Source organism: Mobula hypostoma, chromosome 30 (genome assembly GCF_963921235.1).
Source record: "Mobula hypostoma chromosome 30, sMobHyp1.1, whole genome shotgun sequence".
NCBI classification, from domain to species: Eukaryota; Metazoa; Chordata; class Chondrichthyes; order Myliobatiformes; family Myliobatidae; genus Mobula; species Mobula hypostoma.
Genome location: NC_086126.1, coordinates 14,707,597 through 14,851,775, shown reverse-complemented (window position 1 = coordinate 14,851,775; position 144,179 = coordinate 14,707,597). Strand labels below are relative to the sequence as shown.

General features: G+C 48.2%; 1 protein-coding gene across 1 annotated transcript; it reads left to right on the top strand.

Annotated features, from left to right (window-relative positions):
• The first annotated feature begins 61,737 nt into the window (after positions 1–61,737).
• Positions 61,738–139,972, top strand: ahnak (AHNAK nucleoprotein). The gene is made up of 5 exons (XM_063036379.1): positions 61,738–61,875; positions 98,571–98,679; positions 112,510–112,663; positions 115,322–115,512; positions 119,792–139,972. Exons 3-5 carry the CDS (start codon positions 112,510–112,512, stop codon positions 138,611–138,613), a joined length of 19,167 nt encoding a protein of 6,388 aa, XP_062892449.1. The 5' UTR covers positions 61,738–61,875; positions 98,571–98,679; the 3' UTR covers positions 138,614–139,972.
• The last annotated feature ends 4,207 nt before the right edge of the window (positions 139,973–144,179 follow it).

Genomic DNA, 144,179 nt, shown 5'->3' with positions numbered 1-144,179 from the left:
CACTGTGACTTTCCTCAGCTAGGTTATCCCTCTCCCAACAGTATCCAAAGTGATATGGGGGGGTGGTGGCCACAGGGGTACTCTGTAATGGGTGTTTAACCCTTTCCCATTCCTGACTGTCACCCAGTCTCCCGTGACCTGCACCTTGGGTCTAACTACCTCCCTATAAATCCTACCTACCACCCCCTCAGCCTCCTGAATGGCTCGGAGTTAACCCAGCTCCAGCTCCAGCCTCGACGTGGATTGTTAGAAACTACGGCTGGATGTGCTTCTCGCAGGTGTAGCCGTCAAGGACAGCGGAGGTCCCCCTGCCCTTCCACATCCCGCAAGAGGAGCGATACACTATCCTATCTGGCACCGTTACTGCCGCTGACAGTGCAACGGGAAAGAAGGAAAATGCAGGAAACTCTGGGTGAGAAAACAAAGTCTCCAACTGCAGCTCTTCTTTTTATTTTGTCGCCTTCTCTGCCTGGCGCCTCTCCTCGCTGAGGGCTCAGAGAGCGAGAGCCCCCGGAACTCCACTCCAGATCGGACCGCTCTGACAATGGCCGCTGCGCCAAGCTTCGAGCCGCCGGGCGCTGCCGTCTTCCCCGCCCAATCAGAGACCCCGAATGAGCTGCGTCCTCTCGGGCTTCCGGTCTCCGACTGGGCACTCCGAACTGCTGCGAGCCACTGCCTTTTCTACTCAATCAGCGAGCCCACGGGAACTGCTCAAAGTTAGGAATGTAAATAAAAAGTTCCTGCAATGCCTGGCAGCTCATTGTGCGTGATATCGTTTACATCTTCAGTGAGATACGGCAGAGAACAGATCCTGCTGGCCCTTCGAACTGTGCTGCCATCCCCAAATTTAACCCCAGTCTAATCACAGAACAATTTACAATGACCAATTAACCCACCTACCGGTACGTCTTTGGTCTGTGGGAGGAAACCGCGGCACCCAGAGGAAACCCACGCGGTCACGGGGGAGAGAACGTGCAAACCCCTTGCAGGCAGCGGGGGGAACTGAACCTGTGACTCTTGCCTCTCTCGCAGTGAAAACTCGCCTTTCATACAGTGAGGTGTCAGCTGCCATTTTGTAGGAACAATCATCGTGCATAATTAGACCACCTCCCCCACTTCCCCGAACACAAAATGTGGGTCCAACTTCGAAGCAAAATTATTATCAAAGGACCTAATTGACACCATATACTACAAACAAGAGAAAATCTGCAGGATGCTGGAAATCCGAGCCAGACCCAAAATGCTGGAGGAACTCAGAATCTGTGGGAAAGAGTAAACCGTCGACGTTTCGAACCCTTGCCCTGAAGAAGGGTCTCGGCCCGAAACGTCGACAGTTTACTCTTTTCTGCAGAGGCTGCCTGGCCTGCTGAGTTCCTCCAGCATTTTGTGCATGTTGTATATACCACCTCGAGATCTATTTTCTTGCGGGCATTCACAGCGGAATCAATGGAAGACGACTGACAAATAACCAGTGTGCAAAAGTTGACACAAAGCTCCGGGCCTTCGCCACTAAGCCCAGCAGAATCGTCTCTACCGACAGGAGAAGGGTTACGTGCCTTAAAACCGGTCGCTTCGGGCAGACTGGGCTCGCCGGCTGTGGTCGGCAGCTCCTCTAGAAGGAAAACTCTGATCTCAAAGCTCTGCTGTCTTCGACCGTAAGGTAGAGGAGCAGAATTAGGCCGTGTGGCCCATTAAGGCTGCTCCACCATTTCATCAGGGCTGATCCATTTTTCCCCCTGCCTTCTCCCACCTCCCCCGTATCCCTTCGTGCCCCGACTGACCAAGAATCTATCAGCCTCCGCATTAAATATACCCAATGACCTGGCAACGAACTCCACAGGTTCTCCGTTCTGTGGTTGAAGAAACCGTTGCCCCTTGCGGCCATACCCCGTATCATACTGCCAGGGCTTGCATACCTAGACAGCGAGGACGCCACGTCCGTGGTCGATCCTGACCGGCAGGCTGCCTCGTTTTTGAGAGGGGTGGGGTGAGCAGGTTTTGTAGGGTTGTGGCGTTGAGGTGTCGGCAGTCTGATAAACAGGTAGGTGGACAGGTTAACTTCATCCGACGCATGGGCGCAGCTGGCAAGTGGCGCTGTGATCCCGGCGCCAACGTCGCGTTCCCAAAGCTCGCTCGTACCACGAGGCGTCGTCGTAAGGCGTCTGGGGGGAAGTGCGGGCGGGGATGTCAAGAGGTAGGGAAATGGAGGGGTACGTAGGAGCGAAGGGTTAGGTTGATCTTGGCGTAGGTTAAAAGGTCGGCGTAACGTTGTGGGCTGAAGGGCCTGTAGTGTTTGTGTTCTGTGTTCCTATCCTAACCCCAACCTGCATGTCTTTGAGATGTGGTGGGGGGGGGGCGCGGAACCAGGCAATCAAAATCAGAATCAGAATCAGGTTTAATGTCACCGGCATACGTCGTGAAATTTGTTAACTTTACGGCAGCAGTACAATGAAAGATATAATATAGAGGAAAAAAATCATGAATTGCGGTAAGTATACATAGAAAATAGTTAAATTAAATAAATAGTGCAAAAACAGAAATAAAAAAATAGTGAGGTCACGTTCATGGGTTCAATGTCCATTCAGAAATTGGGACGGCAGAGGGGAAGAAGCTCTTTCCTGAATCGTTGAGTGTGTGCCTTCAGGCTCCTGTACCTCCTCCCTGATGGTAACAGTGAGAACAAGATGACGGGGGTCCTTAATGATGGACGCTGCCTTTCGAGGCACCGCTCCTTGAAGATGTCCTGGATACGACGGAGGCTGGTGCCCATGATGGAACTGATTGAGTTTACAACTCTCTGCAGCTTGTTTCGATCCTGCGCAGTAGCCCCCCGCCCCACCATACCATACCAGACGGTAATGCAGCCAGTCAGAATGCTCCCCACCTGCAGAAATTTGCGAGTGTTTTAGTTGACAAACCAAATCTCCTCAAACTCCAATTGAAATATGGCCGCTGTCTTGACTTCTGTGTAGCTGCATTGATATGTTGGGCCCAGGTTAGACCGTCAGAGGCTTGGCCACCCAGGAACTCAAAATGGACCAACTCCTTACACACGCGGCGGCAGGAATCAAACCCAACATTGGATCCTGCGCGACCGCCAGCGAGCCGAGCGGCTGAGCAGACGTGAGATCAGCCACGGAGTAGTAACCAGCCCAGATGCAAACCAGGTTTGGGTGGTTTGTCGGGAGTTAACTTGGCCGCTCCCATCAGAACAAGCACAGCCAGGTACCGTGTTTCACAACGGTACGTGTGTCTGAGACTAAACCGTAGTCATGGCGACAGCGCCCAGCAGCCACAAGTAAAAAAACTCCATCCGATATCTTTGAAAATCCAGGTAAAGAACTACTCGTTCGCTAATTTATTTAATAGAGTCATTGGGTGCAGAAACAGGCCCTTCAGCCCATCTAGTCCCTGCCAGACCAATAGTCCCCATTGACCTGCACCTGAACCACAGCCCTCCACATGCCTCCCATCCATGTACCTGTCCAAATGCCTCTTAAACCTTGCAAGTGAACCCGCGTCCACCGGTTCGGTTGGCAGCTCGTCCCACACTCTCTGAGTGAAGAAGTTCCCCCTCAGGTTCCCTTTGAATAATTCACCTTTCACCCTTAACCCATGACCTCTAGTCCTGCCCTACCTCAGTAGAAGATGCCTGCTTGCATTTACCCTGTCTATACGTCGATCAAATTTTGTATACCTCTATCAAATCTCCCCTTGTTCTCCTATTACACTCCATGGAATAAAGTCCTAACCTATTCAACCTTTCCTCAAGGCCTGGCAACATCCTTGTAAATTTACTCTGTACTCCTTCAATTTTATTCGTCTTATTACTCTCAAAGGAAAGACAAATAAACTCTTCTCGGGCTTCCAGCCGGGTACACATATCGATTATGACCAATGTTTTGATAACAAACTCCGCCATCTTCTTCGGGGATGATGCCTGGGCATGTCTAGTCCGATGGTATTTATACCCCCATCGTCCAATCACCCTGATTGGTCAATCAAAATTGTGATGGAATACAGCCGCTGTCTCGCCCTCTTTGCAGCTGCATCGATACGTTTGGTCCAGGTGAGATCCTCAGAGAGGTTGACACCCGGGAACTTGAAACGCACGGACTCCTTGTGCACGGCGGCAGGAATGGAAGCCAGATTCAGCGTTTGCTGGCAATTGCTGTTCCCCTGCATGATCGCCAATGAGCAAAGCGGGCAAGGGAAATGCAACTGTCCTGATGCCCTCGGATGAATACCGCAGGAAAGCCCAACAGATTCTGGATGATCCCGCCTACTGGGTTCTACAGCGGGATCCCAGGGATTCGACTGTAAAGAGGACCTCCGCTTTACTGAAGAAATCCGGACTGCCAGCAGACAGACGCAAGACATTTCTGCCCCAGGCCTCGGTTCCACCAAAACTTTATGGGCTCCCTAAGGTACACAAGTGGGGTATCTCCCCCTCCCCAAAGAAATATTGGATTAATACCGTCTACAAACCCGTAAAGAAGCTTAAACCACAGCTTATGCTGGTCAATGCCTTAGCTCGCTATTTTGAGTTGCGTTACTCGCTGTTTTTGAATGTTTTCTTGCTACTTTGAATTATGTTATTTGCTGTTTCTGAATGTTTGCTCGCTACTGACCTGGGACTTGGGTTGGCTGGATCCCGTGAATGCAGAGCGGCGTGTATCCGCCAGACGGGACGCAGGGCAGAAACCCGCATCGAGGAGCACAGGAGGTGTATCGCTTTGCATTACATAGAGAAATTGGCAGAAGCAGAACACTGCATTCACAATGGACATAGGACAGACTTTGTCAGCACAAAACGACCGTGATGCGCCAATGGCTTTCAGGACCGCCTGGCGAAGGAAGCCATTGAAATAAAACTAGAGGAAAATAAATCTAACAAGGATGAAGGTCTCGCTCTGAGCAAGAACTGGAATTCGATTGTAAACAAGGTGGGAGAGCAGAAACCTGATTGGACGAGGGCTATCCAATCAGGAGGGATGGACGACGGGGGCATAAACACCACCGGACTAGACATGGCCAGGCATTGCCCCGATGAAGATGGGAGAGTTTGTCATTGAAACGTTGATTAAACTCGACACCCACACGCGGCTGGAAGCCCGAGAAGAATTTATTCATCATGCACGCTGGGAAAGCACCAGGTTCCGTTCTTGAAGGAAAGATTTGAAATCAATTGAACTTCAGCCCTCCCGCATAGCCCTCCATTTTTCTATCACCCATGTCCCTATCTAAGAGTTTCGTAAATGTCCCTAATACACCTGCCTCTACCCCAACCCCAGGCAGGACGTTCCATGGTGGTAGAGTCAGATATATTAAAGATATTTAAGCAAATCTTAGGTAGTCGCGCCTTCTTCCTGCCTGTTACACCCTGGCATTTGGGGCAGCAATGAAGCTCCCCCACCTCTGTCCGTCCTTGGTCGCGCTCGCATGTAGAAGGATTCTTTGCCACTGTTTCGGTAGCAATTTTGTTTGACCGGTCAGGGGTGTTAGCCCCGAGCTGAAACCCACCCCCGCCTGGAGGACCAATGGGCCACTCCTCGACCTGTCCGGCATGGGCGACCCTACCAAAGTCCCTGACTCTAGCCAACGCAGGCAAGCCTCCGAACCCTACGACAAGGTCGCGGTCCTCTTGGAGGAGATAGGCACATGGAACGTCGAAAGAAAAACTGAAGAGTCACGTGGGAGGAAAGGGTTAGATTATGATTATGATTATGAGGACACGCAGTCCTCTTTTATTGTCATTTCGTAAGGCATGCATTAAGAAATGATACAATGTTTTTCCAGAATGAGATCACGAAAACACATGACAAACCGACTTAAAAGCTAACAAAAACCACATAATTATAACATATAGTTACAACAGCGCAAAGCAATACTGTAATTTGATAAGAACAGACCATGGGCACAGTAAAAGTCTCAAAGTCTCTCAAAAGTCCCATTATCCCACGCAGACGGTGAACCTCCAGTGCCGCCAACTTGCCGATGCAGCATCCTGGAAGCATCTGACCGCAGTCCGACTCCGAGTCCGTCCGAAAGCTCCGAGCCTCCGACCAGCTCTCCGACACCGAGCACCGAGCACCATCTCTGCCGAGCGCTTCGACCCCGGCCCCGGCAACAGGCAATAGGCAAAGCCGAGGATTTGGGGCCTTCGTCTCCGGAGATTCTCGATCGCACAGTAGCAGCGGCAGAGAAGCAGGTATTTCAGAAGTGACTCTAGGTGTTCCTCTGTGCTTCTCACGTCCGTCTCCATCAAATCCGGATTGTGCACGGCCCCCCCTAGTTACACATATCGATATCATTCGGAACGGCCGCGCGCTCTGCGCCGCGCCGCCATCTTCTCCTCCCTTGATCTTGGAGTAGGTTGAAAGGTCGGAACAGGATCATGATCCGAGTGGCCTGTACTGTGCCGTAATGATCGAAGTTCTGCAGAATGGTCCAGGACTCACTAAAGCAGACGATTCTCCATCAAAAAAGCGTCCAAGAACACAGACGCTCGTTAGTTCCTGACACCCAGCATTAAGAGCTGTGGGAGGGTGATGGAGATGAACCATCCATGTCTCAGTGGGTAGCTTTCTCCCTAATAGAGTCATGGAGCTATACAGCATGGGAAACAGGCCCTTTGGCACATTTCACCCCTGCTAACCATTTGCCTCATATCCCTCTAAACGCTTCCTATCCGTGCATATTTGTTTCTTTGCTTGCTATTTTGAATTGGGCTATGTGCGATTTTGAATTATGTTACACGCTATTTTGAATTGTGTTACTCACTGTTTTTGAATGTTTTCTTGCTATTTTCAATTATGCTATTCGCTGGTTATGAATGTTTGCTCTCCATTTTGAATTATGTTACTCACTATTTGTGAATGTTTGCTCGCTATTTTGAGTTGCGTTACTCGCTGTTTTTGAATGTTTACTTGCTACTTTGAATTATGTTATTCGCTGTTTATGGACGTTTGCTCGCTATTTTGAATTATGTTACTCGCCATTTTTGAATGTTTGCTCTCTAATTTGGATTAGGTTACTCACTATTTTTGAATGTTTTCTCACTATTTTGACTGTTTTGCGCCTTCGCCCCAGAGGAACGCTGTCTCGTTCAGCTGTAGCTACATATAGTTTGAATGAAAATCAAACTTCATTTGATTTGTTTTGGCCGGTACAAATGTCTTTTAAATGGAATAATACTTGCCTCTACCATGTCCTCTGGCACTTCGTTCGATAATAATCAAAGGTAATTAACTGAGTGTATCACTAATGAATGGTAAAAAATTTGTCCCTCAGGGGTTGTTCTCACTTGTTTCAAACCTCAAGTTTCAAACTCTCCTATCCTCGGGATAAATGAGAGTTATAAATTTCTTTTCGAGAAACAGGCCCTTTCTGGCCCAGTGAATCCATGCTGTCCAATTATGCCCACATGACCAACTAACCTAGCGATTTTCGACTGTGGGAGGAAATCGGAGTGTCCGGGGGGGGGGAAGCCACGCGGGCACGGAGAAAGCGTACAAAGTCCTCGCTGGCAGCAGCAAATTGAACCTGAGTCACTGGCGTTGTTAAAGCGTTAAGCCAGTGATTCTCCCTGAAAGTGCCCTTTGCTGATTTGAGCCTTCGATAGTTTTATGCATCAAAATAAACTGGATTTATAATGTTGAAATATACTTACAAGAACTAGTGATGGAATTCCCTTTCATTCGGTCCGCCAAGGCAAATTCCTTCAAACCAAGGTCCCCGGATTGGTAACATGACAACAATAATATGGGCGGATTCCTCACTCTCCTCAACGGAGCACCAATCTTCACAGCCTCCCACGCATGTCCTCCTGAAGCCTGGAGAGCCAGCCGACAGCATTCCTCCACAGGTATCTCAGACGCCTACACTCCAGGAAATAAAACTCCCAGACTATCCAGCCTGCAGTTATACACAGAAACCTATCGCACACTTCAGGCCCCTGGACCCACAACGTTGTGCAAGACTTTTAACCTACTCCACGATCGATCTAACCCCTGCCCAACCATCAATCTAACCCTCCACCCACGATCAATCTAAAACTTCCCCCACCATCAATCTAACCCCTCCCCCACCATCAATCTAATCTTTCCCCACCATCAATCTAACCCTTCCCCCACCATCAATCTAACCCCTCCCCCACCATCAATCTAATCTTTCCCTACCATCAATCTAACCCCTCCCCCACCATCAATCTAATCTTTCCCCATCATCAATCTAACCCTTCCCACCACCAATCTAACCCCTCCCCCACCATCAATCTAATCTTTCCCTACCATCAATCTAACCCCTCCCCCACCATCAATCTAACCCTTCCCCCACCATCAATCTAACCCTTCCCCCATCAATCTAACCCCTCCCCCACCATCAATCTAATCTTTCCCCATCATCAATCTAACCCTTCCCACCACCAATCTAACCCCTCCCCCACCATCAATCTAACCCTTCCCCAATCATCAATCTAACCCCTCCCCCACCATCAATCTAACCCTTCCCCCATCAATCTAACCCCTCCCCCACCTTCAATCTAACCCTCTCCCATCAATCTAACCACTTCCCACCATCAATCTAATCTTTCCCCATCATCAATCTAACCCTTCCCCCATCAATCTAACCCCTCACCCACCATCAATCTAACCACTCCCCACCATCAATCTAATCTTTCCCCATCATCAATCTAACCCTTCCCACCATCAATCTAACCCCTCCCCCACCTTCAATCTAACCCTCCCCATCAATCTAACCCTTCCCCATCATCAATCTAATCTTTCCCCACCATCAATCTAACCCTTCCCACCATCAATCTAACCCACACCCCACCATCAATCTAACCACTCCCCACCATCAATCTAACCTTTCCCCCACCATCAATCTAACCCCTCCCCCATCAATCTAACCCCTCCCCCACCATCAATCTAACCCTTCCCACCATCAATCTAACCACTCCCCCACCTTCAATCTAACCCTCCCCCATCAATCTAACCCTTCCCCATCATCAGTCTAATCTTTCCCCACCATCAATCTAACCCTTCCCACCATCAATCTAATCTTTCCCCATCAACAATCTAACCCTTTCCACCATCAATCTAACCCACACCCCACCATCAATCTAACCCCTCCCCCACCATCAATCTAACCCTTCCCCCATCAATCTAACCCCTCCCCACCTTCAATCTAACCCTTCCCCATCATCAATCTAATCTTTCCCCACCATCAATCTAACCCTTCCTACCATCAATCTAACCCACACCCCACCATCAATCTAACCCCTCCCCCACCATCAATCTAACCCTTCCACCATCAATCTAACCCTTCCCCCACCTTCAATCTAACCCTCTCCCATCAATCTAACCACTCCCCACCATCAATCTAACCACTCCCCACCATCAATCTAACCCTTCCCACCATCAATCTAACCCTTCTCCCACCATCAATCTAACCCCTCCCCCACCATCAATCTAACACTTCCCCCATCAATCTAACCCCTCCCCCACCATCAATCTAACCCTTTCTCCATCAATCTACCCTTTCCCCCATCAATCTAAATCTTTCCCCACCATCAATCTAACTCCCCACCATCAATCTAAATCTTTCCCCACCATCAATCTAACCCTTCCCACTATCAATCTAACCCTTCCCCCATCATCAATCTAACCCCTCCCCCACCATCAATCTAACCCTTCCCCCATCAATCTAACCCCTCCCCCACCTTCAATCTAACCCTCTCCCATCAATCTAACCCCTCCCCCACCTTCAATCTAACCCTCTCCCATCAATCTAACCCCTCCCCCACCTTCAATCTAACCCTTTCCCATCAATCTAACCCTTCCCCATCATCAATCTAATCTTTCCCCACCATCAATCTAACTCCCCACCATCAATCTAAATCTTTCCCCACCATCAATCTAACTCACCACCATCAATCTAACCCCTCCCCCACCATCAATCTAACCCTTCCCACCATCAATCTAACCCTTCCCCCACTATCAATCTAACCCCTCCCCCACCATCAATCTAACACTTCCCCCATCAATCTAACCCCTCCCCCACCATCAATCTAACCCTTTCTCCATCAATCTAACCTTTCCCCCATCAATCTAAATCTTTCCCCACCATCAATCTAACTCCCCACCATCAATCTAAATCTTTCCCCACCATCAATCTAACTCACCACCATCAATCTAACCACCCACCATCAATCTAACCATTCCCCCATCATCAATCTCACCCTTCCCCCACCATCAATCTAACCCTTCCCCATCAATCTCACCCTTCCCCCACCATCAATCTAACCCTTCCCCCACCATCAATCTCACCCTTCCCCACCATCAATCTAACCCTTTCCCCACCATCAATCTAACCCTTCTCCCACCATCAATCTAACCCCTCCCCCACCATCAATCTAACACTTCCCCCATCAATCTAACCCCTCCCCCACCATCAATCTAACCCTTTCTCCATCAATCTAACCCCTCCCCCACCTTCAATCTAACCCTCTCCCATCAATCTAACCCCTCCCCCACCTTCAATCTAACCCTTTCCCATCAATCTAACCCTTCCCCATCATCAATCTAATCTTTCCCCACCATCAATCTAACTCCCCACCATCAATCTAAATCTTTCCCCACCATCAATCTAACTCACCACCATCAATCTAACCCCTCCCCCACCATCAATCTAACCCTTCCCACCATCAATCTAACCCTTCCCCCACTATCAATCTAACCCCTCCCCCACCATCAATCTAACACTTCCCCCATCAATCTAACCCCTCCCCCACCATCAATCTAACCCTTTCTCCATCAATCTAACCTTTCCCCCATCAATCTAAATCTTTCCCCACCATCAATCTAACTCCCCACCATCAATCTAAATCTTTCCCCACCATCAATCTAACTCACCACCATCAATCTAACCACCCACCATCAATCTAACCATTCCCCCATCATCAATCTCACCCTTCCCCCACCATCAATCTAACCCTTCCCCATCAATCTCACCCTTCCCCCACCATCAATCTAACCCTTCCCCCACCATCAATCTCACCCTTCCCCACCATCAATCTAACCCTTTCCCCACCATCAATCTAACCCTTCTCCCACCATCAATCTAACCCCTCCCCCACCATCAATCTAACACTTCCCCCATCAATCTAACCCCTCCCCCACCATCAATCTAACCCTTTCTCCATCAATCTAACCTTTCCCCCATCAATCTAAATCTTTCCCCACCATCAATCTAACTCCCCACCATCAATCTAAATCTTTCCCCACCATCAATCTAACCCTTCCCACTATCAATCTAACCCTTCCCCCATCATCAATCTAACCCCTTCCCCACCATCAATCTAACCCTTCCCCCATCAATCTAACCCCTCCCCCACCTTCAATCTAACCCTCTCCCATCAATCTAACCCCTCCCCCACCTTCAATCTAACCCTCTCCCATCAATCTAACCCCTCCCCCACCTTCAATCTAACCCTTTCCCATCAATCTCACCCTTCCCCCACCATCAATCTAACCCTTCCCCCACCATCAATCTCACCCTTCCCCACCATCAATCTAACCCTTTCCCCACCATCAATCTAACCCTCCCTCCACCATCAATCTAACCCCTGCCCCTCCATCAATCTCACCCTTCCCCACCATCAATCTAACTCTTTCCCCACAGTCAATCTCACCCTTCCCCCAAGTCAATCTAACCCTTCCCCCACCATCAATCTCACCCTTCCCCATCAATCTAACCCCTCTCCCACCATCAATCTAACCCTTCCCCCGCCATCAATCTAACCCTTCACCCACCATCAATCTAACCCCTCCCCCACCATCAATCTAACCCTTCCCCGACCATCAATCTAACCCTTCCCCCATCAATCTAACCCCTCCCCCACCATCAATCTAACTCTTCCCCCATCAATCTCACCCTTCCCCCACCATCAATCTAATCATTCCCCACCATCAAACTAACCCTTCCACACGATCAATCTAACCCCACCCCCACCATCAATCTAACCCCTGCCCCACCATCAATCTAAACCTTTCCCCACCATCAATCTAATCTTTCCCCAGAATCAATCAACCCTTCCCCCTACAATCAGTTTAACTCTTCCATCACATGACCCGCTATCTTTCCATCATCCACCTGCCTGTCAAAGAGTTTCACAAAAGTTCCTAATCTCCCTGTACTGCCACCCCTGTCAGGGAGTTCCCTAAACTGACCATTCTCTGTGTAAAGAACTTTCTCCCCTCCCCGCCTGCTATACTTTCCTCCAAACTTCTTAAAATTATGCCCCTCCACCAGTAGTAGCTATATCCGCTCTGGGGTAAAGTCTGAGGCATCCAACTCGAATCTGCCTCTTATCATCCTGTGGACCTCTATCAAGTCAGCCCTGCTCCTCTTTCATTCCAAAGAGCAAAGGGTCTTTAACCCAGGCCCTCCAGTCCCAACGACGTTCTCTCACCACTGAGTCGGGAGGGCATGAGGTTAAGGTCCACTTGGAACAGCTGAAGATGAGGGGGTCCGCCACAAAACAACACCTTTCACATGAGGAGTTAAAGTGGCTTTTCGAGTTGACCAATAATCCCCAAGGACTGTTTCAATAAACAATTAGGGAATTCTCCTTCGTACTCAAGGCCAAGGTTTATCCCTCATTACTGCTGTAACTAATAACTAGTCAGTCCATATATCAAACTGTTATTTAGGAGCGCCCTGCAAACTACCTGCCAAATTTCCTGCAGCAGCTCAGGGCTTAATTTCTGCGTTTCATGAGTCAAGATTCCGGACAGATGCGACATCTTTCCCTTGTGGTCAGCCTCTTCGAGATGTCCGTGGAGAAACAGCACAATCATGGCTGCAGGAGAACGTGCTGCCCCTCAGTCGATGTACCTGATCTGGGTCCCGCACTGCCAGGCTCAGGGACAGTTATTACCCCTCAACCATCAGGTCCCACACCACCAGGTTCAGGGACAGTTATCACCCCTCAACCATCAGGTCCCAAACCACCATGTTCAGGGACAGTTATCACCCCATAACCATCAGGTCCCACACCACCAGGTTCAGGAACAGTTATCACCCCTCAACGATCAGGTCCCACACCACCAGGTTCAGGGACAGTTATTACCCCTCAACCATCAGGTCCCACACCACCATGTTCAGGGACAGTTATCACCCCTCAACCATCAGGTCCCACACCACCAGGTTCAGGAACAGTGATCACCCCTCAACCATCAGGTCCCACACCACCAGGTTCAGGAACAGTTATTACCCCTCAACCATCAGGTCCCACACCACCAGGTTCAGGAACAGTTATCACCCCTCAACCATCAGGTCCCACACCACCAGGTTCAGGGACAGTTATCACCCCTCAACTATCAGGTCCCACAACCACCAGGTTCAGGGACAGTTATCACCCCTCAACCATCAGGTCCCACACCACCAGGTTCAGGAACAGTTATTACCCCTCAACTATCAGGTCCCACACCACCAGGTTCAGGAACAGTTATTATCCCTCAACCATCAGGTCCCACACCGCCAGGTTCAGGGACAGTTATCACCCCTCAACTATCAGGTCCCACACCACCAGGTTCAGGGACAGTTATTACCCCTCAACCATCAGGTCCCACACCACCGGGTTCAGGAACAGTTATCACCCCTCAACCATCAGGTCCCACACCACCAGGTTCAGGGACAGTTATCACCCCTCAACTATCAGGTCCCACACCACCAGGTTCAGGGACAGTTATACCCCTCAACCATCAGGTCCCACACCACCAGGTTCAGGGACAGTTATACCCCTCAACCATCAGGTCCCACACCACCAGGTTCAGGGACAGTTATCACCCCTCAACCATCAGGTCCCACACCACCGGGTTCAGGAACAGTTATCACCCCTCAACTATCAGGTCCCACATCACCAGGTTCAGGGACAATTATCACCCCTCAACCATCAGGCTCCTGAACTAGCCTGGATGATATCACTCACCTCAACTCCGAACTGGTTCTACAACTTACGGACTCATTTTCAAGGACTCTATAACTCCTGTTCTCGGAATTATTTATTTACTTTCTTTTTTGCATTTGCTAGTTTGTCTTCTTTTGCACGTTGGTTGTTTGTCTAACCCTGTGTGTAGTTTTCCCATGATTCTATGGTATTTCTTTGTTGCTACTGTAAATGCCTGCTGGGAAATGAATCTCAGGTATAAGCCTACTTTGAGAATGAATTTAATTTAAACTCTGATTTTTTTCAATGAGCTCTGAATGATAACATGTTGGTTGTCTGTTACGTGCCGTGTGACGTCATCATCATGCGCCGTGTCGTACGACATCATTGTTATGCGCCACGTCTTTCCTTGACCAAAATTTTTTCTGCAGAAGTGGTTTGCCATCGCCTTCTTCTGGGCAGTGACTTCACAAGACGGGTGACCACCCCACCCCACCTAGCCAGTATCAGAGACTGTCTGCCTGGCTTCAGTGGTCACATAACCAGGACTTGTGATCTGCACCGGCTGCTCACACGATCGTCCACCACCCGCTCCCGCGGCTCCACATGACTCTGATCGGGCCCAGAGGGTGGGGGGGCTAAGCAGGTGCTGTGCCTCACCCAAGGGTGACCTGCCGGCTAGTGGAGGAAAGGAGTGCCTCTCACCTCCTTTGTTAGAGACGTACCTCCACCCCGCCATCCCAGCACGTTGTTATTGTGCTGGAGAACCTTTCACTCTGCTGTCTTACTGGTCAGTCTGGGCCGCACCACCTTCAAACCAAGTCGAGCCAACAGCGTTGGCGTTGGGCGCCCGGAAAGGTTCAACGTTGTTCTCTTGTTTAACGGCCGGCGTTAGAACAGCGACATACAGTATCCTACTTTCGTCAAACGATTGAACGGTGGACCGAGTTAATTCGTTAATATAGTCAAGCTAATAGCAGTACTTTAAAATTTTTACTTGTGAAATATACGAGACTCTGAAGATGATGGAGATCTTGAGCAACGGCGATTGGGAAGCACGCAGGTTCGATTCCCGCCTCTGCCTGTAAGGAGTTTGTGTGTTCTCTCCCTCTGTGACCGCGTTGGTTTCCTCCGGGAGCTCCCCGTCTCCTCCCACAGTCCAAAGACACGCCGGTCAGGGTCAGTGAGTCGCGGGCGCTCTGCGGGCTGCCCCCCCCAGCGCGGTCCTTGGGCTGCGCTGGCCATTGGGCGCAGGCGGTGCATTTGGCGGTTCGTTTGAGGTCGCACTCGCTTCCAGGCGACCCGCGGAGCGTGTTCCCGGTGACACGTGCGCACGCTTATAGCCGGCGTTGCGGTATCTGCCGAGCATGCAGGCGTTCCATCAGTGCGCGGTTGCTGGGTGCTCGCGCTTGTGCAGGTCCCCTCCCTTCCCCCTCTACCGTCTGCTCGCCTTGGTCCTGATTGGCTCCCCCCTTTCAATCGGCCCTCAAAATATACCCAATGACTCGGCCCCCACAGCCGGCTGCGGCAACGAATTCCACAGACTCACCGCCCTCCGGCCAAAGAAATACCTCCTCGTCTCCGTTCTAAAAGGACGCCCCCCCTATCCTGAGGCTGTGTCCTCTGCCCTTCGACTCTCTCTGCATGTTTGTCAGTCTCCTTAAAAATTTAAATCTTTTTATTAGTTATTTTTGAAAATCAACAAAAATACATTAAAGTAATCAAATCAACATATCAATATGTACAATAAGAGTTAAACTATCAAATAACTGATTAACATTATACCAATAATAAGAAAAAAACAAAATGTTAGAACTATTTTTTTTTGGAAAAAGGAAAGAAGGAAAAAAGAACTCCTACTAACTAAAACAAAAAAAAACCCTACTAACCAAAAAAAGAACTAGAGAAAAAAAACCTATTGGGAGCACAACCCTGGAGCTATACACCATGCAAGCTTCCATGAAAGAAAAGCATCAATCTGCCAACCAAATCCATTTAGACAAGAATCTGAAGGGGACCACCTTAATTAACTCAGATCAGATGACAGTAGCGGGCAAAAGAACCCCACCTTTTCTCAAAGTCAAATCGCGGATCAAAGGTTCGACTTCTGATTTTCTCCAAGCTAAGACATAACATCACCTGAGAGAGCCATTGTATCAAAGTGGGAGCAGAGGTATCTTTCTATTTCAATAAAATAGCCCTTCTGGCCAATAATGTGACAAATGTAATTACATGTTGGTCTGATGTAGAAATACCATGAATATATTGAGGAATTATACCGAACAAAACTGTCAGTCTTTGTCGGTGCGTGGATTTTCCTTGAGCCTATCGTATTCCCTTGTTCTACCGTGAATGCCTGCAAGGAAACAATTCTCAGGGATATATATATATAGTGACTCACTTCGATGACTAACTTGCCTTGAACCTGGGCTGCAGTAATCAGGAGGTGATCACTGAGCAATAGATGTCTTTTTTTTTAACAATCCAAAATAATCTACATTCGTAATTAAAAAAATATTTACATGAAGACACCATGCAATAAATTTCTTTCTTACATTCACAGACAAGGTGTTAAGTCATGTTCAAAATTACATTTCATAAAACCAAAGGATTTGCTGCCACACCCTCGGGACTAAGTTTGCTTTCCTCAAATGAGAAAGATTACTAACAGAGCTCGCAGTGCGGGTAAACAGCAAATCGATCTGTCTTTGAACTGAGTGCACAAACACAGCTCTCCCACCCCGCCCCCCGCCATTGCCACAGACTTTGCAGTCCAGCATTTTTCTGGAGGGGGTTCTGGTTGGAGCTCACTGAGTATTGAAAGTCCTAGATAGAGTGGTTGTGGAGAGGATGTTTTCTGTGGTGGGAGAGTCTAGGACCAGAGGACGCAGCGTCCATTTAGAAAGGAACTTTTCTTGGCATCCGTTAGTCTTGCGAGACTGTGGATCTGTGCCTGGAAAGTCTTCACTCTCCAGGGTGCAGGCCTGGGCGAGGTTGTATGGGAGACCGGCAGTTGCCCATGCTGCAAGTCTCCCCTCTCCACGCCACCGATGTTGTCCAAGGGAAGGGCACTAGGGCCGATACAGCTTGGCACCGGTGTCCTTGCAGAGTAATGTGCCTTGCTCCAGGACACACACACTGCCTGGGCTGGGGCTCGAACTCACGACCTTCAGATCGCTAGTCCAATGAGATGAGGAGGAATTTCTTTAGCCAGAGGGCAGCAAACCTGTGCAATTTGTTGCCGCAGGCGGCTGTGGAGGCCAGGTCTTTGGGTAAATTGAAGGCAAAGGTTGATAGATTCTTGATTGGTCAGGGCGTGATGGGATACGGGGAGATGGCGGGAGATTGGGGGCCGAGAGGGAAATTGGATCAGCCAGGATGAAATGGTAGAGCAGGCTCGATGGGCCAAATGCCCTAATTCTGCTCCTATATCTTAAGGTCTTGTCATGATTTCTATAGTGGAGGAGTCTAGGACTAGAGGGCACAGCCTCAGGAGGTGGCGGGGGGTGTGTGGGGACAGTCCCAACCTTTTTTATGCCATGGACCAGTACCATCAAGCAAAGGGTCTACAGACCCTAGGCTAGGAACCCCTTCTTTAGAACAAATAATAATAATAAATAGATAAGTAAATAAATAACACTAAGAATATGGGTTGTAGAGGCCTTGAAAGTGAGTTCATAGGTTGTGGAATCAGTTCAGAGTTGAGGTGAGTGAAGTTATTCATGTTGGTTCAGGAGCCTGACAGTTGAGGGGTGATAACTGTTCCTGAACCTGGTGGTGTGGGACCTGATGGTTGAGGGTAATAACTGTTCCTGAACCTGGTGGTGTGGGACCTGATGGTTGAGGGGTGATAACTGTTCCTGAACCTGGTGGTGTGGGACCTGATGGTTGAGGGGTGATAACTGTCCCTGAACCTGGTGGTGTGGGACCTGATGGTCGAGGGGTAATAACTGTCCCTGAACCTGGTGGTGTGGGACCTGAGGCTCCTGCACCTCCTTACTTGGAGGCCGAGTCTTTGGGTGTATTTAAGACAGAGGCTGATAGATTCTTGATGAGTCAGGGCATGAAGGAATACGGGGAGAAGGCAGGAGATTGGGGCTGAGAGGAAAATTGGATCAGCCACGATGAAACGGCGGAGCAGCCTAATTCTGCCCCTAAATGTCTCCCATGCACTACATAATGTACTGGTTGGGCACAGGAGTACATTCAGCCGGAGACTCATTCCTCCGAGATGCAGCACAGAGCGTCATAGGAAGTCATTCCTGCCTGTGGCCATCAAACTTTACAACTTCTCCCTTGGAGGGTCAGACACCCTGAGCCAATAGGCTGGTCCTGGACTTATTTCATAATTTACTGGCATAATTTACATATTACTGTTTAACTATTTATGGTTTTAATACTACTTATTATTTATGGTACAACTGTAATGAAAACCAATTTCCCCCGGGATCAATAAAGTAAGACTATGACTGTGACTAAATCTTTTGGCCTTCCTGATGGCAGCAGGGAGAAGGGGGAGCCCACAAGTATCGCCAGGTTGCCCAGTGACAACAACACTCAGTGGAAGAAGTCAGGACACGATAAGGATCAAGGCAACTGCAGCGAATCAAACGCCGTTTCTGTCTTCCACCCGCGCGCGTACACAGCCCCCGCCCCCAAACCCTGGCACGGGCCGTCTTCTCCAGCCTCCAGACTCAGGCTCGCAGACAAGGGGCTTCGACTCCCCCCCCCCACCCCCCGCCAGTGGACTCGCATGGGCGGAGGTCCTTGGTGATGGACTCTGCTTTCCTGTGGCTCGACGGCGAGGAGGGATTTCCCCGCATTGGGCTGTACCTGTCGCTTCTTGTTGGCCTTTCCGTGCAAGGGCATTGGGGTTTCTGTACCCGGCCGTCTTGCAGCCAGGACTGTCTCCATTGTTGCACCTGCAGAGGTTTGACAGAGTTTTAGAAGACATCCCGGATAGGCACAAACTTCTAGGGAAGTGCGTTCTCCCTGGTGGGACTTAGTTGCTGGACCCAGGATAGATCCTCACAACCCATAAAGACCCAAGGAAGAGGGCTGTAAATTTAGTCAGCTCCATCTTGGGCAATAGCCTACAAAATACCCAGGACATCTTCGGGGAGCGGTGTCTCAGAAAGGCAGCGTCCATCATTAAAGACCCCCATCACCTAGGACATGCCCTTTTCTCACTGTTACCATCAGGTAGGAGGTACAGGAGCCTGAAGGCACACACTCAGCGATTCAGGAACAGCTTCTTCCCCTCTGCCATCCGATTCCTAAATGGACATTGAACCCGTGAACACTACCTCACTTTTTAAATATATATTATTTCTGTTTTTGCACGACGTTTAATCTATTCAATATAGATATACTGTAATTGATTTATTTATTTTTTCTTCTATATTACGCACTGCATCGAGCTGCTGCCGCTAAGTTAACAAGCCTCACGGCACATGCTGCTGAGAATGAACCTGATTCTGAATCTGAATTTAATGTTGCTGATCCTCTCCAGCTCCGAGCCCCGACTGAGGTCTGGAACCTGGACCAGTTTCGGCCACTCACGAGAATCCTGTAACCGTCCTCGGTTCCCTAGGTGTAGAGTTGGGTTATTTGGGCTGGACACTGGGGGCAAGGGAGGAGCCCAGCGAAAATGGTGAAAGGGGACCCCCCCTCCCCCAACCTTCAAGGTCAAAGTCAAGGTCAACTTAATTTATTGTCAGAGTACGGCTGAAGGCCCAACGTCCTGCACGCCCACGTCTCAATCTAGATCCGCTGGAGTCTGGAGGCCAAAAGGATACTGAAGAAGGGTCTCAGCCCAACTTGCCCGAATGCTTATCCATCTCCGTAGATGCTGCCTGGCCTGCTGAGTTCCTCCAGTGTTTTGCGTTTGCCTCGTTGCGTCGGACTGTCTTTGGGGTCGGAGGGCCGTGGGTGGGAAGGAGGAACTGGGGCTTGCTGGCTGTCGCCGTCTTGCTGCTCGTTGCGGCCTGGGTTGTCCTCTCCGCCCGCGGCGGGGCGGCAGACATCCTACGTTGGCACTGGAGCGTACAGAGGCATCCGCGGGCCCGCCCCACAGGCACGCCGCTCGGATCGGGTGGCCGTCCGCGTGAGCGACGATTTCCGCTAGCACGAGACGCGACACCCACAAGACGCCAGCGGGGCAGGGGTAAACTGTCGCCCTTTCGGCCCCGATGGAGGGCCTCGGCCCGGAACGTCGGCCGTTTAGCCTCCTCCGCGGATGCCGCCCGGCCTGGCTGGGGCGGGGAGGGTCCTTTTCTCCCTCTTGCGGCGGCGTTCCGTGTAAATGTGCTCACCGGTTGGGAGGGATTTTCCTGTAAATGGCTGGGGACAGGTCAGGAGATGTTCTCCGGGAAGCTCCGCCCGGAAAGCATTGCTGTGTAATGAAATTAATTGAGTTGACATCCTTCACATACATGAGCAGTAAAAATCTTTACGTTACGTCTCCGTCTAAATGTGCAAATTTTAGCAATTTGTAATAAATATTATGTACAACAGGACAGTCGATAGAACACAGAAATACAATTGTATCAGTGTGAATTAATCAGTCTGATGGCCTGGTGGATGAAGCTGTCCCGGAGCCTGTTGGTCCTGGCTTTTATGCTGTGGTACCGTTTCCCGGATGGTAGCAGCTGGAACAGTTTGTGGTTGGGGTGACTCGGGTCCCCAATGATCCTTCGGGCCCTTTTTACACACCTGTCCTTGCAAATGTCCTGAATCATGGGAAGTTCACACCTACAGATGTGCTGGGCTGTCCGCACCACTCTCTGCAGAGTCCTGCGATTGAGGGAGGTACAGTTCCCATACCAGGCAGTGATGCAGCCAGTCAGGATGCTCTCAATTGTGCCCCTGTAGAAAGTTCTTAGGATCTGGGGGCCCATACCAAACTTCCTCAACCGTCTGACATGAAAGATGCACTGTTGTGCTTTTTTCACCACACAGCCGGTACGTACAGACCATGTGAGATCCTCGGTGATGTTTATGCCGAGGAATTTAAAGCCGTTCACCCTTTCAACCCCGGATCCATTGATGCCAATGGGGGTGAGCCTGTCTCCATTCCTCCTGTAGTCCACAAGCAGCTCCTTTGTTCTTGTGACATTGTGGGAGAGGTTGTTTTCTTGACATCACTGTGTCAGGGTCAGAATCAGGTTTAGTATCACTGACGTATGTCGTGAATTTGTTAACTTTGCAGCAACAGTAGACTGCTGTATATGATAATGTAGAAAATCTGTGAATTACACAGTGTATATATATCAAATAGTTAAATAGGTGGTGCAAAAATAGAAATAAAAAAGTAGTGAGGTAGTGTTCATGTCTACCAGAAATCGGATGGCAGAGGGGAAGAAGCTGTTCCTGAATCGTTGAGTGTGTTTTCCTCCTCCCTGATGGTAGCGATGAGAACAAGTGTTTACTGACGTTGAGTGCAAGCTTGTTGCTGCCACCCCACTTGACCAGCTGATCTATCCTGCTCCTGTGCGCCCTCTCGTCTCCATCTGAGACTCTGCCAACCCTGGTTGTATCGTCAGCACGCTTATAGATGGCGTTCGAGCCGTGCCTAGCCACACAGCCGTGGGAGAAGAGCCGGGGGCTGAAGCACGCGCCCCCCCCGAGGGCATGCCAGTCCCAATGGTTGGCGAGGGGCAGGTGTCATTTCCGATCTGCGCGGGCCGTGGTCTCCCGGTGAGGAGGCCGAGGGGGGGGGTCGCCAGCTTGACGCCGTATTGCCCGCCACCCTCGGGCACTACCTGCAACACCCCCCCCCCGCCCTCATCAGTCACTTCGCAGCCCCAGACGAAAACAAGTCCTACTTGACTTCCGGGGACTGGGTAAGATGCCCGCCCAAACTCCGATGATTAAGGGGCTGAGTATTCGAAGCGTCTGAGATAATGAGAGGGATTAAAGCAGCAGACAGAGAGAGAGGAACGATTTTGACTGACAGGACGAGCCCAGAGGGAGGTGCAGTCTGAAAATTAGAGACAGGCTGTCTGAATATTTGCACTTGGCATGTGGTCTGGTAGAGGGAAAGAAATCATTGCTTCATAGACTAAGCGAGGATGGCAGAGTTAGTTTTTTACACAGAGAGCGGTGGGATTGTGGATCACCCAGCCAAGGGTGATGGTAGAGGCAGATAGATTTAAAACTCTCCTCGATAGACACATGGATGATAGGAAAATGGAGGGTGATATAGGCGATGTGAAAGGTCGGCACAACATTGTAGGCCGAAGGGCCTGTACGGCCCTCTGTTCGAGAACACGCCATTCACTTTCGCCTCTTCAAAAGAGAGAAGAGACGCTGGAAATCCGGAGCGAAACACACAAAGACACTGGAGGTGCTCAGCAGGCCAGGCAGCATCGATGGAAACGAGTCAACGGTTGATGTTTCAGGCCTGATGAAGGGCCTCGGCCCGAAACGCTGGCTGTTTACCTGTTTCCACAGGTGCCGCCCGGCCTGCTGAGTTCCCCCGGCTTTCTTTCGCTTCTTTTACGCCCTTGTTTTATTTCAGAAATGGTCCTGCTGCTGTTGGGGACCCTTACCTCCCATTTCGGGCCGCCCCGGCGCTCTGCTGTCTCCGCGAGGCTGCCACCAAATCGTGGGGCACGGGAGCCAGGAAGCCAGCCGCGGGCCCGCAACCGACTCTGTCTCTCGCCGAGGAGGACTGAAATCACCGAGGCACGTGCGGACGGGGAGATTTTGTCAGCGCCGTCTGCCAGCCTCTGGCTCGCCGCTGCCGGGGAAGGTGTCTGCGCGTCCCGGTCTCTCTCACGCTCTCTCGCTCGCTCCTCCCGAGGGAAGGCTCCTTGCGTTCGAACGATCTTTATCCCGCACCCCCCCCCCCACCACGATCCTGTCGGTGGATGGTCCTGGAGCAAGATTCAACGTGGATTCGACATTTGAACAGAACTGAATTGAATTGACTTTATCGTTTACATCCTTCACATACATGAGGAGTAAAAATATTTACGTTACATCTCAATCTAAATGAGCAATGTGCAATTATAGTCATTTGTGGTAAATGTATGTACAACAGGGCAGTCAATAGAAATAAAATTGTGTCAGCGTGGGTCTGACGGCCTGGGGGAAGAAGCTGTCCTGGAGCCTGTTGGTCCTGGCTTTTATGCTGCGGTACCGTTTCCCAGATGGTAGCAGCTGTAACAGTTTGTGGTTGGGGTGACTCAGGTCCCCAGTGATCTTTCGGGCCCTTTTTACAAACCTGTCTCTGTAAACGTCCTGAATAGTGGGAAGTTCACATCTACAGATGTGCTGGGCTGTCCGCACCACTCTCTGCAGAGTCCTGCGATTGAGGGAGGTACAGTTCCCGTACCAGGCAGTGATGCAGCCAGTCAGGATGCTCTCAATTGTGCCCCTGTAGAAAGTCATTAGGATCTGGGGACCCGTATCAAACTTCCTCAACTGTCTGAGGTGAAAGATGCACTGTTGTGCTTTTTCCACCACACAGCCGGTATGTACAGACCATGTGAGATCCCCGGTGATGCTTATGCCGAGTAACTGTTCACCCTCTCAACCCCGGATCCATTGATGTCAATAGGGGTTAGCCCGTCTCCATTCCTCCTGTAATCCACAACCAGCTCCTTTGTTTTTGCAACATCGAAAGAGAGGTTGTTTTCTTGACACCACTGTGTCAGGGTGGGGTGACTTCTTCCCTGTAGGCTCAGTAGGCTAATTCAGTTCTCATAATGCTTTCTGTTTCTCATTGAGAGAGTTAGATATGGCCCTTGTGGCTATGGGGATCAGTGGGTATGGAGGGAAGGCTGGTGCGGGGTTCTGAGTTGGATGATCAGCCATGATCATAATAAATGGCGGTGCAGGCTCGAAGGGCCGAATGGCCTACTCCTGCACCTATTTTCTATGTTTCTATGTTTCTACATTTGTCGCTTTTCTTTAGTTACTTCTGTTTGGGCGTTGTTTGAATCCGGGCGGCCTGCATCCAATGAACCGAACTGAAATGTGCCTTTTGGTTTTACGTTTTATGCTCTGTGATTTTGCTCATCTAATTTTTTTTGGTTGACTTTTTGTTTTGCACGTTGGGGGGAGATGTTTGTTATTTTTTTTCTTTTGGATGGCTTCCGTGGTTTCCCTTTGCTCCGTGGCTATCTGGAGAAGACAAATCTCAGAGTGGCATACTGCATACATACCTCGATAATAAATGCACTTTGAACCTTTGGAAGAGGACAGGGGAAACTTCAAATGCTGGAAATCTTGGAGCAACACGCAAAGTGCCTGAGGAAATTAGTGGCTCAGAGATTGGGTCACCTGGGACTGTACTCACTGGAATTCAGAAGAATGAGAGGAGATCTGATAGAAATATATAAAATTACGAAAGATAAAGGCAGGAAAGTTGTTTCCACTGGTAGGCGAGACTAGAACTAGGGGACATAGCCTCAAGTTTCAGGGGAATAGATGAGGAGGAACTGCTTTTCCCAGGGAGTGGTGAATCTGTGGAATTCTCTGCCAATGAAGCAGTGGAGGCTTCCTCTGTAAATATATTTAAGACAAGGTTGGATAGATTTTTGCACAGTGGGGGAATTAAGGGGTATGGGGAAAAGGCAGGTAGGTGGAGATGAGTCCGTGGTCAGATCAGCCATGATCTTATTGAATGGCGGAGCAGGCTCGACGGGCCGGATGGCCGACTCCTGCTCCCGTTTCTTGTGTTCTAGGTCAGGCATCACCGGTGGAGGGAAATGGAGATTCAACGTTTCGAGTCGAGACCCTGCACCAGGACTGGAAAGAAAGAAAGGGCGATGGCCCGCGGTTTGGGGACGGGTGGAACAAGAGCTGGCGGGTGCTGGGTGAATCCGGGTGGGGGGGGGTGCTAGGCACTGAGGGAGGAGGTGAGAGTGGGGACGACATTGGGAGGTGATAGGTGGAAGTGAGGAGGGGCTGAGGAAGACAGAATCTGATGGGAGGAGATTCTGGTTCGTTTATTTATCCCCTGGCTGTGTGGTGCCATGACAACGCTCGATGCCAGCAGAAGACCAAGGAGCTGATGATTGGCTTCAGGAGGGGGGATCCGGAGGTCCCGTCGGACGATCAGGGGCGGCGAGGGTCAGCAACTTTAAATTCCTGAGCGTTATCACTTCAGAGGACCTTTCCTGGGCAGTTGCGAAGAAAGCACGGCAGCTTTCTTCCTAAGAGTTTGCAAAGGTTCAGCAGGACATCAAAAACGTTGACAAACTTCTATAGGTGTGTAGTGGAGAGTATACTGACCGGCTACATCGTGCCCTGGTATGGAAACACCATAGTCATAGTCATAGTCATAGTCATACTTTATTGATCCCAGGGGGAAACTGGTTTTCGCTACAGTTGCACCATAAATAATAAATAGTAATAAAACCATAAATAGTTAAATAGTAATATGTAAATTATGCCGGGAAATAAGTCCAGGACCAGCCTATTGGCTCAGGGTGTCTGACCCTCCACGGGACGAGTTGTAAAGTTTGATGGCCACAGGCAGGAATGACTTCCTATGACGCTCTGTGTTGCATCTCGGTGGAATGAGTCTCTGGCTGAATGTACTCCTGTGCCCACCCAGTACATTATGTAGTGGATGGGAGACATTGTCCAAGATGGCATGTAACTTGGACAACATCCTCTTTTCAGACACCACCGTCAGAGAGTCCAGTTCCATCCCCACAACATCACTGGCCTTACGGATGAGTTTGTTGATTCTGTTGGTGTCTGCTACCCTCAGCCTGCTGCCCCAGCACACAACAGCAAACATGATCGCACTGGCCACCACAGACTCGTAGAACATCCTCAGCATCACCAACGCCCTTGAGTGGAAAATCCTACAAAAGGAAGTGGATTTGGCCCAGTCCATCACGGGTAAAGCCCTCCCAACCATTAAGCACATCGACACGAAACGCTGTCACGTAGAAGCAGCGTCCATCATCAGAGACCCCCACCACCCAGGCCATGCTGTCTTCTCACTGCTGCCATCAGGTAGAAGGTAGGAACAGTTACTACCCCTCAACCGTCAGGCTCCTGAACCAAAGGGGATAACCTCACTCACCCCATCACCGAAATGTTCCCACAACCAACGGACTTACTTTCAAGGACTCTTCGTCTCAAGTTCTCCATATTTATTATTATTTCTTCATTCTTTTTGCACTTTCACGGTTTGTTGTCTTTGGCTCTCTCATTGGACGTCCAAGTTGACGCGGTCTTCCACTGATTCTGCCACGGCTATTATTCTCTGATGACTTTATTGATTACGCCTGCCAGAGCCGTATACGGTGACACGTCCCTACTCCGATATGAAATACACTTTGGACTTTGTACGGCGGTAGGGGGGCCCACAGTGAACTGCGTCTCTTGCGTCCGCTACACAACCGAACCGTGGGATGGCGGAAGCCCGCAAGAGTCACAGCACATCCCGACGCCAGCCTACCCCGGAAGGGCGGCAGACCGTGGAATGAAGGGAGGGAGGCGGGGGGGGGGAGCCGGTCGGGCGACCGTCCGGGCGATTGACAGATTGAGAGGTCAGGGGTTTGGGGGCTGGTTGGATAGGAGATAAAGTGGAAAGTGGTGGGCCAAAGACCATGAGACTATCCCCCCCCCTGCACTGTACTGTAATACTCTATACTACAGATGGATATCTGTTAACCTCCAGTACTTGATAAATTGGCCACTGAGTGTACGTGCTTCTATGAGTTAAGGTCGCCTTCCCGTTGGCTCGAACCAGTCTGGCTGTTCTCCTCTAACTTCTCCACTAACAAAGTATTTTCGCCCACAGAACAGGCGCTCACTGGATGGTTTTTGTTTTTGGCACCATTCTCTGTAAACTCTAGAGACCGTTGTGCGTGAAAATCCTAGGAGGTCAGCAATTTCTGAGATACTCAATCCACCCCATCTGGCACCATGGTCAAAGTCACCTAGATCACATTTCTTCCCCCCCCACCTCAATTCTGACGTTCGGTTTGAGCAAAAACCGAACCTCTTGGCCACGTCGGCGTGCTTTGATGCGTTGAGCAGCTGCTACGTGATTGGCTGACTAGATATTCACATTAATGAGCAGGTGTACCTAATTAAGTGGCCACTGAGTTGCAAGTTAAAATATAGACACCGAGATTCTGTCGAGATTGGAAATCCACACCAAACGCTGGAGGAACTCAGCAGGTCAGGCAGCAGCTCTGGAGGGGAATAAACAGTCGATGTTTCAGGTTTATAGATAGATACTTTATTGATCCCACAGGAAATTACCGTGTCACAGTGGCATTACAAGTGCACAGATATACAAATATTAGAAGAGAAGTAAGAGAGAATAAAAAATAAGTTGCCTCAAACAGTCTAACAGGAGGGGGTCATCACTTCCCCGGTGATAGGTTGACTCATTATAGAGCCTAATGACCAGGGGTAAAAATGACCTCATATCGCTCTTTGGAGCAGTGCAGTTGTCTCAGTCTGGTACTGAAAGTGCTCCTCTGTTCAGCCAAGGTGACAAGCAGAGGGTGGGAAACGTTGTCTGGAATTGCCAGGGTTTTCCGGAGGGTCCTTTGTTCTACCACAGCCCCCAGTGCTTCCAGTTTGACTCCTATAACAGGGCCAGCCTTTCTAATCAGTTTATTGAGCCTGTTGGCATCACCCAGCACACCACCCGCATTGAAGATTGTACTGGTGACAACAGACTGGTAGAACGTGTGAAGGAGAGGCCTGCACACTCCAAAGGACCTCAGTCTCCTCAGGAAGTAGAGGCGACTCTGACCCTTCTAGTACAAAGCCTCTGTGTTGGTGCTCCCCCTCAAGTCTGTCATCCAGGTACTTGTAGGCCCTCACCACATCCACGTCCTCACCATCCACAGTAACAGGGAGCAGGGCAGGCTTAGAGTTCCCAAAGTCCCTCACCGTCTCCTTTGTCTCACTGATGCTGAGCTGCAGATGACTCAGCTTGCACCAGCAAAGTCATCTCTGGGCCCTCTATTCATCCTCCCGTCCTCCCTTTACACACCCAACTATTGCTGAGTCATCAGGGAATTTCTGCAGATGACATCGGTGAACTGCAGTATGTGACATTACGGTGGCTGTCTTGAAGGGCAATGAGCGATCATCATCATCACGAGCCTGGGCAGATGGTCTGGAGATCCTGAGTTGCCCAGTCATCAACGTCCCCCTCTCGGCCTCACCAGTGTAGTCCAAAAGAAAACTTATGAAGCAATAAGTTTGTCACCAGCTCGGCTGCAGGAGCTGCCAGGAGGATGTTCAATGACGTCCGGCCGCCTGAGGGGCTCCACTCCGGATCTGCTGTCTGGGTTTTACTCCTGTGGCCTTCGTCTCTCCCAAGGCAGTGGGGCTATTTACCCGTCGCTGGGGGTCCGGTTCACGGGCACCAGGGCGTGCCCACACACCGGTGGGCCTGCGTGCTACGTTGTGCAGGGGCCGGACCTCCTCCCCATCCTCTGTAGCTCAGCCCGAGTCCGAGAGGAGATCAGTTTCCGCGTGTCGCCGGCGAGGAGGCACGACGGGAGGCTTGCTGTAGGAGAGGCTGTGTACTGGCAGGGACAGACTGACACACTCAGCTCTCCTTTCAGCGGTGGGAGCTGAAAATGAGAGTGACAGGGGCGACCCACTGCACTACCACACCAGACGCGTCACAACGACCATTTTAACACCATAACATTACAATAAGCTAATGTAACTTCACATTATATTATACTTTAGGACACAGGTTTAAGGTGCTGGGGAGTAGGTACAGAGGAGATGTCAGGGGTAAGTTTTTTACTCAGAGAGTGGTGAGTGTGTGGAATGGGCTGCCGGCGACGGTGGTGGAGGCGGATACGATAGGGTCTTTAAAGAGACTTTTGGATAGGTACATGGAGCTTAGAAAAATAGAGGGCTGTGGGTAAGCCTAGTAATTTCTAAGGTAGGGACATGTTTGGCACAGCTTTGTGGGCTGAAGGGCCTGTATTGTGCTGTAAGTTTTCTATATTTTATGCATTTATGCTTTATTGTGTTTTTGCCACACAAATTTCAGGACTTGTGCGAGCAGCAGTAAACCCAATCCTGATTCTGATCTTGATCCACAGCCACAGATTTACAGCGAGCGGAAGGAATTCCAAGAAGGGTGTGTTGGGGGAAGTTGCTCGACGCAGAACGTGGTGGCTCTCTGTCACAGGAGGGGATGAGTCAGTCCCATGTCAGCAGAGGTAGTGATTCAGAAACAGTCATCACACTTACGGGTCATTTAGAAAGTCACTGACATGGGACAAGTAACACATACACACGTACAAAATGCTGGAGGGACTCAGCAGGCCAGGCTGCATCTATGGAGAGGGGTAAACGGTCGACGTTTCGGGCAGAGACCCTTCACCTTTCTCTTGTTTGTGATTTAAATAGACAAGACAGGGAAGGGTCTATAGAGCAGACATCCCACCCTGCACAAACTCATTTCAGGGAGGTAGCACCATCAATTTGCGGGAGACTTCCGGGACAGGTGGGATGTCTGCAATAGAGTAGCTCTTTAGCAGCTAGTTTAAATAACGTTAGCTATGCTAATGAACGAATGACACCTGTTAAACTCACCTCAACATGTCTTTTACAGTCTTAACCCACCATGGGCAACAGAAAAGTCACTGTTGCAAACAGTGCAGCGAGCAACACTGTCATTATTTTTGACCCCTATTAGGCAGGGGTACACTTAGGGTAGTCTGGGGTGACGTACGTTTTATATTTTCTTTTTTTGGAACACTCTGCCATGGCGCGATCTCTCTCTCGTGGTCGCTCTCGCGTGCCCCCTTGCATTCTCTCTCTCTCTCTCTCGCTCTCAAAAAAATTGATTTCCGTGATATTGTCTGTAATTTGAAGGCATCAGGGAGCCACTACTAATACGCGGGAGACTCCCGGAACTTCCGGGAGAGGTGGGATGTCTGATAGAGGATATGGATTAAGGTGAGAAGGAGATATGTAGGACAGTCCTTTATTCAAAGTGGATGGCCTCTTCTCGCGACTACCACAGGGCAAAGTTCAAAGTAAATACATAACCGAACCATGTCCGACCCGGAGATCCGTTTTCTTGCGGGCATTCATGGTCGAACAAAGAGTCTCAACAGAATCAGTGTGGAATTGCGCACACAAATACTGACGGAGGTCAAACTGTGCATATACAAAATAGTAACGAATGGGCTGAATCCAGCCGGTAGGCCCCAGGCCCGAGGGTGTATCGAAGCGTGCCCGAGAGCGAGGAACGGCCCGAAGTTTGGCCGATTCACGCGCCGGGCCAGGTGTCGGGGCCGAGGGCGAGGGAGCCGGTCGGTCCAGCTTGCCATTCCGCAAGGTTTCCTCGTCTCTGCGTTGAAGTAGGGTTGAGGCCTGTGGCCTGCAGGCCCCTGAATCGGTTGCCACGACGACCAATCTCGTGGCCCTGGACTTAACTTCCCTCAGCTTCGGTTCTGAATGTTATTTACTTTCAACGTTTGCACGGTCTGTTTTTATTTTCCCTGCACGTGGGGTATTTGATGGCCTTCTTTCCTTCGTGCGCTCCACTAGGTTTCTTTGCCTTGTGGCTGCCCGAAGGGAGACAAATCCCGAGGTTGCATAAATCTGCAATCTTTGATAATAAACGTACGTTGAACTTTCAAAATAACTTTGAGAAGATGAGTTGTAGATTTTCTGAAAAGTGAGCCTGCAGGTTGTGGAATCACTTCAGGTGAGTGGAGTTACCCACACTGGTTCAGGAGCCTGATGGTTGAGGGGTGATCACTGTTCCTGAACCTGGTGGTGTGGGACCTGATGGTTGAGGGATGATCACTGTTCCTGAACCTGGTAGTGTGGGACCTGATGGTTGAGGGGTAATAACTGATCCTGAACCTGGTGGTGTGGGACCTGATGGTTAAGGGTGATAACTGTTCCTGAACCTGGTGGTGTGGGACCTGATGGTTCAGGGGTAATAACTGTCCCTGAACCTGGTGGTGTGGGACCATATGGTTAAGGGGTGTTAACTGTCCCTGAACCTCATGGTGTGGGACCTGATCGTTGAAGGGTAATGACGGTCCCTTAACCTGGTGGTGTGGGACCTGATGGTTGAGGGGTGCTAACTGTCCCTGAACCAGGTGGTGTGGGACCTGATGGTTGAGGGGTGATAACTGTTCCTGAACCTGGTGGTGTGGGACCTGATCGTTGAAGGGTAATGACGGTCCCTGAACCTGGTGGTGTGGGACCTTATGGTTGAGGGGTGATAACTGATCCTGAACCTGGTGGTGTGGGACCTGATGTTTGAGGGGGATAACTGTCCCTGAACCTGGTGGTGTGGGACCTGATGGTTGAGGGGTGATAACTGTCCCTGAACCTGGTGGTGTGGGACCTGATGGTTGAGGGGTGATAACTGTCCCTGAACCTGGTAGTGTGGGACCTGATTGTTGAGGGGTGCTAACTGTCCCTGAACCTGGTGGTGTGGGACCTGATGGTTGAGGGGTGATCACTGTTCCTGAACCTGGTGGTGTGGGACCTGATGGTTGAGGGGTGATCACTGTTCCTGAACCTGGTGGTGTGGGACCTGATGTTTGAGGGGTGATAACTGATCCTGAACCTGGTGGTGTGGGACCTGATGTTTGAGGGGGATAACTGTCCCTGAACCTGGTGGTGTGGGACCTGATGGTTGAGAGGTGATAACTGTCCCTGAATCTGCCGGTGTGGGACTTGAGGGTTGAGGGGTGATAACTATTCCGGAACCTGGTGGTGTGGGACCTGATGGTTGAGGGGTGATAACTGTCCCTGAACCTGGTAGTGTGGGACCTGATTGTTGAGGGGTGCTAACTGTCCCTGAACCTGGTGGTGTGGGACCTGATGGTTGAGGGGTGATCACTGTTCCTGAACCTGGTGGTGTGGGACCTGATGGTTGAGGGGTGATCACTGTTCCTGAACCTGGTGGTGTGGGACCTGATGGTTGAGGGGTGATCACTGTTCCTGAACCTGGTGGTGTGGAACCTGATGGTTCAGGGGTAATAACTGTCCCTGAACCTGGTGGTGTGGGACCTGACGGTTGAGGGGTGATAACTGTTCCTGAACCTGGTGGTGTGGGACCTGATGGTTGTGGGGTGATAACTGTTCCTGAACCTGGTGGTGTGGGACCTGATTGTTGAGGGGTGCTAACTGTCCCTGAACCTGGTGGTGTGGGACCTGATGGTTGAGGGGTGATAACTGTTCCTGAACCTGGTGGTGTGGGACCTGATGTTTGAGGGGGATAACTGTCCCTGAACCTGGTGGTGTGGGACCTGATGGTTGAGAGGTGATAACTGTCCATGAACCTGGTGGTGTGGGACCTGATGGTTGAGGGGTGATAACTGTTCCTGAACCTGGTGGTGTGGGACCTGATGTTTGAGGGGGATAACTGTCCCTGAACCTGGTGGTGTGGGACCTGATGGTTGAGAGGTGATAACTGTCCCTGAACCTGGTGGTGTGGGACCTGATGGTTGAGGGGTGATAACTGTCCCTGAACCTGGTGGTGTGGGACATGATGTTTGAGGGGGATAACTGTTCCTGAACCTGGTGGTGTGGGACCTGATGGTTGAGGGGTGATAACTGTCCCTGAACCTGGTGGTGCGGGACCTGATGGTTTAGGGGTGATAACTGTTCCTGAACCTGGTGGGGTGGGACCTGATGGTTGAGGGGTGATAACTGTTCCTGAACCTGCAGGTGTGGGACCTGACGGTTATGGGGTGATAACTGTCCCTGAACCTGGTGGTGCGGGACCTGATGGTTTAGGGGTGATAACTGTTCCTGAACCTGGTGGGGTGGGACCTGATGGTTGAGGGGTGATAACTGTTCCTGTACCTGGTGGTGTGGGACCTGACGGTTGAGGGGTGATAACTGTCCCTGAACCTGGTAGTGTGGGACCTGATTGTTGAGGGGTGCTAACTGTCCCTGAACCTGGTGGTGTGGGACCTGATGGTTGAGGGGTGATCACTGTTCCTGAACCTGGTGGTGTGGGACCTGATGGTTGAGGGGTGATCACTGTTCCTGAACCTGGTGGTGTGGAACCTGATGGTTCAGGGGTAATAACTGTCCCTGAACCTGGTGGTGTGGGACCTGACGGTTGAGGGGTGATAACTGATCCTGAACCTGGTGGTGTGGGACCTGATGGTTGAGGGGTGATAACTGTCCCTGAACCTGGTGGTGTGGGACCTGATGTTTGAGGGGGATAACTGTCCCTGAACCCGGTGGTGTGGGACCTGACGGTTATGGGGTGATAACTGTCCCTGAACCTGGTGGTGTGGGACCTGATGGTTGAGGGGTGATAACTGTTCCTGAACCTGGTGGTGTGGGACCTGATGTTTGAGGGGGATAACTGTCCCTGAACCCGGTGGTGTGGGACCTGACGGTTATGGGGTGATAACTGTCCCTGAACCTGGTGGTGTGGGACCTGATGGTTGAGGGGTGATAACTGTTCCTGAACCTGGTGGTGTGGGACCTGATGTTTGAGGGGGATAACTGTCCCTGAACCCGGTGGTGTGGGACCTGACGGTTATGGGGTGATAACTGTCCCTGAACCTGGTGGTGTGGGACCTGATGGTTGAGAGGTGATAACTGTTCCTGAACCTGGTGGGGTGGGACCTGATGGTTGAGGGGTGATAACTGTCCCTGAACCTGGTGGTGTGGGACCTGATGGTTGAGGGGTGATAACTGTCCCTGAACCTGGTGGTGTGGGACCTGACGGTTGAGGGGTGATAACTGTCCCTGAACCTGGTGGTGTGGGACCTGATGGTTGAGGGGTGATCACTCTTCCTGAACCTGGTGGTGTGGGACCTGATGGTTGAGGGGTGATCACTGTTCCTGAACCTGGTGGTGTGGGACCTGATGGTTGAGGGGTGATAACTGATCCTGAACCTGGTGGTGTGGGACCTGATGGTTGAGGGGTGATAACTGTTCCTGAACCTGGTGGTGTGGGACCTGATGGTTGAGGGGGATAACTGTCCCTGAACCTGGTGGTGTGGGACCTGATGGTTGAGAGGTGATAACTGTCCCTGAACCTGGTGGTGTGGGACCTGATGGTTGAGGGGTGATAACTGTTCCTGAACCTGGTGGTGTGGGACCTGATGTTTGAGGGGGATAACTGTCCCTGAACCTGGTGGTGTGGGACCTGACGGTTGAGGGGTGATAACTGTCCCTGAACCTGGTGGTGTGGGACCTGATGGTTGAGGGGTGATCACTGTTCCTGAACCTGGTGGTGTGGGACCTGATGGTTGAGGGGTGATCACTGTTCCTGAACCTGGTGGTGTGGAACCTGATGGTTCAGGGGTAATAACTGTCCCTGAACCTGGTGGTGTGGGACCTGACGGTTGAGGGGTAATAACTGTTCCTGAACCTGGTGGTGTGGGACCTGATGGTTGAGGGGTGATCACTGTTCCTGAACCTGGTGGTGTGGGACCTGATGGTTGAGGGGTGATCACTGTTCCTGAACCTGGTGGTGTGGAACCTGATGGTTCAGGGGTAATAACTGTCCCTGAACCTGGTGGTGTGGGACCTGACGGTTGAGGGGTAATAACTGTTCCTGAACCTGGTGGTGTGGGACCTGATGGTTGAGGGGTGATCACTGTTCCTGAACCTGGTGGCGTGGGACCTGATGGTTGAGGGGTGATCACTGTTCCTGAACCTGGTGGTGTGGAACCTGATGGTTCAGGGGTAATAACTGTCCCTGAACCTGGTGGTGTGGGACCTGACGGTTGAGGGGTGATAACTGTTCCTGAACCTGGTGGTGTGGGACCTGATGTTTGAGGGGGATAACTGTCCCTGAACCTGGTGGTGTGGGACCTGATGGTTGAGAGGTGATAACTGTCCCTGAACCTGGTGGTGTGGGACCTGATGGTTGAGGGGTAATAACTGTCCCTGAACCTGGTGGTGTGGGACCTGATGGTTGAGGGGTGATAACTGTTCCTGAACCTGGTGGTTTGGGGCCTGAGGCTCCTGCACCTTCTTACTTGGAAGCCGAGTCTTTGGGTTTATTTAAGTCAGAGGCTGATAGATTCTTTATTTTTCAGGAGATGAAGGGATACGGAGGGGTGGGGTGCACAGTGGAGGCAGGAGATTGGGGTCTGAGAGGGAAAATGAATCAGCCAGGATGAAATGGCGGAGTAGACTCAATGGACTGAAGATTGGCTAATTCTGCTCCTGTATCTAATGGTCTTGTGGTGTTATTCCCTCCGGCCGTACATTACTCCCCAAGGTGCGCGGCGTTCCATTACTTGCACCGGTCTGACAGCGCAGCCCTCCCTGAGCACACCCCACCCTGCCACCCGTCCCCGCCAAATGCGTAGCAATGTTTTGCTGACATGGCAGTCCAGCTTTCCACCTGTCAGTCCGGGGTTAGAAGATCGCCCTGCGGCAGATTTCATTTGCGACTGCAAATGGCTACCGTGCTCCATCCAGCACGTGACGCTGCTCGCTCGCGGCAGTAGTTCCGGCCAAGATGGCGCCAGCCTACAACGCAGCCGCGGCTGACTTCTCCCAGACAAGCCCAGGAAAAATGCCTCTTTTTTTCACTCCTCTCACGCCCGCTCTTCACCTTAAATGTGTTTCGGGGACTGCGGCTTACGGCTTGGAGATTGAGCAAGCGATCCCGGCGCCCTGCTGTCTCTGAGGAGGTCCCGGGGAGCGGGCGCCGAGTTGGGAGGCCTCCATGCTGAGTGACTTCCGGACTCCATTTCGTCGAGGGAGATCAAGTGAAAGTTTTGGCGCCTTTTGATCGCTGCCGCAGAAGGAGTTTGTGAGCGGCCTATCGCCGTGTGGCTTGCTGAGGCCGGAGGGTAGGCCTCTCTGCCTCGTGTGGTGCCCCCCCTTTCGACGAATGTCGGTGATATCATCGGATAGTATCATGATTCTGTGTTTACGGATTGGACTTTCTTCAGACTTATAGTTTTTATAATCGCCTGCTCCTTTTTCTGTTTTGTTACGCGAGGGGAGGCGGTTTGGGGGCTGATGTTCTGTTGGTTTATTTTGCGTGGGGAGGGGTTGTTTCTTTGGGAGGGGCGCGCGATGCTCCTGTTCCGCTCTGTGCGGAGGAAGGTGGGGTTTTGGGACGGTGATGATCGGGCTGCCGTTCTTTTTTGTGCAGGTTGACGTCTGAATGACTTTCATTTTCTATCTTTGTTTCGTGGCTATCTGAAGAAGACGAATTCCAGAGTTGTATGTGTTTACATGCTTTGGTAATAAATTAACCTTTGAACCTTTAAAGCAAATGACCTCGAATTATTTTTGGCCTTAAGGGTGTTAGCTCTAAACTCATTCTTTCCTTATTCCCTACCCTTGCGCATTTAACTTCTCACCCTTTCTCTAATTTCCAGTAACCACTCCCCTCTGTCCTTCCCTTTTTATTCTCTATCCCACCAGCCCCCATTACTCCACCTGAGACCGAGGCTTCGGGCCTACTCTGGCTGCTTCCGGGAATTCGGGTCTAAGGACTCAATTAGGTTCGGAATGCTGTTGCTCGCTTCCATTCTTGGCATGATTTGTTTTTTTTTCTTTCTCTGCATATTGAGGGTTGGTCTTTCTTTTTTAAATTGGGTTCTTTTGAGTTTCTTGCTTTGTAGCTGCCTGTAAGCATACAAATCTCAAGGTCGTATAACTTATGATCATAAATGTACTTTGAATCGTTTTGGTTCTCTTTCACCTACCTCTGCCCTCTCACACTCCTTTCACTGGTCCCCCTCCCTACCTCCTTCCCTTTATTCTTTAGTCCTCTGCCCTCTCCTCTCAGATTCCACCTTCCACAGCACACACAAAATGCTGGGGGAACTCAGCAGGACAGGCAGCATCCACGGAGGGGAATAAACAGTCGACATTTCGGGCCGGGACCCTTCATCAAGACTGGGAAGGAAGTGGGGGGAGAAGAAGGTGGGGGAAGGAGGTGAAGGAGTACAAGCTGGCAGGTGATAGGTGAGACCAGGTGAGACCAGGTGAGGGGGAAGGTAAGAGAGTGGGGGGGGGGAGTTGAAGTAAGAAGCTGGGTGGTGATAGGTGGAAAAGGCGAAGGGAAGAAGAAGGAATCCGATTGGAGAGGAGGGTGGGCCGTGGGAGAAAGAGAAGGAGGAGGGGCACCAGAGGGAGGCGATGGGCAGGGGAGGAGGAGAAAAGAGGCAAGAGGGGAGCCAGAGTGGGGAATAATAAACGAGAGAAGGGAGAGGTGTGAGAAATTACTGAACGTTGCAGAAGTCGACGCTTGTGCTGAAGGTCGCCGAAATGGCAACGAGGAGAAGCCGGTCAGCTGAGGAGAAGGGACAAGAGGGAGGCAGAACGGGAATTGGGAAAAAGGGAGAAAAAGGGGGGATTATTCACCCTCAGGATGAAGGAGTAACGCCTCGTATTCTGTCTGCGTCGCCTTCCAGTCAGCTTGATCAGTCTGACCTTTCCCCTCTGACCTCTCGCCCCCAGACCAGCCGCTCATGGATGCTCTCAGTTTCTCACAGCAATCCCTGTAAACTCCAGAGACTACTAGGTGAGAAAGTCCCAGCAGATCAGCGGTTTCTGAGATACTGCCTGAGCCGGGCCCAACCTATTGACGCAGCTACAGAGAAGGCACGACGGCGGCTGTATTTCATCAGGAGTTTGGGGAGATTTGGCTGGTAACTGGGAAACTTCTCCAGGTGTACCGTGGAGAGCAGTCTGACTGGCTGTGTCACTGTCTGGTATGGCGGGGGAATCAAAGTAAGTTGCAGAAGCTTGTATAATTAGTCATCCCCACCTTGGGCACCGGCATCCGTAGTATCCAAGCCACCTTCAAGGAGTGATGCCTTAGAAAGGCAGCATCCATCATTAAGGACCCCCATCACCCAGGTCATGCTCTCTTCTCATCGTCACCGTCAGGGAGGAGGTACAGGAGCCTGAAGACACACACTCAACGATTCAGGAACAGCTTCTTCCCCTCTGCCATCCGATTTCTGAATGGACATTGAACCCATGAACACTACCTCACTACTTTTTTATTTCTGTTTTTACGCTACATATTTTACCTTAACTATTTAATAGACATACATATATACTGACTGTGTTGGCACGTGGCCAGGAGGTTAAGGTGTTCGTCTAGTGATCTGAAGGTCGCTAGTTCGAGCCTCGGCCGAGGCAGCATGTTGTGTCCTTGAGCAAGGCACTTAATCACACATTGCTCTGCGACGACACCGATGCCAAGCTGTATGGGTCCTAATGCCCTTCCCTTGGACAACATCGGTGGCGTGGAGAGGGGAGACTTGCAGCATGGGCAACTGCCGGTCTTCCATACAACCTTGCCCAGGCCTGTGCCCTGGAAACCTTCCAAGGTGCAAATCCATGGTCTCACGAGACTAACGGATGCCTATATATATACTGACTGTAATTCAGTTTATTTCCTCTATAGTTATTTATCATGTATTTCATCGTACAGCTGCCGCAAAGTTAACTAATTTCACGAAACGCGCCGGTGATGTTAAACCTGATTCTAACTCTGAACTGGGGCGCGAACGGGCAGAAATGGTTTGCTTCACTCAGCACTGCTCCGGGCACAAGTATTGTTGGCCGAGGGAACTGTTCCTGTGCCGAGCTCTCCAGTGACTCTGTGATCTCGTTTACGGAGCAGCCCCTCAAGCAAGGCCGCGATGCTGAGGCCTTGTTAGGCACTGGTTGGGTTGAACTTGCAGCTTTGTGAGTAGTTTTGGGCCCGTTATCTAAGAAAGGATCCGCTGTCATTGGAGAGGGTCCAGAGGAGGTTCATGAGAATGAAAGGGTTAACTTTTGAGGAGCGTTTGATGGCTCTGGGCCCGGACTCGCTGATATTTGGAAGAATGAGCGGGGTTTCATTGAAACCTATCGAATATTGAAAGACCTAGATAGGGCGGATGTGCAGAGAATGTTTCCTATCGTGTGGAAGTCTAGGACTAGAGGACACAGCCTCGGAATAGAAGGACGTCGCTTTAGAACAGAGACGAGAAGGAATTTCTTTAGCCAGAGGGTCTGTGGAACTTGGACGGCTGTGGAGGACGAGTCATTGGGTATATCTAAAGTGGAGGTGGTTCGGTTCTTGATTAGTCAAGGCGTCAAAGGTGGCGGGGAGAAGGCAGGGGAGTGGGGTTGAGAGGGACGGTAAACCACCCGTGATAGATGGGCTGAGTGGCCTGGCTCTGCTCCTGTTGTCTCACGGTGATATGAGAGTTGGTTTAATTTGGCGTCGGTTTGAGCTGAAGGCCCTGCTCCTGCGCTGTAGCCTGCCGTATTCTACAATGCGGAACCTCGGGTCCCAGCTCTCCTCGCGTCGGCCATTTCTGTCCGGGCAGTTCCGCAGCCCGCGGGGTTTCTGCGCGCCGCTCACTCTCACGCCCGAGTCTTACCGTTAGACACAGGAAAGCTGAGGCAGTGTGTGCGAGGAGGAGATACCACTTATCGGTGTAGGCCGCAGCTCCCTATCCCTGAAATCTTGTCAGGAAATCGCTGTTTGTGGTGAATATTCCCCCCGCCACCGAGTTTAGAAAGGACTGAATCAGCCTCCGTCCTTTTGCGGTTACAGACGGCTGCTTCTGAGAGCACGGCTGACCCCAGCACAGAGTTCCAGTGCATCCAAACGACAAGCCCAGTTCCCTTCCTGAATCAGGCTGCCTACTTTTTTTTTGGTCTCTGCGTTCGCATCTTCGGCCACAGTCCTGATCGTCGGCCTGAAGTGTTAACTCTTTCTCTTCTCCGGACTCGTAGAGCTCGCTGCTGTCCCTCTCGCTCGCCACTCGCGGAGGAAGGAGTCTGCGTGTGACGGTCTCTCCCTCTCTCTCCCCCCCTCCCAATGCTGACGGAGGATTGTGCTGGGATCCCCAGTCTTGGCCAAGGCCTGTAGACTGGACTCTGCCGTCCACGTCTACGTTGTGTTTCTAATTTCTGGTTGCTCCCTTTTTTTATTTCTCACTTGCTACTTTTGGCGATTTTGATCGGGGCGGCCTGCGGATAACGAACGATGCAGCCCTAGATTGAACTGAGGGTGAATCTGCCTGGACTCTTTTCGACTTTGAGTTTCATTTACGCTCTTTTTTTTTGCCATTTGCCCAATTTGTTTTTTTTTCTGATGGTGGAGGGGTGGTTGATACTTTTTTTTCTCTGAACGAGTTCCATGGTGTTCTTTGTTTTGTGGTTGTGTGCGTGGAAAGACAATCCTCAGGGTTGTGAACTTTGAACCTTTGAATCCAGGATCTTTTCTTTTTGCCGTCGTCGCCTGCGACAGGCTCTTTCACAGGTGCCGCGTGGCCTGAAACTTTGATAAGCTGCTACAGATGCGCAGGGGAGAGTGTCCTGCCCGGGGTGGGGACAGAAACGCCCGGGGACGGAGACGTCCACAGACAGAGGTGGCTGTAGTTCAGCCCATCGCAGCCAAAGACCTCCCCAGCCCTGGGTTTATTCCAATGGCACACTCACGCAAGGAAGCACTGACGACCCCCACCCCTTCTTGTTTCTGCCATCGGGAAGGAGGTACGGCAGTTTGAGGTCCCACGCCACCAGGTTCAGGAACAGCTATCAGCCTCCAACCAGCAGGCTCCTGAACCGAGGTGGACAACTTCCCTCACCTCAACCCTGACTTCTCTGGTGGGGCGGGGGGCGACCTGCGCAAGTGGGACGGGTTGGCACTTGAACCGGGGGGGGGGTTAAACGTTAGAACCTCGAAAAAGCACCACCCCAGCGCTCCCCCCTCCCATGCACAAGCAACAGCAAGGCAACGACCCCCCCCACCAGCAAAAAACATTGCCCCCCCCACCACTGAGCACTCAAGCGTGCAGCAAAGCAACGATAAAGACACAGACTTGCAGTACCCCCAAAGACTACTCGTTCACCCGGTATTCGACATACCACAGGCTCTCTCTCTCTCTCCCTAGTAAGGGAAAAAGAGGTGTCCCCATTTCACAGCGAGAGGGGAGACGTGACAAACAACTCGCCGATTTACGATGTCTGTTGCGTCGCTTTTTCCAAGATTCGGCCCCGGAAAGGCTCAGATTTCTGGACATGCGACCCACTGCGGCCAACCCGACGTTCCGCGTTCTCCCGTGACGCCTCAGTCAGGGGCACCGGCCTAGAATCAGCCTGGAAATCCGGCACCCTGAAGGCGCGATGGTCTCCCAGGCCGCGTCCTCGGGGTATCAAAGAGCAGCCGGCCGCTAGGCTCCGAGAGCGGGTCCCATTCCGGCAAAGAACCGAAGTCAGAGTGTAACTCCAGGTCGGGGTCTTCAAAAGAACCTTGAAAAGGCAAAAGCAGAGATATCAAAGCTAGAAATAGAGCTGTTTCCGAAGATGCAAGCAAAGCAGACGCCGTTAGGCACCATCGTTATTTCGCTCTGCCCCTCCTGGGAGGAAGGTTTGCTAATGCTGTTGGGGAAGGTGTAAACTAGATTTGCAAGGGGTTTGGGAACTGATGTGAAGAGAAATAGAAATATCTTTATTGTGATTGCACAGTACAATTTGTCATGCACCAATACAGCGAAAATGAGGTTGCAACTCTCGTACTCGATGCTACAAAACAACAAATAAAATAAAATAAAAATCAAGTAACCAGCCAGAACAAGCAATGTCCAGCAGTACAAAAGCTCAACTCAAATGTGTGACAGCCATAAAACCGTATTAAAGTAGCAATATAACAGATTTATGGATGATGCTTGAACGATTAGTTCAGAGCAAGTATAGCTCTGGGGAAAAAACTATTTTTCAGTCTGGAGGTGCGGGCATAGAAAATCTTATAACGTCTGCCAGATGGAAGAAGTTCAAACAGATGATTGCATGGGTGTGTATTGTCCTTACAGATGCTTGTAGCTTTCCTTAGGCAGTGTGAGCTGTAGGTGTCCTCCAGGACTGGGAGCTGTGTCCCGATGATCTTCTGTGCGCTGGAGATGACCCGCTGAAGTGCTTTCCTATCAGCTGCTGTACAACTGAGATACCACACAGAGATGCAGTATGTTAAGATGCTCTCTATGGTGCAGCGATAAAAGGTCACCAGCATCTGTTCAGATAGACCAGCTTCCTTCAGCGTCCTGAGGGAAACCAAAGGATGGGGCGGTTGGCGCACAGGTAGAGACAGCTTGTAGGGAGTTTCTGAGGAAGGACAGGCAGATGATAGAGCAAGGATGCGCCCAGCCTGATGATTTGAGATGTGTCTATTTTAATGGAAAGAGTATCATAAACAAGGAAGATGAACTCAGAGCGTGAATCAATACGTGGAACTGTGACGTGGTCATCAGAAAGACGTGGATGACTCAGGGGCAGGAATGACTGCTGAGTGTGCCGGGCTTTAGATGTTTCAAAAAAGGACAGGGAGGGGGGTGAAAGAGGTGGGGGAGTGGGATTGCTGATCAGGGATAGTATCGCGGTTGCAGAAAAGGAGGAAGTCATAGAGGGATTGGCTACTGAGTCATCCTGGGTGGAAGTCAGAAGTGGGAGGGGAACAATAACTCTACTGGGTGTTTTTAATAGACCCCCAATTGTAATAGAGACGTCAAGGAGCAGATAGGGAGGCAGATTCTGGAATGGTGCAATAATAATAGGGTTGTTCTGATGGGCGATTTTAACTCTCCTAATATTGGTTGGCAAGGGGTTTAGATGGGGTGGAGTTTGTTAGGTGTGTTCTGGAAGGTTTCCTGACACAATATGTAGATAGGCCAACTAGAGGAGAGGCTGTACCTGATCTGGTATTGGGAAATGAACCTGGTCAGGTGTCAGATCTCTCAGTGGAAGAGAATTCTGGAGGTACTGATAACAACTCTATCTCCTTCACCACAGCGCTGGAGAGGGATAGGAGCAGACAATTTGGGAAAACATTTAATTGGGGTAGGAGGAAGTATGATGCTATTAGGCAGGAACTTGGGAGCAGATGTTCTCAGGGAAATGCACTGCAGAAATGTGGCAAATGTTCAGGGAATATTTGCATGGAGTTCTGCATAAGGCAAGGAAAGGACAGTAGGGTTATAAATTATATAGAAAATCTAGTTAAGAATAGAAGGAAAGCTTATGAAAGGTTCAAGAAACTATGTAGATTAGATTAGATTAGATTAGATTATGAGGATACGCAGTCATCTTTTATTGTCATTTAGTAATGCATACATTAAGAAATGATACAATTTGTTCCTCCAGAATGATATCACAGAAACACAAGACAAACCAAGACTAAAAAAAACCTGACAAAAACCACATAATTATAACATATAGTTACAACAGTGCAAAGCAATACCGTAATTTGATAAAGAGCAGACCATGGGCACGGTAAAAAAAAGTCTCAAAGTCTCTCGAAAATCCCATCATCTCATGCAGATGGTTGAAGGGAGAAACTCTCCCTCCCATGAGCTTCCAGCGCCACAAACTTGCCGATGCAGCATCCTGGAAGCACCCCGACCACAGCCCGAAAACTTTGAGCCTCCGACACCAAGCACCATCTCTGCTGAGCGCTTCGACCCCAGCCCCGGCAACAGGCAATAGGCAAAGCCGAGGACTTGGGACCTTCCCCTCCAGAGATTCTCGATCGCACAGTAGCAGCGGCAACGAAGCGGGCATTTCAGAAGTTTCTCTAGGTGTTCCTCCGTGCTTCTCACGTCCGTCTCCATCAAATCAGGATTGTGCATGGCCCCTATTTAACAAGTACGATATCAATTCCGAGTGGCCGCGCGCGCTGCGTCACGCTGCCATCTTCTCCTCCCCTCGGTACTGTTAGAGCTCTGGAAAATTACAAGGTTGCTAGGAAGGAGCTTAAGAACGGAATTAGGAGAGCTGGAAGCCGCCAGGAGAAGGTCTTGGCAAGCAGGATCAAGGAAAACACCAAGGCATTCTACAAGTATCTGAAGATCAAGAGGATGAGCCGTGTGAGAATAGGACCATTCAGGTGCGATATTGGAAACGTGTGCATGGAGTCGGAGGAGGTAGCGGAGGTACTTAATGAATACATTGCTTCAGTATTCACCAGGGAAAAGGATCACGGCAATCGTGGGGATGACTTACAATAGGCTGAAATGCTTGAGCATATAGACATTATGAAAGAGGATGTGCTGGAGCTTTTGAAAAGCATTAAGTTGGATAAGTCACCGGGACCAGACAAATTATACCCCAGGCTACTGTGGGAAGTGAGGGAGGAGATTGCTGAGCCTCTGGCGATGATCTTTGCATCATCAACTGGGACGGGAGAAGTACCAGAGGATTGGAGGGTTGCAAACGTTGTTCCCTTGTTCAAGAAAGGGAGTGAAGATAACCCAGGAAATTACAGACCAGTGAGTCTGACTTCAGTGGTGGGCAAGTTGTTGGAGAAGATCCTGAGAGGCAGGATTCATGAGCATTTGGAGAGACATAATCTGATCAGGGATAGTCAGCGTGGCTTTGTCAAAGGGCAGGTCGTGCTTTATGAGCCTGAGTGAATTCTTTGAGGATGTAACAAAACGCATTGATGAAGGTAGAGCAGTGGATGTAGTGTATATGGATTTCAGCAAGGCATTTGATAAGGTTCCCCGTGCAAGGCTTATTGAGAAAGTAAGGAGGCATGGGATCCAAGAATTGTGGCTCCAGAATTGGCTTGCCAGCAGAAGGCAAAGGGCGGTTGTAGATGGTTCATATTCTGCATGGAGATCGGTGACCAGTGGTGGTCTGCAGGGATCTGTTCTGGGACCCCTCCTCTTTGTAAATGACCTGGATGAGGAAGTGGAGGGATGGGTTAGTAAGTTTGCTGATGACACAAAGGTTGGGGGTGTTGTGGATAGTCTGGAGGGTTATCAGAGATTACAACGGGACATCAATAGGATGCAAAACAGGGCTGAGAAGTGGCAGATGGAGTTCAACCCAGGTAAGTGTGAAGTGGTTCATTTCGGTAGGTCAAATTTGAAGACAGAATATAACATAAATGGTAAGACTCTTGGCAATGTGGAGGGTCAGTGAGATCTCGGGGTCCGTGTCCATAGGGCACTCAAAGCTGCTGCGCAGGTTGACAGTGTTGTTAAGAAGGCGTATGGTGTGATGACATTCATCAACCGTGGGACTGAGTTCAGGAGCCGTGAGGTAATGTTACAGCTATATAAGACCTCAGTTAGACCACACTTGGAGTACTGTGTTCAGATCTGGTCACCTCACTACAGGAAGGATGTGGAGACCATAGAGAGAGTGTGAAGAGGAGATTTGAGGATGTTGCCTGGATTGGGAAGCATGCCTTACGACAGGGGTTGACAACCGGATCGCGTATTAATGAGCGGACGGTGGGCCAGATAAATGCCATAAAAAACTTGAAAATATGGGAATTATCCATTTAATTACATCTGGTTAGGTTTTGCCTCAAATTAATGAATAACGCATGCTAGAAAATCATTTGTGCTTAACCAAGGATGCCAATTGGTAATCAAAGAACTCAGTTTAGTTGCAATTTATTTCAATCAAGGCATCTTTTGAATCTATTAAAAGGACACAAAGAATCTTTAAACATAAAACGTATGAACACGATGCACTGAACGGTTGTAAATGAAGTATAAATAAAAAAGAAAATTTTAATGCAAATAGTCGATGGATCAATGTGAACCTTGATGCTGTTTGTTGCTTGAAAGCTTCTCAATATTGGGTGTCAGACTTGTTGATGCCAAGAGCAAGACATTATCCAGACGGACATCAGTCAATCTTGTTCTCAAATGGTTTTGGTGTGCTTCATTTTTGAAAATAATTGCTCACACAGATAAGTGCTGCCAAACAATGATGCCATCTTTTTTGCGTGGTCCGCTAAGATAGGATACTTCCCACTTGGATGAATATATTTTCAAAAGAAGCCAAGCACTGACACAGCTTCAGAATGAAATTTCGATCTCGATATGTCATCACACTGCATCTCAATCAATTCCATTTGCAAGATTTCTGATGCAGTGTCCACTTGTTGAGACAATACATTTTGAGACTTTGTAGCTGGCACGGGTATTTCCTTCATTTCCACTGCCCTTCTCGGCAAAAAATGACGCTTGTTTTCCGAAACTAGCCTTCATTCGCTCAACTTCATCTTTCCTTGCTTGCCCAGTAAACTCGTTAAAATTCCCACTGTGCCGGGTCTCGTAACGTCGCCTGATATTTGCCACCTTCTTCACAGCAACGTTTTCTAGGCAAATGAGACAAACCGGTTTCCCAGCTTGCTCGATGGAGAAGCAATCTAGCGTCCAAGTGTCTTGGAAATTTCGACACTCAGCGTCTACCCTCCTGCGTTTTGCATTCATTGCCATTGGAATTTCTTTCTTCGATTTTATTTCGAAACACGAGTTATTCAACAAGTATCGTAGCACATGTAAATATCTGGATATTTAGCGTGGATTTCTTGTTAAAACACAGTGACGCTGTTTCTGTTTACAAATTTGAACGATCCCGTCTGAGAACCTGTGCGTGCACAGAGAGTATCTAATACATATTAATTAATAAGGTAGTCTGCCTTCCCGTCAGTCGTATATGCCAGTGTTTGGTTTGGAACAAAACGGAGCCTGGGGCCAGTGTAACAAGACTCCATCAGTGTGGTCGCATGAAACACTCAGAATAAGGAAAAATCGCTCGCGCGCCGGATAAGCATAGTACCCCAATATTTGCCTAACCCCGCCTTACGAGAATAGTTTGAGTGAACTTGGCTTTTTTTCCTTGGAGCAGTGGAGGATGAGAGGTGACCGTATAGAGAGATGATGAGAGGCGTTGATCGTGTGGATAGCCAGAGGCATTTTCCCAGGGCTGAAATGGCTAACACGAGGGGGCATAGTTTTAAGGTGCTTGGGGGGGATGTCAGAGGTAAGTTTTTCACACAGAGAGTGGTGGGCGCGTGGAATGCACGGCCAGCAACGGCGGTGGAGATGGATACAATAGAGTCTTTTAAAAGACTCTTAGATAGCTTAGAAAAATAGAGGGCTATGTGGTAGGGAAATTCTAGGCAGTTTCTAGAGTAGGTTACATGGTCGGCACGACATTGTGGGCCGAAGGGCCTGTAATGTGCTGTAGATTTCTGTGACAGTCCCCTTCATCGGAGGTAGTACGCTTCCCTGGATGTGATAGAAAAACAGAAAATGCCGGGCACTCTCAGCAGGCCAGGCGACATCTACTTCAGTTCAGACACAGTTTATCAGAAGTTAGTTTTCAGCTTTAGGGAGGGGATTGGGGGAGGGAGGCAGGGAACGCTGCTGATAAGCTGTGAGAAGGGTTGCCGATGTCTATCTGATGGATAGGCCAAACAGAGGGGGTAAAGAAGGGGGCATACTGGAAAATACAGCTTTGAGCTGCCGATGAGATCTGTAAACAACCGTTCCAACCAGAAGCGGGATGGACGCAGAATGGCCGGGCGCCGCCGATGGTAAAGATGACAGTTGACGTTTCCGGCCTAGATCCTGTGTCAGGACTGAGGAGTAGATTTAAAAGGCGGTGGGAACGGGAGAGAAACTCCAGGCGATAGGTGAAACCTGGAGGGGGGAGACGAAGTAAAGAGCCGGGTAGTTGATTGTGAAGGAAGTTTAGAAGTTTGAGAAGTCAATGTTCATGCCATCAGGTTGGAGGCTACCCAGACGGAATATAAGGTGTTGTTCCTCCAACCCGAGCGTGGCCTCATCACGACAGTAGGGGAGGTCATGGATGGACATACGGGAATAGGAATGGGAAGTGGAATTAAAATGGGTGGCCACTGGGAGATCCCGCTTGTTCTGCTCGGCGAAACGGTGTCTCAGTCTACGTCGGGTCTCACCGATATGCAGGAAGCCACACCGGGACCAGAATCACCTTGTTAATGAGAGAATGGCCAGACTGGTTCAAGCTGACAGGAAGGCGACAGTAACTCAAATAACCACCCGTTACAACAGCGGTGTGCGGAAGAGCACCTCTGAACGCACGACACATCAAACCTTGAAGTGGACGGGCTACAGCAGCAGAAGACCGTGAACATACTCTCAGGGATTGCTTTGTTAGCCAATAAAATGGCCCCTGAGTGAATGTTCCAACTGCCCAAACAAGACTAACGTCCAAGGAATGGAGTAGGTCAGGTCTGAGGTACGTTACACTGATAAATCAGGGACCACCAAGGTGAGAAAGCCTCATTCATGCTCCTGTGCAGTTTCAGGCCATAAGACCATAAGAAATAGGAGCAGAATCAGGCCATTCAGCCCATCAAGTCTGCTCCGCCATTCCAACATGGCTGATTCCGGATCCCACTCAACCCCATACACCTGCCTTTTCGCCCCATCCTTTGATGCCCCGACCGATCAGGAAATGATCAACTTCCATCTTAAATATACCCATGAACTTGTCCTTCACCGCAGTCTATGGCAGATTCACTACTGGCTAAAAAAAAAACCTCCTTACCTCTGTTGTAAAGGGTCACCCCTCAATTTTGGGGCTGTGCCCTCCAGTTCTGGATACCCCACCACAGGAAACATCCTCTCCACATCCACCCTACCTCGTCCTTTCAACATTCGGTAGGTTTCAATGAGATTCCCCCCATATTCTTCTAAACTCCAGTGAGTACAGGCCCAAAGCTGCCAAATGCGCCTCACATGTTAACCCCTTCATTCCCAGAATCACCCTCGTGAACCTCCTCTGACCCCTCTCCAATGACGACACACCCTGTCCGAGATATGGGGCCCCAAAACTGTTGGCAATGCTCCAAGTGCGGCCTGACTGGTGTCTCATAAGGGCTCAGCGTTATCATCTCCCTCTGCGAGACGTGAGCGCCTTCAATACACGAAGCGTCTGCCACACCCTCCTCCGCCTGGCCTCCCGTGCCGCTGAAAACGTCTGAAAATGAGGCGGCTGGAGATTTCGTAAGGAAAGGGTCTGAGAGTCTGTAGCCCTAAGGCTGAGGAAGTAGCTTTCCCTTCCGGATTTGGACCATCCAACGGAAAGATGGAACATGTTCGGGCAACCAAGTAACCCAACGTTTAAGGAATATCCTTGCATAATGCTGTCTGACAGAGTCTACCCCGGAAGAAGTGATTCATTTTCTGAGCCTTTCCACTACCTACTGGGCACGCCAGAAGCACAATGGCACGTGGCCCATTTGAGGGCAACACGCACAAAATGCTGGAGGAACTCGGCAGGTCAGGCAGCATCCACGGAGAGGAATAAACCGTTGCCATCTCAGGCTGAGACCCTTCGTCAGGACCGGAAAGGAAGGAGGCAGATGCCGGCAGGGGATAGGTGAGACCAGGTGAGCGGGAAGCTGGGAGATGATGAGGAAGAGACGAAGAAGAAGGAATTTGATAGGGGAGGAGGGTGGACCTGGAGAGAAAGGGAAGGTGGACAGGCACCCGAGGGAGGAAGAAAGACTAACTGGGCCCCTTATCGAAGAAAGAATGTTCCAGATTGGAGAGGGTCCAGAGGAGAAAATTCCACCACCATCAACGCATGCCCCCTACTTATTAACCCGAACCCAAACGTCTTTGGAATGTGGGAGGAAACCAAAGGTCACGGGGAGAACATGTGAGTTCGATTGTCACTCAGCCACACACAGGGACGCCGCCGAACGAAACGCCGTTCCTCCGGGGCCGAGGCGCGCGGCGCAGTACCAACAGCCCGCAGCACACAGCGCATTTCGTTCTGACAGCAGAGGGGCATCGTTGCAGAAAGGTATGTAAAACATAATGATAAGGCAGCCCAAGTCCCTGAGTGTCGTGGCCGGCAGATTTACGGTGCGCGGATGTTGGTCCTGGGTTCACGCTTCTGCAAGAACAGCCCTACAGGCGGAGACAGCAACTGAACCAGAACTACCAGCACTGTAAGACCATGAGCTATACCAGCAGAATTAGGCCATTCGGCCCATCCAGTCTGCTCCCTCATTTTATCGTGGCTGATCCATTTTCCCTCTTAGCCCCGATCTCCTGCCTTCTCCCCCCCGCATCTAATCAAGAATCTATCAACGTCCGCCTTAAATATACCCAAAGACCTGGCCTCCACAGCCACCTGCGGCAACAAATTCCACAAATTCACCACCCTCGGCTAAAGAAATTCCTCCTCGTCTCCGTTTTAAAATGGCACCCCTCTATTCTGATGCTGTGCCCTCTGGTCATAGGCTCCCACGCTATAGGAAACATCCTCTCCACATCCTCTCTGTCAAGGGCTTTCACTATTCGATAGCCAAATTCTTGCCATCAACCGCTCTTCATATAACAAGATAAAGGGGCCCAAACCTGCTCACAATACTCCAAGTGAGACCTCACCAGTGCTTTATAAAGCCTCAATGTTAGACCCTTGCTTTTATATGCTAGTCCTCTTGAAATAAATGCTAACAGATTGGTCTTCCTCATTACCAATTCGAACTGCAAATCAACCTTCAGGGAAATTCCGCACAAGGACTCCCAAGGACTCGGGATGAGAGCAAGATTCCCAGACGGTATGTTGCCTCCTGGGTGCTAAGGTCTGGGACGTCTCGGATTGAGTTCTCGGCATTCTCAAATGGGAGGGTGAACAGCTGGGGGTCGTGGCCTATGAAGGTACCAATGACATAGGTAGGACAAGTGATGAGATTCTGCACAGGGAGTTCAGGGAGTTAGGTGCTAGGTTAAAGGCCAAGACCTCCAGGTTGTGTTCTCAGGTTTGTTACCTGTGCCACGTGCTACTGAGGCCAGAACTAGGGAAATTATGCAGTTTAACACCTGGTTAAGGAGTCGGTGTGGGGGGGGGGGTCGGTCTTCAGATTATTGGATCATCAGACCTTCTTACAGGGATGGCAGGACCTGTACAGAAGGTCCAGTTCACGGCTGAACTGGATGGGGACTAATATCCCAGTGGGCAGGTTTGTTAATGTTACACTGTGGGGTTTAAACTTTAAACTAGAGTTACAGGGGTTGGGAGCCAGAGGACCAGAACAGTTAATGGAGAGGCTGTGGAGACAGATGTTGGTAAGCCTACATACAAAGTCTTGAATCGAAAGGTCGAGCACGGTGGGGCTAACGTTCTGAGCCCTGTTTACTTCAATGCAGGAAGTATCGCAGGAAAGGCAGATGAGCTCAGGGCACGGATCAGTAATGGAATTATGACGTTGTAGCCGTTAGTGAGGCTTGGTTACAGGAGGGACACGACTGGCAGCTCAATGTTCAGGAGTTCTGTTGATTTAGACCGGAGAGAGCAGAGGGGATTAAAGGACGAGAGGTGGCGTTACTAGTCAGGGAAAATGTCATGGCAGTGCTCAGTCTGGACAGATTGGAAAGCTCGTCCAGTGAGACTTTATGGGTAGAATTGAGGACTAAGAAAGTTAATGGTTCTGTGGCCGAGAATGAGATTCCCAGATGGTATGTTGTCTCCCAGGCGCCAGGGTCTGGGATATCTCGGACTGAATCCTCAGCATTCGTAAGTGGGAGGGTGAACAGCCAGAAGTTGAGGTCCGTGTAGGTACCAGCAGATGAGATTCTGCACAGGGAGTTCAGGGAGTTAGGTGCTAGGTTAAAGGGCAAGACCTCCAGGGCTCCAGGTGCTAGTGAGGCCAGAAACCTGCAAGGGTAACTGCACACCCAGAAATACATGGCCGACACTTTACTGCCCATCAACACACGGAACAAGTTGTTCCACACCCGAATTGCACCCGTTGCCCTGGGCGTCACAATGCGAGAAGTTTCAGGTCCCCGTGGAGTTCTCCTTCCCCTTTCCCATTCCCCACTCGCTTCTCCTCGCCTGCCTGTCACCCTCCCCCTGGTCCACTCCTCCCGTGGTCCACTCTCCTCTCCAATCAGGCTCCTTCTTGTCTAGCCCTTGACCTTTCCCACCAATCGCCCCCCAGCTTCTTACTTCACCCCTCCGCCGCTCCCACTCACCAATCACCTTTGAGCTTGTACCGCTCCCTCTCCCCTCTTCCGGACCCGCCTGCACTTCCTAACAAGCAAGATCAGCTCGTCCACAGCATAGCCCCCAGAACGCACCCCCTCCCGTCTGGTACACAGCTTTACCTTACATTAGACCAGTCCTTCATGGGAGAAGCTCTCCCAACCATTGAGCACATCTACTGTCGTAGGAAAGCAGCGTTCATCACCAGAGACCCCCACCACCCAGGCCATGCTCCCTTCTCGCTGCTGCCATCAGGTAGAAGGTGCAGGAACCTCAGGAGTCGCACCACCAGGTTCAGGAACAGCTACTACCCCTCAACCACCAGGCTCCTGAACAAAACGTTCAAAGGTCCAATTTAATGTCAGAGAAATGTATACAATATACATCCCAAAATGCTTTTCCTTCGCAACCATCCACGGAAAACAGAGGAGTGCCCCCAAAGAATGAATGACTGTTAAATGTTAGATCGCCAAAGTCCCCCCCCGCCCCCGGCTCCTTCCTCCCGCGTGTAAGCGACAGCAAGCACCAATTCCCCCCCTCCCCCCACCGGCAAGAAAAGCATCTGCACCCGCCACCCAAGCGTGAGCAAAGCAATAGCAAAGACGCAGCCTTGCGTTACCCCAAAGACTTGGCGTTTCACCCAGTATTCGACATACCACAGGCTCTCTCTCTCTCCCTAATAAGGGAGAAAGAGGTGTCTCCGTTTTCACAGTGAGCGGGGAGACATAACAAACAACTCGCTGGGTTTATGATGTTAAAGGTCCATCACGTCGCTTTTTTTCCGAGCTCTGTCCCCGAAGATCGCAAAGATCCCGGGTCTCCAGGCACACGGTGGCAGATAACCCGACTCCCCTGACGACACACGGGTCTCCTGCCGTGACACCGACCCTCGATCCGCCCGTCTCCAGAGCCCCGAGATCCTAGGCTTCCGAATTCGATCCGGACTCTTGGGCCAAGCCTTTGGCGTGCCGAACGGCAACGGCCGATCGTGGAACCCCGAGACTCACTTGCTCATCCATTGAGATGTTCCCACAACCAATGATCTCACTTTAAGGACTCTTTATCTCGTGTTCTCGTTACTTATTGCTTGCAGATGCAGAAGAGGTTCTCCAGGATGCTGCCTGGCTCAGGGAGCGTGTGCTATCACATGGTTCTTGGATCATTGGGATCTCTTCTGGAGGAGGTATGACCTGGTCAAAAGTGACGGGTTGAACCTGAACCCGAGGGGGACCAATATTCTCGCGGGCAGGTTTGTTAGAGCTCCTGGGGAGAGTTTAAACCAACTTGGCAGTGGGGTGGGAACCTGAGCGAGGGGACTCAGGAAAGGACGGATGGTAAAAAAAGTAAAGATAGCGTGCAGTCAGATGGTCAGGAAGGGCAGGCAGGTGATGGGACTCAGTTGCAGCCAGCAGGCTGAGTATCAAATTATTAGGGATGCAGAATCAGAAAGGACAGCAAATACGGCACTCAAGGTGTTGTATCTAAATGCGCATAGTATAAGAAATAAGGTGGATGATCTTAGAAACATAGAAAACCTACAGCACAATACAAGCCCCTCGGCCCACAAAGTTGTGCCGAACATGTCCCTACCTTAGAAATTACTAGACTTACCCATAGCCCTCTATTTTTCTAAGCTCCATGTACTTATCCAAAAGTCTCTTAAAAGACCCTATCGTATCCGCCTCCACCACCGTTGCCAGCAGCCCATTCCACGCACTCACCACTCTCTGTGTAAAAAAAGTTACCCCTGACATCTCCTCTGTACCTACTCCCCAGCACCTTAAACCTGTGTCCTCTTGTGACAACCATTTCAGCCCTGGGAAAAAGCCTCTGACTATCCACACGATCAATGCCTCCCATCATCTTATACACCTCTATCAGGTCACCTCTCATCTTCCATCGCTCCAAGGAGAGAAGGCCGAGTTCACTCAACCTGTTTTCATAAGGCATGCTCCCCAATCCAGGCAACATCCTCGTAAATCTCCTCTGCACCCTTTCTATGGTTTCCACATCCTTCCTGTAGTGAGGCGATCAGAACTGAGCACAGTACTCCAAGTGGGGTCCGACCAGGGCCCTATATAGCTGCAACGTTACCTCTCAGCTCCTAAACTCAATCCCACGATTGATGAAGGACAATGCACCGTATGCCTTCTTAACCACAGAGTCAACCTGCGCAGCTGCTTTGAGCGTCCTATGGACTCAGACCCCAAGATTCCTCTGATCCTCCATATTGCCAAGAGTCTTACCATTAATACTATATTCTGCCATCATATTTGACCTACCAAAATGAACCACTTTACACTTATTTGGGTTGAACTTCATCTGCCACTTCTCAGCCCAGTTTTGCATCCTATCAATGTCCTGCTGTAACCGCTGACAACCCTCCACACTATCCACAACACCTCACACCTCCAACCTTTGTGTTATCAGCAAACTTACTAACCCATCCCTCCACTTCCTCATCCAGATCATTTATAAAATCACGAAGAGTAGGGGTCCCAGAACAGATCCCTGAGGCACACCATTGGTCACTGGCCTCCAAGCAGAATATGACCCATCTACAACCACTCTTTGCCTTCTGTGGGCAAGCCAGTTCTGGATCCATAAAGCAATGTCCCCTTGGATCCCATGCCTCCTTACTTTCTCAGTAAGCCTTGCATGGGGTACCTTATCAAATGCCTTGCTGAAATCTATATACAGTACATCTACTGCTCTGCCTTCATCAATGTGTTTAGTCACATCCTCAAAAAATTCAATCAGGCTCGTAAGGCATGACCTGCCCTTGACAAAGCCATGCTGACTATTCCTAATCACATTATACCTCTCCAAATGTTCATAAATCCTGCCTGTCAGGATCTTCTCCATCAACTTACCAACCACTGAAGTAAGACTCACTGGTCTATAATTTCCTGGGCTGTCTCTACTCCCTTTCTTGAATAAAGGAACAACATCCACAACCCTCCAATCCTCCGGAAGTTCATGCCAGAGACTCAGCAATCTCCTCCCTCACCTCCCACTGTAGCCTGGGGTACATCTCATCCGGTCCCAGTGACTTATCCAACTTTATGCTTTCCAAGAGCTCCAGCACATCCTCTTTCTTAAATCTATATGCTCAAGCTTTTCAGTCCTCTGCAAGTCATCACTACGATCACCAAGATCTTTTTCCATAGTGAATACTGAATTAAAGTATTCATTAAGTCCCTCTGCTATTTCCTCCGGTTCCATACACACTTTCCCACTGTCACACTTGATTGGTCCTATTCTTTCACATCTTATCCTCTTGCCCTTCACATACTTGTAGAACGCCTTGGGGTTTTCCTTAATCCTGTCCGACAAGGTTTGTTGCACTATCATAGATTGCCAGGTATGATGTTGTGGCCATCACTGAATCGTGGCTGAAGGATGGTTGTAGTTGGGAGCTGAACGTCCAAGGTTACACATTACATCGGAGGGATAGAAAGGTAGGCAGAGGGGGTGATGTGGCTCTACTGGTAAAGAATGGCATCAAATCAGTAGAAAGATGTGACATAAGATCAGAGGATATTGAATCCTTGTGGGTTGAGTTAAGAAACTGCAAGGGTAAAAGAACATTGATGGAAGTTATATACAGGCCTTCCAACAGTGGCTGGGATGTGGACCACAGGTTACAACAGGAAATATAAAAGGCGAGTCAAAAGGGCAATGTTATGGTAGTCATGGGAGATTTTAGCATGCAGGTCGATTGGGAAAATCAGGTTGGTAATGGATCTCAAGAGACTGAGTTTGTTGAATGCCGAAGAGATGGCTTTTTAGGGCAGTTTGTCGTTGAGCCTACTGGGGATCAGCTGTACTGGATTGAGTGTTACGTAATGAACTGGAGGCGATTAGGGAAAGAACCCTTAAGAACCAGTGATCACAATATGATTGAGTTCAACTTGAAATTTGATGGGGAGAAAGTAAAGTCTGATGTAGCAGTATTTCAGAGGAGTAAGGGAAATTACAGTGGTTTGAGAGAGAAGTTGGCCAAAGTAAGTTGGAAGGAGCTGCTGGCAGGGATGTCAACAGAGCAACAATGGCGTGTGTTTCTGGCAAAAAATGAGGAAGGTGCAGGACATGTGTTTTATAAAAATGAAGAAATACTTAAATGGTAAAATAGTACCACCATGGCTGACAAGGGAAGTCAAAGCTATTGTAAAAGCAAAAGAAAGAACATACAACAAAGCAAAAATTAGCGGGAAGACAGAGGATTGGTAAGTTTTAAAATCCGACAGAGAGCAACTAAAAAATAATTAGAAGGGAAAAGATGAAATATGAAAGTAAGCTAACGAATAATATCAAAGTGGATAGTAAAAGTTTTTTCAAGTATGCTGAAAATAAAAGAAAAATGAGAGTGGATATAGGACCGCTAGAAAATGAGGCGGGGGAAATAATAACTAGGGAGGAGGAGACGGCTGATGAACTAAATGAGTATTTTGTATCAGTCTTCACTGTGGAGGGCACTAGCAGTATGCCTGATGTTGTAGTGTGTGAAGGAAGAGAAGTGGGTGCAGCTACTATTACAAGAGAGAAGGTGGTCAAAAAACTTAAAGACTTAAAGGTGCATAAGTCACCCAGACCAGAGGAACTGCACTCTAGGGTTCTGAAAAAGGTAGCGTTAGAGATTGTGGTGGCATTAGAAATGATCTTTCAAAAATCATTGAACTCTGGCATGGTGCCAGAGGACTGGAAAATTGCAAATGTCACTCCACTCTTTGAGAAAGGGGGAAGGCAGCAGAAAGGAAATTATAGACCAGTTAGCCTGACCTCAGTGGTTGGGAAGATGTTAGAGTCCATCGTTAAGGATGAGGTGATGGAGTACTTGGTGACACAGGACAAGATAGTACAAAGTCAGCATGGTTTCCTTCAGGGAAAATCCTGCCAGACGAACCTGTTGGAATTCTTTGAGGAGATTACAAGTAGGATAGATAAAGGGGACGTAGTAGATGTTGTATATTTGGACTTTCAGAAGGCCTTTGACAAGATGCCACACACAAGACTGCTTATCAAGTTAACAGCCCAGGAAAGTTATTAACATGATTAGAGCATTGGCTGATTGGCAGTGGCTGGGAATAAAAGGATCCTTTTCTGGTTGGCTGCCAGTGACCAGTGACTGCAGGGGGTCAGTGTTGGGACCACTTCTTCCTATACTGTATATCAATGATTTAGATGAAGGAATAGATGGCTTTGTGCCAAGTTAGCAGATGACACGAAGATTGGTGGAGGGGCAGGTAGTGTTGAGGAAACAGGTAGGATGCAGAAGGACTTAGACAGATTAGGAGAATTGGCAAGAAAGTGGCAAATGAAATACAATGTTGGGAAATGCTTTTGGTAGTAGAAATAAATGTGCAGACTGTTTTCTAAACGGGGAGAAAATCCAGGAATCTGAGACGCAGAGGGACTTGGGAGTCCTTGTGCAGAACACCCTGAAGGTTAACTTGCAGCTTGAGTCAGTGGTGAGGAAGGCAAATGCAATGTTAACATTCATTTCAAGAGGTTGAGAATACAAGAGCAAGGATGTGATGCTGAGGCTTTATAAGGCACTGGTGAGGCCTCACCTTGATTATTGTGAACAGCTTTGGGCCCCTCATCTTAGAAAAGATGTGCTGGCATTGGTGATATGGACATGGTGTAGATAGGAGGGGTTAGAGTTTGCCGATATCGTCCCAAGGGGAACTCACAGCTCTTCGTACACTCTCAGCAAAAAGGGTTCAATATTGATGTTCAGATTTCACGTTAATTTATTTGTTATGTGTACGGGTGAAAATGCGTCGTTCCGAGGAAGCTGCAGATGTGCTGGGAGCAAGCATCGCCACACACTCTGGTGCTGACTTAGCATTACCCACAATGCTTGGCAGAGCAACCCAGGCAACAACGACAGCACCTAGCAACGACAGCTAACATAAGTCCAGTGTCTCCCTCATGCCCGCCCAGCCACGCGCTCACAAGCAGTCCTCCAACTTCCACCCCCCCGGGACAGGCCACCTCCGGCCTCTAGGCTCCAGAGGACTCGCGGGTTCGCAGCCATCGGGGCCTTCGTCGCAGAGCCAGGGCTCTACCCGTTAGGCCCAGAGTCCCGGACTTCCGACCGACCCTCGGCATCGACGGCCATGGCGAACGAGGACCCCGGCCCCGAGCTCACGACTTCTCTAAGAAGGGGAAATCCTGTTCAAGGTTACCCCTGGGTTTCAGGCTCCACAGGGACGACAGAAAAGAAAGAATTTCCAAATACTGCCATGACGCTTTCCTAAACGGACCGAAGTGCCCATTGCACAGTGGGCGTTTCGGGCAGAGATGAAGGTCCCCCCCCATCTCTGTCTGTCCTTGTCCATCATCGTGCCCCGTTTGTGGTTCAGGGTCCTCATTTCTGCCTCTGCCTTTGGTCTCCAGCCTTTCCTCCGTCCTTCAGGAGTCCACCGATGACAGAGTTGGCCTCTCTTCTCGCCCCCGTGCCCGGCCCGCCTCCGACGTTCCCTCACGATGATCGTGGCCCTGTCCCCTCGGCGATACCGAAGGGAGTGGGGCGTAGTTGGAGATCTTTCCAGAGTATTTTATGGCCAATTAAGTACTTTAGATGTTTATATATTGTTGCACTCAGAAAGTCATAATGGATGACCTAAAAACTGTGCACCACCCAAGGCAGTTAGGAGCAGAGCGTATTTTTAATTACCTACTGAACCGGAATGTCAGCTTGTGCCCTAAGGCCTCTGACGCTTTTCTCCTTCATCCCTGGGCCTAGTCCCTTCTGCAGTCTCGCTTTTAATCTCTGAGATTTTTGCCATAGTTACTTCACCTCCCGCCCTTCAGTCTTCTCGGAAGCAGAGGAGCTGGGATGGTTATACTGGGAGAAATCCAGGATTTTGTGTTTCTCATTTCTTCTCGGGAATGTGGGAGTTCCACCTCGTTCCCAGTTGGGCCTGATCTCATCCAAAAATTTGCATGCATGATTTTTTTTTTAAGAAACCGGGCAACGTGGGCGGGCGGGACTACAACCAGAGGTCGTGGGTCGAGGGCGAAGGGTGAAAAGGGTCAAGCGGAACGCGAGGGGAAACCTCTTCCCTCAGGGGAGCCGTGAGAACGGGGAACGGGCAGCCAGCGCAAGTGGGTGCACGCGAGCTCGATTTCGGCTTTTAAGAGAAGTTTGGATGGGGTCATGGATGGTAGGGGTATGGAGGAGTACGGTCCCGGAGCAGGTTGATAGGAGTAGGCAGTTTAAACGGTTTGGCATGGACTAGATGGGCCGAAGGGCCTGCTTTTTGCACTTTTCTATGACCCTGACTCTTCTAAATTCTATCATATTTCTTTATTTTCCTGCAAATGCCTGCAAGGCTGTTGAAGCTGCCCAGCACATCACCAGCCCCACCCTCCCCGCCATCAAAGACGTACCGTATACACAGAGAGGTGCCGGACAAGGGCCAGTAAGGATCCCACCCACCCAGCAGGGGAGAAGGCTACACACCCTCCGTGCCAGGACCACCAGACTCAAAAACATTTACTCCCCCCACACCCGAGCCGTCAGGCTGATCAACCCACCGCACACCCCCACCCCACGACCACTACACACACGTCACCCAGAGTCGGTTTACGTCGATACAATCAGTCCGTGCACAGAACAAGTACTTGTTCCCATCAGATTGCTTACATATTTATATTTTTGATGTTTTTATGGCGTTTTTATGATAACTGTGTTTTTTATGCTGGATTGGACTAACAACTACTTTGTTCCCCTTTCCTCTGGCGTACTGGAGATTGACAAAGGGCAACCTTGAACCTTTTTAAATCTTTATTTATTTATTGAGATGCGACGCGGAAGTTCCTTCCGGGACTTCGAGCCCTGCCGCACAGCAACCCCTCGGTTTAACCCTAGCCTAATCACGGGGCAATTTACAATGACCAATCAGACCACCAACCGGGACGTCTTTGGACTGTGGGAGGAAACTGGAGCACCCGGAGAAAACCCATGCGGTCACGGGGAGAGAGAACGTACCAACTCCTTTTTTAGAAAAATGTGAGAGGGATCGCATTGAAACCTACCGAATGTTGAAAGGTCGAGATAGGGTGGATGTGCAGAGGTTATTTCCTATGGTAGGGGTATCTAGAACTAGAGGGCACAGCATCAAAATTGAGGGGCGACCTTTTAGAACAGAGGTAAGGAGGAACGTTTTTAGCCAGAGAGTAGTGGATCAGTGGAACGCTCTGCCACAGACTGCGGTGGAGGCCAGGTCCGAGGGTATATTTAAGGTGGAAGTTGATTGTTTCCTGATCAGTCAGGACATCAAAGGATACAGCAAGAAGGCTGGTGTATGGGGTTGGGTGGGATCCGGGTACAGTCATATTGGAATGGCGGAGCAGACTCGATGGGCTGAATGGCCTAATTCTGCTCCTATGTCTTATGGCCCTTACAGACGGCAGTGGGATCTCAGGGTCTTATATGGAGACATATATACTTCAATAATAAATTGCCTTCAACTTTGGTGCATGTTAGGGCATATTCTGGCATTATGGAATATTGCAAATGTTAATTTCAACAGCAACCAGTCTTCAGACCGAATGTGGATTGTAGATTGATTTTAAAATGCAGTTCTAAACAGTGGTCTTCCTGAAGTTCCAGATTGTGGTTGATTGCAAACCAAGAAGCACCCCATTGATCTGAGATGTCTGCGTATGCATGAATGCAATGAATACCCTATTCACCTGAGATGTCTGCATATGCATGAATGCAGTAGGCACCCATTCACCTGAGATGTTGGGATATGCATGAATGCAATAAACACCCAATTGACCTGAGATGTCTGAATATGCAGGAATGCAATAAACATCCCACTGACCTGAGTTGTCTGCACATGCATGAATGCAATAAACACCTGAAATGTCTGCATATGCATGAAAGCAACCGAGAGTCAGTGGTGATTAACATTTGTTTTGGGTGTCTGGAGTGTTGGTGTGAAGATCTAGGTGTTTGAAAACTATATGTAATTCAAAGGAAGCATTGTAGATACATTGTAATGATAGAATTAACTGTCCTGCCGTTACCTTTGATCTTTAAAAATGTCATGTAATATTGGGCCAGGGATGCTTGCTTGCTGTGCTGAATAAAGACTATAATCAGCAGCTTCAGCGTCTCTTGGTGACTTCGATTGTAGTCATGACAATGCACCTGCAGCAGTATTGGGAGCGTTCGGCACACGGCGGCACGGAGAAGACGTCTGATGTAAATTTCATCTCCCTTCCAAGCTGGGTTCGAGTCCCGGCCCGGGGACTGGCACACACGGCGAAACCATGAGACTTTCAAGGCAAAGTGGACCTCTCGCTCTCTTCGGCGGGGACTAAACGATGGGCAGAGCGCTTCTCCCGCGGTCAGGGCGCACTCAGGGCGGTGGTTAGCTCTACAGCGCCAGCGGCCGGGGTTCAGAGGTGGCACGACGGTGGCATCAGGGGCTTGAGGAGATTTGATAGATCACCAACGACGCTCGCGGGTTTCTGCTGAGCCACCGCGGAGAGCATGCTGACCGAATGCATCACCGTCCCTTGGGCTGCGAGAAGTTTACTGTCCCCTTGAGCCGCACACTACGCATATCTTAAATTATATTTTATTAACTCATCTATGGTAATATTTTGTTTTTGTGATATATGGCGCACCATGGTCCGGAGGAACGATGTTTCGTTTGGTTGTGTGTTCATACCGTCAGAATAACTGTTCCTGGACCCGCTGGGGTGGAAGCTAAGGCCCCTGTAGCGGGCATGTGGCCTGGATGATTGGGGTAATTGATGGTGGATGCTGCTTTCTCGTAGATGGGGGGAGGGCCTTCGCCCGTGGTGGGGCTGGGCCGTATCTCGGAGACAGGTAGTACTGCGGCGCCCTGCGTGAGCAGCGACTCCGCTCGGGGGTGTTCTCGGCCCCGGCGTCGGGCGAGTTAAACTTGCCACGGCGCATGACCGCTCTGACACATGCTAATGTAATTTTCTACTTTTTCGCCTCTCGAGTCTCCACCCCTGCGGGACACACCCGGCTGTGTACAAGAGACCCAGCCCCGTAACAGACGAGCCTTATTATCGAGATCAGGAGGCTGGAGCTACGCTTGTGTTCTGTATTCAGCAACGGGCTAGGTCGCATTGGGGTGCCCCGGCACGATGCGACGGCGGCGGCTTTAGCCTGCAAATTGCTGCCCACCCAGGTAAACACAAAAACCTCCGAGTTACTTAAAAAAAAAATTAATGCATACTTTGTGTAAAGTTTTAGCTTGGAGAAAACTTCGTTAAGTGGAGGCAAGGATTGACTGCCGAGGTGTTTTTATCGTGTGTGCGTTGAGGGGGGAAAATGTTTTCCGGTGTTGGCTGCCGCGTTTGCTAAAGGAAAGTTTTTGCTCGTGGGGGGTAGGTCCCCTAATCTTGGTTAGGTTTGATCGCCTTAACGCGTGGACAAACAGTGACCCAGAACACGGGGACTGTCAAGGCGGGGCGGGGGGGGGGGGTATCTCAGCCCGAAGAAATAAAAACGCAAATACGTCAGAAAGTTATTTAAAGTTGCAGAACTTTTTTCTTTGGAAAGAAAACCAGAGTGGAAAAATCAGACGTTGGGATTTGTTCAAAAAAAGTGTTTCAGAGGATGTTGGCAAGTGTTAAAGGTGTTGATCTTTTGGAGGTTTTCTGAATCGTGCTTGAAATTGGGTGTGGGAGAAAGCAGACGGGGGGAAAATAGCCTTTCCTTTTCCCTCGTCCAACCTCTGGGCGGCGAGCCAGGGTGTAAACCTTGGAATTCGTGGTTGCGGTTCCAGACACTAGGCAACTTAAAGCAAGACTCGGGTGGGTGGGGGGAAGAAAAGGAGTGGAGAAGGGAGAGGGGGGAATGGGGGGCGGGCGGAGAGAGAACCTATACGTGAAGGAACGAGACACAGACAAAAATCACGCAGCGACTCTTAACTCAGCATGGGCGAGGGACGGGCGTGAAAAGTATTCCGAGTGGGTGTGGCGGGGTTTTCATTTCGAAGATTTAAACCTGCAGAATTATATGTGGAGCCGTGAGACACCAAGGGTGGTGGGGAGTTATTGTGGAGATTGTGTTTTTTATATTGTGATCGCACTGTGAGGGTCTTTTGCGAAAAGTTCCGCCTTCCAAAAAGTTTGAGTTGACTGTGCCGTCTCGGGCAGGGTTTGGGTTAATACATAGAAATTTATTTTTTTTTAAGAGGCATCTGCGCCTTGTTTCAGTCCAGCCACCTTTTTTTTTAAGTGTCAGGCACCAGAACACTTCCCACGCGTTACGTGTCCGGCGAAGGAGAGAGATGTGCGAGGGGAGAGGAAATGCACAAGGGCGTGTCACCGTGTCCCAGCTGGGGCTTCAGTGAAGTGACTGCATGCAGGTTCGGCGTGAACGAGCAGAGATTATGCAACAGGGCTGCTCGTGACCCCACCCGAGTCCAGATTTGGCATTTTTCACTGCAAAAGAGAGAGGGGGAGAGACGCGTCCTTTTCTTAAAAAGAATCACAGCCTACAGCGAAACGTTGCGCGGTTGGAAATTGCAAAATAGTTTGGAAATCTGTCCCCTTGTTTTTTTGTATGCGCGTACGAGCGCGGTGCGCCCGATCTCTACCCGATGTCAGATTAGCAGCCCCACCCCTCCGCACACCCTCTGGAGGACGGGTTTCCCGGCGAAGCGGAGGGACTGGGAGGAGGAAGCCCGGGAGAGAGTGAGGCGGGCGGGCGAGCGGGGCTGCTGGTTAGGGCGCGGCCGTGCGCGCACGAACCCGGCGAAGGGGAAGAGACTGGCGGAGAGTTCGCCCCCGTCCCGTCCCGTCCCGGGCTTTGGGCGGGTGGAATTTCTGTGCGAGCTCGGGCTGTTTTTTGTGCGGCCGGTTTCTGCCCTCGCCAGCCCCCTCCTGTGCTGTGAGCGACGCTGCTTGCTTAGAGATGTTCCCGGGAGGGCTTTGCCTGTGGGGAGCGCACTCCCCCCGACCCCCCAGAGATTAACGTGGTACCGAGCGCGGCAGAACGAAGAAGGCTGGTGGATATAGCCCAGCCCGTCGCAGGCAGAGCCCTCCCCAACATTGAGCTCACCTACAAGACGGGCACCTATCATCAAAGACCCCCAAAGACCATGTATCCTTGTCGCTACCATCATCGGATGGGAGGTACGCGACCATCAGGTCTCACCCCACCAGGTTCGGGGACAGTTATCACCCCTCAACCATCAGGTCCCACACCACCAGGTTCAGGAACAGTTATCACCCTCAACCATCAGGTCCCACACCACCAGGTTCAGGAACAGTTATCACCCCTCAACCATCAGGTCCCACACCACCAGGTTCAGGAACAGTTATTACCCCTCAACCATCAGGTCCCACACCACCAGGTTCAGGAACAGTTATCACCCCTCAACCAGCAGGTCCCACACCACCAGGTTCAGGAACAGTTATTACCCCTCAACCATCAGGTCCCACACCACCAGGTTCAGGAACAGTTATCACCCCTCAACCATCAGGTCCCACACCACCAGGTTCAGGAACAGTTATTAACCCTACAACCATCAGGCTCCTGAACCAGCGAGGATAACTTCACTCAGCTCAACAATGAACCGATTCCACAATCTACAGACTCACTTTCAAGTCCTCTACAACTTCTGTTCTCGTATTTTTGTTAGAATGTGTTACATTAAAGCTCTTTTATCCTACTCTAAGATCAACTTAACCCTTCCCTCTGGACTTGGGAGAGTCCAAGACCAGAGGGCACAGCCTCAGAATGGAGGGGCGCCCTTTTGGAACGGAGATGAGGAGGAATCTGTTTAGGGAGAGTGGTGACTCTCTGGAATTCTTTGCCACAGGCAATGGGGAGACCAGGTCTTTATATTTAAGGCAGAGGTTGATAGATTCTTGATTGGTCAGGGCATGAAGCGATATGGGGAGAGGGCAAGAGATTGGGGGCTGGGAGGGAAAATGGATCGGCCACGATGAAATGGTGAAGCAGACTCGATGGACAGAATGGCCTGATTCTGCTCCTTTATCTTGTGGTCTTCTGGTCTTGCATTGCCCTCCATTTTTCTATCATTGTTAAGCCTATCTAAGAGTTTCTTCAGTGTCCTTAACATATCTGTCTCCACTGCCAGAGTATTCTAATTGCCAACCTGCTTCTGACATCCATCCACCCCCAAACTTTCCTCCAATCACCCCTGGAATTAGCCATTACCACCCTGGGGGAAGGGGGGGTGGAATCTGCTGATTATCTATTCTGTCCAAATGCCCCCTAATGTATCTGCCTCTACCACCACCCGTGGTAGTGCCTTCCGCACGCAGTTTTGTTTCCTCATAAATCCTACTGTAGTTCCTCATTTTCCGGTAAATGCCCGCAAGAGAATGATTCTCAATGGAGGATACACCCAGTGGCCACTGTATGAGGTAGGCGCCTTCACCTGCTCGTTAAAAATGCAAATATCTAATCGGCCAATCACGTGGCAGCAACTCGGTGCGTGAAAGCACGCCGGCACGGTCAGGAGGCTCAGAACGGGCGAAGAAACGCGCGACCGAAGCGGCTTCGGCCGCCGGTGCCGGGTGGAACTGCTGATCTCCCGGCGGCCTCTGGCGTTGGCAGAGGACGGCGCAGAGAAACAAAGCCAAAATAAACCATCCGGCTCTGTGGGCGAAAATCGCCTTGTTAACGAGGGGGAGGTCAGAGGAGAGCGGGCAGGCGGCTTCGAGTTGACAGTAACTCAAGTAACCATCTGTTACGACGGTGGTGTGCAGAAGAGCATCGCTCAATGTAGAAACACATGTAGAACTTGGAAGTGGAAGGACTACAGCAGCAAAATACAGTGAACGTACACTCAATGGCCACTTTATTAGGGGTGGAGGTGGGCACGAAAGTGGCCACCCAGTGTATAATCCCTCAAGGAGCCCTCTTCTGCAGAGGAAGTTGAGGAAGAGCAGGGATGCCCGGAAGGAGCTTGCGAATGAGCAGATTTTGGCTGGTGAGGCTGCGTGAGCCATGCGTGTGACACGGCGGATTCGGTCTCTGCGCTGCCGGCGACTCCGCAGACCCGGCGCCGGATCCCAACGTTGGCCGGAAATCGGTCCCACGCTCCAGTGTTAAGGGATTCCCGTCACCTCCCTGTGGTGGCCCCTCCTCCAATCAGATCCCTCCTCCTCCGGCGCCTTACCGCCAATCACCTCCCAGCTTCTGGCTTCGTCCCACCTACCTGGTCTCACCTATCACCTGCCAGCATGTACACCTCCCTCTCCGCCCCCACCTCCTTATTCTGGCTTCCGTTCCCCCACCCCCACCCGCAAACCGGCCTTCCCAATCCTGATGGAGGGACTCAGCCAAAGTCTTTCCGTCCGTAGGTGCTGCCTGACCTGCTGAGCTCCTCCAGCATTTTGAGTGCGTGTTGCGCTGGGTTTCCAGCGGAATCTCTGGATAGCCGCTGGTCCGCCTGTACGCAGTTAAGGGAAAATGTCGGATTGGAATATGGTGCTGAGCGGAAACGATTAACTTTTTAAAAAAATCTTTCATCCTGGCTTTATAAAACCACTAAGGGCAGGAACCCTTTCTGGACGTCCCCCACAGCGCCTGGGCAAAGAAGCACACCCCCACAGGCCAGCCCAGGTAACAATCGGGTTCTGCTCTTCTCCATGTTCCTGAGGGTGATGTTCAGGAAATAAGTGAAGATCGCTCAGTGTTGGAGAATAGAGGGAGCAGAGTCAACGGACGAAGAAATCTGTATGAAGAACGTGTGGAGAGAGAGAATTGAGGGAGGGAGGGGAGAGAGAGAAGGGAGAGCAGAGAGAAGCGGGGGGGAGAGAGAAGGAGAGAAGCAGGGGAAGATAGAGAAAGGTGAAGAGAGGGAGGGAGAGGAGAGAGAGAGAGAAAGGTGAAGAGAGGGAGGGAGAGGAGAGAGAGAAGCAGGGGAGAGAGAAAGGTGAAGAGAGGGAGGGAGAGGAGAGAGAGAAGCGGGGCGAGAAAGAGGTGGGGAGAGGAAGACGGGAGGGAAGAGAGAAGCGGGGCAGAGAGGGGAGGCAGGGGGAGAAGGGGAAAGAGAGAAGCAGAGAGAGGTGGGGAGGGAGGGGAGAGAGTGAGAGGGAGGAGAGACTTGCAGACTGAGAGAGAGAGGGAAGTGGGGAGGGAGGAGAGAGAGGCAGAGAGTTTGAGAAACAAGTGGGGAGGGAGGAGAGAGAAGTGTTGGAAAGAGAGAGAGAAGGAGTAAGGGAGGGAGAGAGAGGGAAATAGATGAAACCAGATCTGCTACATGTCAGACTTTCGGAGTTAACAATATTGAGGGATTTCTTTCCTGTGGGGCGTGTCCAAGGTTGAAAGCCCTTAACCCTTTTTTAGCCTGTAGTGTAAGAATAGCATTTGTACGCCAGTGTTACGAAAGACAAGTGTGGCACTCGAAAGTTGCACTGGGGAGAATAATAAGACGTAATTGTCTGTTGACATGACATTTTGATTGTAAACACTTCAAGAGCTTTGGCATGGCGAATCGCACTCCGAGGGTTCTAATTAGAGTTGATGGATTTCTTAGATTAAGCACACAACGACTATCTTGCAGTAGCAGCCTTGGTTTGCTGTGTCCACGTTTCCGAGCTTTTGCTATTGGCAGCCCACAAGAGCGATCGGTTCCAGGAAATTCTGAGAAAAGTTACTGAGCTAAAAAATTCTGGCTTGCTGCGCGCTGGCATTCCAGCAATCCCCCCCCCCCAATCCGCCCCCCACAAACGGTCCAAAAATTAACCGTGAGATGGAAAAGAAATTCTCTGTGAGAGCTGGCAGTTAGAAACAGGCAGACATGGAGCACGCTGGCTGAAGGGGATGGGGCCATTCGTTGTCGGAGCAGGGTCAGGCTGTTCGGCCCGTCGAATCTGCTCCTACCCTCTCAACCCCATTCTCCTGCCTTCTCTCTGTCACCTTTGGCGCCCCCGACTAATCAAGAAACCTGTCAACCCCCCGCTTTAAATCTAAACTGTCTTGGCCTCTGCAGCCACCTGGGGCGTCGGATTCCCACTTCTTCACCACACCCTGGCTAAAGAGTGTCTCCGTCTCCTTGTCTCCGTCCCTCTATTCTGAGGCTGAGCCCTCTGGTCCTGGACTCCCCCCACCATGGGGAACATCCTCTCCACGCCCACTCTGTCTCGGCCTTACAATACTCGATGGGTTGCAATGAGGATCCCCTCCCCGTTCTTCTAAACGCCAGCGAGTACAGGCCCAGAGCCAGCAAACGCTCGACGCCAAGGGTGGTGGCTGGGTAGGATGAGCTGCCGGAGGGGTACAGAACCTCAATCAGTACAGCAGTGGGCCACAATGTTGTCCCGACCAACCAACATGTGGTTTGCATTGAGAGAGGAACTTTTGTTATCAGAGTACATACATGTCACCACATTCAACCCTGAGATTCATTTCCCTGCGGGCATACTCGGCAAATCTATAGAATAGTAACTGTAAACAGGATCAATGAAAGATCAACCAGAGTGCAGAAGACAACAAACTGTGCAAACGCAAATATAAATAAATGGCAATAAATAACGAGAACATGAGATAAGGAGTCTTTAAAGTGAGATCATTGGTTGTGGGAACATCTCAGTGGATTGGGCGAGTGAGTGTAGTTATCCCCTTTTGTTCAGGAGCCTGATGGTTGAGGGGTAGTAACTGTTCCTGAACCTGGTGGTGAGAGTCCTGAGACTCCTGTACCTTCTACCTGATGGCAGCAGCGAGAAGAGGGAGAGCCCTGGGTGGTGGGGGTCTCTGATGATGGACGCTGCTTTCCTACGACAGCGTTTCATGTCGATGTGCTGAATGGTTGGGAGGGCTTTACCCGTGATGGACTGGGCCAAATCCGCTACCTTTTGTGGGATTTTCCGTTCAAAGACACTGCTGTTCCCACACCAGGCCGGTCAATACCCCCTCCACCTGAAGCGGGTGGGACACTGAAGTACAAGGTCCTGCCCTCCCCACTGGTTCAATCCTGACCCCCGGCGCTGTTTGTGGGTGGGGAGCCTGATTTCCCTGTGACCGCACGTGCTTCCTCCGATGTCCCTTTTCTCTCTCGCGTTCGATCAGGTGATTGCTGTAAGTTGTGAATTTGTGAGGTATTTCCCGGAAATGTGGGGTTAATAAGATATCTTATGTATTTACTGATTGAGATCGCGATCCCCCAGTTTACCCCTTACAATGACCAATTAACCTACATCTTTGAACTGTGGGAGGAAACCGGAGCACCCGGGGAAAACCCAAAGTATCGCTGGGGGGAGAACGTACACGCTCCTTACAGGCAGCAGTGGGAATTGAACCTAGGTCGCCCGTACTATAAACCGTCGTGCTAACCGCTACACTATCAGGTAGGATTATTGTAAAAATCGGTCCTGGGTGGCTGGCCTGGCTTCGGTAGGCCGGAGGGCCTACTTCCGTCTCTGTCTCTCTCTCTCGTACTACGGCAAGCGAAGGGAAGAAATACTGACTGACAAACAGCCCCAGGGTAGGGTGCCTCTGCGAGCAGGAGGCACGATGGGGAGTCACTCAGTGAGCCCGAAACTCATGGGCACTGGCCTCCTTCAACATCAGCTCCAAAAGGCGATGCCTCAGAAAGGCAGCGTCCATCATTAAGGACCACCATCACCCAGGACATGCCCTCTTCTCATTGCTACCATCAGGGAGGAGGTACAGGAGCCTGAAGGCACACACTCAACGATTCAGGAACAGCTTCTTCCCCTCTGCCGTCCGATTCCTGAATGGACATTGAACCCGTGAACACTACCTCAATAGTTTTGCCCTCTTTTTGCCCGACTTATTTAATTATTCTTTTTTTTTTCAAATTGTGATTTATAATTTATTTTCTGCTTCCACAAAACAAGAAATTTCACAACATAACACTCAGTGGCCACTTTGTTCCGTGCACCTGCTTGTTAATGCAAGTATCTAATCGGCCAATCATGTGGCAGCAATTCAATGTGTAAAAGCACGCCGACGTGGTCAAGAGGTTCAGTTGTTGTTCAGACCAAAGATCAGAATGGGGACGAGGTGACCGTGGAATGATTGTTGGTGCCAGATGGGGTGGTTTGAGTATCTCAGAGACTGCGGATCTCCTGGAATTTGCACACACGACAGTCTCCAGAGTTTATGGAGAATGGGTGCAAGAAACAAAAGAAAATCCAGTGAGCAGCAGTTCTTTGGGTGAAAATGTTAACGAGAGAGGTCAGAGGCAAATGGTTGAAGCTGACTGGGAGGCGACAGTAACTCAAATAGCCACCCGTTACAACAGCGGTGTGCAGGAGAGCATCTCCAAATGCACAGCAGGTCGAACCTTGGGCTACAGCAGCAGAAGACCACGAACGTATGCTCAGTGGCCTCTTTATTAGGTCCGGGAGGTATCTAATAGAAGTGTACTAAATGTTTGTCGGCGATGTTAAAGCTGGTTTGGATCCTGGGGTGGGGGGTGGTCAAAGACGGAAGGACGTAGAGCAAAAATGTCTGTGCACGACTGAGGTGTTGATTTTTAACAGAGGGGAACGGGGAGGCCGAGTGTTGTCAGTAATTACAGGGACACTTGTGGCATGACGCACTTTAAACAGAGCTCTAGAGAATTTGTTTACTCAACAAAAGGAGCCGTTTATTCTGCACTAAATCCCAGACTCTTCCGCCCAGAAGGTCAGCCCGAGCCAGCCTTGGTCGCCCTGTGAGTATACGCAGACGTAGTGGTTTGAATGGGCTTGTGAAGGGCGGCGGGAGAAAGCAGAGGACAGGAGCGGGCCCTTCAGCCCATCTAGTCCAGGCCGGGCTGCGGTCCCATCGACCCCGTCCATGCACTTGCCCGAACTCCTCTTCGAAAGTCGAAGCGGAGACCGCACCCGCCACTTGCCACCGGCACCCCCCCCCCCCACCTTACCTCTCGCCGAGGGAGGCAGTTCCCCTGGAAAGCTTCGCCTTTCACCTTTAACCCGCGGCCTCCAGTTCGCAACCCACCCAGCTTCAGAGAGGGTGAAAACCTTCTGTTTCTCTCCCTCATAATTTTGTATAACTCAGCCAAATCTCCCCCCAGTCTTCTACACCGCGAGGAATAAACTCCTAACCTATCCTGAGGCTGTGCCCCCTGGTCCTGGGCTGTTCCCCACTATTGGAATCACCCTCCCCACATCCACTCTATCCAGGCCTTTCGATAGTCGATAGGTTTCAGTGAGATCTCCCCACCCACCCCAATTCTGCTAAACTCAGGCGAGTACAGGCCCCGAGCCTTCAAACGTTAACCCTTTCATTCCCGGGATCATTCTCATGAACCTCCTCTGGACCCTCTCCAATGCTAGCACATCTTTTCCCAGATAAACGTCTCACAACACTCCAAATACTTTCAGGCCAGGAATGTGCGCCAAGCAGTTAATCAACTTTACAAAGGATTCACCGGGTATTTTGGTGCAGTTTGGGACTTGTTGTGAGATACCTGATAAAGATGCTAAGTAGAAATAGGGGCTTCCTTAAAAAGCATATTAGCTTCAGGAGATATTTTAACGAAAAGATTTGGGACGTGACTGGGGAGTGTCTAGGGGAGGTTCACGAGGACGATTCTGGGAATGAAAGGTTTAATCTATGAGGAGTCTTTGGACCCGTACCCGCTGGAGTTTAGAAGAATGAGGGGGAGGAGGATCTCGTTGAAACCTATCGAGTATTGAAAGACTTTGATCGAGTGGACGTGGAGAGGATGTTTCCAGTAACGGGGCAGTCTAAGACCGGGGGGGGGTACAGCCTCAGAATAGATGGACGTCCCTTTAGAACGGAGATGAGGAAGAATTTGTTCAGCCAGAGGGTGGTGAATCTGTGGAATTCATTGCCACAGATGGATGTGGAGGCCAAGTCATTGGGTAGAGTTAAAGCAGAGGTTGACAGTTTCTTGGTTAGTCAGGGGAGAAGGCAGGAGAATGGGGTTGAGAGGGTTAATAAATTGGCCATGATGGAATGGCTGAGGAGACTCGATGGGCCGAATGACCTATTTCTGCTCCTATGCCTTTGGGTCGGGTGTGGGGAGTGGTGAGGATGCCAGATGCAGAAACTAACCGGAGAGCGTAAACTTTTTAGATTCTCCAGCGAGCGTTTGAGAATCAGTCAGGAATGTTGCAATTGTCCAGCGGCTTGGGAATTGTTCCTAAAAACAACATCAGAGATTTTAAATAGGGCTCTGCTTGGGAATATTTCTGAGCACTGACTGTGGGAAACGCTCTTCAAATCTTCAGTGCCGTTCCCTGGCGAGGGAACCCGCGCCACGAGCTCGCTCAATTCGGTGGAGTTGACAGCAACGTGATTCAGGGAGCCGTGACGGCAGGGAGAGAGGCCTTTCAGCCCATCGGTTGTGTGCTACACTGCCACCTTCTCCTAATCTTAATACTTGGGCCCTTAACCCCCAGGGGAACTTAGGCCATCGATGACCTTCCGTCCCCTGAGGTCGGTGGTGTGGTTGGACTTTGTTAGGGCGTTTTCAGTAGGATATATATCACAGTATTAATTTCAGCAACCAGTCTTTAGACCTGATTGTGGATTGCAGGTGAAATTTAAAATGTAGCCCTGGACGATAGTTTCCCCGAGCTATGGACACCAAGCAATGCTGATTGACATTCATTTAGGGTGTCTGGAGTGTGGGCGCAAAGAAGAAGGAGTGTGGAAACTACATGTAATTTAAAGGAAGCACTGTAGGGACATTGTATCTACAGAATTGTCCTTTGATCTTTAGCACGTAAGATGCCATGTAATGTTGGGTCAAGCAGGCTTCTTCCGCTGAGAGTGTCTCATTTTGTTGAGTAAATTTCAGAGTCCGCGGCGGTCGGGTGCTTCCAACGCATCGGCGAGTTGGCGCTTGGAGGTTCATGGCGGGGAGAGTTCCTCCCTTCTGCCGCCTGCGTGAGATGATGAGTCGATCAGGACTTTGAGACTTTTTTTTACCGTGCCCGTGGTCTGCTCGCTATCAAATTACGGTATTGCTTTGCATTGTTGTAGCTATATGTTATAATTATGTGGTTTTGTCAGTTTTAGTCTTGGTTTGTCCTGGGTTTTTTTTGTGATATCACTCTGGAGGAACGTTGTATCATTTTTTAATGCATGCGTTTCTAAATGACAATAAACGAGGACCGAGTGTCCTCATAATCTAATCTAATCTAAATCTAAAAACACTGTGTATCCACTAACTTCAGCGTCTCTCCAGGGATTTTGTTGGCATTGCAATGGAGCTCATTTATACTTCTGTAATCCTTTGCATCCTCTGGACAGGGGATTGGCTTACACAGCTTCACCAGAGCCCTGTTGGCCGGCCTTGCCCATTTCCACCTCTCACGACGGGGGGCGTGGGGTTAGACTTCGACAGGCGTTCACCCCCCGTCTAGGCTCCTCATAATCTGAGATGTTCCTAAGATGGCCCCTCGTTTTCCTGCGCTCCAGTGAGAAAAGTCCCGACCTCTGTCCGTAACTTGGGTCCTGGCAACTTCCCTTGGCATTCTTTCCTGATTAGCGGAATCTCTGCAGCAGCGGGGTGGCCAGAACTGCACAGAGTATGCCAAATGCGGCCTCACCAGCCTCTCGTACAACTGCAACGCGACATCCCCAGTTTGCGCGCTTGGTGCCCTGACTGGTGAAGGCCAGTGCGTCAACGTGTCAGGGCAGGGACACTGGGAGGGTCTGCCCCCTCTCCCCCGCAATGAGGATTGCGGAATCGTAGAGCAGTACAGCGCAGGAGAAGGCCCTTCAGCCCGTCTGCCTCATCCTATCCTCCCCGGCCAATCAACTTATCCCAGCTTCTCTTAAGTATTGCAGTCAAACCCGTATCCACCCTCGGTCCCACACTTGACCGAGCTCAAAGTAAACTTGCTGTCACGGTCTGTATATGTCACCAGGTTTTCTTGCGGGCGCTCACAGTAGAACGATAAATACAATCGTATCAGTGGAAAAATTACACACAAAGACTGACAGACACCCTCCGAGTGAAGAAGCTCCCCTTAAACCTTTCACCTTTCACCCTTAACCCACGACCTCTACTTCTAGTCTGACCCAACCTCAGTGGGGAGAAAGCCTGCTTGCATTTGCCCTGTCTATACCCCTCACAATTTTGTTTACCTCCATCAAATCCCCAACACTCCTAGTGAATATAAAGCTACAAAGGCAAAATGTAGGTTGAGGTAGCGTAAGACAATCAACAGTCAACGTTTTGGGCTGAGACCCTTCATCAGGACACTTTGTCATAGCGACTTTGGGTGAGGTTTCTCCTGAGGGAAGACGTTTGTGCAGGTGCTGGGAATCTAGAGAGAGAGAGAGAGACACACACACACTACGGGAGGTACTCAGCAGGCCAGACAGCATCCGTGGAAAGGAATAAAGAGCCGACATTTTGGGGCCAACACCCTTCTCCCATTGTTGGCACAGTGGCATCAGCACCAGACTTTGAGGCCAATGGTCCCGGGTTCAAATCCGGCCGGCCCGTCGCGCGCTTCCCATCCGTGCTGGGTTGAGCGTCGAGCTGGCAGCTGGGCCTTGTGAAAAAAGTCAGATGAATGCTACGGGAGCGGCAGAAATGCCACCCGATGCGCGGCAAGGCGGGGAAAGGGACAAGAACCCTTCTTCGGGATGGTTCCTCGACTACCCTGTTGGTGTGCAGGCATCTGTGTGAGGTGAAATTCAGCGCGAGGGGCCCTCTGTTGCCTCTCTGGCGATTCTAGCAGGACACACACACACACACACACGGGCAACTGGATACGGGCCAAGGTCGGGACTGAGTGCCCTGCAGTGTTCTCCTCCGAGCCCGGCAGCTCATTTACGCTGGGGATCAATTTATGATTGTGCCAGTGGGGGATGCAGGGAATGCCGACTACTCCAGGAATGCCTGCACTCGCCAAAGTCAGCGTTTTCCAGAGAGGGGCGGGAAGGGGGGAGGCACCAAAAGGGGTGGAAGAGCGTAGAGGCTCACGGCGGGGGCTTGAGCTGTGGTAATACCTACAAGCCAGTTTACAAGGAAACGAGCTCTCTGGCCACGGGAGGAACACAGGAGTTAATAGTGGTGGCGAGGGGGGGGCGGGTGTAGGTGGGGGGTTTGGACTGTTCTAATATTACAGGAAAGGTCAGGAAGACAAATACCATGTTCTCCGGTCGCAAGAGGCTAACGGTGGGGGTGGGGGCTGATTTTACAGGCGAGTTTAGACAAAGTGCTGTGTTCTCCGGCCACCAAGAAGAGCATGGTGGTTAACGGTGGTGGGGGGTGGGGGGTTCCATTTACTTATTTATTGAGGCACAGTGCAGAACAAACCCTTCCAGCCCTTTGAGCCGCGCACCCCCCCCCCCAATTTAGTCCAAAATTAATCATGGGACAGTTTAGAATGACCCTATTTAACCGATAGGTCTTTGGACTGTGGGAGGAAACCAGAGCACGCGGAGGAAACCCAATGAGAACGTAGAAACCCCTCGGCGGGAATCGTACCCGGGTCTCCCGCAGTGTAAAGTGTCGTGCTGACTGTTACGCTACCGTTGGATTACAGGAGATGTTGGGAAGTTGAAGTAATGTACTCTGTGGTCACAAAAAGAGGCTTAATCGGCAGACGAACCCCTAGTATTTTGCTCCAACTGTCCCGAAAATGGGCCCCCATACATAGTTACTACTGTGGCGATGAAGTGAGGTACTTCTCCGGGATATTGCGGCCCGCACCCCGCCGGGTCCTGAAGGAGTATTGCACTGTCCGGATGGACTGATGCCAGAGGCGAGGGTCGGGCGGATTCCGTTCGCCCTCCCGCGGCGTCTGCTTTTCTCTCTCCGTCGCGCCGAGGCCGTGAACTGCGAGGTCTCTCCGAGCTCTGCAGCGTTCTTTTGCCCCGCTGATGTCATGTACTTGAGATGGAGGCTCGGGCCTCCTGCGCCGGCTGCTCCGGGGAGCGGATCTGAGGGCTCGATCTGGTTCGGACTGCGGTTGTTTGCTCCTATTCTTTGGCGTGTGTGCGTGTGTGTTTGTTTACCCCTCTTTGGCCTTTTTTAAGAAATTGGGTTCTTTCGGGTTTCTTGCTTTGTGACTGCCTGTAAGTAGACAAATCTCAAGGTGTATGATCTATGCATTCTTTGATAACGAACGTGCTTCGAACGTTTGAACTGTTAACACAAGAGCGTCTGCGGACGCCGGCCCACGCACAACGCAGCGGGCCGGGCAGCGTCTCTGGAGACGAATAGCCAGTCGCCGCTTCAGGCTGAGACCCTCCGTGTGAGGATGCTGCCTGAGCCGCTGAGTCCCTCCAGCGTTTTGTACACGGTAGGTTCCGTCTGGGTGCAGGGTTCCAACCCGAAACGTTGATGTTTCCTCCCCCCCCCACCACCCACACCCACAGTCACTGAGCTCCTCCAGCAGATTGTTTAGTGCATGAGAATTCCTCCGATACTTTCGCCCTCGTTAGCTACAGCCTTTAATCTATATTTAGCGTTCAGTTATGCAATCACATGGTCTTTCTATTCTGGGCTCCTGGAGCCAGAGAGAATCCAATCGGCTCAGATGCAAAGTAAATACCCTCAGTGGCCTCTTTATTAGGTACACCTGCTCACTGATGCAAATATCCAATCAGCCAATCCCCTGGCAGCGACTCAGTACATAAAAGCATGCCGAAATGGTCAAGAGGCTCAGTTGTCGTGCAGACGGAACATCAGAATGGGGGAAGAAATGTGATCTCAGTGACTTTGACCCGTGGAACGGTTGTTGGTGCCAGATGGGGAGGTTTGAGTATCTCAGAAAATGCTGTTCTCCTGGGATTTTCACACGCAACAGTCTCTACAGCAGGGGCTCCCAACCTGGTGGGTCCACGGGCTCCTTGGTTAATGACAGGGGTCCATGGCATAAAAAAGGTTGGGAACCCCTGGTCTAGCGTTTACAGAGAATGGTGCGAGAAGCAAAAACATCCTGTGAGCAGCAGTTCTGTGGGCGAAAACGCCTTGTTCATGAGAGAGGTCAGGGGAGAATGGCCAGACTGGTTCAAACTGACAGTAACTCAAATAACCACCCATCCCACCTCTGAATGCGCAACACGTCATCAAGGGGCCAGTCTCCATCTGGGAAGAGCCTGGATATGGGCGCCCTGAGACGACGAGTGAGAGTCTGAGGCCGAGGACTGGAGGACTGGAGGCCTGGAAGCAGTCTTTCCTGGCGTTGGAGGCCTGACTCTGTGTGTGTGTGTGTGTGTGTGTGGTTTACCTTCTGGAACACACTGTAGGACTATTAAAACAAAAACAGTGCATGCCATCTGAAAAAGTTTTGCCCCCAGGCTGAAATTTGATCAACCATTCCGGTTAGCCCACCCCCACCCCCTCTATTAACCCTTGCACTGCCCTGCAAACACTTTAAACCGTGTTTCAAGGGGCTGCTTGCACTCTACATAATGCACATTTATCCCATATCCACCCTTTAACCTATGACTTTATTTTTTAGAATTTTTAAAAACGTTGTACACCCTTGAGTACTGGCTCTGTGAGGCAGATAAAGGGGACTTAGTACCTGCTCTCTGGTCCTGCCCCAGAATTCGAGGATTTTGGATTATGATACATAAGTATATTGATGAAGGTTCAGGTATTCAACTCCCTTTTTGCCCCAGACATTTTGTCTTGGGAAACACATTTTGGTTACTTGGGGATAAACACTCTCAAAATTGGATCCAGACAAATATAATGGTAGGAAGACAAATTATACTCGGAGGCTAGAAGAACTTGGGGGGTGGGGGGCATCATTTCAGGAGTGGGCCACAGAAATAGCCAAAGTGGCAGCTTACAAACAGTTTGATAGATTGGACATTTATACACAAAAATGGGGCAAATATTTAGGTTTCCTGGGGGCGAAGTAGTGGTGAAGCATATTGCTGAATGGCAGTCTTTTCTGTTATTAGAGGTCTAAATAGACACACATGGTTATTATATTGATATTTATTTTTGCCATGTTTGTTTTTATTTTATGGATAATTTTATGTTTTGTAAGCTACGATTTACATAATTCCAACACTGACTCAAGGGTTCGGGGTTAAAAAATCTTGGAGAAATAAAATTTGGAAAAAAAAAATGTTTGCTGTGCCCAGCCTAACACCACGGCATGATTTCTAATGCATGTAAATGTACGTTGCTGCCAGAATCTGGATCTGAATGGTGTTTGAATGGAAAATCCCACAAAAGGTAGTGCATTTGGCCCAGTCCATCATGGGTAAAGCCCTCCCAACTATTGAGCACATCTACATGAAACACTGTGGTAGGAAAGCAGAATCCATCATCCGACATCCCCACCACCCAGGCAGTGCTCTCTTCTTGAGGCTGCCATCAGGTAGTAGATACAGGAGCCTCAGGACTCACACCACCAGATTCAGGAACAGTTACCACCCCTCAACCATCAGGCTCCTGAACAGAAGGGGATAACTACACTCACTTGCCCGTCCACTGAGATGTTCCCACAACCAATGATCTCACTTTGAGGACTCTTTATCTCATGTTCCCGTTATTTATTGCTGTTTATTTATATTTGCGTTTGCCCGGTTTGTTGTCTTCTGCACTCTGGTTGATCTTTCCTGGATCCTGTTTACAGTTGCTATTCTATCGGTTTGCTGAGTATGTCCGCAGGAAAATGAACCTCAGGGTTGTATCTGGAGACGTACATGTACGCTGATAATGAAGTTTACTTTGTGAACTTTGAACTAAATCCTCTGAAAGTTGTGGCTGTGCTACTTTGGTGCAGGGATGGGTGGTTGCTAATAGAATGAATTAAACATGTAGACGTGGTTAACAAATCTGAATAGAGGAATGGTGTTATATATCCAAGTCAGAGTAATCATCGGCAGAGAGATTTCCAACAACGATCCTGCTATTTTTCTCATTTTTCCCCCCCTTAGGTGTCTGACATCCTTTTTAACCTAAGAGGTCAGCCCTCAAAATTCAAAGTTCTTTTCCTGCGACGGACCGGGCGGTACCTGCCACTTTCGCATCCGCTGAAAGTCGACAGCCTTCCGTTCCTGTCAGCGTCCTCGCCAGAATTCCGGTCGGGGGGGGCTCGTCAGGAGCACGAACCCTAACGGAACGCCGCTGCTTAGAGCCGGTGACCTTTCTTTGGGTCTAATTAAGGGCCTCGGAACGGTTTAGTGGGAGAACTAAACGGCAGTTGGCTGTTGCGGTGCAGGGTATTCTGGCAGAGGCCCTGGGTTTTAGTGCTGAGGCGCAGTAAAACGAGAACTGCTGAGGTGTAATCTATCTGCTTCTCTGCTTCCAAATATTTCCATGAAGAGCATTATCTGCTGTGCTGTTTCCCTTCCACTGCTGCCGCTGACAGGCTCAGCACTGTGCACAATAGTCACAGTTATAGTCATACTTTATTGATCCCGGGGGGAAATTGCTTTTCATTACAGTTGCACCATAAATATCAAATAGCAATAAAACCATAAATAGTTAAATACTAACATGTAAATTATGCCAGGAAATAAGTCCAGGACCAGCCTATTGGCTCAGGGTGTCTGACCCTCCAAGGGAGGAGTTGTAAAGTTTGATGGCCACAGGCAGGAATGACTTCCTATGACGCTCTGTGCTGCATCTCGGTGGAATGAGTCTCTGGCTGAATGTACTCCTGTGCCCACCCAGTGGATGGGAGACATTGTCCAAGATGGCATGCAACTTGGACAGCATCCTCTTTTCCGACACCACCGTCAGAGAGTCCAGTTCCATCCCCACAACATCACTGGCCTTACAAATGAGTTTGTTGATTCTGTTGGTGTCTGCTACCCTCAGCCTGCTGCCCCAGCACACAACAGCAAACATGATAGCACTGGCCACCACAGACTCGTAGAACATCCTCAGCATCGTCCGGCAGATGTTAAAGGACCTCAGTCTCCTCAGGAAATAGAGACGGCTCTGACCCTTCTTGCAGACAGCCTCAGTGTTCTTTGACCTCAAGACATCTAATTTTCTTTTTCTCCCCGTTGACAAGATTATAGACACAAGCAAGTCTGCAGATGCTGGATATCCAGAGCAACACACACGCAAAATGCTGGAGGAACTCAGCAGGCCAGGCAGCGTCTATGGAAAAAGTACAGTCGACGTTTCTGGCCGAGACCCTTCTTCGGGACTGAGAAGGAAAGGGAGGAAGACACTGGAATGAAAACGGGGAAGGGGAAGGAGGATAGCTGGAAGATGCAGCTCAGAGTCTGAGGTGGGAAGTCAGGAATGATCTCTGCAGAATTGTCGTCGTTCCTTTTCTCTCCCTGCGGCGCACTGGGGGGGCATTGCTCCCCTTTCCGTGGCACTCGTCTGTTTCTCTTTACGGGTTGCCAGCGTGCGAGGGGTCTCATATCGAGAGGTGCGCCAGGAAAGGGGCCAACGATGCCACAAAGGGGCCCCGCCCGCCCTGCACGTGGACTCTTTGTCCCACTCCCGTCGGGGCAGCCTCCACACCGGGGCCACCAGACTCAAAAATAGTTACTTCCTCCCCTCCCCACCTCCAAGCCGTCAGGCCTGGATCAATGCCTGCACCCATTCACTCCGCCCACAAGGTGGTACTCGGGGCACCCCATCTGGCACCGGCAGTTAATCTACGCTCAGAAAGTCACTTCAATCACGTGATTGGCTGATTAGATGTTTGTATTAACGAGCCCAATAAAGTGGGCACTGGGAGCTGGCAGGAAAAGATACCTAATGGTTTACAGAACAGGAACAGTTCTGGCCACAAGGGAGGGGAAAGGTAAGAAGGAGTCCAGAGACGGATGATGATAAAAAAGAAATTCCAGAATTTAAAAAAAAAACACAAATTTCTTCTCTGCTTCCTCGGAATTACAGCCTCTTCTCCTTCAGTTTTAACTAACACTGGCCCTGAAGGGGCAAGCACACTGCACTCCTCCCCAGCTAATTTCAGCGGAACTTAGCAAGGCGAAGCCAAGAGGAATAATACAGCCTCTTTCAGTATGGCTGAGCCACAGACTCCCCGCCAACCAGTGCCCAGCGCACGGCCGAGTTTCTTGTTTACTGTGTTTCCGACCTCTTCCAAATTGTGTTAAACAGTTCAGCTAAATTCAATCAAGAGGATGGACTCTGCCTCGTGAAGGCGCGTGTTCGTCAGGAAATCTTCCTCTGCCAGCCAACTCAGTGCTTGGAAGCATGCAGACATGGTCAAGAGGCTCAGTTGTTGCTCAGACCGGACTGAGTCAGAATGTGGGAGGAAATGCGAGCTAAACGCGACTTTGACCGTGAAACGATCGTTGGTCCCAGGCGGAACTGCTGAACTCCTGGGATTTTCCTGCACGGCAGTCTCTCGAGAACAACGTGGAAAGCAGAAAAGAAGACATCCAGTAAGGGGCAGTTCCGAGGGCGGAATGGCCTTGTTAACGAGAGAGGTCGGAGGAGAACGGCCAGACTGGTTCAAGCTGACAGGAAGGCGACAGTAACTCAAATAAGCACCCGCTACAACAGGAGCATCTCTGAACGCGCAACACGTCGAAGCCCACACTGGGCTCTGCTCCAGTACTTAATAAAGTGGCCGCTGATTGTAAAGGAAAATGAATCTCTCTCCGTACTTCTGTTCCAGTTTTGACTTCCACAAAGGTGTGACTCGGGCTGTAAATCATCCAGCTGGCCCGGGCCAGACTCCACACATATTTATAAAACACGAACCACAGCGGTGACTTTCCGAAGGTTTTCAGTGAGCTGAATAGTCCCAAAGGGAACGATGGTAACGTGAAGCCGCTTTGTCCTCCAACGCCTCGATGCACGCGTGAGAAGTAATCTGAATTCTTTTAAGGGGATCTTCCCGCTGCCCGCTCCGTCTCTCCCGACGTGGTGAGGTAATCGAAGGGTTAAGGACACGCCTGAGGTACGAGGTCTGTGGGAGATCAGATGTGGCCTGACAATTCCTGAAGGTCTGAACAGTTAAACCCTTTCGTTGCTCCAGGCCCAGCGTTAGCTTTCTGCGTGAGACGTGGGATTAGATTTTAGGACATTCGGCCCGTCGAGTCTGTTCCGCCAATCCACAGCTGATCTATTACCCCCTCTTGAGCCCCATTCTCCTGCCTGCTCCCATCTTTGACGCCCTGACTAAACGGGAATCATATCAGCCACCATTTTAGACGTGGAGTGACTTGGTCTCCGCAATGAATTCCCTGGATTCGGTCGCACCTGACAATAACAGTTCGATTCGTGGCGTGAACCGCAGAGAGAGGAGCCCGTGCGGCGGAGTTTTTTTGGAAGCTGGGAAGCCATTGCAATGGGGTGGGTCCACCCTCTGAACCCCAGCAGGTCGGGTCCAGTGGTGTCAGTCGTCTTCGTGACTTGGGCCTTCCTTGGTTTCGCGGTGGGCGGCCATGTCTTCCTCTGTCGCGCCCTTCACTGGCCGCGAGCTGATGCACAGCCCCCTTCCTTGGCCGCTGGATTTCACCGTGCCTCCCCTCCGCCCGGTCCGTCGGAGCTGAGGTTGCACGCTAGGAGCTGGGAGGTGATTGGTGGAAAGGGTCAAGGGCTGAGGAAGAAGGAATCTGATAGGAGAGGAGAAGGGGCACCAGAGGGCGGTGTTGGGCAGTGGGGGAGAAGAGGGCCAGAACGGGGTTTGGAAATGGAGATGAGGTGGGAGGGGGTGAGGAGATTACCAGAAAGCTGGGGAAATCAATGTTCAGAGGCTTACGGTCACAGAAAATCTGGGTCGTTGCTCCTCTGGCCTGAGAGTGGCCTCGTTGTGGCAGTAGAGGAGGCCGTGAGCCTCGTCCACGGCTAAATCTCCCTCTAAAATCAGGTCATGTGCTCCCTAATGTTAACGTGTTCTTAAAAGGCGTACGCCCGTAGATTTCATTCGTCTCGCCTTGATTAGATGCGTGCGTCCCCGACAACCATCTTATGTCAGATAACGTAAACCATAATCAGATTGTGTGTACATGTAAACAACACCACCATCAACACAAACAACTCGCCTCTCTCACCTCACTGCTGAGGTAGGCCAGCAGATCTTGTTCACCTGCAGGAATTAAGGATGGAGGGTGTCAGAGTCAGAATCAGGTCTTAACATCACCGGCCCGTGTCGCAAAATTTGTTAACTTTGCTGCAGCAGTAGGATGCAATAGTCAATAATATAGAGAGGAAAAACTGAATTACAGTAAGTATATATACAGTATCTCTGTTAAATAGGTAAGTAGTGCAAGAAAACAGAAATAAAAAAGTATTGAGGTAGTGTTCATGGGTTCAATGTTCATTCAGAAATGGGATGACAGAGGGGAAGAAGCTGTTCCTGAATCGTTGAGTGTGTGTCTTCAGGCTCCTGTACCTCCGTCCTGATGGTAGCGATGAGAACAAGATGATGGGGGGGGGTCCTTAATGACGGACGCCGCCTTTCTGAGGCACCGCTCCTTGAAGATGTCCTGGGTACTACGGAGGCTGGTGCCCGTGTTGGAGCTGACTGAGTTTACAACTCTCTGCAGCTTGTTTCGATCCTGTGCAGTAGCCCCCACCGCCGCACCGCCATACTGGACGGTGATGCAGCTAGTCAGAATGCTCTCTGTAGAAATTGTGGAGTGTCTTTGGTGACAAACCAAATCTCCTCAAACTCCCAATGAAATAGAGCCACTGTTGTGCCTTCTTTGTAACTGCATCGATATGCGGGGGCCAGGATGGATCCCCAGAGATGGTGGCAGCCAGGAGCTCAACGTCGGTAAAAGCTGGGAATTGGTTGTGGACTTCAGGAAGGAGATGCCAAGGGAGCACATCGAGGGATCAGTGATGGTAGGGGTGAGCAGTTTCGAGCTCCCGGGCGTCACCGTCTCTCTGAGGATCTCTCCTGGGACCAACATATCGACGCAATCAAGAAGAAGGCAGACCAGCGGCTGTATTTCGTTCGGAGCGTGGGGAGATTTGGTGCGTCACCGAACACTCCAGCCAGTTTCTACTGTTGTTCCGTGGAGAGCATTCTGACCGGAGGGGGCCACTCTACAGGGACAGAAGAGGCTGCAGGAGGTCGCTTAATTTTAAAGTATTTTTCCAGCCTGGCACCGTACCGCGGAGCAACAACTTTTCGCCAGGTATAAACCTGACTCTGGTGGAAACGGAGAACGAGTCTCCCGAAAGCTCCAGAACAATGCCGGCAAGGGTTTTGAGGACCAGCTGGGAGGACGGATGCACCAGCACCAGCGTCTCCACCGCGATAAAGCAACATCGACCCCGGTGGATGGGTCAGGGCCATCACGGGCACCGAGCGCGAGCCCCTGGCGGGCAGCTTGGGCAAAGGTAACGCCAGAGCCAGCCCGGAGGAAATTCAGCGTAGGTATGCTTGGAGGAAATCTGGGAGCCTCCAGGAGAACGGCCTCTGTTGGGCCACAGGATTAAGTGGCAGAAGGAGAGACCGACAACACAAGCTCACCACAGGCCCGCTCTGCACCAGAATGTGGGGATCTCAGACTGGCCTCTGGAACCAGCTGAGGGCCCACCAGCAGACTGCCCCTTAGATGGCGGAGGGGGCTTTCCCAACTCGGGGGCCCGGGGATTAATGGCACTGGTTAGAGAAGGGTTGGGAAGCCCAGCCTTAGGAGGGTGCGAAACTCAACTCGAGTGATCGCGCTACGACTTGGCTCATTGAGGTGGGGGTTCAAAGAGGGCCTGAGGTGAGGCGGAGGAATTCCGGAGGAAACGTCGGAGACAAAAGCAGGAAACCTTTAAAGGTTGGGTTCAGAGGATCAGCCTGATTAAGGAGGTTTGGATGTAGTTTGAAACACAAAGTCGAAAATATTTCAGAATACTGAGCTGAACTGAAATATGCCCTTTGGTTCTGTGTTTTAACTCCTGCGTTGCTCGCTCGCTATTTTTTTGTTGCTGTTCGTGTGATTTTCTTTCTGCGCATTGAGGGGGGGAGGTCTGATGCTTCTCCCCTTCTTTGAACCGGTTCCGCCGTGTCCCTTTGCTCCGCGGCTGTCTGTGCGGAAGACGAACCTCAGGGTTGTACATGGCGTACGTACCCGTGCTGATATGTGCCCTTCGAAGCCAGAGACGGGTGAGGTCAGAGAGACGAGCATGAGACGGAACTCTGCGTGGGCCTCTCCACGTTGCCGGCATTTGCGGGCTGCCCAACACCGCCCCCCCCCCCCAAAGCACGGCCTTGGCTGTGTTGGCTGTTAGCGCAAATGTTCCGATGTGAACTTGAATCTTGAAAATTTGTGTATCGAGGAGACAAAGTCCTGGCAACATCCTTGTAAATTTCCTCTGTACTCTTTCAACCTTGTTTACACCTTTCCTGTAGGTAGGTGACCGAAACTGCACGTAGCACTCCAAATTAGGCCTCACCAACGTCTTAGACAACTTCAACATAATGTCCCATCTCCTGTACCCAATACTTTATGAAGGCCAATGGGCCAAAAGCTTTCTTTACCGCCCTGCCTACCCGTGGCGTCACTTTCAAGGAATTATGGGTCTGATTCTTGTACCACAAACCTCGATGCCCCTACCGTTCACTCACAAAGTCCTGCCCTGCCAAAGGGCAACGCCTCATGCTTGTCTGCATTTGGAACAGGGATGAGGTCAGCGTGACGCTTTACGGTACTGGCAACGCGGGTTCAATTCCCCCCGCTGCCTGTCAGGAGTTTGCACGCTCTCCCCCCGTGACCTGAGTGGGTTTCCTCTGCGTGCTCTGGTTTCTTCTCACGGTCCAAAGGCGTACCAGTTGGCAGGTTAATTTGGTCATTGTAAATTGTCCCGTGATTCGGCTCGGATTAAATCGGGGGTGGCGGGGAGGAATTGCCAGGCGGTACGGCTCGAAGAGCTGGAAGGGCCGATTTGTGCTGTCTCTCAATTTTAAGAAGATTCTTCAGCCAGGGAGTGGTGAATCTGTGGGAAATCAGATGTGGGGGCCGAAGGCAGGAGAATGGGGTCCAGGGGGGATCATCCCTGATGGAACGGGGAGGGGCAGACTCGAAGCCCCTGTTGTTTTACGGACGACCGGCAATCTGGAGACTGGAAAGTCGAGAAGGGCTTTGTGCTGATGGGATTATGTTCTTCTGTGCAGCTGGGAAGTGTAGAAGGGAGAGCCCCCTCCCCCCCCCACCGGACCCACATCTGCCTGCGGCTTGCTTCAGACAGACCCAAGAATGCGTGGAATGCACCCAGGAATGTTCTGAGTGCTGGGTTCGGACCTGCCGATTTCCTTCGCAGTTAAATGGCCTTTTCTGTTCACACAAGAACACGCTGTAGAACGGGAATGCCACTACCCGAGGCTGGGCTGCACCGGGCTCCTTGTAAAAACCCCAGCCATTCCTAGAGACGCAGGTCTTACACGGCGAACGGTAGAACAAAGGGATCTGGGAGTACAGGTCCATGATTCGTTGAACGAGTAGATAGGGTCGTAAAGAAAGCTTTTGGACCACAAAGCACTCCAGCGTGTGGTGAAAACTGCCCATCGGATTATCGGCACCCAATTGCCCACCATTGAGAACATCTACCATAAACGCTGCCTGGGCAGGGCGAAAAGCATTATCAAGGATGCATCTCACCCTAACCAGGGACTTTTTACTCTCCTCCCATCCGGTAGGTGCTACAGGAGCCTTCGCTCCCGCACCAGCAGGCACAGGACGAGCTTCTTCCCTGAGGCTGTGACCCTGCTGAACCCCACATCACAGCGCTAAGCAGTATTGCACCCGTATTGTACTGTCTCAGTACTTTTATATTTGTGTGCTGTAGCACTTTTTATTCACAGTTATTTTGTAAATAACATTATTCTTTGCATTTCTAGTCAGCTGCTAACTGCATTTCATTGGCTTTGTATCAGTACTCGGCACTATGACAATAAAGTTGAATCTAATCTAATCTAATTTTGGCACATTGGCCATAAATAAAAGTATTGAGTACAGGAGATGAAATGTTATGTTGAAGTTGTATAAGACGTTGGGGAGGCCTAATTTGGAGCGTTGTGTGCAGTTTTGGTCACTTATCTATAGGAAAGATGTAAACCAGGTTGAAAGAGTACAGAGAAAATTTACTAGGATGTTGCTGGGACTAGAGGACCTGAGTTATAAGGAGAGGTTGAATAGGTTAGGACTTTATTCCTTGGAGCGTAGAAGATTGAGGGGAGATTTGATAGAGGTATACAAAATCATAAGGGGTGTAGGTAGGGTAAATGCAAGCAGGCTTTTTCCACTGAGGTTGGGCGGGGCGACAACCAGAGGTTCAGGGTGAAAGGTGAAAAGATTACGGGGGACATGAGGGGAAAATTCTTCACTCAGAGGGTGGTGAGAGTGTGGAACGAGCTGCCAGCACAAGTGGTGCAGGTGAGCTCGATTTCCACATTTAGGAGAGGTCTGGACAGCTGGGGTCCATGGATGGGAGGAGGCAGTTGGGAGTAGATGGGCTGAAGGGCCTGTTTCTGTGCTGTATTTTTCTATGACTCTACGATGGGGGCTGGGGAGCGACCCGTGACTTTCGAAGGAGGAAACCTGAAAAAATGTGACAGAATACTCTGTGCCAAACGTCGAATTCTCGAGTCTGGGCAATACATTTCCTGTTTCGAGCGGGGGAAAGAAAGGGAATATAGGACAGAATGAAACCAATTAATTCCAAAGTATTCGGTGTTAACAAAGATGATATTATCTCATTGAGCCTGCTGTTGTCCTTGTGACCATTGCAAAATAGAATTGCGATCACTGTTTTGACAGCTGGCCTCTGTGTTACCCCAAAGAGAAGCTAATGTGGGCAATTTTCTAGAACGCACGAGCTTAATCAAAATAATGAGATCCTAAAACCAATTACGATAGATCCCATGTGCTTCTTTGATGAGCTGCCGGATGCTTTGTAAACAAGATCTTGTTCCGGCTCCAGTTTATTGTCACTGATGTACTATGTGCCGTGAAATGCATTGTTCTGCGGAGCAAGATGTAAAATTTACTATAAATTATAACAGGAAATGTCCAAAAAATTTCAATACAAATAGAGAGCAAAAATACAGTTGGGTGGTGTTCGTGGACCATTCAGAAATCTGATGGTGGAGGGGAAGAGGCTGTTCCTGAGTCATCGAGTCTCTGCCTTCAGGCTCCTGTACCTCCTCTTTGATGGTAGCAATGAGAAGAGGGCATGTCCTGGGTGGTGGGGATCATTAATGTATTGATGGATGCCACCTGTCAGGGCATATTCTGGGATTAAGGGTAGTAGCAAATGTTAACTCCAGCCACTAACTTCAGTAACCAATCTTCAGACCTGAATGTGGACTGTAGGTTAAATTTAAGGTGCAGCGCCGGCCAATAGGCTCTTGGAGCTGTGGTCGGCAGATAATTGGAATGCGGATTGGCATTCATTTTGGGTGTCTGGGGGTGTGGGCGCGAAGAAGGAGATGTGAAGATTGCATGTGATTCACAGGAAGCATTGTAAATACATTGTAACTGTAGAATTGCCCTTTGACCTTCAGTGTATAAGGTGCCATGTAATATGGGGTCGAGCAGCCCTCTTCCTTTGCTGAACGAAAGACTGCAGCTGCATCTTTGCGGTGACTTTGTTCACGTTACACCACCACCCTCTTGAGGCATCAGCTTTCGAAGGTGTCCTCGATGCTGAGGAGGCCAGTGCCTGTGACAGAGCTGGTTAAGTCTACAGCCCTCTGCAGCTTCTGTTCCCACTGGAGCCTCTGCATCAGGTGATGATGCAGCCAGTCAGATTGCTCTCCATGGTACATCTGTGGAAATTTGCGACAGTCTTTAACAAAGCTAGATTTTTTCTTTTGTTGACTTGTACTTTCCGGTCATAAGACCGTATCTGCGTTTCCACCTCTCTTCCTGCACTTTCTCTTCCGGCTTTCGATATTCATAATGTCTCTCACTGTCACTTTTCAGCATGGATTCTTTCTCCATATCTTTGCATCCCTGGTTCGCCCCCCTCGATTCTTACCCAGTGCTCTCCATCTGCTGGTGTTTCTCCTTAGCGCGGTGGCTGAGGTGTTAGTCTAACGCTTTCGACCGGGGTCCAGTTCCCGCCACTGCCCGTAAGGAGCCTGTGCGCTCTCCCCGTGACTGCCTGGGTCTCCGGGTGCTCCGGTTTGCTCCCACAGTCCAAAGACGCACCGGTTAGGGCCGGTGAGCTGTGGGCATGCCGTGTTGGCATCGGAAGCACGGCGACGCTTGCGGGCTGCCCTCAGAGTAATCCTCGGACTGTTCGTCTTTGACACAGATGATGCAGTTCACTGTATGCTTGGATGGACAAGTGGCAAAAACAAAGTTAATTATCTCTTCATTTCCCCCCGGTGGTCAATCTTTTTCTCTCTTGCACCATCTATTCCCCCATTTTAAAAAAAATCTACCTGTGATATCTACTTTATTCTCTGACTGAGAAGGACTGTTGAATGTTTTATTCTGGAGGGCTAAACAAAACCCTGCAGATGCTAGAAATCTGAGATAAAAACAGAAAGTGCTTGAAATGCCTGTGGGGAGAGAAGCAGAGCTAACAGTACTGTGCAAAAATCTTATGTTTATGTAAAAAAGTTTACTGTAGAGTGACACCTTATATTCCATTTTGGGTAGCCTCCAACCTGATGGCATGAATGCCAATTTCTCCTTCCTGTAATGGAATTTCACCCCCCCCCATTCCCCACTCTGACCTTTTATCTCTTCTCACCTGCCTATTGCTTCCCCCTGGGTCCCCTCCTCTTTCCCTTTCTCCTATGGTCCACTCTCCTCTCCTATCAGATTCCTTCCTCTCCAGCCCTTGCCCTTTCCCACCCACCCGGCTTCACCTATCACCTTACACTCTCCCCCACCTTTTTATTCTGGTGTCCTCCCCCTTCCTTCGTCGGGAGGGTCTTGGCCTGAAACGTTGACTGTTTATTCATTTCCACGGATGCTGCCTGACCCGCTGAGTTCTTCCGGCATTTTGTGCGTGTCGCTCCATGAAGCGAAGATGCTTTCAAAAATGATCAAATGAAAAGTTTCTAAATATCAAAGAATTGACTATAAAGAGCATTTATTGTGATTTTTTTTTTAATATCTGCTTTTGCACAGTTGGCTGTTCATTGATCCTGTTTACAGTTACCGTTCTAGAGATTTGCTAAGAATGCCTGCAGAAAGAAGAATTTTACCTCAAACTTTACACTGTCGTGCAGTTTTATTTTTTAAAAAATGAGCTGCTAGGTTGTTCCAAGCATCTTGGAGATCTTGCCACAGTTCCTCCGCAGGCGTTGGCTGTCTAGCTTGCTTCTGCGTCTCCAGATAATCCCAGACAGCCTCGATGATGTCAAGAGCAGGGCCGTGGCATCTGAAACCACTTTTTAAAAAGTCTCGGGTGCCCGAGACTCTTTGCACAGCGCTGTACCTTCAGATCAAAGATCTGAAATAAGAGATGGAAATACATTTACTTTGATTTTGGATTATACCCCGGGCAAATTAAATCTCTGGTATTTAAAGACGTTGGCTTGCTTGTTCGTCAGAAGTCCTGTAAGTAATTATCAAGCAACACTCATTCAGCAGGTCGGGCAGCATCTATGGAGGGGAATAAACGGCCAGCGTTTCGGGCCGGGGCCCTTCATCAGGACTGGAAAGGAAGGGGGCAGAAGACAGAATAAGAGGGTGCAGGGAGGGGTGGGGAGAGGAAGGAGTACAAGCTGGGAAGGTGATAGGTGAGACCAGGTGGGGGTGTGGGGAGGAGAGGATGAAGTGAGAAGCTACGAGGTGACCGGTGGAAAAGGTAAAGGGCGTTCCTCCAGCATTTTGTGTGCGCTGCTCTGGATTTCCAGCATCTGCAGATTACCTTGTGCTTCTGAGTAATTCAAGTGTCTCATAATCAGAATCAGGTTTAATATCTCTGGCATATGTCGTGAAGTTTGTTAACTTTGCGGCAGCAGTACATAATAAATATAGGGAAAAAACTGAATTACAGGAAGTATGTATGTGTCTATCGAATAGTTAAATAAGAAGTTGAAAAGCATTTTTTAAAAAGTGGTGAGGTAGTGTTCATGGGTTCGATGTCCATTCAGGAATCGGATGGCAGAGGGGAAGAAGCTGTTCCTGAATCGCTGAGTGTGTGCCTTCAGGCTCCTGCACCTCCTCCCTGTTGAGAAGAGGACATGACCTGGGTGGTGGGGGTCCTTAATGATGGACGCCACCTTTTTGAGGCACCGCTCCTTGAAGATGTCCGGGATACTATGGAGGCTGGTGCCCATGAGGGAGCTGACTGAGTTTACAACTTCGATCCTGTGTGGTAGTCCCACCCCACCATACCGGATGGTGATGCAGCCAGTTGGAATGGTACATCTGTATAAATTTTGGAGTGTTTTTGGTAACATGCCAAATAATTAGAAGGTCCAGTAGACGGCATTGAACGCGTGGACCTGCCTAGGCTGATCTTACGTGAGGATTTAGCCTCCCTCCTTCCAAACCAACAAGGCAGTAGGTCTGACCCCTGCCCCGCAAGATAGTTAGGGACTGCTGTAGTTCGCCTCCGCGGGTTAGGTACGGGAAGCCGAAATCGCACGTTCCCCGTGCCAGTCAACCCCTTGCTCACCGCGGTGAGCTGCCTCGGTGACTATCGCCCGGGAGCACTCGCATCCGCTGGGGTGGAGCGCTTTTGAGTGGTTGGCGGCCAAACCTGTCAACTCCTGCCCGCGGAGAGCGGCTCGGATCCGCTCCCAGTTTGCCTGGCGGCACAGGCGGAGGTCACTTCGCCGGCCCTTCGCTCAACCCCAGAACATCCGGACAGCGAGGGTGCCGAGATCGGGATGCTCTTTGTGGGCTGCAGCGCGGCAATCAGCGTATCATCCCCAAGCTTCAGGACCCTGCCCTCAGTAGCTCCCCCGTGCAGTCGGATCCTCGATGTCCTCTCTTGCCGGCCCCAGTTGGTTTGGACTGGCAGCAACGTCTCCACGATCTCCACTTTACACTCACGACCGTCTGGCTAAACACAGCTCCAGTGGCGGCAAACAAGCCAGCGGTTCAAGTTATCGCCCTGTACCAGTGCTCATCTGGTACGCCGTCATGGTCAGAATCAGGTTTAATATCGCCGGCGCGAGTCGTGAAACTTGCTAACTCAGCCGCAGTAGTAGGATGCAATTCATAATGATAGGGAGACAAACTGTGAATTATGTTAAGTATATTTACATCAAATACTGAAATAAGTAGTACAAGAACAGAAATAAAAGAAGTACTGAGAACATAAGAGGATAAGAAATAGGAGCAGGAGTAGGCCATCCGGCCCATCGAGCCTACCTCGCCGTGGCTGATCTGTCCATAAACACAGCTTCATCGACCTGCCTTTCCCCCATAACCCTTAATTCCCCTACTATGTAAAAATCTGTCTAACTGTATCTTAAGCATATTTGGAGAAGAAGCCTGAACTGCTTCCCTGGGCAGAGAATTCCACACAGATTCACCGCTCTCTGGGAAAAACAGTTTCTCCTCATCTCCGTCCTAACTCTTCTTCTCCCCCGAATCTTGAGGCAATGCCCCCTAGTTCTAGTCTCACCTACCAATGGAAACAACTTTCCTACTTCTATCTTACCTATCCCTTTCAAAATTTTGTATGTTTCTGTAAGATCCCCTCTCATTCTTCTGAATTCGACTGAGGTAGTGTTCATGGGTTCAATGTCCATTCAGGAATCGGACGGCAGAGGGGAAGAAGCTGTTCCTGAATCACTGAGTGGGAGCCTTCAGGCTCCTGTACCTCCTCCCTGATGGTAGCAATGAGAAGAGGGCATGTCCCGGGTGATGGGGGTCCTTAATGATGGATGCCACCTTTCTGAGGCACCGCTCCCTGGAGATGTCCTGGATACTACGGGGGCTGGTGCCCACGATGGAGCTGACTGAGTTTACAACTCTCTGCAGCTTACTTCGATCCTGTGCAGTAGCCCCCACCACCCCCCCATACCAGACGGTGATGCATCCAGTTAAAATGCTCTCTGCGGTACACGGAATTTGACTGAGGGGAGCTTTTTGCCTCAGCGTTGATGTCAGAAAGTCTGGTTAGTCACGGGGAGGGGAGCGTCGACTCCGTCAATCACCTGCTGCCTGGGTTTTTTGCTCAGTTTGCTTTGTACTTCATGTTGACACTGGTCTGCGTTCCACATTTCCGCTCTGCTTAACTTTGATTACCAAGAGAGATATATATATTTTTTTTTTACCTGGCTGAGCTCCTGATGTTGGGCAACCTGTGTTTTCCTTGCAGGTGGGGGCCATTCCCTGTGTGCACAGTGCCTTTGGGCCTGCGCCCACTTTACACAATAGCGTGGGTTTATCGCGGCCGGCGACCACAAAGTCCCTCGGGGGGAGAGAGAGAGAGAGAGAGAGAGAGAGAAAGTTATTCCTTGCTCCTTTTCACTCTTTACCCCAGTTCAGATTTCACATCCATTGTTTAGTCTTGGAAATGCCTTGAAAGGGTGTGGTAAAGTCATTCATCCGATAAGCTACTTATTAAACAGAGTGCGGGTATTTACTTAACTAATACTTGGAAGGTACTTAGATGGTTAAGGACCTGGTGCAGGTTGATGGGAGTAGATGGCTTCAGTGGTTCAGCATGGACTAGATGGGCCGAAGGGCTAATTTCTGTGTTGTACTTCTCTACAACTCTATTGGCATATAAGCCCTTCTGGCCCTTTCTAACCCTAACCCAGCAATCCCCCGATTTAGCCCTAGCCTAACCCATCGACGGACAGTTGCGCAGTGTGGACTATCGACAAGACGCACTGCATCAAGGCAGCACCTTGCAGACCCAGGACCACCACCGTCTAGAACGGCGGATAGCCGGGAACACCGCCACTTGGCCATCCCCCTCCAAGTCGCTCACCGTCCTGACTCGGAAACGCAATCGCTGTTCCTTCATTGTCGCTGGGTCCAAATCGTGGAATTCCCCTCCCTAACAGCGCTGTGGGTGTCCCTACACCTCAGGTTCAAGAAGGGATGAGCAATAAATTGTTTTTCTAAGCGCCATGTACCTATCTAAAAGTCTCTTAAAAGACCCTATAGTGTCCACTTCCACCACCGCCGCCGGCAGTGCATGTGACACACCCACCACCCTCTGTGTGAAAAACTTACCCCAAGCACCTTAAAACTGTGCCCCCTCGTGTTAGCCATTTCAGCCCCGGGGGAAAAGCTTCTGGCTATCCACATGATCAATGCCTCATCATTTTATACACCCCTATCAGGTCACCCGTCGCTCCAAGGAGAAGAGGCCAAGTTCGCTCAACCTATTCTCATTAGGCATGCTCCCCAGTCCAGGCAACGTCCTTGTAAATCTCCTCTGCACTCTCTCTATAGTATCCACATCCTCCCTGTAGTGAGGTGGCCAGAACTGAGCACAGTACTCCAAGTGGGGTCTGACTAAGGTCTTATATAGTCGTAACATTACCTCACAGTTACTGCACACGTTGTACTGGGAGGCATTGCAAGATTACAAAGGGAACAGGCCTTTACAGCTGGTATAGTTTCAATGATCCATGGAGATAAGCCTCAGATGTAAAGCTAAAGCTCTGTAATGCCTCTGTCATGTTGTTGGAATGTGCTCTGTAGTGGGCTTCACAAACAAAGGCAGTCGGGGAATCGGGCAAGACTGAGCAAGCGAACCCTGCTTAATAAATAGCGTTTAATCGATGTAGCTTCTCATCACACCCTTCTGGGGCACTTCCAAATCTTCAACAGCCAAAGAATTTGGTTGTGCGCCGAGACATTCTTCTGCCGTCTTTTCGTTGGCCTGGTACCTGGAAGCGGCGCGGTGGCCGAGCGGCCAGCACGACGCTTTATGGTACCGGCGACCCAGGTTCGGCTCCTGCCACTGTAAGGAGTCTGTACGTTCTCCCGGTGACCGCGTGGGTTTCCTCCCACAGTCCAACGACGTCCCGGTTGTTGGGAAATTGTGCTGTGGCCAGGCTGGGATTAAATCGGGGGGGGCAGGGGGGAAGGTGGGAGTGCTGGGCAGTGATCTTGCCTGCGTTGCAATAAGTAACTGACGCTGCCTGAGCACTGCTGGGTGTTTTAGTCTCTGGTATAGGATGTGAATCCTTCTTTCCTGACTCACCAGTGACTGCTCTACTCAGCCAAGACTGACACAGAAAAAACAAACAGAGGTAACTAGGTGTATCAGGGCGACCACTCCCACTTGCTGCAAGTTTTCAAAAAAAAAAATACCCTCGCCTCATTCCTAAAATCACTGGGGCCACGGTTCTGGCTGGCCCGCCTGTACGTATTTATTTTGGAGCTTGCCGACCCTCTCTTTGAATATTTGAAGGATTTCCATTCACTGCCTCCTTCGCTCCTTGGTCCACAGGAAGTCCTCTTTCATACCTCAGCCGGCTGTGCTTACAAGCAGCTTCAGACGGTGACTGCTGGTACCGTGTTTGCCTGCAGGGAGGGCAGGGTGAGCCAGCCAAAATCTCTAGACGAGGGGTCTCGACCCGTAACATCCACCGCGCTTCTCCCTCCGTGGAAGGCCACGCCGATGCCCTCCCGACTGACGACTGCAGCATCATTTATTCAGCTTTCTTCCCGCTGTACTGCACCTTTCATACGTGTTAGGAATTTGCTGCCATGTGTTGGTTAGGGTGTCGAGAAACAACATTCCACAATTGTAAAGAATTATATGGAAAGTAAAGTTAGGGGTTAAAGTCCAGATATGGAATAAAATGCCTATAAATACATAAATTTCAGCATGAATTTACAATGTAAACAGCGTTACAGAAAGTGGTTTGAAGTGTTTACAGTGCAGAGACGGAGGTAAGAGATAGAGGGCTGACTAAAATGGTCGATCAGGTGACACCTCCTCTGGGAAGAAACTTCTAAGGTGGCGCAAGGTTCTCGTTTCGATAGCCCTAAGGTGCTTTCCAGGAAAGCCAGTTTGTTGGCCAGGTAGTGTCCGCAGTGATATGTCCCTGTCCGCCCCGGGGCGCGTTACGGGTCCTGTTTGTGTTTCTGCTTAGTGATCGAGAGTGGGAATGGCGAATAATTCCTGGTCTGTGTGAGCAAATTCCTTCGTCGGTGAATTCTTGTTTTCTTTCCTTTACTTCTCCTAGCGAGCTTACAGGCAAAGATGACAAGGGATGTACACAAGCCTTCTTGTAGATAAGACCGTAAGACATAGGAGCAGAATTAGGCCATTCAGCCCATCGAGTCTGCTCTGCTATCCCATCAGCCATGACCCCTCCCAACCCCCATTCTCCTGCCTCCTCCCTGTAACCTTTGACACCCTGACTAATCAAGAACCTATCAAGCTCCGTTTTAAATATACCCAACAACTTGGCAATGAATTTCAGATTCGCAACCCTCTGACAAAAGAAATTCCTCCTCCTCACCCCTGATACGAATGGACAATTTTGCCACTGACCGCCAGGATACCTCCTCCAGATGTGGATGGGGTTGCAAAACCCACAGGACAGGGGTGAGAAGAATGAATTGAACAGGGTGAGTGAGGCTACAGGCCTTGATTTTATGCCAATTTTTTTTTAACCTATGCTCAGATCAATCTCACCCTTCCCCCCGACACAGCGCTCCAACTTCCTGCCATTCACGCACCTAAGACTTTCTTAAATGTCCCTGATGTATCTGCCTCTACCACCACCCCTGGCAGGACGTTCCACACACCCACCGCTCTCTGTGATTGAAAAAAAAACTACCTCTGATATCCCCCCTATACTATAACCATATAACAATTACAGCACGGAAACAGGCCATCTCGGCCCTTCTAGTCCGTGCAGAACTCTTACTCTCACAAGCGTACTTTAAAGTTGTGCTCCCTGGTCTTAGCCGATCACCCTGGAATAAAACTTCTGTGGCATGGCACGGTAGGGTAGTGGTTAGCACACTGGCTTAGAGTGCCGGCGGCTCAGGGTTCAATTCCCGTCACTGCCTGTAAGGATCATGGTTATATGTTGTATGTTCTCCCCTGTGACTATGAGGGTTTCCTCTTGCAGTCCAAAGGCTATCAGTTGGTCTGTGTCTCATGATTAGGCTACAGTTAAATCGAGAGTTTGAAGGACCAGGAGAGCCTGTATCTCAATAAACAAACACATAGATTGTTTTAGCTATATCAGGGTGAGAGATTGTAAACTCCCAACAAGTTGTTTAAAGATTGTCTGTGGATGTTTTAATCAGATTAAAGCAGCTTCATCAATGAGACTGGCCCGGACCTGCTGTGATTTATGAAGGAATCACTAGCTGATCAGTGGTTCAGCCCTCCGAAGGCCATACTTCCTCCGCAGCTGTCAAAACACAGCCTCTTATGTCTCAGAACAGCGAGAGGTTCATCCTCCTTCAAAGTGGGATTGTTGGGGTGGTTCTTTCTTGCGTGCGGGACGAATTCCAGCTGTGGGGGTGCGTTTTGCTGCTCAGGCGCTGAGCGCTGGAAGGGGGGAGCTGGCAAGGATTTTGAGAACCCTGCCGCTCAGCGAGCTTCGCTGGGAATTCTGCTCCCGAATATTCTCTTTTCCGACATGAACATCTGTCAAGAAAAGGGTTCAGTGGGGAGCAGGCCCTTCCGGTCTTAGCTGTACTTTTGCAGAGTACTGTAGTAATTTTATGGATTGCACTCTAGCGCTGCAACAAAAGAAAACAAATTTCATGACACGTGGAGTGAGGATAAATCTGATTCTGATATGGGTCTCTATTGCGGACTAGGAGTGGGAAGGGGGTGGGGAGAGAGGAATTAGGGTTGGGAAAAGGGGAAGCACCAGGGAGACGTTCTGTAATGATCAGTGGTTTGGAATCAAATGACCCTGCCCGGTGTCTCAGGGCCGGGCGTGCCACCCCCAGCCCCTGGCGCTCCACCCTCCGCCGTTCCCGGCATCCTTTGCTCCCGCCGGATTGACAGAGGCACTCTCCGCTCCACGCTGACGAATACGAAAGCCTCAGGCCCCCTAGCTGTACGTGTGTTCAAGGCTTTTACGCAGTACTGTCTGGTGAGCAGTGGGCAAGTTATGTTGGCGCCAGAGTACGTGGAAACACTTGCGGGCTGCCCCACCCCAGCACGCTCTCGGGCTGTGTCGGTCGTTGGTGTAAATAACATATCTCCCTGTATGTTATGATGTGTACATTATAAGTAAAACTAATCTTAATACTATTTTAAAGATGATTCGGCCTTCGCGTTGAAAGGCTAACTACGGAACTCATTGTACCTGTCGGAGTTTCTGCCTGGGCCCTAGTGCTCATTCAGTAACTAAGTTAATAGCTGAAGTGGAGATTAAGCATGGTGACTAGAAGACCCATAAGACACAGGAGTAAATTAGGCCATTCGGCCTATCGAGTCTGCTCCGCCATTCCATCATGGCTGATTTACTATCCCGCTCAACCCCATTCGCCGGCCTTTTCCCCTGACTAATCAAGAACCCGACAACCTCCACTTCAAATGAACCTAACGAGTTGGCCACCGCAGCTGTCTGTGGCGATGAGTTCCACAGATTCCCTACCCTCTGGCTGAAGAAATTCCTCCTCATCTCCGTTCGAAAGGGGCGTCCTTCCATTCTGAGGCTGTGCCCTCTGGTCTAGACTCCCCCACTTTAGGAAAATCTTCTCATTCACTTTATCTAGACCTTTCAACGTTTGATGGGTTTCAATGAGAATCCCCCTCCCCTTCCTCTAAACTCCAGCGAGTACAGACACAGGGCTTTTGAACTTTTGAGCGACACACACAAAATGCCGGAGGAACTCAGCAGGCCAGGCAACATCTATGGAAAAAAGTACAGTCGACGTTTCATCTGGAAACCCTTCAGCAGGACTGGAGAATTCGCATTCCCCACCCCTCCTTCTCCCCATAATCTTTGCTGCCCTGACTAATCAGGGACCTTTTTGCTCCAGTCCTGTCGAAGGGTTTCGGCCCGAAACGTCAACTGTTTACTCTTTTTCCTAGAGGCTGCCTGGCCTGCTGAGCTCCTCCAGCGTTTTGCGTGCGTTGCTCAGATTTCCAGCGTCTGCGATGTCCTCTAGCTTTGGAACTTTGCTGAGTTTGACCATTTGCTGCTTCTCTTCCAGCACCGTGAGCCTGAAGCAAGCACAAGTGAAGTAGAAGATCTATATTCCCAGCCGAAGAAGAGGCAGCCATCTTGTTTCCTTCTTTAAGAGACAAAGAAATCACACAAAGGTACGTGTGCTCTCCTTTTGATCGTATAGGTGCATGGCGCAGAAGTGAATTTGTGAACAAATCGCTCTGAAATCATTGCATATTTCATTAACACCAACGTGCATTGCACGGTTTTGCACGAATACAAAAGCAATATAATATCATGCAACGTGCTCGTGTCAGTGTGATTTTGAACAAAAACCTAGACAGTTTAAAATACTTATCTTAAGGACAGTTAGAGGCCAGTCATATTGGTTGAGTTGTCCAAAAACCACTTCGCCATAAGACAGGGGAACAGAATTAGAATGAGCCTGTTCCACCATTCGATCATGGCTGATCTACTTTCCCTCTTAATCCCCCTACCTTCTCTCCATAATCTTTGCTGCCCTGACTATCAGCCTCTATTTTAAATCTACCCAATGACTTGGCCCTCTACATCTGTCTGTGGCGACGAAGTCCACGGATTCACTACCCTCTGGCTGAAGAAATTCTTCCTCATCCTCGATCTGAAGGGAGGTATTTCTGTTCTGAGGCTGTGCCCGCTGGTACTAGACTCTCCCCGTTATTGGAAACATCCTCTCTCTCTGTCCACTCTATCTAGGACTTTCGGTATTCAGTAGTTACGCTCTACTGGGCAGCAGTGACCTCTGACCTCCTGAACCCTGGACTGCCTGTAGCAGGAATATGAAAGCTAAGAATATGATCCTCACAAAATCCTCCAAATCTAACGCCATCGTCCTCTCTCATTGTGCCATATCTTCTACCAAGTCCCTCAGTACAGTTTTCAGTTCCTATTCCTGTTTATTTATTTATTGAGATACTGCGCAGCCGCACCGCCCAGCGACCCTTGATTTAACCCTTGCCTAACCACAGAACAGTTTACAGTGGCCAATTAACCTACCAGCTGGTAGGTCTTTGGACTGTGGGAGGAAACCAGAGCACCCGGAGGAAACCCACGCGGTCACGGGGAGAAGGTACAAAACTCCTCACGGACAGCGATGGGAATTGAACCCGGGTCGCCGGTACTGTAAACCATCGTGCTTGCCACTAGGCTGTTAATGAGGCTTTTCCCTAAAGCAATCACTCCTGAGGAGACTGGGGTCCTTTGGCGTATGCAGGCTGCTCCTTCACGGGTTCTATGCGGTGGCGTGCTGGGGCAGTGGCATCAACACGGGTGATGCCAACAGGCTCAATAACCTGATTAGAAAAGCTGGCTCTGTTATAGGAGTCAAACTGGACACACTGGAGGCTGTGGTAGAACAAGGGACCCTACGGAAAATCCTGGCAATTCCAGACAATGTTTCCCACCCTCTGCATGCCACCTTGGCTGAACAGAGGAGCACTTTCAGTACCAGACTGAGACAACTGCCCTGCTCCAAAAGCGGGATATGAGGTCATTCTTACCCTCGGCCGTGAGGCTCTATAATGAGTCAACCTATCACCGGGGAAGTGATGACCTACCCCTCCCCTCCTGTTAGACTGTTTTAAGGTAACTTATTTTTTATTTTTTCTTACTTCTCTTCTAATATTTGTACATCTGTGCACTTGTAATGCTACTCTGACACTGTATTTTCCTCTGGGATCAGTAAAGTATTTGTCTATCTATACCTCAAAGTGAGACCCAAGCCTTCAACAGAAGAGTGATCTTGAGGCATGGTCAAATTCGGATATGGAGATAGGGAATTTAAATTCAGTCATTTAAATAAATAACCAGAAATTTAACAGAAAGGGTCTTCTCAGTAGTGGCGATTACGACCAAACCATGATTTAAAACCCAACTGGCTCCTGGATCTCATTGAAACCTACCGAGTGTTGAAAGGACTAGGTAGGGTGGATGTGAAGAGGGCGGGGGTATCCAGAACTAGAGGGCACAGCCTCAAAATTGAAGGGCAACCATTTAGAACAGGGGTAAGGAGGAATTTCTTTAGCCAGAGAGTGGTGAATCTGTGGAACGCTCTGCCACAGACTGCGGTGGAGGCCAAGTCCGTGGGTATATTTAAGGCGGAAGTTGATTGTTTCCTGATCGGTCGGGGAATCAAAGGATAGGGAGAGGAGACAGGTGTATGGGGTCGAGTGGGATCCGGGATCAGCCATGATGGGATGGTGGAGCAGACTCGATGGGCTGAATGGCCTAATTCTGCTCCTATGTCTTATGGTCTAAATGCCTATTAGGGGGAGAAATCTGTTAATTGCCCCTGTGTGCTGTTGTTGTAGAATTGCCTTCAGTGCTGTCATGCTTTACCAAAACGGTTCCTCGTTCTATGCCTTTTGACCCCTTTGCCTTCGTTGCCTGGGGAGTTTCAGCAATTCTTCCCAAATTCTGCCAGACTTAACAAGCGTGGGATCTTTTAGGAGCCGATGAATAATTGGAAACTTGTTGCCTCACGGCCGTTCAGCTTGAAGTATAGACAAGGGGACAGATGCAGAACGTATGAAGCTAAGGGAAGAGCCTCAGGGAAAGACAACAGCAAGGTGGTGATCTTTGCATCGTCTCGGTCACGAGAAAATCCGCCAAAGCTGGAAATCCAGAGCAACACACCACAAAGTGCCCGAGGAACTCGGCAGGTCAGGCAGCCACGTCGTTTCGGGTCCAGACCCTTCATCAGGACTGGAAAGGAAGGGGGAGGAGTCAGAGGAAGAAGGTAGGGGGAGGGGAGGAAGATGTACAAGGTGGTTGGTGATAGGTGGAATCGGGAGGGGGAGGGGAGGAAGAAGTACAAGGTGGTTGGTGATAGGTGGAATCGGGAGGGGGGGAGAGGAGGAAGTACAAGGTGGTTGGTGATAGGTGGAATCGGGGGGGAGAGGAGGAAGTACAAGGCGGTAGGTGATAGGTGGAACTGGGAGGGGGAGGGGAGAAAGAAGTACAAGATGGTAGGTGATAGGTGGAACTGGGGGGGGGGGGAGGAAGAAGTACAAGGTGGTAGGTGATAGGTGGAACCGGGAGGGGGAGGGGAGGAAGATGTACAAGCTGGTAGGTGATAGGTGGAACTGGGAGGGGGAGGGGAGGAAGAAGTACAAGGTGGTAGGTGATAGGTGGAACTGGGAGGGGGAGGGGAGGAAGAAGTACAAGGTGGTAGGTGATAGGTGGAACTGGGAGGGGGCGGGGAGGAAGAAGTACAAGGTGGTAGGTGATAGGTGGAACTGGGAGGGGGCGGGGAGGAAGAAGTACAAGGTGGTAGGTGATAGGTGGAACTGGGAGGGGGAGGGGAGGAAGAAGTACAAGGTGGTAGGTGATAGGTAAAACTGGGAGAAGGGGAGGGGTGAAGCAAAGAGCTGGGAAGTTGGTTGGTAATAGAGATGAAGGGCTGGAGAAAGGGGGATCTGATAGGAGAGGACAGAAAACAGTGGAAGAAAGGGAAAGGAAAGGAGTCGACATTTTGGGCTGAGACCCTTCTTCAGGACTGAGAGCCTGACACTTCTATACATAAGATAAGGCCAATTCCTGAGTTAAGCAAAGGACCAATTAAAAGATGCACATGTATGTCATGTACTGATGCTTAGTCAATGAGAAAGGAAAAGGTGGTAACCTGTTATGTAACAGCTGAAACAAGAGGAAATCTGCAGATGCTGGAATTTCAAGCAAGACACATAAAAGAGGTCATTTAGTCCTGAGGAAGGGTCTCGGCCCGAAACGTCGACTGGACCTCTTCCTATAGATGCTGCTTGGCATGTAACAGCTATACCACTTTTTTGCCAGTAGGTGGAGGCAAACACCACATATCATGAAAATGCAGCCACGAGGAAATCTGCAGATGCTGGAAATTCAAGCAACACACACACAAAAAATGCTGGTGGAACGCAGCAGGCCAGGCAGCATCTATAGGAAGAGGTACAGTCCACGTTTCGGGCCGGGACCCTTCGTCAGGATGAAGGGTCCCGGCCCGAAACATCGACTGTACCTCTTCCTATATCGTGAAAACTATGAGTTAGAAAATTGCGTGTTGGTAAAAGCTACAATTTTAGTCTGACATTAATTGAACTAATACTTTATAAAATAATTGATTCTAGCACACGTTGTAATGTAAACTCCTACAAAATGAAGTGGCTCTCCACATAGCCATCGTTAACTCTACCAGTGGCAACGTTTCAACATTCAGGTTTCAAGGAACCATTATTTTTCAGGACCTCACTTGGAAGAACCATATCTCCTTCATTAACACAAAGGCTCGGGAGACGATGTAGTTTTAGCAGCAGCTGGTAAAATCCCATCTGCCCCAGGGCGTCCTGGTGCGATTCTACACTGCCATCGTAGAAAGCATCCTCACATCAGCCATTAAAAGCAGGATCCCCTGGTGGCCTCCCATTTCAGTGCTACTTCCCATTCCCGTTCCGACCTGTCCGTCCACGGCCTCCTCTACCGCCGCGACAAGGCCATGATCGGGGTGGAGGAGCGACACCTTGTATTCCGCCTGGGCAGCCTCCAACCCGATGGAGGTTAGACTTGAGGAGGGTTAGACTATGAGGAGACTGTACTGTATTTGCTGGAATTCAGAAGGATGAGAGGAGATCTTATAGAAACACGTAACATTGTGAAAGGGATGAATAAGATAGAGGCAGGAAAGCTGTTTCCACTGGTAGGTGAGACTAGAACTAGGGGACATGGCCTCAGGATTCAGGGCAGTAGATTTAGGACGGAAATGAGGAGGAACTGCTTTTCCCAGAGGGTGGTGAATCTGTGGAATTCTCTGCCCAATGAAGCAGTGGAGGCTGCCTCAGTAAATATATTTAAGACAAGGTTGGATAGATTTTTGCACAGTAGGGGAATTAAGGATTATGGGGAAAAGGCAGGTGGGTGGAGATGAGTTCGTGGTCAGATCAGCCGTCGGGGCAGGCTCGACGGGCCAGATGGCCGACTCCTGCTCCTATTTCTTGTGTTCTTATGGCACGAACATCGACTTCTCAAGCTTCTGATAATCGCACCCCCCCTTCACCATTCCCTTTACCCATTTCTCTCTCCCTCACCTGCCCATTACCTCCCTCTAGTGCTCCTCCCCCTTTCCTATCCTCCGAGCTCTTGCTCCAACCGACATACCACACCGTAGACAATCCCTGATATATATGAGTGTACTGTTAGCCTGCCGGTGGTGAAGTGGCACCCACTTTGAGGTGAGCAGTCCCAGGATGGGATCCAGCTGGCTTCTTGCATGCCGTCCCTCTGTGCTGGGTTGAGCGTCAAGCCAACAACTCGGCCTTGTGAGAAACAAATGCTAACAAAGCGGGCACAGTTACCGCCCACAAGGCGCGGAGAGGGAGAACAATTAATGAACCTGGTGAATAAGGTTGGTCTTTGATAAAAGCTTTCATTTAACATGTGAGGAAGATTAACAAAGGGTAATTAGGTCTAATTATTCCTTACCTTTTTAAGAGTTGCTTTACTTAATCACGACGCTTGATATCGCGCGCATTTTTTGCCGACTTCTGTGCAACCATTTTCACTCTGCTTAGGAGTTCGCGTTTATGACGAGAGAGCATGTCTTGAGGATAGGGTGAGTGAACTAGGGTTCCCCCCCCCCTTTGGAGCAAAGGAAGATGAGAGACCATCGGATATAGGAGCAGAATTAGGCCGTTTGGCCCGTTGAGTCTGCTCCGCCATTTCATCCCCGGTTGGAGTCCGTCCAGTTTCAATGGGGTCACTCCTCATCATGGAACCCAACACAGAGCGTCATAGGAAGTCATTCCTGCCTTTACAACTCCTCCCTTGGATGGTCAGACACCCTGTGCCAATAGGCTGGTCCTGGACTTATTTACATATTACTATTTAACTATTTATGGTTTTATTACTATTTATTATTTATGGTGCAACTGTAACAAAAACCAATTTCCCCCGGGATTAATGAAGTATGACTATGACTATGACTATGGCTGATCCACTTTCCCTCACAGCCCTAATCTCCCGCCTTCTCCCTGTATCCCTTCAGTCAAGAATCCACCAACCTCTGCCTTAAATATGCACAATAACTTGGCCTCCACAGCCGCCTGTGGTAGCAAATTCCACAGATTCACAACTCCCTGGCTGAAGAATTTCCTCCTCATCTCCGTTCTAAAAGGACAGCCCTCTATTTTGGGGGCTGTGACCTCTGGATTTAGACTCCCCCACCATAGGAAACGCCCTGTCCATACCCACTCTTTCGAGGCCTTTCAACATTTGATAGGTCTCAATGAGAGTCACCCCTCATTCTTCTGAGTTCCGGTGAGTAGAGGCCCAGAGCCATCAAACGCTCTTCATATGACGTGATAGAGGTGTACAAGGTGATAAGAGGCATAGTTCAATTGGACATTGTTTTTCCCTGGAAGGTAAATAGTTAATATCAAAGGCATAATTTCAATGCCATTGGAGAAAGGTGTGGGGTGGTTTCTTACACAGCGAGTGGTGTTTGCTTAGAACACCCTGCCAGGTGTGGTGATCACTGATCATCTCAGCTCGTATGCCACAAGCTTGTCCTTCGGTCACTCCATGGGCTTATTCACGTCCCCAGCCACTGGGTATCTTCAGAACAGGTTATAGTTAACACATTTTAATGGGAATGTATGCATCAAACGAGCCCAGTAATTCAAGTTATATCCCTGTAACAATATACCCTAATGGTCAGAATCAGGTTTAATATCACCAGCATATGTCATGAAATTTTACTTTGCGGCAGCAGTACAATGCAATACATAATAATAGAGAAAAAAAATTGTGGATTACAGTCAGCATATTTATATTAAATAGTTAAGTAAGTTGTACAAAAATAGAAATAAAAAAAAAAGTGAGGTAGAAATTGGATTGCAGAGGGGAAGAAACTATTCTTGAATTGTTGAGTGTGTGCCTTCAGGCTCCTGTACCTCCTCCCTGATGGTAGCAATGAGAAGAGGGCATGACCTGGGTGAGGGGGGGTCCTTAATGTTGGACGCTGCCTTTCTAAGGTACCGCTCCTTGAAGATTTCCTGGACGCTACGGAGGCTGGTGCCCATGATGGAACTCTCTGCAGCTTACTTTGATCCTGTTAATAATGGCCCCCACCCCAATACCAGACAGTGATGCAGCCAGCTCAAATGCTCTCCAAGGTACCTCTGTAGAAATTTACGAGTGGTTTTGGTGACATAACCATCAGAATTAATATCATTGGTGTATGTCGTGAAATTTGTTGTTTTGCGGCAGCAGTACTGTGCAATACACAAAAAACTATAAATTACAATAAGAAAGGTATATAAAAGATAAAATTAAAGTAGTGCAAAGAGAGAGGGAAAATTATAGGTAGCATTCATGGGTTGGTTCATTGTTCATTCTGAAATCTCATGGCAAAGGGGACGAGCTGTTCCTGAATCGTTGGGTGTGTGACTTCAGGTACCTGTACCTCCTCCCTGATGATAGTAGGTGGGGGTCCTTAATGATGGATGGTACCTTTTTTGAGGCATTGTCTTTTGAAGATATCCTTGATGCTGGTGAGACTAGTGCCCATGACAGAGCTGGCTCGCACTTGATTCTCTTGGCTAGAATTTTAGCTGCAGTTGAATTATTGTTTTACTTTAACACACGGTTTCTGTTTACAAGTCAAATATCCTCGACAAGCTTCATTGAGTATTCTGGTGACCTATTGCGAGTTTTAAGCACAAACACAGCAAGGCCTCTTTGCTTTTGTGCTCTCTTTAGAAGTGTACTGTTTAATTTGTATTGCTTTTTGTTTCTCAAATCACCCGACTCCTTTCCTTGTTGAACAATAAGGCAGGCAGCAGAATGTAGGAATATATCTGTAATCCTGAAGCCTTTATGAATGTGTAACTTTTGTAAAATGCAACGTAACAAAATGGAACCTATGAAATCCCAGAGTGCTTTGCTGGTTTGGATGAGAGGCTGACAAGTCTGTGTGTTTTATATTAGGAAGTGGTGCTTTTTTATGACAGGAGTTGTGTATTTTATGGTGGGGTGGGTGCTTTGACAACAGAGGTAAACAGGACACAGCTTCTAAAGAACAACTGTCAGAACAAGATAAGGGAGGAATTCCAGGATTGAACGGCTTGTTGTACGAGGAGCATTTGATGATTCGGCCTGTATTCACTGGAATTTGGAACAATGAGGGGTGACCTCATTGAAACCTATTGAATGGTGAAAACACTTGATAGAGTGGATATGGAGAGGATGTTTCCTGTGGTGGGAGAGTCTAAGACCAGAGGACACAGCCTCAGAATAGAGAGGCCTCCTTTTAGAACAGAGATAAGGAGAAGGGATTTCTTTAGCCAGTAAGTGGTGAATCAGTGGAATTCTTTGCCACGAGCACCTATGGAGGCCAAGTCTTTATGTATATTTAAGGCAGAGGTTGATAGATTTCTGATTGGTGAGGGCATGAAAGGATATAGGATTGGGCTGAGAGGAAAAGTGGTTCAGCCTTGATGAAATGGCAGAGCAGACTTGATGGGCCAAATGGCCTTATCCTGCACATATATCTTATGGTCTTATGGAATGGTATAGAAACATAGAAACATAGAAAATAGGTGCAGGAGTAGGCCATTCGGCCCTTCGAGCCTGCACCGCCATTTATTATGATCATGGCTGATCATCCAACTCAGAACCCCGCCCCAGCCTTCCCTCCATACCCCCTGATCCCCGTAGCCACAAGGGCCATATCTAACTCCCTCTTAAATATAGCCAATGAACTGGCCTCAACTGCTTCCTGTGGCAGAGAATTCCACAGATTCACCACTCTCTGTGTGAAGAAGTTTTTCCTAATCTCGGTCCTAAAAGGCTTCCCCTTTATCCTCAAACTGTGACCCCTTGTTCTGGACTTCCCCAACATCGGGAACAATCTTCCTGCATCTAGCCTGTCCAATCCCTTTAGGATTTTATACGTTTCAATCAGATCCCCCCTCAATCTTCTAAATTCCAACGAGTACAAGCCCAGTTCATCCTGTCTTTCTTCATATGAAAGTCCTGCCATCCCAGGAATCAATCTGGTGAACCTTCTTTGTACTCCCTCTATGGCAAGGATGTCTTTCCTCAGATTAGGGGACCAAAACTGCATACAATACTCCAGGTGTGGTCTCACCAAGGCCTTGTACAACTGCAGTAGTACCTCCCTGCTCCTGTACTCGAATCCTCTCGCTATAAATGCCAGCATACCATTCGCCTTTTTCACTGCCTGCTGTACCTGCATGCCCACTTTCAATGACTGGTGTATAATGACACCCAGGCCTCGTTGCACCTCCCCTTTTCCTAATCGGCCACCATTCAGATAATAATCTGTTTTCCTATTTTTGCCACCAAAGTGGATAACTTCACATTTATCCACATTAAATTGCATCTGCCATGAATTTGCCCACTCACCCAACCTATCCAAGTCACTCTGCATCCTCTTAGCATCCTCCTCACAGCTAACACTGCCACCCAGCTTCGTGTCATCCGCAAAGTTGGAGCTGCTGCATTTAATTCCCTCATCCAAGTCATTAATATATATTATAAACAACTGGGGTCCCAGCACTGAGCCTTGCGGCACCCCACTAGTCACTGCCTGCCATTCTGAAAAGGTCCTGTTTATTCCCACTCTTTGCTTCCTGTCTGCTAATCAATTCTCCATCCACATCAATACCTTACCCCTAATACCATGTGCTTTAAGTTTGCACACTAATCTCCTGTGTGGGACCTTGTCAAAAGCCTTTTGAAAATCCAAATATACCACATCCACTGGTTCTCCCCTATCCACTCTACTGGTTACATCCTCAAAAAATTCTATGAGATTCATCAGACATGATTTTCCTTTCACAAATCCATGCTGACTTTGTCTGATGATTTCACCGCTTTCCAAATGTGCTGTTATCACATCTTTGATAACTGACTCCAGCATTTTCCCCACCACCGACGTTAGGCTAACCGGTCTATAATTCCCCGGTTTCTCTCTCCCTCCTTTTTTAAAAAGTGGGGTTACATTAGCCACCCTCCAATCCTCAGGAACTAGTCCAGAATCTAACGAGTTTTGAAAAATTATCTCCAATGCATCCACTATTTCTTGGGCTACTTCCTTAAGCACTCTAGGATGCAGACCATCTGGCCCTGGGGATTTATCTGCCTTCAATCCCTTCAATTTACCTAACACCACTTCCCTACTAACAAGTATTTCGCTCAGTTCCTCCATCTCACTGGACCCTCTGTCCCCTACTATTTCTGGAAGATTATTTATGTCCTCCTTAGTGAAGACAGAACCAAAGTAATTATTCAATTGGTCTGCCATGTCCTTGCTCCCAATAATCAATTCACCTGTTTCTGTCTGTAGGGGACCTACATTTGTCTTTACCAGTCTTTACCTTTTTACATATCTATAAAAGCTTTTACAGTCAGTTTTTATGTTCCCTGCCAGTTTTCTCTCATAATCTCTTTTTCCTCTTCCTAATTAAGCCCTTTGTCCTCCTCTGCTGAACTCTGAATTTCTCCCAGTCCTCAGGTGAGCCACTTTCTCTGGCTAATTTGTATGCTTCTACTTTGGAATTGATACTATCCCTAATTTCTCTTGTCAGCCACGGGTGCACTACCTTCCTTGATTTATTCTTTTGCCAAACTGGGATGAACAATTGTTGTAGTTCATCCATGCAACCTTTAAATGCTTGCCATTGCATATCCACCGTCAATCCTTTAAGTGTCATTTGCCAGTCTATCTTAGCTAATTTACGTCTCATACCTTCAAAGTTACCTCTCTTTAAGTTCAGAACCTTTGTTTCTGAATTAACTATGTCACTCTCCATCTTAATGAAGAATTCCATCATATTATGGTCACTCTTACCCAAGGGGCCTCTCACGACAAGATCGCTAATTAACCCTTCCTCATTGCTCAAAACCCAGTCCAGAATAGCCTGCTCTCTAGTTGGTTCCTCGACATGTTGGTTCAAAAAACCATCCCGCATACATTCCAAGAAATCCTCTTCCTCAGCACCTTTACCAATTTGGTTCACCCAATCTACATGCAGATTGAAGTCACCCATTATAACTGCTGTTCCTTTATTGCACACATTTCTAATTTCCTGTTTAATACCATCTCCGACCTCACTACTACTGTTAGGTGGCCTGTACACAACTCCCACCAGCGTCTTCTGCCGCTTAGTGTTACGCAGCTCTACCCATATCAATTCCACATCTTCCCGGCTTATGTCCTTCCTTTCTATCGCGTTAATCTCTTCTTTAACCAGCAACGCCACCCTACCTCCCCTTCCTTCATGTCTATCCCTCCTGAATATTGAATATCCCTGAACGCTGAGCTCCCATCCTTGGTCACCCTGGAGCCATGTCTCTGTGATCCCAACTATATCATAATCATTAATAACAATCTGTACTTCCAATTCATCCACCTTATTACGAATGCTCCTTGCATTGACACACAAAGCCTTCAGGCGCTCTTTTACAACTCTCTTAGCCCTTATACAATTATGTTGAAAAGTGGCCCTTTTTAATGCTTGCCCTGGATTTGTCGGCCTGTCACTTTTACTTTTTTCCTTAGTACTTTTTGCTTCTACCCTCACTTTACACCCCTCTGTCTCTCTGCACTGGTTCCCATCCCCCTGTTGTGAACTAACCTCCTCACGCCGAGCCTCTTTAATTTGATTCCCACCCCCCAACCATTCTAGTTTAAAGTCACCTCAGTAGCCCTCGCTAATCTCCTGGCCAGGATATTGGTCCCCCTAGGATTCAAGTGTAACCCGTCCTTTTTGTACAGGTCATGCCTGCGCCAAAAGAGGTCCCAATGATCCAAAAACTTGAATCCGTGCCCCCTGCTCCAATCCCTCAGCCACGCATTTATCCTCCACCTCATCGCATTCCTACTTTCACTGTCGCGTGGCACAGGCAGTAATCCCGAGATTACTACCTTTGCGGTCCTTTTTCTCAACTCCCTTCCTAGCTCCCTATATTCTCCTTTCAGGACCTCATCCCTTTTCCTACCTATGTCATTGGTACCTATATATACCACGACCTCTGGCTCCTCACCCTCCCACTTCAGGATATCTTGGACACGATCAGAAATATCCCGGACCCTGGCACCAGGGAGGCAAACTACCATCCGGGTCTCTGGACTGCGTCCACAGAATTGCCTATCTGACCCCCGTACTATCGAGTCCCCTATCACAACTGCCCTCCTCTTCTTTGCCCTACCCTTCTGAGCTACAGGGCCAGACTCTGTGCTGGAGGCACGGCCACTGTCGCTTCCCCCGGGTAAGCTGTCCCCCCCCCAACAGTACTCAAACAGGAGTACCTGTTGTCAAGGGGCACAGCCACCAGGGTACTCTCTATTACCTGACTCTTCCCCTTCCCCCTCCTAACCGTGACCCACTTGTCTGCCTCCCGTGGCCCCGGCGTGACCACCTGCCTGCAACTCCTCTCTATCACCTCCTCACTCTCCCTGACCAGACGAAGGTCATCGAGCTGCAGCTCCAGTTCCGTAACGCGGTCCCTTAGGAGCTGCATCTCGATGCACTTGGCGCAGATGCAGATGTGTAAAATTGAGCAACCTAATTATTGTTCTCTGTAAAACATATGAAAGTGTTTTGTATGAATCATGAGATTGAAGCTATTTTCCAGACGCTTGTCTGGAGATTGAACTTCCCTTGCAAGTAAAACAATAAATATGCCTATAGTTTGATCCACTCTGAATTTGTTGGAGTTTATTTCTGTATATTAGAAGACTGAGCTGAGCAGTATACGATGAGAGGTAAGATTCTCCAGATGTTCTCTTGTACGATCGAGGGTCAGGCAGCATTTACACACGGTGGCTACCTTATGAGGTACTTCCTGTACCTAATAAAGCAGCCACTGAGTGGATGTCTATGGTCTTCTGATTCCTACAGCCCATCCACTTCCAGGTTCGACATGTTGTGCATTCAGAGATGCTTTTCTGCACACGGTTATAACGCGTGGTTATTCGAGGTACCATTGCCTTCCAGTCATCTTGAGCCAGTCTGGATATTCTTCTCTGACCTGTCTCCTTAACAAGGCGTCTTCGCCCACATAACTGCTGCTCACTGGGTGTTGCTTTTTGCACCATTCCCTGTAAACTCTAGAGACTGTTGTGCATTAAAATCCCAGGAGATCAGCAATTTCTGAGATACTCGAAGCACCCTGTCTGGCACCAACAATCGTTCCAACAAAAAGTCACTGAGATCACATTTCTTCCCCATTCTGATGTTTGGTCTGAACAGCAACTGAACTTCTCCCCTCAGGCGCTGGTAACAACTTCTCCCTTCAGGCGGTGAGACTAATGAGTACCCTGGCACCCCCGAGGTCTCATCACTAGGAAAGCGAGCTGTTCACTGTTTTACCTGTGGTGCACCATACTTGCCTTTTGAATTATATTTTATCAGCTTATTTTTGGTAGTATTTTAGTTTGTGTGTTGTGTGTGTGATGTCTGTTTTGTGGACCCAGCATGATCTGGAGGAAGGCTGTTCCGTTTGGCGGTTAATATGTTCAGTCAAGTGACATTAAACTTGATGGGAGTTCATTGAGACCCTCTCTCTCTCTGCTCGCCCCCTGCAGTCTCTGCTAGTCACTGACATTTCAACTATGCATTCCTCCAGACCTGCTACCACAGCTATAGGTCCTTCCTGGGAACCTGCCTCTGCCTAAACTCACCTGGACTCACCTGTCACCTTGTACGTCTTCCTCTTTCCCCACAGTCTTATTCTGATTCCTTCCTTTCCAGTCCTGATGAAGGGTCTTGGCCCAAAATGTTGACTGTTTATTCCTCTCCATAGATGCTGCCGGACCTGCTGTGTTACTCTGGTTTTCCAGCATCTGCAGGACCTCCTATGCCTGATGCCAGCCGTAACTTCCCAGTCAGGACTTTTCTCCGCAGTGCACGAGTAGTTAACTGATACTGTGTGCTGTCTTGTTTCTGCAGATGGCTAAAAAAGACGATGATCTGGATGTCTTGCTCCCGAACTGGTCGGGAGCTGCCGCACACGGGTTCACCATAAGTGGTAGTGATGATGGGATCTTCATCAAGGATGTGATAGAGAATTCGCCAGCTGGGAAGAGCGGAGTGATGAAAGAAGGTATGGTCATAGAGTCATCAGACACCACCGCACAGAATCAGGCCCTTCGGCCCATCTAGTCCATGCGAAAGTATTATTCTGCTTAGTCCCATCGACCTGCACCCAGACCAAAGCCCTCCCATCCAAAGATTCAAAGTACATTTATTATCAAATTGTGTATGCAGTATGCAACCCTGAGATGCATCTTCCCCACATCAGACACGAAACAAAGAAAAACTATGGAGCCCATTTGAAGAAAAACACCAACCCGCCCTTCCATGCGCTAAAGAAAAAAATTGCGCAAACGGCAAAAAAAAAAGCAAGGGAGAAACACAGAGTACAAAGCACCAACCCACAGAGTCATCAAGCGTCACGTCACATTCAGCTCAGCTCAGCCCAACCCAATCTTACGTTATCTGCTGGCCGCCCCGATCAAAATCGCACGAAACGGCAATGAGAGAAACAGCAGAAACACATCATAATGTGAACCACAGAGTGCCTATCCAAACTTCTCTTAAACATAGAAATCAAATCCGCATCTACCACTTGCACTGGCTCTTAGAGCAGCAACGAGGTCCTCCATCTCTGGCGGTGCTTGCTTTCTTTTTAAATCTTTTTATTGAATTAGTACACAAAAGGTAAACCATATAGGCGCTGATACACTGTTGCAATATAACTTTACAAGAGATATTAATACACAAAAAGAAGTTAATACAAATAGTGCAGTTTAGATATAAAATAACAAGGTAATATAATAGTATACTAATTTTCATATATGTCAATAAGGAAAAAATAAACAAAAAACCCCCCACCGTGCAACTAATCTAAAAAGCAAAGCAAAGCAATGAGCTAACTAGGTATCAAGTAGAGTTAAACAACTTAAAACAATCACGTCCTCAAACCCGACCTCCATTAAAAACAGTTAAAAAGCAAGAAGGGAATGTAAATATGGCCAGAGAAAGAAAAAAAGTTACATTCACTGAAAATGTTGAATAAAAGATATCCAGGTCTGTTCAAATTTAACTGAAGGATCATAAAGATTACTTCTAATTTTCTCCAAATTTGAACATAGTATCGTCTGGGAAAACCAAAAGAACGTAGTTGGAGCGTTAATCTCCTTCCAATGTTGTAAAATACATCTTTACGCCATTAAAGTAAGAAATGCAATCAATCTACGGGCTGAAGGGGAAAGGTTGCTGGAAATTTTAGGTAATCCAAAGATAGCAGTAATAGGATGGGGAGAAATATTTATATTCAATACCTTTGAAATAATATTAAAAATGTCTTTCCAAAAAGTTTCCAAAGTAGGACAAGACCAAAACATATGAGTTAAGGAAGCTATCTCCCCGTGACATCTGTCACAAAGAGGGTTAATATGAGAATAAAAACGAGCTAACTTATCTTTAGACATATGTGCTCTATGGACAACTTTAAATTGAATTAGGGAATGTTTAGAAATCTCTGGCGGTGCTCAGGGCTTCCCTCATTGTGTCAGTAGCTTCCACTCGGTTTTCACTCCTGTCAGTCGTGCAAGTCCCGGGTGGAGCCTCAGGAATACCGTCACACTCAGATGGAGAATGATTCTTCATTGCTGTTTCTGTAACAGTTTTGTTTGACCAGTCGGGGTCGTTAGCCCTGAACCTGGTGCACTCTTAGTCTGGCCTTGACCCTTTGATCTGTTTGGCATGGGCGACCCTACCAAGAGCCAAAGCACAAAGCCCGGACTCCAGCTGTCTGGGTTATTAAGGCAGGCAAGCCTCCAAACCCAACGACAAGGTTGTGGTCCTCTTGGAGGAGACATAAAAGCCAGCATTCTATTAACCTTTTTGATTAGTTTTCAATCTTTTGATCTGTTTTTTTTAACCACACATTGCTCTGCGACGACACCGGTGCCAAGCTGTATGGGTCCTAATGCCCTTCCCTTGGACAACATCGGTGTCATGGAGAGGGGAGACTTGCAGCATGGGCAACTGCTGGTCTTCCATACAACCTTGCCCAGGCCTGCGCCTTGGAGAGTGAAGACTTTCCAGGCGCAGGTCCATGGTCTCGGAAGACTAATGGATGCCTTTATTATAAGTAGTGCAAAAACAGAAATAAAAGTAGTAAGGTAATGTTCATGGATTCAATGTCCATTTAGAAATCGGATAAATCAGACGGCAGAGGGGAAGAAGCTGTTCCTGAATCATTGAGTGTGCCTCCAGGCTTCTGTACCTCCTCCCTGACAGTACCAATGAGAAGAGGGCATGTCCTGGGTGGTGGGGGTCCTTAATGATGGACACCACCTTTTTGAGACACCACTGCTTGAAGATCTCCTGGACACTATGAACCTATGATGCAGCTGACTAAGTTTACAACCCTCTGCAACTGACTTCGATCCTGTGCGGTGGCCCCCCCCCGCCCTAGACCAGGTGGCGATGCAGCCAAAATTCAAAGTAAATGTTGTTATCAGTGTATGTACATGTCACCACCTACAACCCTGAGATTCATTTTCCTGTGGGCATACTCAGTAAACAAGATCAGTGAAGGTTCAGCTAGACTACAGAGGTGGTGCGGATCTCTGATGATGGATGCTGCTTTCTTACGGCAGCATTTCATGTAGATGTGCTCAGTGGTTGGGAGGGCTTTACCTGTGATGTGCTGTACTTGTATAAATACAAGTTCTTACACTCTTCTGTCTAGGTGACCAAATCGTAAGTGCGACTATTTACTTTGATGAAATGGGATATGAAGAAGCACAAAAAATACTACAGACAGTGGATCGACACACAGTGGGACTGAAGTTACATCGGAAAGGGGAGAGGCTTTCTCCCGGGGGAAGTTATTCCTGGGACCCAGAACGATATGGGGCCACAAGTCCGGACGCTGTATTGGTATGTGCACTGGAGTATCGCATAAAGGTTTTGTTTTGTGGTTTGCAGTTGCTAGATGACACTGTCTGTACGTTACAGAGTATCACACACAAAATGCAAGAAGGGTATCGGCCCGAAATGCCGACTCTTTTATTCCTCTCCCGACCTGCTGAGTTCCTCCTGCATTTGTGAGTGTGTGTGTGTGTTGCTCTGGATTACAAGCACCTGCAGAATCTCTTGTGTACATTACAGAAACGCTTTGAGGAGCAGCAATCGGAAACATTCCAAAACTAATAGCAATTTAGATGATGGAAGGCTAAAATGGCAAGTGTTCATATTCCAAATTGAAACACGTACACTGACTGGGCACGGATATGCAAGCATGGTTGGGTTTGGCTGCGAGGGCGTCCACACTTGCATGGCAAATGCTGTAGACACTGGAAATCGAAAATAAAAAGCAGGAAATGGAAATAAATGTGGCAGGTTAGGCAGGATTTGTGAACCTAAAACTCCTCTGTCTGCAAATGCTGCCTGATCTGTTAGATACTATTCTGTTTTTGTCCCACAGTGATAAACTGCTTAGTCAACAGCTGAAAGACGAAAGATTAGCTTGCAGGGTTGAAAAATGGCAGGTGGAATTTAGTGGAGACAAGTGCAAGGTGTTGCATTTGGTAGGTCCAACCAGGGTAGATCTTAGACAGTGAGTGGTAAGGGACTGAGGAACAAAGGGATCTGTGAACGCAGGTCCGTAATTCATTGAAGGTGGTGTCACAGGTGGATCGGGTCATAAAGGAGGCTTTTCGGCACATCGGCCTTCATAAATCAAAGTATTGAGTACAGGAGATGGGATGTTACGTTGAAGCTGCATAAGATGTCAGTGAGGTCTAATTTGGAGTATTGTGTGCCTACCTACGGGAAAGATGTAAATATGGTCAAAAGAGTACAGAGAAAATTTACAAAGATGTTGCTGGATCTGGAGGACCTGAATTATGAGGAAAGATTGAGTAGGAATAGGAAACATTAGTCCTTGGAATGTAGGAGAGGAGATTTGATAGAGATATACAAAATTAAGAGGAGTATAGACAGGGTAAATGCAAGCAGGCTTTTTCCACTGAGGTTGGGTGGGGCTTACAAGTAGAGATTGTGGGTTAAGGGTGAAAGGTAAAAGGTTTAAGGGGAATATGAGGGGAAACATCTTCACTCAGAGGGTTGTAAGAGTATGCAATAAGCTGCTCGCTCAAATGGTGCACGTGAGCTCAATTTCAATTTTCAAGAGAAGTTTGAATAGGTACATGGATGGTGCGGGTGCAGGCCGATAGGAGAAGGCAGTTTAAATGGTTCAGCATGGACTAGGTGGGCTGAAGGGCCTGTTCTATGACTCTAACTTGTGCCTTGAACTAGTTAAAAGATGGTCACCCATAAAGGGGCATAGTCTCTTGTCGAAAGACAGGAAGGGAGAAAAATCTGAGGCAAATAATAGATGGAACAGAGGCACACACCAAATGCTGCAGGAACTCAGCAGGCCAGGCATCTATGGAAAGAGTAAACAGTGGACGTCTCAGGCCAAAATTATCCGTCCTGCTGAAGGGTTTCGGCCCAAAACACCGACAGTACTCTTTTCCATAAGTGCTGCCTGGCCTGCTGAGTTCCTCCAGCATTTTGTGTGTAGCTCAGATTTCCAGCACCTGCAGATTTTCTCTTGTTTGTGATGGAATAGAGAGCAAATTTAATGGCAAAACCCTCATCTGGAGGTTTTGATTGCACGATGCCCTAATTCAAATCCATAAATTCGAACTTAAATGTTTCTGCTCCAAAATTTATAACTCATTTCTAACATAGCTGATTGTTACAGAAACAGCTTGAGTAATGACTAGTTATTTTAACTTATTCTTTGTTTTACGAGGATGGGTTATGTAAACTAGGACCGTCTCCTTGGAGCGAAGGAGGATGAGAGGTGACTTGATAGAGGTGTACAAGATGGCAAGAGGCATAGATCAGAGACTTTTCCCTAAGGCAGAAAAAGCTAATACCAGGGTCATAATTTTAAGGTGTTTGGAAGAAAGTGTGGGGGGAGGGATATCAGAGGTAGGTATTTTACACAGTGCCTTGTGAGTGAATGCAGCACCCTGCCAGAGATATTGTTGGAGGTAGATCCATTAGGGGCACTAAATAGGCACATGGATGATAGAGCAATGGAGTATTATGAAGGAGAAAAGAGTTAGTTTGGTCTTAAGCAACACACATCAAAGTTGCTGGTGAACGCAGCAGGCCAGGCAGCATCTCTAGGAAGAGGTACAGTCGATGTTTTGGGCCGAGACCCTTCGTCAGCACCGACTGAAGGAAGAGGTAGTAAGAGATTTGGAAGTGGGAGGGGGAGGGGGAGATCCGAAATGATAGGAGAAGACAGGAGGGGGAGCGATGGAGCCAAGAGCTGGACAGGTGATTGGCAAAAGGGATATGAGAGGATCATGGGACAGGAGGTCTGGGAAGAAAGACAAGCGGGGGGGGCACCCAGAGGATGGGCAAGGGGTATAGTCAGAGGGATAGAGAGAGAAAAAGGACAGAGAGAGAAAGAATGTGTGTATATAAATAAATAACAGATGGGGTACGAGGGGGAGGTGAGGCATTAGCGGAAGTTAGAGAAGTCAATGTTCATGCCATCAGGTTGGAGGCTACCCAGACGGAATATAAGGTGTTGTTCCTCCAACCTGAGTGTGGCTTCATCTTTACAGTAGAGGAGGCCGTGGATAGACATGTCAGAATGGGAATGGGATGTGGAATTAGAGTGTGTGGCCACTGGGAGAGTTTTAAGAGAGTTTTAAGATTGGTTTTAAGATTGGTCTTAAGATTAGGTTAAAATGTCAGCACAACACTGTGGGCTGAAGGGCCTGCACTATGCTGTAGACCATGAGACATGGGAGCAGAATTAGGCCATTTGGCCTATTGAATCTGTCCTGCCAATCATTGCTAATTTATTACCTCTCTCAACATCATTATCCTGCCTTTTCCCCTATGTTCTATCCTTATGAACAAATTTTCTCCCTACAATCTATGGCTTCTGTCTCTTATTCAGTGGCAACTTTTCACAAATAAATAGCAGCAGAACAATTCACTTGGGAAAGGTCACACTTCACCTGGAAAAGGTCACATTTCACCTGGGAAAGGGCACACTTCACCTGGAAAAGGTCACATTTCACCTGGGAAAGGGCACACTTCACCTGGGAAAGGGCACATTTCATGTGGAAAAGGTCAAGCTTCACCTGGAAAATGTCACACTTCGTCTGGGAAAGGTGATATTTCACCAAGAAAATATCACAGGAATATGGATGCCTAGCGGCAGGGAAGAGCTGTCTGAAATTACGGCAGAATGTTTCAAGAAGCTATCTGAGTGTCAACAAACATAGCCAGAAACTGGGGTGCAAAAGGAGCGTTTATTGTGAAGGACTTCAAAGACATTGCCATAACGCATGGAGTGCTCCCTTAGATTGGGAGTCACATCAGTTGAAATTGTACACAAAGCAAATGTAGTTGTTAATTATTTTCATTTAGAGACAAGCATGGTGACAGGCCTTCCTAGTCCAATGGACCCACGCCACCCAATTACACCCACGTGACCAGTTAACCTACTGACACGTACATCTTTAGGCTGTGGGAGGAAACCGGAGCACCTGGAGGAAACTTACGTGGTCATGGGGAGAACGTACAAACTCCTTACAGACAGTGGTGGAATTGAACCTGGGTCACTGGAACTGTAATACAGACACGGAGGAGGATTTCTACAACAGATTAGCTAATAAAACAAAGATTAGCTCGTCCTGTCACATGAGCATCGAAAAATACAGTAAAATGCATTATTTGCGTAAACGGCCAACACAGATCGAGGATGAGTTGGGGCAGCCTGCATGTGTAGCAGTGTTTCCTTTGCTAACCTAGCAAGCCCACAACTCACTAACCCTAACCTGTATGTCTTTGAAATGTGGGAGGAAACTGGAGCACCCAGAGGAAACCCACATGGTCATGGGGAGATCGTACAAACATCTCACAGGCAGTGGTAGATGGAACGGGATGAAGGTCAGCATGGAAGGGAGAAGAGAGGGAAAGAAGAGCATGGAAAGGAGGAGGTCTAGACAATGTTCATCAGTTGCTATATCTAAACTTGACATTATCTTTAATAAACATCACCATATTGAATTTCCCTAAATGAGATAGGCTGAATCTAGAATTTTTCTGGTCTCTAAGGATATTAGTAAAGACATCATGAATCAGTGTATGATACAGATTTTTTTTTAATTTCCTCTAGAGTGGAGATGATGAAGACTATCAGAGAATTTTTAGGAAGAAAATCAAACCTCGCCTAAAGTCAGAAGATGGCGCAGAGGCATCAGTTCAAGATGACGGATCTTCCGGCGTACGTGTCACCAGGAAGGTCATTACACGCACAGTTCATGTGACAAGTCCCACAGTTATGACAGATGTAGACATCCACAGTCCAGAGTTTAAAATTAAAGTTCCACGGCACGAGCAAGTCACTGCTGAGGGACCAGGATCCTCACAGGAAACTTCGGAGATGGATGTAGATGTTAGTCTTGCTGGCTCTGAAGGTTTAAAATTTCAAATGGGAGATAGCCAACGGACAACACATACTATGCACATTGTAAAAACAAAAGTAGTAGAGGTAACTGGACCAGATACAGAACAGAGCAAGACTACATTTCATATGCCACAGATCAGCATAGGAGGTGAAGCATCCAACTTTGATGTCAAAATTGCAAAGACAGTCAGGGACTCAAATGTTGTTGGCGAGGATGTAGCACCTAAAGTCAGTCTCCCTGAGTCAAGTATTGATGTCTCTGCGCCACACGTTACAATGGGTGTGCAAGTGCCTGCCATCAATCCATCGATTGCAATACAAAGTGTTCATGTTGGAGATTCAGATGGAAGAATCAGCATGCCTTCAGTCAAGATGCCAGAAGTTGCCATTTCTGGATCACATGTGAGAAGTCCAAATGCTGTTGTCGACACAGGTGCAGTCAAATCAGGTGTTGCTCTTCCAAAAGTTAATCTGAATCTATCTGGAAATCAGAATCGTTCTACAGATCCGATATTTGATGTTCAGACACCAAAAGTACATGTTGAAAATTCAAGTTTTAATATGCAAGATGGGAAACGGGGTGTCGAACTGAAAGAACCAAAACTTAATATATCAGCATCCATTGGTAAGGACATTTCTACGGATGGGGGAGAAATAAAATGGAGAACACCAGAAGGACCTGAAATGTACATCCACAGCAAACTCCCAGAAGGGAATATTGAATCAATTGGACCCAAGATCAAGGGGGACATTGAACTGTCAGATAAAGATCTAGCTTCCAGTAAGATCAAAGACCCAACTTTTAAAATTTCAGGAGTCAGGTTTTCAGGATCCAAACAGATTATCTCTGACACTGAAATCAAACATACAAAGGTGACAGAAGATTTTGATGCACCAAAGGTTAGTTTTGAGAGTGACATCAAAGTTCCAAGTGTGAACATTAAAGGTCCTAAAATTGATGTTGAGGCAACTGATGTAAAAGAAAGCGGGCACGGGTTGGCAGGGTCAGCCATGAATTTGCCCAAGATAAAGACTACAGACATTGATTTGGGTGTGAAGGTCTCAAAAGTGAAAGAAGACCACGGTATTGATGTGGCTTCTAGAAGGTTAGAGGGAAAGATCAAAGGTCCTCAGATGGACATTGAAGTGGACATACCAGAGGCTGAAAGTGAAGGGGGCAGTGTAAAAGTACCAAAATTCAGAATACCTAAATTCCGAACGAGTGGGCCAAAAGTTGAAGGCCCAGATGTGGACATTCATGCCAGCCTTGCTGAGGCAGATGTTAAAATAACTAAACCAACAGTAGAAGGAGTAGTTGAAATGCCTAAGGTAGACATGGGTATTGAGGGAGCCAGTACAACCAAAGGCACAAAATTTAGTATGCCAGCATTCAACGTTTCAGTACCCAAGATAGGAAGGCCCGATGTGAATCTCGACATCAAACAACCAGAAGTGGGAGAAGATATTGATATCTCTGATGTCAAACTGCAAGGTGATATTAAGGGCCCCAGAATTCATTTAGACGGACTGGATGTAAAAGCAGGAGAAACCAAAATTTCAAGACCCAATATTAAGCTTGACTTAAAAGGTCCCAAAATAGAAGGAGATGTTAATGTTCCAGATGTCCAACTGGAAGGTGACATTAAGGCCCCAAACCTTGACATTAGAGCCCCAAATGTTGACATAGGTTCATTCGAACTTAAAGGAAGTGGACCCAAGATTTCAATGCCTTCCATACACTTGCCCGAGATTCAGGCACCAGAACTTGGTCTCAATTTGAAGGGTCCAAAAATGAAAGGAGACTATGATATTGATGTGCCATCAGGAAAGGTGGAAGGAGAAATCAAAGGACCGAAAGTAGATGTGGATGTGGATGTGCCAGGGGCTGATGTTGAAGGAGGTGGAAAGTTCAGCATGCCGAAATTTAGAATCCCCAAGTTCCAAATGAGAGGACCTAAAGTCGAAGGCACGGATTTTGACATTGACACTAATCTGTCAGAAGCAGAAGTTAAAGTGTCTGGACCCCAAATACAAGGAGATGTTGAAATGCCAGATGTAGATGTGGATGTGGAAGGAGGAGGTAAAATTAAAGGATCAAGATTCAAAATGCCAGGATTTAATATCTCAGGCCCCAAGTTAGGAAAGCCTGATTTTAATCTGGACTTCAAAGGTCCCAGGTTGTCTGGAAATGTTGATGTCCCTGACGTCAAACTGGAAGGTGATATTAAAGGCCCAAATATTGATATTAAGGGCCCTGAAATTGATATTGAGGGACCTGATGTAAAAGGAGGGAAGCACAAGTTTTCAGTGCCTTCAATTCACTTGCCCAAGATTCAGGCACCAGACATTGATCTCAATTTGAAGGGTCCAAATTTGAAAGGAGACTATGATATTGATGTCCCATCAGGAAAGGTGGAGGGAGAAATCAAAGGACCTAAAGTAGATGTTGATGTGGATGTACCAGGGGCTGAGGTTGAAGGAGGTGGAAAGTTCAGCATGCCGAAATTTAAAATGCCCAAATTCCAAATTGGAGGGCCAAAACTAGATGGGTCAGATGTTGACATTCATGCTGATCTACCAGAGTCAGATGTTACAGTATCTGGGCCCCAGATAGAAGGAGATGTTGAAATGCCAGATGTAGATGTGGATGTTGAAGGAGGTGGTAAAGTTAAAGGATCAAAATTCAAAATGCCAGGATTCAATATCTCAGGCCCTAAGATGGGAATGCCTGATTTTAATCTGGACTTCAAAGGCCCCAGGTTGTCTGGAGATGTTGATGTCCCTGACGTTAAACTGGAAGGTGATATTAAAGGTCCAAATGTTGATATTAAGGGCCCTGAAGTTGATATTGAGGGACCTGATGTAAAAGGAGGCAAGCACAAGTTTTCAATGCCTTCAATTCACTTGCCCAAGATTCAGGCACCAGACATTGACCTCAGATTGAAGGGTCCAAATTTGAAAGGAGACTCTGATATTGATGTACCTTCAGGAAAAGTGGAGGGAGAAATCAAAGGACCTAAAGTAGATGTTGATCTGGATGTGCCAGGTGCTGATGTTGAAGGAGGTGGGAAGTTCAGCATGCCGAAATTTAAAATGCCCAAATTCCAAATGAGAGGGCCTAAAGTCGAAGGTCCAGATGTTGACATTGACACTAATCTACCAGAAGCAGATGTTAAAGTATCTGCACCCCAAATCGAAGGAGATGTTGAAATGCCAGATGTAGATGTGGATGTTGAAGGAGGTGGTAAAATTAAAGGATCAAGATTCAAAATGCCTGGATTCAATATCTCAGGCCCTAAAATAGGAAAGCCAGATTTTAATCTGGACTTTAAAGGTCCGAAGTTGTCTGGAGATGTTGATGTCCCTGAGGTTAAACTGGAGGGTGATATTAAGGCTCCAGAAGTTGATATTGAGGGACCTGATGTAAAAGGAGGCAAGCACAAGTTTTCAATGCCTTCAATTCACTTGCCCAAGATCCAGGCACCAGACATTGATCTCAATTTGAAGGGTCCAAAATTGAAAGGAGACTATGATATCGATGTACCTTTAGGAAAGATGGAGGGAGAAATCAAAGGACCTAAAGTAGATGTTGATGTGGATGTGCCAGGGGCTGAGGTTGAAGGAGGTGGAAAGTTCAGTATGCCAAAATTTAAAATGCTGAAATTTCGAATTGGAGGGCCGAAAATGGAAGGATCAGATGTTGACATTCACGCTAATATACCAGAGACCGATGTTAAAATATCTGGACCTCAAATTGAAGGAGATGTTGAAATGCCAGATGTAGACGTGGATGTTGAAGGAGGTAGTAAAATTAAAGGATCAAGATTCAAAATGCCAGGATTCAATATCTCTGGCCCCAAGTTAGGAAAGCCTGATTTTAATCTGGACTTCAAAGGTCCCAAGTTGTCTGGAGATGTTGATGTCCCTGATGTCAAACTGGAAGGTGATATTAAAGGCCCAAATGTTGATATTAAGGGCCCTGAAGTTGATATTGAGGGACCTGATGTAAAAGGAGGCAAGCACAAGTTTTCAATGCCTTCAATTCACTTGCCCAAGATTCAGGCACCAGACATTGACCTCAATTTGAAGGGTCCAAAACTGAAAGGAGACTATGATGTTGATGTGCCATCAGGAAAGGTGGAGGGAGAAATCAAAGGACCTAAAGTTGATGTGGATGTGGATGTACCAGGGGCTGATGTTGAAGGAGGTGGAAAGTTCAGCATGCCGAAATTTAAAATGCCCAAATTCCGAATTGGAGGGCCAAAAGTAGAAGGCCCAGATGTTGACATTGATGGTAATCTACCTGAGTCAGATGTTAAAATATCTGGGCCCCAGATAGAAGGAGATGTTGAAATGCCAGATGTAGATATTGATGTTGAAGGAGGTGGTAAAGTTAAAGGATCAAAATTCAAAATGCCAGGATTCAATATCTCGGGCCCTAAGATAGGAATGCCTGATTTTAATCTGGACTTCAAAGGCCCTAAGTTGTCTGGAGATGTTGATGTCCCTGACGTTAAACTGGGAGGTGACATCAAAGGCCCTGATGTTGATATTAAGGGCCCTGAAGTTGATATTGAGGGACCTGATGTAAAAGGAGGCAAGCACAAGTTTTCAATGCCTTCAATTCACTTGCCCAAGATTCAGGCACCAGACATTGATCTCAATTTGAAGGGTCCAAAACTGAAAGGAGACTATGATGTTGATGTGCCATCAGGAAAGGTGGAGGGAGAAATCAAAGGACCTAAAGTTGATGTGGATGTACCAGGGGCTGATGTTGAAGGAGGTGGAAAGTTCAGCATGCCGAAATTTAAAATGCCCAAATTCCGACTTGGAGGGCCTAAATTAGAAAGCCCAGATGTCAACATTGATGCTAATATTCCTGAAGCAGATGTTAAAATATCTGGGCCCCAAATAGAAGGAGATGTTGAAATGCCAGATGTAGATATGGATGTTGAAGGAGGTGGGAAATTGAAAGGCTCAAGATTCAAAATGCCAGGATTTAATATTTCGGCTCCCAACATAGGAATGCCCGATTTTAATCTTGACTTCAAAGGTCCTAAGTTCGGAGGAGATGTCGATATTCCTGATGTCAAACTGGAAGGTGACATTAAGGGCCCAAAGGTTGATGTTGAGACACCTGATATTAAAGGAAAGGGACCTAAGATTTCAATGCCTTCAATTAACTTGCCCAAGATTCAGGCACCAGACATTGATCTCAGTTTGAAGGGTCCAAATTTGAAAGGAGACTATGATTTTCATGTGCCATCAGGAAAGGTGGAGGGAGAAATCAAAGGACCTAAAGTTGATGTTGATGTGGATGTGCCAGGGGCTGATGTTGAAGGAGGAGGAAAGTTCAGCCTACCGAAATTTAAAATGCCCAAATTCCGAATCGGAGGGCCTAAAGTGGGAGGCCCAGATGTCGACATTGACGCTAATATTCCTGAAGCAGATGTTAAAGTGTCTGGACCCAAAATTGAAGGAGATGTTGAAATGCCAGATGTAGATGTGGATGTGGAAGGAGGTGGGAAAATTAAAGGATCAAGATTCAAAATGCCAGGATTCAATATCTCTGCCCCTAAAATCGGATTGCCCGATTTTAATCTGGACGTCAAAGGTCCCAAGTGGGGAGGAGATATTGATATTCCTGATGTCGGTCTAGAAGGTGACATTAAGGGACCAAGTCTTGACGTTAAGGGCCCAAAGGTTGATGTAGAGACACCTGATATTAAAGGAAAGGGAGCTAAGATTTCAATGCCTTCAATTCACTTGCCCAAGTTTCAGGCACCAGACATTGATTTCAATTTGAAGGGTCCAAAATTGAAAGGAGACTATGATATTGATGTCCCATCAGGAAAGGTGGAGGGAGAAATAAAAGGACCTGATGTTGATGTGGATGTGCCAGGGGCTGATGTTGAAGGAGGTGGAAAGTTCAGCATGCCGAAATTTAAAATGCCTAAATTCCAAATGAGAGGGCCTAAAGTGGAAGGCCCAGATGTCGACATTGACGCTAATATTCCTGAAGCAGATGTTAAAGTGTCTGGACCCAAAATTGAAGGAGATGTTGAAATGCCAGATGTAGATGTGGATGTGGAAGGAGGTGGGAAAATTAAAGGATCAAGATTCAAAATGCCAGGATTCAATATCTCTGCCCCTAAAATCGGATTGCCCGATTTTAATCTGGACCTCAAAGGTCCCAAGTGGGGAGGAGATGTTGATGTTCCTGATATCAGTCTAGAAGGTGACATGAAGGGACCAAGTCTTGACATTAAGGGCCCAAACGTTGATATTGAGTCACCTGATATTAAAGGAACGGGACCTAAGATTTCAATGCCTTCAATTCACTTGCCCAAGTTTCAGGCACCAGACATTGATTTCAATTTGAAAGGTCCAAAACTGAAAGGAGACTATGATGTTGATGTGCCATCAGGAAAGGTGGAGGGAGAAATCAAGGGACCTAAAGTAGATGTTGATGTGGATGTGCCAGGGGCTGAGGTTGAAGGAGGTGGAAAGTTCAGCATGCCGAAATTCAAAATGCCCAAATTCCGGATTGGAGGGACGAAAGTGAAAGGACCAGAATTGGATTTAGGCGCTAAACTACCAGAGACAGATGTTAAAATATCTGGGCCCCAAATAGAAGGAGATGTCCAAGTGCCAGATGTAGATGTGGATGTTGAAGGAGGTGGTAAAATTAAAGGATCAAAATTCAAAATGCCGGGATTCAATATCTCTGGCCCCAAGATCGGAAAGCCTGATTTTAATCTGGACTTCAAAGGTCCCAAGTTGTCTGGAGATGTTGATGTCCCTGATGTCAAACTGGAAGGTGATATCAAAGGCCCAAATGTCGATATTAAGGTCCCCGAAGTTGATATTGAGGGACCGGATGTAAAAGGAGGCAAGCACAAGTTTTCAATGCCTTCAATTCACTTGCCCAAGATTCAGGCACCAGACATTGATCTCAGTTTGAAGGGTCCAAATTTGAAAGGAGACTATGATATTGATGCACCTTCAGGAAAAGTGCAGGGAGAAATCAAAGGACCTGAAGTAGATGTTGATCTGGATGTGCCAGGGGCTGATGTTGAAGGAGGTGGAAAGTTCAGCATGCCGAAATTTAAACTGCCCAAATTCCAAATGAGGGGGCCTAAAATCGAAGGCCCAGATTTTGACATTGACGCTAATATTCCTGAAGCAGATGTTAAAGTGTCTGGACCCAAAATAGAAGGAGATGTTGAAATGCCAGATGTAGATGTGGATGTTGAAGGAGGTGGTAAAATTAAAGGATCAAGATTCAAAATGCCAGGATTCAATATCTCAGGCCCTAAAATAGGAAAGCCAGATTTTAATTTGGACTTCAAAGGTCCCAAGTTGTCTGGAGATGTTGATGTCCCTGAGGTTAAATTGGAGGGTGATATTAAAGGCCCAAATGTTGATATTAAGGGCCCCGAAGTTGATATTGAGGGACCTGATGTAAAAGGAGGCAAGCACAAGTTTTCAATGCCTTCAATTCACTTGCCCAAGATTCAGGCACCAGACATTGATCTCAATTTGAAGGGTCCTAAACTGAAAGGAGACTATGATGTTGATGTGCCATCAGGAAAGGTGGAGGGAGAAATCAAAGGTCCTAAAGTAGATGTTGATGTGGATTTGCCAGGGGCTGATGTTGAAGGAGGTGGAAAGTTCAGTATGCCGAAATTTAAAATGCCCAAATTCCAAATGAAGGGGCCTAAAGTTGAAGGCCCTGATGTTGACATTGACGCTAATATTCCTGAAGCAGATGTTAAAGTGTCTGGACCCCAAATAGAAGGAGATGTTGAAATGCCAGATGTAGATGTGGATGTTGAAGGGGGTGGGAAAATTAAAGGATCAAGATTCAAAATGCCAGGGTTCAATATCTCTGCCCCTAAGATCGGATTGCCCGACATGAATCTGGATCTGAAAGGTCCCAGGTGGGGAGGAGATGTTACTGTTCCTGACGTCAGTCTAGAAGGTGACATGAAGGGACCAAGTCTTGACATTAAGGGCCCAAATGTTGATGTTGAGACACCTGATATTAAAGGAAAGGGACCTAAGATTTCATTGCCTTCAATTCACTTGCCCAAGATTCAGGCACCAGACATTGATCTCAATTTGAAGGGTCCAAAACTGAAAGGAGACTATGATGTTGATGTGCCATCAGGAAAGGTGGAGGGAGAAATCAAGGGACCTAAAGTTGATGTTGATGTGAATGTGCCAGGGGCTGATGTTGAAGGCGGTGGAAAGTTCAGCATGCCGAAATTTAAAATGCCCAAATTCCAAATGAGGGGGCCTAAGGTCGAAGGCCCAGATGTCGACATTGACACTAATATTCCTAAAGCAGATGTTAAAGTGTCTGGGCCCCAAATAGGAGGAGATGTTGAAATGCCAGATGTAGATGTGGATGTTGAAGGAGGTGGTAAAGTTAAAGGATCAAGATTCAAAATGCCAGGATTCAATATCTCAGGCCCAAAAATAGGAATGCCCGATTTTAATCTGGACTTCAAAGGTCCTAAGATGTCTGGAGATGTTGATGTCCCTGACGTCAAACTGGAAGGTGATGTTAAGGGCCCTGAAGTTGAACTTGAGGGACCTGATGTAAAAGGAGGCAAGCACAAATTTTCAATGCCTTCAATTCACTTGCCCAAGATTCAGGCACCAGACATTGATCTCAGTCTGAAGGGTCCAAATTTGAAAGGAGACTATGATGTTGATGCATCTTCAGGAAAAGTGGAGGGAGAGTTCGAAGGACCTAAAGTAGATGTTGATCTGGATGTGCCAGGGGCTGATGTTGAAGGAGGTGGAAAGTTCAGCATGCCGAAATTTAAAATGCCCAAATTCCGAATTGGAGGGCCTAAAGTGAAAGGACCAGATATGGAATTCGACGCTAATCTGCCAGAGACAGACGTTAAAATATCTGGGCCCCAAGTAAAAGGAGATATTGAAATGCCAGATGTGGATGTTGAAGGGGGTGGTAAAATTAAAGGATCAAGATTCAAAATGCCGGGATTCAATATCTCAGGCCCCAAGATAGGAATGCCCGATTTTAATCTGGACTTCAAAGGTCCCAAGTTGTCTGGAGACGTTGATGTCCCTGATGTCAAAATGGAAGGTGATATTAAAGGTCCAAATGTTGATATTAAGGGCCCTGAAGTTGATATTGAGGAACCTGATGTAAAAGGAGGCAAGCACAAGTTTTCAATGCCTTCAATTCACTTGCCCAAGATTCAGGCACCAGACATTGATTTCAATTTGAAGGGTCCAAATTTGAAAGGAGACTATGATATTGATGTGCCATCACGAAAGGTGGAGGGAGAAATCAAAGGCCCTGATGTTGATGTGGATGTGCAAGGGGCTGATGTTGAAGGAGGTGGAAAGTTCAGCATGCCGAAATTTAAAATGCCCAAATTCCAAATGCGAGGGCCTAAATTGGAAGGCTCTGATGTCCTCATTGATACTGATATTCCAGAAGCAGATGTTAAAGTGTCTGGTCCCCAAATCAAAGGAGATGTTGAAATGCCAGATGTAGATGTGGATGTGGAAGGAGGTGGTAAAGTTAAAGGATCAAGATTCAAAATGCCAGGATTCAATATCTCTGCCCCTAAAATCGGATTGCCCGATTTTAATCTGGACGTCAAAGGTCCCAAGTGGGGAGGAGATATCGATATTCCTGATGTCGGTCTAGAAGGTGACATTAAGGGACCAAGTCTTGACGTTAAGGGCCCAAAGGTTGATGTAGAGACACCTGATATTAAAGGAAAGGGAGCTAAGATTTCAATGCCTTCAATTCACTTGCCCAAGTTTCAGGCACCAGACATTGATTTCAATTTGAAAGGTCCAAAACTGAAAGGAGACTATGATATTGATGTGCCATCAGGAAAGGTGGAGGGAGAAATCAAAGGACCTAAAGTTGATGTGGATGTGGATGTGCCAGGGGCTGATGTTGAAGGAGGTGGAAAGTTCAGCATGCCGAAATTTAAAATGCCCAAATTCCGAATTGGAGGGCCTAAATTAGAAGGCCCAGATGTTGACATTGATGGTAATCTACCAGAGTCAGATGTTAAAGTGTCTGGACCCAAAATAGAAGGAGATGTTGAAATGCCAGATGTAGATGTGGATGTTGAAGGAGGTGGTAAAATTAAAGGATCAAGATTCAAAATGCCAGGATTCAATATCTCTGGCCCCAAGATAGGAATGCCTGATTTTAATCTGGACTTCAAAGGTCCCAAGTTGTCTGGAGATGTTGATGTCCCTGATGTTAAACTGGAAGGTGATATTAAAGGCCCAAATGTTGATATTAAGGGCCCCGAAGTTGATATTGAGGGACCTGATGTAAAAGGAGGCAAGCACAAGTTTTCAATGCCTTCAATTCACTTGCCCAAGATTCAGGCACCAGACATTGATCTCAATTTGAAGGGTCCAAAACTGAAAGGAGACTATGATATTGATGTCCCTTCAGGAAAAGTGCAGGGAGAAATCAAAGGACCTAAAGTAGATGTTGATCTGGATGTGCCAGGGGCTGATGTTGAAGGAGGTGGAAAGTTCAGCATGCCGAAATTTAAAATGCCCAAATTCCAAATGAGAGGGCCTAAAGTGGAAGGCCCAGATGTTGACATTGACGCTAATATTCCTGAAGCAGATGTTAAAGTGTCTGGACCTCAAATAGAAGGAGATGTTGAAATGCCAGATGTAGATGTGGATGTGGAAGGAGGTGGTAAAATTAAAGGATCCAGATTCAAAATGCCAGGATTCAATATCTCTGGCCCCAAGATAGGAATGCCTGATTTTAATCTGGACTTCAAAGGTCCCAGGTTGCCTGGAGATGTTGATGTCCCTGATGTTAAAATGGAAGGTGATATTAAAGGCCCAAATGTTGATATTAAGGGCCCTGAAGTTGATATTGAGGGACCTGATTTAAAAGGAGGCAAGCACAAGTTTTCAATGCCTTCAATTCACTTGCCCAAGATTCAGGCACCAGACATTGACCTCAGATTGAAGGGTCCAAATTTGAAAGGAGACTCTGATATAGATGTACCTTCAGGAAAAGTGGAGGGAGAAATCAAAGGACCTAAAATAGATGTTGATGTGGATGTGCCAGGGGCTGATGTTGAAGGAGGTGGAAAGTTCAGCTTCCCAAAATTTAAAATGCCCAAATTCCGGAAGGCTGGGCCCAAAGTGCAAGGGCCAGATTTGGATATTGATGGTAATTTTCCTGATGCGGATGTCAAAGTATCTGGACCTAAGGTAGAAGGAGATGTTAAAATGCCTGATGTAAATATAGATGTTGGGGAATCTGGTAAACTCAAGAGCCCAAAATTCAAACTTCCAGGATTTAGTATCTCAGCACCCAAAATAGGAAAGCCTGATGTGAATGTCGACCTCAAAGGTCCAAAAGTTGCTGGAGATGTTGATGTCCCTGATGTGAATCTGGAAGGTGATATTAAGGGTCCAAATGTGAAAGGACCCAAAGTAGATATCGAAGGCCCTGATGTAAAAGGAAGTGGACTTAAGTTTTCAATGCCTTCCTTCCACTTGCCTAAGATACATGCACCTGATGTTGATTTGAGTTTCAAAAGCCCAAAACTAAAAGGGGACTGTGATATTAATGTACCTTCTGGAAAGATAGAGGGAGAGGTCAAAGCACCTAAAGTAGATGTTGATGTAGATGTCCCAGGAGCTGATGTTGAAGGTGGCAGTGGAAAGTTCAGCTTCCCAAAATTTAGAATGCCAAAATTTCACATGGGTGCGTCTCATGTGGGAGGTCCAGATCTGGAAATTGGTGCAAAACTTCCTGAAAAAGATATTAAATTATCTGGACCCCAAATTGAAGGTGATGTTGAACTACCAGATGTAGATGTAGATGTTGAAGGAGGTGGCAAAATCAAGGCCCCAAAAATCAAAATGCCAGAATTGAATATCTCAGCTCCCAAAATAGGAATGCCTGATATTAATCTGGACCTCAAAGGTCCCAAGGTGGGAGGAGATATTGATGGCCTTGACATCAAACTGGAAGGTGATGTTAAGGGCCCAAAAGTTGATATTGAAGCTCCTGATATAAAAGGAAGTGGAGCTAAGTTCTCGATGCCGTCCATTCATTTGCCTAAGATACAGGCTCCGAACATTGATCTGAATTTCAGAGGCCCAAAAGGGAAAGGTGACTATGATATTAATGTGCCATCTGGAAAAGTGGAGGGAGAAATCAAAGGACCTAAAGTAGATGTTGATGTGGATGTGCCAGGTGCTGAGGTTGAAGGAGGTGGAAAGTTCAGCATGCCGAAATTTAAACTGCCCAAGTTCCAAATGGGAGTGCCTAAAGTTGAAGGCCCAGATGTCAACATTGACGCTAATATTCCTGAAGCAGATGTTAAAGTGTCTGGGCCCCAAATCGAAGGAGATGTTAAAATGCCAGATGTAGGTGTGGATGTTGAAGGAGGTGGCAAAATTAAAGGATCGAGATTCAAAATGCCAGGGTTCAATATCTCTGCCCCTAAAATCGGATTGCCCGACATGAATCTGGATTTGAAAGGTCCCAAGTGGGGAGGAGATGTTACTGTTCCTGACGTCAGTCTAGAAGGTGACATGAAGGGACCAAGTCTTGACATTAAGGGCCCAAATGTTGATGTTGAGACACCTGATATTAAAGGAAAGGGACCTAAGATTTCATTGCCTTCAATTCACTTGCCCAAGATTCAGGCACCAGACATTGATCTCAATTTGAAAGGTCCAAAACTGAAAGGAGACTATGATGTTGATGTGCCATCAGGAAAGGTGGAGGGAGAAATCAAGGGACCTAAAGTTGATGTTGATGTGAATGTGCCAGGGGCTGATGTTGAAGGCGGTGGAAAGTTCAGCATGCCGAAATTTAAAATGCCCAAATTCCAAATGAGGGGGCCTAAGGTCGAAGGCCCAGATGTCGACATTGACACTAATATTCCTAAAGCAGATGTTAAAGTGTCTGGGCCCCAAATAGAAGGAGATGTTGAAATGCCAGATGTAGATGTGGATGTTGAAGGAGGTGGTAAAGTTAAAGGATCAAGATTCAAAATGCCAGGATTCAATATCTCAGGCCCAAAAATAGGAATGCCCGATTTTAATCTGGACTTCAAAGGTCCTAAGATGTCTGGAGATGTTGATGTCCCTGACGTCAAACTGGAAGGTGATGTTAAGGGCCCTGAAGTTGAACTTGAGGGACCTGATGTAAAAGGAGGCAAGCACAAATTTTCAATGCCTTCAATTCACTTGCCCAAGATTCAGGCACCAGACATTGATCTCAGTCTGAAGGGTCCAAATTTGAAAGGAGACTATGATGTTGATGCATCTTCAGGAAAAGTGGAGGGAGAGTTCAAAGGACCTAAAGTAGATGTTGATCTGGATGTGCCAGGGGCTGATGTTGAAGGAGGTGGAAAGTTCAACATGCCGAAATTTAAAATGCCCAAATTCCAAATGAGGGGGCCTAAAGTCGAAGGCCCAGATGTTGACATTGACGCTAATATTCCTGAAGCAGATGTTAAAGTGTCTGGACCCAAAATTGAAGGAGATGTTGAAATGCCAGATGTAGATGTTGATGTTGAAGGAGGTGGTAAAGTTAAAGGATCAAAATTCAAAATGCCAGGATTCAATATCTCGGGCCCTAAGATAGGGATGCCCGATTTTAATCTGGACTTCAAAGGCCCTACGTTGTCTGGAGATGTTGATGTCCCTGATGTCAAACTGGAAGGTGATATTAAAGGTCCAAATGTTGATATTAAGGGCCCTGAAGTTGATATTGAGGGACCGGATGTAAAAGGAGGGAAGCACAAGTTTTCAATGCCTTCAATTCACTTGCCCAAGATTCAGGCACCAGACATTGATCTCAATTTGAAGGGTCCAAAATTGAAAGGAGACTATGATGTTGATGTGCCATCAGGAAAAGTGGAGGGAGAGTTTGAAGGACCTAAAGTAGATGTTGATCTGAATGTGCCAGGGGCTGATGTTGAAGGAGGTGGAAAGTTCAGCATGCCAAAATTTAAAATGCCCAAATTCCAAATGAGAGGGCCTAAAGTGGGAGGCCCAGATGTCGACATTGACGCTAATATTCCTGAAGCAGATGTTAAAGTGTCTGGACCCAAAATTGAAGGAGATGTTGAAATGCCAGATGTAGATGTGGATGTGGAAGGAGGTGGTAAAGTTAAAGGATCAAGATTCAAAATGCCAGGATTCAATATCTCAGGCCCCAAGATCGGAAAGCCTGATTTTAATCTGGACTTTAAAGGTCCCAAGTTGTCTGGAGATGTTGATGTCCCTGACGTTAAACTGGAAGGTGATATTAAAGGTCCAAATGTTGATATTAAGGGCCCTGAAGTTGATATTGAGGGACCGGATGTAAAAGGAGGGAAGCACAAGTTTTCAATGCCTTCAATTCACTTGCCCAAGATTCAGGCACCAGACATTGATCTCAATTTGAAGGGTCCAAAATTGAAAGGAGACTATGATGTTGATGTGCCATCAGGAAAAGTGGAGGGAGAGTTTGAAGGACCTAAAGTAGATTTTGATCTGAATGTGCCAGGGGCTGATGTTGAAGGAGGTGGAAAGTTCAGCATGCCAAAATTTAAAATGCCCAAATTCCAAATGAGAGGGCCTAAAGTGGGAGGCCCAGATGTCGACATTGACGCTAATATTCCTGAAGCAGATGTTAAAGTGTCTGGACCCAAAATTGAAGGAGATGTTGAAATGCCAGATGTAGATGTGGATGTGGAAGGAGGTGGTAAAGTTAAAGGATCAAGATTCAAAATGCCAGGATTCAATATCTCAGGCCCCAAGATCGGAAAGCCTGATTTTAATCTGGACTTTAAAGGTCCCAAGTTGTCTGGAGATGTTGATGTCCCTGACGTTAAACTGGAAGGTGATATTAAAGGTCCAAATGTTGATATTAAGGGCCCTGAAGTTGATATTGAGGGACTGGATGTAAAAGGAGGCAAGCACAAGTTTTCAATGCCTTCAATTCACTTGCCCAAGATTCAGGCACCAGACATTGATCTCAATTTGAAGGGTCCAAAATTGAAAGGAGACTATGATGTTGATGTGCCTTCTGGAAAGGTGGAGGGAGAAATCAAAGGACCTAAAGTAGATGTTGATGTGGATGTGCCAGGGGTTGACGTTGAAGGAGGTGGAAAGTTCAGCATGCCGAAATTTAAAATGCCCAAATTCCAATTGAGAGGGCCTAAAGTGGAAGGCCCAGATGTGGGTATTGATGCTGATCTTCCTGAGACAGATGTCAAACTATCTGGACCTAAGATAGAAGGAGATGTTAAAACACCAAACGTAGATGTTGAGGGAAGTGGTAAAATCAACAGTCCAAAGTTTAAAATACCTGGATTCAGTATGTCACCACCCAAGATAGGAATGCCTGATTTTAATCTAGAGCTTAAAGGGCCAAAAATGGGAGGAGAAATTGAAGGTCCCCATGTGGGTATTGATACCACTGTTCCTGAGATAGGTGGTAAGCTCTCTGGTCCCAAGTCTGGTGGTGGTAACATTTCTGGCATAGATATTGATGTTGAAGGAGCTTCTAAAAGCCCGAAATTTAAATTGCCTGGATTGGGTATCTCAGCACCCAAGATAGAAATGCCTGATTTTAATTTGGAACTCAAAGGTCCAAAATTGGGAGGCCACATTGATGCCCCTGATCCTAATTTGGAGGGTGAACTCAAAGGTCCACAGTTTGAAATGAAAGGTCCCAAAGTAGGTATTGAGGGGAGTGACATGAACATCGAGGGTCCTGACTTAAAAGGAAATGGGCACAAGTTTTCAGCACCTTCACTGGACATTTCAGCTCCTTCTGCAGATATGAATCTTGACTTGAAAGGCTCAGCTGATATTAAACCTCCAGGTTTTGGTATTGACGTTAACGCTCCTGGCATGGAAATAGGCAGTGAAGGAGCACATCTAAAAACGCCAAAAGTAAAGAAACCAAAATTTGGATTTGGAGTTAAAGGTCAAGGAGATATAAATGCTCATTCTCTGGATGTAGCAAGTCCTGATGTGGAGGTTAATGTAGAATCTCCAGATGCAAGTATTAAAACTAAGGGGAAAAAAGGCAAGTTCAGATTGCCTAAACTCAATATCAAGTCAAAGAAGCCTGGAGGAGACATGAAGGCAAATGTTCCAAAGAGTGACCTTGATTTATCCAAGCCAGATGTAGATATGAAATCCCCAGATCTAAATGTAAGCCTTGGTGCATCTGATGGACAACTAAATATTAAGCCATCGAAAGTAAAGAAACCACTATTTGGAAAAGTCAAGGTGTCATTTCCAGATGTTGAATTTGATTTGGCATCACCAAAGATTAAAGGCGAGTTACCTACTGCAAAGGCTGAAGGCGGTTTGCAAGGACCTGATGTTGAGTTTTCATCTGAAGGTATAAAAGGTCCCCAGGTTGACATCGGAGCACCTGGAATAGATGTCAATACAGGTACAAACCTTAAAGGGCCTGGTCTTAAAATAAAAGGCACCAAGTTAAAATTCCCTGCAGTAAACATCAAGTCACCCAAAATGACTGAAACAGATATGGATATCAATTTGAAGGGGGCGCAAATAAAAGGTGACGCATCGGGAAACGTGGAAGGCCCAAGAATTGGCGCAAAGAGGCCAGAAATAGATTTCGATGTTGATGCTCCAAATGTGGATATTGAAAAACCAGAGGGCAAATTAAAAATGAAAGTCAAGAAGCCAAATATTTCAGGACCAAATGTAAACCTAGATACATCGGGTGATGCAGAAGGAAAATTAAAAATACCTAAGGTTAAACTCCCAGGTTTTGGGGTGGACGGTAAATTAGGAGAAACAGATACTGATATTAACGTCAGCCTTCCAAAGGCAGAACTTTCAAGTCCAAAGCTGGAAGGTAATATTGATATGCCATCAACAGATATCAGTATTAGGGCTCCTGGTGTAAAAATGCCGGAAATGGACATCTCTGATAATAAGCTCCAAGGATCTGGTTTGAATCTTGATATACATGCACCAAAAATAGAAGGTGACTTGAAGACACCACGTTTAGGAGCAACTGTTGAAGTACCAGATGTGGGAATAAGTGCTGATGGCAAATTCAAAGGCCCACAAATTGGTATTTCAGCGCCCGATGTGGGTGTTGATTTAAAGACTCCACAGCTTGGTATCAGCCTTCCTAGTCCAAGTATCAAAGGAGCCTTTAAAGGACCACAAGTGGATGTGAAAGGTCCTGTTATCAATACTGGTGACGGAGATTTTAACATTAAAGGTGTGGGTGGAAAAGTAAAGATGCCTCAGATCCACATCCCAGAAGCTGATATCAGCATTGCAGGATCTGGAGTTTCTGCACCTGATTTATCCAGAGCAAAGACGGACATTGACATAAAAAGCCCAAAAATGAACATCGAAGGCCCGAGTATGAAACTGAATGGAGCGGACGTCAATATTGATAGTCTGAAAGGAAAACTTCCCAACATTGGCTTAGCTGCACCAAAACCCAATATTGAACTTCCTGGTGCAGAGGTTGAAGGTGTGAACACAAATGTCAGCCTAGGTAGTCTAAGTGCTGATGTACCACAACCTGAAGTGAAAGTCCCTTCAGCTGATGTGAAACTTGACGTAAAAGGACCTTCAATAAAAGGAGGCATTGGAATGTCCGGTTTAATAGATCCGGGGTTTGATGCCAAGGCATCTGAAGTAAGTACAGATGTCAAAGCACCAACGATCGACCTAGATGTTGCACTGGACAAAATGAAAATACCCAAATTCAAGCATTCTCAATTTAAAATGAAAGGCCCGAATTTAGAAGAACCAGAAGCGGCAGCAGATGTCAGAAGTCCTGAAATTCAGCTACATGCTTCAGCTGCGCAAGGTCCAGATGTTAAAGGACCAGAAGTTAGTCTGAATCTGCCAGGAGAGGTGGAAACATCTGGGGTAAAAGTAAAAAAAAGTAGAATTAAACTGCCCAAATTTAATTTCTCCAAGTCTAAGGGGAAAAGTAGCTGTGAAGGATCAGAAGGGGATTTTGGTGCATCTGGACCAAAGACTGAAATTAAGGGCTCCAAAGGAAATCTGGGTTTTGGTAACATTGAGGTGGAGACATCAGAAATGTCAACCGCCGGGAAGGATTCCAGTTTGGACATTAACACCTCCCCAAAAGGGAAGTCAGGAACACTAGATTTCTCTTTATTTAAAGGCAAAAGGTCAGAACGTCACAGATCGGCGTCTCTGAGTGATGAGCAAGAACATTCACCTTCATCACCTACGGGGAAATTAGAATTTGGAGAAGGGACTGCAGGCGGCAAAGGCAAAAAGGCGAAATTGAAATTTGGAACATTTGGAGGCTTTGGGGCTAAATCAAAGGGCTCCTATGAGGTCACTCTCGATGAAGGTGAAGCGGGAGTTGAGGGCAGTGGAACCTCTTTGGTTTCCAAAAAGTCCCGTGTATCCTCCACTTCCAGCAGTGATAGCGGATCTAAAGTAGGGTTGCGACTTCCTAAAGTAGAACTAAATATCAATAAAGACAAAGAATAATTATGTAAATACTCAAGAATCACTGTAAATAGAAATTAACTGCATAACTTTCTACTGATAAGCCAAGGCATGGATATCCATTAGACTTCATCCCTATCTCATTTGCAGGTCAAAAATAGGATGGAATATTTAAACGGTTGAGATGCTTTTCCTTTAGTGCAAGGAGCAGGACCTGCGAATATTTCAGTACACTTCTGTATCAGCTAAAAAGTCAAACTAAAGCTCTATTACTACAAGCTGAGGGCAATAGCTTACTAGCAGGAAAAACAATAAAACCTATTTTGATACATTTTCTATGTAGCAGTTTATTATTTTCATTATATTGGCAAAATGGAGGTGTTAAGACATTTAATCTCTGGTGCTGTCTCTGGCTTACCTTATTCAATGGAGTTGCAGTATGAGAGATTTTACTGAAATCTGATATCTGAAGAAAATGTACCAAGACAGTGATAGAGGAAGAGTTTTAAGCTGTCTTTACACAAACACATGATACTTTACCCAATATAAGGTGAAATCTGGCGGAATAAACTGTGTATCCTGTCATAATTACAGTATTTTCAGAATCCAATGACAGTCAGTTTGGCCTGTATCTTTACTCTGTAAATTAGCAAAACAAATTTTGTGTTCCGGGCAGCTTAAATTCTTCAGCTTTGTAAACGTCTAAGTGTGGTCTGTGAAACTGGTTAGGGCGTATTTCTACTGTGAATTAGTACATTATGATCACCGTCATCACATCTCTAACCCCTCCCCGCCACCACCACACTCATTTGTGTTGATTATGCTGCTGCTGTTGTGCTAACCTTTTATCCCCACACGTGTGAATGAAATTAGAAAATTACTCACTACTCAACAATAAACAAAATTGTAAACCAGGTTTCTCATCTTGTCCTGGTCTTCTCAAAGCCACTCACCTTCTGTCCCTATCATCAAAGAGCCCTGCCTCATGTGAAAACACAGCCTTATGGATGTTTAGGCTGGATTGGCCAGTCTGAGCCAAGTTAGCTGATTGTGTATGTGTGCTGATGCAGGAGTCTGGAATATTTGATTCCTTGCATTATGAGGCACAATATGAGAGCCCATCTTCCCTGCATGTGTTATGAAGTCTCACAGTAAAAGCAACGCCTTGCTGAGTTCACAGAAAGCACCTATTATCCTTGTAACATAATAAGTAATTTTCTTTTGTTATGAATGGCGAGAATTGTGACCTATTTTTCTTATCGTTTCATTGTTTCACTCAAAATGTTAATAGAACTCTTTTTCATAATTCTGTCTGCACTTTTGCAGCAAACAGTAGACGACGGGAATGTAAGACAAGCGTGTTCCTTGTAAAAATCAAATAAATCATTCATTATCTTTAAAGCTGGTTTGTCTCCCTCTATTTTATCAAAGTTGAGCAATAAAGGATGTAAGGAAGCAAGCAGCTGTTATTCACGCTCAAGTGTGGAAAAAATAATTCAGGCAGGAAGTTTTGCTGAATATAAAATCATAAGACATAGGAGAAGAATTAGGCCATTTGGCCCATCAAGTCTGCTCCGCCATTCCATTTTGCTAATTTATTATCCCTCTCAACCTCATTCTCCTGTTTTCTCCCTCTAACCTTTGGATTAGTGTACTTAATAATCTAGAACCTATCAACCTCTGTATATTCTGTAAAGTCTGCGGAAGGAATGAAACATTTACTTTCATTACTTGAGGAAGAAATTAGTTTGACCAGAGCATTTTTCATGTCTTGAGTAACCTCCAAGACCTGGGGCCCAAGATTCATGGAACCCCTTTCTGCAATTAGAACTTCTGACAACACACACAAAATGCTAGAGGGACTCAGCAGTCCTGAAGAGGGGTCTCAGCCCGAAACGTTGACTGATTACTCTGATCCATAGATGCTGCCTGGCCTGCTGAGTTCTGTGTGTGGTGCTTTGGATTTCCAGCATCTGCAGGTTTTCTCATGTTTGAACTTCTGAAATTTGGCCCTGTTCAAAATCTCGACAGCGTCAGTGGGTAGTAGAAATGAAGAGTTGGGAGTTACCAAATATAAAGATATCTTCACTATAAGGGCACAGAATGTAAATGTGGGAACCACAGGAAGTTGGGTGCTGAGGATAAAATATCATCTTGTCAGGTATACCCCAACACAGATACATTTTCAGCTGGTCACAAGAATCAGTTGGGATTTCAGGAGTGAGTATGCTGAAACCCCACCTGATGCCAACGGTGAAATAAAAAATAGAGAGCAGAAGGAGAACGCAAACTCGAGGAAATCTGCAGATGCTGGAATTTCAAGCAACACATAAAAGTTGCTGGTGAATGCAGCAGGCCAGGCAGCATCTCTTAGTCAGGACGAAGGGTCTCGGCACGAAACGTCGACTACCTCTTCCTAGAGATGCTGCCTGGCCTGCTGTGTTCACCAGCAACTTTGATGTCTGTAGCAGAAAGAGAAACTGCAATTCTAGTCTGAATTATCTAACACTGTCATAAAACCTAGTAAGTCAATCCTCAACACATCCTCCCCAAAATATCCACTTTACACTGACAATTTCACTCTCCACTCTCATATCCAATTCAGGAATGAGTAATGGAAGCAGTTTGTCTTTTTGTGTGGAATGCAGGAATCAGACAATTAACAGCAGTAAGGGAAGGTGAGACCAAAATCTTCGGCTCACCATTAACCATTACACTACCCCATGAAGAACCTTCTCACCGGCTTCCCAAACACTTGTGATACATTACAAGAAAATAGAAATAATATATTAAGAAAGAATTGCATTCATATGAGGGAAAGAAGTGAATCAGAATTTTCATTTTTGTTTTTAGTAAATCAGAATCAGGTTTAATATCACCGGCATATGTCATGAAATTAGTTGTCTTTGCGACAGCAGTACATTGCAATTCAGGATAAATACGGTAAAAAAAAATACTGAATAGCAGGAAGTATATACATGTATATTAAATAGTTAAATAAGTAGTGCAAAAACAAATTTTAAAAAATGTCCATTTAGGAATCGGACAGCGGAGGGGGAAGAAGCTGTTCCTGAATCATTGAGTATGTGTATACTTAAAAGTATATAGAGATTCAGTCACCCAGCCCAACAGCAAAGTGCCTACTCTCTGGATTTCAAATTGAAAAGCCAATGACTTAGCTTTACAAGTATGTGCATGCCTGTCACTAAATCATGCTCAGCTCAGAGGGCATGAGATATAATGAGAGGCTGGATAGACTTGGGTTGTTTTGTCTGGAACGTTGGAGGCTGAGGGCGGATCTGATAGAGGTTTATAAGATTATGAGAGGCATAGATAGAGTGGACAGGGAGTATCTGTTTTCCAGGGTTGATAATGTCTAATACAAGAGGCATGCATTGAAGGTGAGAGGGGGGATGTGAGGTGTAAAGTTTTTTTACTCAGAGAGTGGTGAATGCCTGGTGTGGTGGTAGAGGCTTTTAAGAGACGTTTAGATAGGCACATGGGTGTGAGGAAGATGGAGGGAAATGGACATCATGTAGATAAGAGGGACTAGTTTTTGAGGCAAACAACAAGCAACACACATCAAAGTTGCTGGTGAACGCAGCAGGCCAGGCAGCATCTCTAGGAAGAGGTACAATCGACGTTTCAGGCTGAGACCCTTTGTCAGTTTTTGAGGCCTTTTGATTTACTCTTTATCTGGTTTGGTACAACATTATGGGCCTAAGGGCCTGTTCCTGTGCTATACTGTTCTACGTTCTGTGCAAAACTACACACAAAGACTGACAAACTACTACTAGGCATAAGAAGATAAAATGGGCAAATACTAAAAAATCAGTAAATAAATAATACTGAGAATACGAGTTGTAGAATTCTTGGAAGTGAGTCCATAGATTGTGAAATCAGTTCGGAGTTGAGGTGTGTTGAGTAACCCACACTGGTTCAGGAGCCTGATCTTTTTTTTGAGTAACTCCCCTGCTTTGACACCAAGAGCACACACAAAACACAACCAGCACTTACAAACATAACGAAATCCAAGTTTTTTATTAAAGAGTCTGCAAAGTTCTATAACGGATTAAAATTTGGCGTACCTGAGAATAATGCAAGTAAGTGAGAGGCAAAATTATTTTTTAAATAGAAGAAAACTGAAGCACATTGCTGTATGGAGAGATGGTTTCCTTATACACGAAATAGGCCAAGTCACCTGGTCTGCATAAAGAGTTTGACCTGAAATATCAATTGTCCATTCCATAAGCTGCTGACCAGCAGATTTTTTTTCTGCTATAAAAATAGGAAAGTTTTGCTACAATTATACCTGGAATAGGTGATACCAAACCTGGGCTACCATGAACAATTTACGGTTGTAAACTCAGTCAGCTCCATCATGGGCACTAGCCTCCGTAGTATTCAGTACATCTTCAGGAACCAGTGCCTCAGAAGGGCGATGTCCATCATTTGGGACTCTCATCACCCAGGACATGCCTTGTTCTCATTGCTACCATTAGGAAGGAGGTACAGGAGCCTGAAGGCACACACTCAACGATTCAAGAACAGCTTCTTTCCCTCTGACATCCAATTTCTGAATGGACACTGAATTCAGTGGACACTTATTTAATTTCTATTTTTACACTACTTACTTAATTTAACTATTTCATATATATAAATAAATTTAATTCACTGTTTTTTCTCTATTATTGTGTACTCCATTGTTCTGTTGCCACAAAGACAACAAATTTCAGTGATGTTAAACCTGATTCTGATTCAATTAGGGATATGCTTGCACTGAAAGTTAATGGAAGAACATTCACTAGGTTGTTTCCTGAGATGACAGATGGTCTTATTCAAATAACAAATTAATAGATGCTGAGGGTTCTCTCCCTTATGGTGGAATCTAGGACTAGGGTGGCATAGTTTCAGGATTAAGGAATCGACCATTTGGGAAAGCAGAACCCAGGCTGTGAAACTTCCTCGTCGAGAGAGAATCAGAGTCTTCATACCATTTTTCCAGTTCTTTATCTCCAGCACATTTACTCCACATTGAGTGTATCCACACAGGGACCTCTGAAATGTCTTCCTTCTTCCTGAACCATGGGGTTTGCCCTCAGCCATAATGGACTGCATCTCATCTACATCCTGCACCTCTTTTCTCATCCCCTCTCCTCCTGGATGGAGAAAGAACAGAATTCCCCTGTTGTTTACCTTCCCTCTACAAGTCTCCACATTCAACCAATTTTCCTTCACAATTTCCAGCAGTCCCAACAAGATTTCATCGCCAGCCACACAATCCGCTCTCCTTCATACGGGGGCCACTCCCTTGCAGCTCTCTGGTGCACCCTTCTATCTCCACCAACCAATTCCCATCTTGTGGTAGATTCCTGACAAACCATAGGATGCCAAACCTGTCATTTCATCTCTTCCTTTCCCAACATGTAAAGTTCAATGTAAATTTATTATATAAAAAGATATATTTTCTTGTATGAACTGGGCTTGTACTCGTTGGAATTTAGAAGATTGAGGGGGGATCTGATTGAAACGTATAAGATCCTAAGGGGATTGGACAGGCTAGATGCGGGAAGATTGTTCCCGATGTTGGGGAGGTCTAGAACGAGGG

Coding starts and splice junctions, on each gene's coding strand:
- ahnak (XM_063036379.1), top strand. CDS start 112,510: ATGGCTAAAAAAGACGATGATCTGGATGTCTTGCTCCCGAACTGGTCG. Junction 112,664..115,321: donor GAGCGGAGTGATGAAAGAAG/GTATGGTCATAG, acceptor TCTTCTGTCTAG/GTGACCAAATCGTAAGTGCG. Junction 115,513..119,791: donor CAAGTCCGGACGCTGTATTG/GTATGTGCACTG, acceptor AATTTCCTCTAG/AGTGGAGATGATGAAGACTA.